This window comes from Leucopleurus acutus, assembly GCF_964270905.1.
Source record: "Leucopleurus acutus genome assembly, chromosome: 3".
NCBI lineage: Eukaryota > Metazoa > Chordata > Mammalia > Artiodactyla > Delphinidae > Leucopleurus > Leucopleurus acutus.
In genome coordinates, this window is record NC_139145.1 from 52,419,565 (window position 1) to 52,547,612 (window position 128,048).

At 43.7% G+C, this 128,048-nt stretch overlaps 1 protein-coding gene across 2 annotated transcripts; it reads left to right on the forward strand.

Annotated features, from left to right (window-relative positions):
• Positions 1 to 8,183: 8,183 nt before the first annotated feature.
• On the forward strand, positions 8,184 to 119,113 carry DPYSL3 (dihydropyrimidinase like 3; the record flags this gene model as incomplete). 2 transcript variants are annotated; one of them, XM_082835341.1, is made up of 14 exons in its annotated part: positions 8,184 to 8,564; positions 83,846 to 83,934; positions 88,498 to 88,682; positions 91,133 to 91,297; positions 93,562 to 93,623; positions 94,534 to 94,614; positions 98,599 to 98,667; positions 103,182 to 103,302; positions 107,094 to 107,250; positions 107,925 to 108,066; positions 112,454 to 112,624; positions 113,846 to 114,025; positions 117,458 to 117,620; positions 119,025 to 119,113. In XM_082835341.1, 14 exons carry the CDS (start codon positions 8,184 to 8,186, stop codon positions 119,111 to 119,113), a joined length of 2,055 nt encoding a protein of 684 aa, XP_082691467.1. The 2 variants fall into 2 exon arrangements, with proteins under 2 accessions (XP_082691467.1, XP_082691468.1); XM_082835342.1 differs by lacking the exon at positions 8,184 to 8,564 and adding an exon at positions 55,603 to 55,641.
• Positions 119,114 to 128,048: the final 8,935 nt, after the last annotated feature.

A 128,048-nucleotide genomic window follows, 5' to 3' on the forward strand; every position in this document is an offset into this window, starting at 1 on the left:
CTTAGACGTTTTCAGTGTCTTCAAAGGTTAAAGAAAAAAAACACCAAGCAATCTTGATTTCTGTATCATCAAGTATTCTAGAACTTGGGAAAGAGTACTTAAAGATCTACAGAAATAGTTATATTTCTAATAAAAGTGAATCTGCCTTCCCCATGGGGAGTTTTCATTTATGCCTTGTCCTGAATTAAAGACTTCTCAGGATACAGGTGTAAAAGGCACTGGTAAAAATCCAAATGGTAAAATAAATCATCATTGTATGATCTAAGATTATATTCTAATTACTGACTATTGAATTTTTAAATAAGTAATTATGTATTTGCCAGCCAATGTCAAAAATTATATCCAAAAAAAAAAATTATATCCATAACAAAGAATAATCCAGCTAACAATATTACATCCTTATTGTATTGTGTTATAGGGTAATTGCCAAGGTACATCCACTGGAATTATCACAATATTATAGACGTTTGATAAGTCCTATCCAAATCTTGAGTCACTCACATTTTTTAGTTCGAGAATTAAGTTTTAGTTAAAATTAAGCCATAAAATAATTATATTAAAGATAAAATACTTCACTAGGTAATTAATCTACTACTCAATAAATGTATGGTTTTGAGAATTTTAGATTAGTCCATCTTGATATACTCTAGTTATTCCCAGAACAAGTCAGTCAATCTTATTGTAAAAGACTGCAATGTATATTTTTGTAGGTATAAATTTTATAGCCAAAAAAATATTTTTTTCTGATATACTAATGATTTTGTAGTATATTGTTTGAGTGTATAGTCATACCTGAAATTTTTTGGAAAAGAAATAAAACAATGTTACCATTCCTAGTGACCAGCCCACATTAAAAATGATTAAATATGTTATTAGACATCATGTAGTCAGAACTGAGTAAATTTTAATATGAGCTCTGCTTGAAAATAACAATCTTTAAAAACTTCTGTCTGTTTCTTATTGTTTTTAGTGTATTTTTATACAGTAAGTTTCACCTATACATCTGACTGTATCTTTGGTCTAGGATACCTTTGGAGACAAGTGCCTAAGAGTTTTAGGATTAGAAGAGAAGGTAATCTGACTTGGTTTCCCAAAATATGTTTTCACTTTGGTCATGACTTAGACTGATTCGTAATTATTAGTTATATACTATATACAGTTCTACCTACAATTAAAAATCAAAAATTCCAGATACCATTAATTCAACACATGTTTATTGTTAATCTGTTGAATCACAGAAATTGGTGCCAGGCATGGAAGGAACTCAAACAACAACGTTTATAGAGAACAGTTGCGGCTTAGTATGCCATATCTCATTTGTTTTTTCAACACCACAGCTTTTTATTCCCATTTTGTTGAGGAGGGGAACAGAAGTAGAAAGTTTATGCAATTCCCCCAAATTCACTAAGCCAGTGGTGGACCCCCAATTGTCGGTCCAGTTTTCTTGACTTCAAGTCCCATGTGTTTCTCAAATGTAACACACTCCACGTGAATACTCTGATATTTCTTAATCAGAGATGGAAATTGGGGCTATATGATTAATCTAATTATCTCTCTACATTTTTCTTCATGTTTCCAATATAAATCACTGTAAAAACTTGAAACATGGAAGGGATCCTGTTTCCTATCCATTCTTCTTAATTTTGAAAGATCTGGAGGAATAATGTTATTTATTAACGGAAAAAATGAAATCAGACAAAAGCCCTGGGATACGAAGACATTGCCAAAATGCCAAAACATTGTCATGTTTTCTGAATCTGTACATAGCTATAAAATTGTCAATGAAAGAATTATTCACCATGTTTCCATTTTCTCTCCCATATCTCTTAGTATCTGTCATTCATACTCTTGCCTGTCAGCTATTTATGTTGGAGCCAGGATGTTCGCTAGTCTTGTGGAGCCAGCAAATTTCTGTCTGCAATGAAAAAAGCTTCTCTTTTTAGACTGTCATTTTTCTTTTGACTACCTTTCTTTGTGCTTTACTTCATTTAGGCTCAAGGGAAAACTGAAATAAAGTCATCTTTTTAAATGTTAAGTGTACATTACATGTCTGGGGTCCTTGAGCCACTCAAGTTATGATAACAGCAATATTTCCACTAAGAGAAAATTAGTTGGTTTTTGACCCTGTCTCTAACAGAATTTGTATCGGTTGATTCAGAAACCCAGTCTTCTGAAGACACACACCTTCTGTTAGAGTTTGAGTTGAACATGTTCTGCCCTAATGCATGAAGTATGATCACCTTTGTTTTAACAGGAGATACCCTAAAGTTACTTTTGCAAGTCTTGGCTCTCTAGGAGTAAGGGGCTTCTGTATATTATCCCTGACGAGTGGTTATTTTTTAAAACAAGTAATTAAACTAGGACAGTAGTTTATTTGGTAAGAAAAAGAGTTATAAAAATTGTAAAGGATCATGTTCCAACAGATAGAAGACCCTAGGAGAATATGAGTTATTAATGTAGATTAATGGTTCTTTTTTCATTTGGAGAAAGAAAGAACAGGTAAGGGATACATAGGGCACTTCAACTCTATTTTGTTTTATTGCTTAAAATATGTCATTAAAATATGATGAAATGTTAACATTTATAAATTCTAGAGCATGCATACATGGGCATTTTTAAACTACCCTTTGCTTTTCTGTAGTTTTGAACTTTTCATTGAAAAGGAAGGAAGGGAGGGAGGGAGGGAGGGAGAGATAAGCAAATAATTCATTATTGTTATATTTTTCTCTGAATGGCAAAAGGTAAGAGAGGATTATTTTTATTCTGAATAATCAGAGGAAGATTGGTATAACAATAATGTAAAACCAATGAGATTAACTTGTAAATGAGCAAAAAAACAGGAAGAGTAACTGGAAAAACAACAAAATAAGTACATTTTAAAAAATCTTGGAAACGTATTATGAACATTGTGGCTTGTAAAGAGGTTGGACAGGTTATAAGTTTTGTTTGTTTTTTCGGTTTTATCCTTTAACTCGATTTATTTCTGGCCCTTACTTAGAGATTTTCATTTAGGAGATTAAGTTGCACCTGTGAACTGGCATTGAGGAAATTAGAGCATTAGAGCATTCCGCGTGAGTATCTATTTTATCATCTTAGCAGCTACTTCAACGTTTGTCTTCTTCACACTTAAGGCAAAAGAAATTTCCATGACTGGGAATGGCTTTCAAACATTTAGAACAGTAATATCAAAGAGAGATGCTTTGTGTATAAAATGGGGAAGGGAACCCCCAACAACTCCACACTAGGAAGGTGATTATGTCTTGTCTTATTAACTAATCCTTTGGTGGAAAGGATTTGCCTCCAGGACATTTTATAAGCCCTCATTTCACACTCTCATCGTAATGATCATTTTCTCACTCAGCTGTCCAACTGCTGAGATGCTTTGCATGAGACGACAACTTGACCCTGATGAGGAGGTTAATTTTCCTTTATTTTTATTTTTCATTTTAGATAATAGGTCTTCATAATAGAGAGCTAACAGCTTTGCTCAATAATTCATCAGCAATTTTCAACATGATCAATAAATGTATTTTGATCTAAAATAACATCCTGGACATACATTTAAAAAACCACAAACTTTATAATTATTAAAAGTTAACTCACACTTATAGAAATTTTGAGATTTTGGAAAATATAGAAGTGCTTGAAAGAAGAAACTAAAGGTAACTCATAACCTTACAACTCATCTTTCTGTTAATATTTTTATATGTATTCTTATAGTTCCCCCCTACATGTATATATTCATGAAATAGCAGGGATTTTTTTTTCTGTGTACACAGTTGGGATTATTAAAATTTTTTATAAGATGGTTTTATCACTGTGCATATATTTGAAAAACAACCTGTTTTTAGATTTCTAATGAACACTTTGTTCACCAAATATTGAGCTGAAACGGAGTAGTGGCCTGTCAGGAAAATTCTTAGAGTGTGATGGAAGTATATTAAAAATAGTCATTTTTAAACATACAAAACACATACAAAACATTATTACAGTGTCAATTCGCTCCATAAACCCCTGCAAAGTTAAAGTTGCAGGACATGGTTAAGCTCGTTATTACAAACTCTGTGTGATATTAATGATATATCTAAATATACTCTGAGGAAATGGGGAACTAATGTTTATTGAGCATCTACTGTGTGTCAGGTAGAGTGCTGAATAGTTTGAAAAGATTGTCTGATTCCTATATGGCACTTATAGTGTGAAGAATGAGGTGTCTAGTGTCTGTACCCATGAAGTGGGAAAGAGATAATGTAGGTTCAAATTCTTACAGTTCAAGGAAGGAAAAGACAGAGGGTGGGTTCTGATCAGAGATATTTAAATTCACTGTTGAGTCAAAGTAAACTGCATAAATCCTCTATTTCCTCCTTGTTTTGAGTATGGAGCCACAGCCTTAGTGAGTATTAAAACTTTATCTTCTGTTGGGTAGATTTTTGCCTTATAAGACTGCAGTGCAGTTTATTTCGCATAAAAGGTATCCTAACCTCTGCTGTATTGGGATTGCTCCACGCATGTCATTGCTTACCGTCTAGAAGTCTCTCTGCCTTCTTCTGATCTATAGGTAATAGAAGACACCTCTGGAATACATTGCCCTAAAGTTATAATCGGATATGCAATGGGCTCACTTCACAAGTCATCTCGATGCAAAGTGGCAAGTCATTTACTGCAGTTACAGGAAATGCAAATTTGATCTGGTGTGTGACAAGTTGAAAGCTCTATTTTGTTGCCCGTGTTGTAGAAATAGTTGGCTGTTTGCATATGGTTTTGGATAAATTTTTCACTAGGAAGTGACTTAAGGTGGCCATAGACATAATGGTGCTCTTATGTTTGTGACTGCCTTAAGTAATGTCTCCTCTACCTTACCAGGCAGAGAAGTAACAAAATCACTCTGTGTTCATGGGGCTAAGGCCTTCGTTGGGTGGACATTGGTAGGATATTTCTTTATGTGAATGTTTGTCTTAATTAAAGTTAACTTCTGCCCAACAACAGCTGGGGGTACTTAGAATAATTTCCTTTGTTAACATCTTACTTTTAGTCTTTAACTGTCTCTTTGGATTCTTACAAGAAAACTCTGTTGTGGAGTGGTTTTTAAGAGCACAGGCTCTGAATTAGCTGGTAGAGGATATGAATTCTAGCTTGAAGTACTAGGCATGATACTTTGGGCAAGGGACTTAACTTGTCTAGGCCTCGTTTTCCCCACCAGTAAAATGAGAATAACAATCATCCCCAATTTATGGGGTTGTTAGGAAGGTTAAGGCAATGCATATGGAATGCTCAGCACAATGTCTTTTACTCAAGGAATAAAGTCCTTAATAATCCTGTCAAGTGGGTGAGGTAAATATGAAGGAGAAAGACATCTAGAAGTTAAGTAAGATGCTTGGCCTAAGGCCACATAGTTGCAGAACTGGAGTCAGATCAACCGTTCCCATTTCAGTCTTCATTTCAAGACGGCTTGGCTTTCTTAATTAAACACATATGTGCATATGCAGCTGTTGACTCTTAAATATGATGTTTCATCAACAAATGTAATTATGGAGCATACACATTGCAACAGACTAGTCATGAGGCAATGCAGCTCTAAAAATGGGGCTTATCTGCCCCCACACGTGGGAGCACAGACAAGCCTGCATCTACATTCAGAATGCGCTTGTCTCAAAGGAAACCTTGGACGTTTGGCCCATACTTTGCTTCCAGTTATGATTCTGTCATAACTTGGGCATTTACTCAGAGCTTCAGCTTCTTCTCTAGTAAAATAATGGCACCTCCCTTGTAGCATTATTAAGATTAATCAAGACGCAGTGGAAATCCTTAGAACTGAAGCTGGCACAAAATGAATTCCTAATAAACGTTAGCTAATATCTTTACCATTGCCCTTGCTGATGGTGAAGGTGCCAGTGGCGTTTACAGAGAGTCAGATGGGGAAGACTTCAAGTCTTTCCTGACCAGCCAATTAAAATGTTGGCTATCTTATTTTCTACATAGCTCTTGTGGCTATCCGACCTAATCTTTCTTACTTACTGTCAGTTCCCTGCCACTAGAATTATGTTCCACAGAGGAGGGAACCCAGGACAATGCTGGACACATAGCAAGTGTCCCACTAACAGTCTGTAGGTGAATTAATGAAAGGAGGAAAGATGAGAGCAATAGGAAAGAGGAGGGGGGAAGTAACCTATGGGAGCAAAGAGGGAGGGAATGGCCTGTTTCCCTGATTTCGCACATGAATTTCGGAGTCTATCCATCATCAACCAGCATTTGTTAAAAAGGAGCAGCTGCCCTGAAGAAGTCAGCTTAAGAAATCACGAGTAATTTTGATAGAACACAGACAGTTTTTAAGTGTCTTTCTCCTCACTCGGGATAAGTAGAACTTGTGTCAACATACTTGGCTTTGATCTGAGTTCATGTCAACTTCCATCCCTCAAACCTCCAAGGCTTTTACAGGCCTTTCAACGAGATCCCATTTTCCAATATCCAATTCCCCCCCATATTGGAGTTCAGAGTTTCAGTTCATCAACTTCAGTGCAGATGCCTTTAAACATCCTTTCTGTGTGCATGAGAAGCCTGCCAGATGCTTATGGGCATTAAATGAACTAATACATATATGCGAAACAATTACATTAATGAGTGGCACACAGCAACCACATCATAAATGTTCCCTATTGTTGTTCTTATTATTGTCATCATGATCCATTCATTCAAAAAGGATTTACAGAGTACCTTAGGTGCCTATAGATGCTCTAGACTCAAGATATTCAAAGGTAGACTAAACAGATGGGGTATATGCCTTTGTGGAGCTTACGATGTAGTGGAGAATTCAGAAGATGAAGTTGGGCAGACTAGTGAATGACTGAGCTACCCAGATGGGTGGTTGTAGTCTACACTCTTGCTGGGGACAGGCCTCCATCTGCCTTGTTTCACACTGTTGCTCCAGTACCTTCTGAAGAGCATAGTAGGCACACAGTCCACGTTGGAAGACTAAATAACCGCATGAGTGAATTTCTGAGACGGGGCCCAGTTGAAGGTGAGCGTTACAGGTTCAGGGTTTAGGCTGTGTGGGCACCTACGATGTGGACTCTGTGTTTATGTGGCAAAGTCTGGCTTAGAGTGCATGTGGGTGGACGTGGAGAAGAGGATGAGGTTGTGAGAGTGTGCACCAGCACGAGTAAAACCTATGTGTGTGTCAGCTAACAGGAACAGCAAAGTCTTTGGTTGTCCATTTTTGAGGTAAATCTGGACCCTTGTGTGAGGTCAAGGGTACAGTTCTGGCCTCAGTAAGTGAGGTATCAGCCAGGGGACTGTGCTATGAAGACAGGGTATGAAGAGTATTTTGCAAGGCAAGTCTGATCTGTTGTGTAATTGTGTGTGATGCAAATTAAGGGTGGATAAAAAGCAAAATCTAGGGTGGTAGATATGAAGTAAGAATGGGTTGAAATGTGTGAGTCAGTTACAGGTTTTTGTGATTGTCAGTGAAGTAAGCTGGTCTGTCTGTAGGGCTCTGTAAACCAATAATTCAGGAGTTCATTATGTGAGGGTGCAGGTTTGTGAGGCAGATTCTAGAACTGGGAGCAATTGTGAGACACTTCTAAGATTAGGATGAGACAGGTCTGGGATTGTGAGTCTGGTAAATCTGAGTTTGTGCGTGTGTGTTGCTCTAAATCAGGAAGGACTTGGCTTTTAAATCAACCCACCTGAGTCAACCGGGTTTCTTTACCTTAGTAGGGCAGAGAGACTTGTGTTTGGAAGGCCAACTCCGGAGTGTGTGTAAAGCAGGGTTTGTGCGCACGTGTGAGTGAGGCGAGTTCTTGAGGGTGAATCTGAGCGTTGCTGGGCGAGCGGGAAGCGTGCGTGTGTGTGCGCGCGCGCGCCAAATTGGATTTCTCCTTTGGATGGGCGGCGGGGAAGCGTGATCGCGGGAGGCCACACGTTAGGGTCTGGGCGCGCAGGAGGTGCGGCCGCCAGGGCGGGCGAGGCGGGCGAGTAGAACACGCCGCCGCTCCGGCCCCCGCGCCGCGCTCGCTGGCTCGGGGCTCGCAGGGGACTGGCAGGAACCGGAGCAGCACTGCCGCCTCTGGCGCGAAGGCTCAGGCGCCTCCTCCCTCCCCAATCACTGTGGCTCGGCGCACGCTGCCGGCGGCTGCCCTTTCCGCCTCTCGGGAAGAGGACCCGTGGGCCACTGTCGCGATCCAACCATGGCCTCGGGCCGCAGAGGCTGGGACAGCTCCCACGAAGACGATCTGCCCGTGTACCTGGCCAGGCCGGGCACCACCGACCAGGTCCCGCGGCAGAAGTACGGCGGCATGTTCTGCAACGTGGAGGGCGCCTTCGAGAGCAAGACGCTGGATTTCGATGCCCTGAGCGTGGGGCAGCGGGGCGCGAAGACTCCCCGGAGCAGCCAGGGCAGCGCCCGAGGCTCGGGGAGCCGGTCCAGCGCCGAGGGGGACACACCGCGCCGGGGCCAAGGCCGAGAGGAGAGCCGGGAGCCCGCGCCCGCGTCGCCCGCTCCCGCTGGGGTGGAGATCCGGAGCGCCACGGGCAAGGAGGTTTTGCAGAACCTCGGCCCCAAGGACAAGGTAGGTGGGCCCGGATCTCCTCTCCGCCTGCCCTCGTTCCCTTCCCAGCCCGGGGCGCCATGGCCCAGGCGCAACTTTCTCCTGCTCACTTTGCAAGGGGATGGAGGACTAGGGGGAGGAAAAGGGCATCCTCCTCTGAGTGCAGCGAGCCCTCCCGGCCCGGATCTGGATTATTCGCGCGTGTCTTCAACTGTAGCATCTCAGTGCGCGCGGGACGGGGTGCGTGGGTCCCCTCGCCTCCCTGCCGCATCCCCGGGCCATCGGTTCTGTGTGGGTGTGTCAGCCGGGCCAGCCCAGCAGGGCTGAGTGATTTCCAGCCCTTCTCTAGGTCTGAGTACCCATTAGCACAATTGTCTTGGTCTCCACTCTGACTCTAGATAAAATCTCAACCCAGGTCACCAGGGCAGAGGGCAGACTGGTCCTGGGAAAATGGGGTCATCTCCATAGTACCCGGATGAAAGTACAGGGTGGGCGGTCTCCCCTCTCACTCTTCCGACATCAGCTCTGTCCCTGAAACTTTTGAGTGTGGAGCCACTAGACTAAACACCCAAAACCCCATGCCTCTCTTCTGTCCTAGATCGACATTTCACATCTCTGTTTGTAAAGAGTATATTTGTGTAGGTAGCTTGGCACAACTGGGGATCCAGCTGTCTTTGGAAGAGTATTAATTGTATTTTTTAAAAAATAGGCGAGAGGATTAAGGGTACACATTAAACTAGCGCGAGCTGCAAGTTCCCTGCTGCTTTTCCTTGTGCCAAAGCCAATTTCTTGTGTGTGTTTTTTAGAAACTCATGTCACACTGAGCTGACTTAAGATATGGCACTGAAAGCCAGCTTGCCCTGATTTATTTGTTTATTTCATAGAAAATCAGGACCATAGTCCAGAAAATTCAGGGCCTGGGCAGAGTTGGAGTATTCAGAGTTCAAACAGACGCTTTTGAGTTGGGGAACAATAGTAATCAGATACCTCACCCTTGTCTAGATAATGGCTGCAAAATCCAGCTGCATATATTATACTGCACTAATACTGTTATGAATAATAACCTGAAATGGAAATGTTTGCCTGAGAACTATTACAGTTAATGCTAACCCAAGTTTTAGATGTTTTTCCATTAAAATGCAGCGAGCCAGTGAAAGGACAGGACTTCTCTGCACTGTGTGATTTTTGGAAGTTTAAAAATAATAAAGCTTTAAGTATTAATAGTGGGAAAGAAAGTACCGAAATTAGTACTGTTTTAAGGTGCCTTTGGGGAACAATGTCATTGTGCCTTGGAATCACTTACTTAGTTTGTGATTTTCACATCATCCTTAGTATACGGGATTTCTCTAGGCCTTGCTCAAATACCCTTCTAGGAAAATCTTCTGATATTTTGGAAAGGGTTTGGCTGATTTCTAAACTGAAGAATGGCCCCAGGGAAAGGTTGTTGCCTCTCTTCAGGTCTGACTTTGATCAGTATTGAAATGTTCCCTTCTTGACTCTAAGGGGTGGGAGAGGTGATGGAAAAGGTCGGTAACAATTGCCCTGAGTCAGTGCTATTCCCTTTGCTGGAACACCCCTGATGTAAGCCAGATAATATGCCTGGTTTGCAAGATTTAAGAATGGTAACTAGAGAAAGGGAAAATGTTCCTCTTTTAAACCCAACAAGTCTTTCGTTTTCCTTCCTTTTGCAAACCCTGTACTTTTGCCTCGTAATTGAAAAATAATAATACAACCAGGATTTCTAGTGCTACATGGTTATTTCTAAGTTTGGGTTTGCTGTCAGCTTCATCCAGACCATGTTATTATCTCTAATTTGGTTGAATCACACTGTTAGAAGAGACAGCAGAGGTTATCTACTTCTGAACTTGATTATCTCCTTGAGGATAGGGATCGGGTGTTTGGATTTATCTTTGTGGCTGAAATGCCTGGCACGTTGGAGGTGCTGGATAAAACTTTGATAAAACCCCCTTAATGAACCCATCTCTTTTGCTACATAGGTACAAAATCATCATCTGGCCTCTGTTTAAATACTGCCATTTTCAGGGAGCTCACTTCTTCATGAAGCCATTTTGGATGACTTTATGTTAAAAAAATTAAATAAGCCCAAGTCTACCACCTGCAGTTTCTACAAACTATTCTTAGTTCTGACCACTGGAAATATAAGAATAACTATGTTTCCTTATTCTGAGATATCTTAATCATTTTAGGCATGTAGGCTTGTGTATCTGTCAGAAAAGGTGGGGTAATGCCACAGTAACAAACAGTCCCCAAATCTCAGTGGCTTAATCAAACAATAACTGTTTTTTGCTCCTGCTCCTTGTCTGTGATGGATCTGCAGGACCGCTCTGTTCCTTATTGCTCCTCAGAGACCTAGATTGATGGAGGTCCCATGTCCTCACATCCATGGTGGGAAAAGCATGTGGTAAATTGCTCACAGACTCTTGAACTCCCACACTGAAGTCACGAGCATGACTTACGCTCATATTTCATGGGCCAGAGCAAATCATCAGTCCATGTCCAACTTCTGAAGAACTGAGAAAGTACAATCTTACTGGGATCCTGTAAGATAGAGGTTAGAAATATTTGGGAAATAGCTTTAAGATCTCTCCCAGATCTGGGGTGCATTAGTGGGATGAAAACTGGCTCAACCCTTACAAATTATGTGACCATAAATGTGTAACTTATTCTCTGTGCCTTAGTTTTTCTCTTTTGCAAAATGCAGATAACAGTGACTACTTTGCGTGTGGTGCTCAATACATGTTTGTTACTGTTACTCATTGATTTTTACTGCCTTTTATATGTTTTAGAGCAATTATCACATTCTTGCTAAAATTCTCTTTTTTAGCCTTATTATTCCTAGCTTCTTCAGCTCTGCATGGTATGAGCCTTTTATCACTTGGAGTTCCTTTTCAGGTTATACTATATTTTGTAAATATTCTTTTGAAAATATAGTGCCCAGAACTGAACACAGTGTTCTAGATGGGATGTGGCCATGGCAAAATGCATTAGGCTAGTTACTTTCCGTGATTTATACACAGCATATGTTTCTGTAGTAAAGATTACACATAGTAATTCATTAATCCATGTCCTCCTGTTGTCTTCATAATAAACTCCATGTCATTCAGCCTTCAGAAACTTTTCCACATAAGCCAGGATATCTACATACTATGTTGGTACAGTTGGACTTAAAACAAAAGCAAAAGGAAAAAAATATTTTAACGGCAGGATTTTATTTTTTCCCTCTGTAATATTCATCACCATTTTGCTTATTTTTCTATTATAATGATAATTTTGAAGCTTAATTCTATAGTACAATATCCCTTATTCCAGTTTTGGACTATCTGCAGATTTGATAATAAATATCTCTTTTTGAGCACTTTCTATGTGCCTGACATCTCTCTCTCTATCTCCTCATCTATATCTTTTCCGGACATGTTACTGTAATGCAAGGCAAGGATGGACCTTCCCACTACATACACCTTAGAAACCTTCTCCATCTCTCTGCCAGTCCATTATTCAGAATTCTTGGAGCTCAGTTGCTCAGTCTTTGAGAACAGTTGCTGCAAAATCCTTATTCTTCCAAGTTGATATTGAAGCTATAGAAAGAGGTTTTTAAAATATCATGATAAAATTAAAATATGCTTTGTCTCTAGCATAACTAGTTATTAATTCCCACCTGAAGGAAATGAGTTTAGTTAATAAAAGAATAAATTATGAAAGGGTTAAATAACAAAAGTGTTTGGCAGAATAAAAATGTAAAAAATGTCACTGAGTTATACTCCAAATGCCATGTTCCAGGTTTGAGGTATCACCGGCTGTTTCTATTGTGGTTCTGGATCTATTTGTAAACACCTTATTAAATTATGTATTTACATTTTTCTCATGATAGGCATTCATATTGCCAAACTCTTCCACACAACTTTTTGTTTATGATTTTTGACAGTCAGTACATAAAAAAGCAGTTCTAAGTGAAAAGTAAATATTTTTTTCACCATTTGTCAAGATGGTTTCCATGCATGCAGAAAGGAAATCACTTCTAGCAGTGAGGAAATTACTAAAGGGAGGAGAATTATGATATATAGTCTGCCAAGAGCAAATGATTCTGCAGACTCTGTCATCCAGTGAAAACAAAGTAAAGACATTATGATTATGTGGGTCTATTGATAACTCCCTTTCGGGAACTGGGGGTCATTTCTAGTTCCCCGCTTCTCACGTGGGCCACTTCTGTGCAAGATTTTTCCCTATGAAGTCAGCAGGGCTTTGGGGTCTAGGAGGAGAGGATTTGAAACAAATGAGCTGTGCCTCTTAGCTTTTACCATTTGTCTTTGTTGTCCTGGGTGATGGTTTTCAAGACAGCTGGCAATAGAATTCTAGGCTTATAAAGGCCTCTCTAGTCATCCAGATCGAAACGCTGTAGTGTAAATGAATTTTACAAGGCTGCTCTGACAAACTAAAGTTTGCACTCAGGCTGGGAAAAGAAGTTCTTACTTACCTGGCCCTCAGGCCACACTTGAATCTGGGAGTACATTTACTTAGCCAAACTTGGGTGTGTTTGAAACCATTCAGAACTTTAGTTTAGTCTGACAGTAGGCATTTGAGGGACATAAAAAATGTGCCTTCTAAGTAGTGCTGCGATTGGCAGAGTTCCCTCAAAGTAATGGGCCCTGGAGACAAGGTTTTGCTGACGGCTCTTGTAAGTAATGTTTTGGAAGCCAGAGGTTGGTCTGTGATACTTTTCTGTGAGTGATTTCTATAGCTGATTCTCTTTATGATTAGTTTCCAGTAATCAAATAATGTTCCTGTGAGACAGTGGATAAAGCTTCCTAGGAAGAGGAAATCTGGCCGAGGGGAATGGAATCCTTGAATGCAAGTTCAGCCCTTCTTTTGCAAGAGGAGGCAGAAGGTCTATTTGGGTGTGTAAGCACTTTTAAAAAACTAAACTTTCAGGAAAATGTCATGTTAAAATATATCTGTACTCTTAATATGGTCTCACATGGCATTCAAAAAATAGTTCAACACCATCAAAAAAACAGTGAGATGAGGCAGGAAAAAAAGACAACTGGATAAAGCATTAGCTTCCTTTACAATTTAGGAAAGTTACAATTTAGGAAAGTTACCTCCCTTTTCTCTGAGTTTTAGTTTCCTCCTTTCGAAAATGAAGGGGCTGGACCAGTGGTCTATAAACTTTTCTGATTGTGTACCTTTATGCAAAAATTTTTTGAGCATGCTCTCTTTCTATATATGTATCTATATACATATATGTACACACATGTGCATATATATAAATTACATATACAAATAATATATAAATATCTTATGACATTATTAGAGAAAAAGTACAAACTAAAAAAGAAGAGATATCATCATAAATATAAATCGTGATATTTTTTTCTTGTACCCTGGTGGCTCATCTTGCCCACCCAGCTGGGTGAGTGCTTGTTAAGTCTATGATCTTTGGAACAAAGCCATAGCAGTCAGTGGTTCTAATATCAATATAGTAGTCATTAATGAGTTCACTGTCAGCCTGAGTTCTTCAGGGACATGTCGTCTTTTATGGACCAACATCTAAGAGAAAAGTTTCAAACCATTGAAGGCTTGTGATGAGGCTGCAGGCCAGGCGATGGCTACTGCTCAGTGTACTCTTTATAAATATATGTCTGGGGTTGGGCCACTGGGGTGTGGATAACAAGGGTCACCATAAATACGATGAGGAGTCCGCAAATCTCCCTTCATGCACTAATTTTCTCTTTTCTCATTGATTCAAAAACATTTACTGAGCACCAGCTATGGAGGTGAGCAATCAAAAACTAATGTTAGAGGAACAAAGGTGAACCAAATAGATGCACGTGAGGAAAACAGAAACTGCCTTTCGTCATAATCTCTCAGAGAAAACTGCCATCAACACAAGAGTGTATTTTCTTTACTCCAAAATAAAAGTGGGAACATGCGGTATTATCTGTTTTTAAACAGTCTTTTTTACCACTTTTTAAAACATTTAATAAACTTGATTTCTGAGAGCAGGTTTAGGTTCATTGCAAAATTGGGTGGAAAGTACAGAGATTTCCCATATTTCTCCTGCGCCCACTCTTGCATAGCCTCCTCCGTTATCAGCTTCCCCCACCAGAGTGGTATATTTGTTGCAGTTGATGGACCTACTGACACATTCTCATCACCCAAAGTCCATAGTTTACATTAAGGTTCACTCTTGGTGTTGTGCATTCTGTGGATTTTGACAAATGTATAGTGACATGTATCCATTAGTACAGTATCATACAGAGTATTTTCACTGCCCTAAAAATCCTTTGTGTTCCGCCTGTTCATCCCTCCCTTTCCTCTAACCCCTGACAACTATAAATATCTTTACTGTTTCTATAGTTTTGCCTTTTCCAGAATGTCATACAGTTGGAATCATATAATATCTAACCTTTTCAATTGCTTTCTTTTACTCAGTAATATGCATTTAAATTTCTTCTGTGTCCTTTCATGGCTTGATAGCACATTTCTTTTTAGCACTAAATATTCCATTGTCTAGATTAACTACAGTTTATTTATCCATTCACTGAAGGACATTTTAGCTGTGTCCAAGTTTTGGCAATTAGGACTTAAAGCTGCTGTAAACATTCATTTGCAGCTTTTTGTGTGGACATAATTTTTTTTCTATTTATTATTTATTTTTAATAGATCTTTATTGGAGTATAATTACTTCGCAATACTGTGTTAGTTTCTGTTATACACCCAAGTGAATCAGCCATATGCATACATATATCCCCATGTCCCCTCCCTCTTGCGTCTCCCTCCCACCCTCCCTATCCCACACCTCTAGGTCGTCGCAAAGCACTGAGCTGATCTCCCTGTGCTATGCGGCTGCTTCCCACCAGCTAAGTATTGTACATTCGGTAGTATATATATGTCGATGTTACTCTCACTTGGCCCCAGCTCCCTCCCCCACCCGTGTCCTCAAGTCCATTCTCTTGGCCATAAATTTTTAGTTCATTTGAGTAAGTTGAGTGTGATTGCTGGATCATATGATGAGTATGTTTAGTTTTGTAAGAAAAATCCAAAGTAGAAGAAGTAAGAAGTCTTCCAAAGTAGCTGTACCATTTTGTATTCCCACCAGCAATGAATGAGAATTCCTTTTGCTCCACATCCTTGCCAGCATTTGGTGTTATCGCTATTTTGGATTTTCGCCATTCTGATAGGTGTGTAGTAGTATGTCATTGTTGCTTTAATTTGCAATTCCCTAATGACGTGCAACGCTGAACATGTTTTTATATGCTTACTTGTCATCTGTATATCTTCTTCTTGTGAGGTGTCTGTTCAGTTCTTTTGCCCATTTTTAAATTGGGTTGTTCATTTTATTATTGTTGATTGTTTTAAGAGTTCTTTGTATTTTTTGGATAAGGATCCTTTATCTCATGTGCCTCTTGCAACTATTTTCTCCCAGTCTGTGGCTTCTAATTCTCTTAACATTTTCTTTTGTGGGGCAGAAGTTTTTCAATTTTAATCAAGTCCAGCTTACCCATTATTTCTTTCATGGATTGTACCTTTGTTGTTGTATCTAAAAAGTCATTGTCATACCCAAGGTCATCTAGGTTTTCTTCTATCTGATTTTCTAGGCGTTTAGAATTTTGCATTTTATTGATACATTTAGGTTTGTGATCCATTTTGAGTTAAATTTTGTAAAGGGCATAGGATCTGTGCCTAGATTCATTTTGTTGCATGTGGATGACCAGTTGTTCCAGCACCATTTGTTGAAAAAGACTATCTTTGCTCCATTGTATTCCCTTTGTTCCTTTGTCCAAGATCAGTTGCCTGTATTTATATGGTTCTATTTCTAGGTTCTCTATTCTGATCCATTAATCTATTTCTTTATCCATTTGCCAAAACCACTCTGTCTTGATTACTGTAAGTGTTGAAGTTGGATAATGTCAGTTCCTTAGAGTTTCTCACCATTAAGTGTTCAGATTGTCCATTCCTTCTTGTGTGAGTTTTAGCGGATTGTGTCTTTCAAGGAATTAGTCCATTTCATCTGGGTTATAAAAATTATGGGTGTAGAGTATTTCATAATATTCCCTTATTATCCTTTTAGTGTACATGGGATCTATAGTGATGTCCCCTCTTTTATTTTTGATATAAGTAATTTATGTCTTCTCTTTTTTCCTTAATTATCCTGCCTAGATGCTTACCAATTTTATTGATCTTTTTGAAAAATCAGCTTTTCGTTTAATTTTTTCTACTGCTGTTTCTTTTGATTTATGTTCTAATTTTTATTCTTTCTTTTCTCCTCCTTACTTTGGATCTAATTTGTGTTTCTTTTCTAGTTTCTTAAGATGGAAGCTTACACTATTTATTTTAGATCTTTCTTCTTTTCTAATATATGCATTCAGTGTTATAAATTTCCCTCTACGCAGTGCTTTAATTGCATCCCACGGATTTTGATATGTTGTATTTTCACTTTTATTTAGCTCAAAACATTTTAAAATTCCTTTTGAGATTTCTGCTTTGACCCGTGTGTTACTTTGAAGGGTGTTGTTTAATCTCCAATTATTTAGGGGATTTTCCAGCTATCTTTCTCTTATTGATTTCTAGTTTAATTCTATTGTGGTCTGAGAATAAATATTATATGATTTCTATTCTCTTAAATTGGTTAAAGTATGTTTTATAGCCCAGAATGTGGTATATCTTGGTGAATATTCTGTGTGAGCTTGAGAAGAATGTATAGTCTGCTGTTGTTGGACGAAATAGTCTGTAGCTATCAGTTATATCTAGTTTATTGATAGTCCTGTTGAGTTCAACCATGTCTTTATTGATTTTCTGCCTGCTGGATTTGTCCATTTTGGATAGAGGGGTGTTAAAATCGCTAAGTCTAACAGTGGATTTATCTATTTCTCCTGGCAATTCTATCAGATTTTGCCTCACATACTTAGATGCTCTGTTTTTAGGCATGTATACATTAAGAATTGTTATGCCTTCCTTTAGCATTGACCCCTTTATCATTACGTAATGCCCTTCTTTATACCTGATAACTTTCCTACTTGAAGTCTGCTCTGAAATTAATACAGCTACTCCTGCTTTCTTTTAATTAGTATTAGCATGGTATGTTTTTCTCCATTCATCTACTTTTAGTTTATATGTGTCTTTATATCTAAAGTTGATTTCTTGTAGACAGCGTATAGCTGGGTTGTGTTTTTTGATCAGCTCTGACCATCTGTCTTTTAATTGGTGCATTTAGACCATTCACATTCAAAATGATTATTGATATAGTTGGGTTAATATTTACTGTATTTGTTAGTGTTTTCTACTTGTTGTCCTTGTTCTTATTTTTGTCTTCCATTCTTTTTTTGCCTTTTATGATTTTAATTGAGCATTTTATGCGACTCCATTTTCTCTGTTTTCTTCGCCTATCAGTTATACTTCTTTTTTACTTTTCTTATTGGTTGCACTAGAGTTTGCAATATACATTTACAACTAACCCAAGTCTACTTTTCAAATAACACTGTGCTGCTTCACAGGTAGTACAAGTACCATATAGTAACCAAATATTCTCATTTCTTCCCACCTGTTCCTTGTGTCATTGCTGATATTCATTTCACTTATATATAAGCATACATAAATAAATAAAGGAATACATTTTTGTTATTATTATTTTGAACAAATTGTTACATATTAGATCAATTAAAAATAAAAAATTTTATTTTGTCTTCACTTGTTCCTTCTCCTGTGCTCTTCCTGTCTTTATGTAGATCCAAATTTCTGAGCTATACCATTTTCCTTCTCTTCAAAGAACTTCTCTGAACATTTCTTACAAGGCAGATCTATTGCCGACAAATTCCCTCAATTTTCGTTTGTCTGAGAAAGTCTTTACTTCTCCTTCACTTTTGAAGGATATTTTGCAAGTTCAGATTTCTAGTCTGTTTTTTTTCTCTCTCAGTACTTTAAGTATTTTACTCCATTCTCTTCTTGCTTGCATCATTTCTGAGAAGTCAGATGCAGTACTTATCTTTGCTCCTCTGTAGGTAAGGTGTTTTTACCCCCTCTGGCTTCTTTCAAGATTTTTTTTATCTCTGATTTAATGAAATTTGAATATGATATGCCTAGGTGTAGTTTTTTCATTTGTTTGCTTTGTTTTTTTGGCTTACCATTCTGTGAGTTTCCTGGATCTGTGGTTTGGTGTCTTGACATTAATTTGGGGGAAATTCTCAGTCATTATTGCTTTAAATATTGCTTCTGTTTCTTTCTTCTCCTTCTGGTATTCCCATTATGTACATGTTACACCTTATGTAGTTGTCCCAAAGTTCTAGGATATTCTCTTCTGGTTTTTTTTTCTTTTTCAGTCTTTTTTCTCTTTCCTCAGTTTTGGAAGTTTCTGTGGTTATAACCTCAAATTCAGAGTTCAGGTTTTCCTCAGTTGTATCTAATCTACTAAAGAGCCCATCAAAGGCATTCTTCATTTCTGTTACAGTGTTTTTGTTCTCTAGCAATTTTTTTTGATTCTTTGTTACAATTTCCATCTCTCTGCTTATATTATATCTCTGTTCTTGCATGTTGTCTACCTTTTTCATTGACACCCTTAACATATTAATCATACTTCTTCCAAATTCCTTGTCTGATAATTCCAACATTCCTGACATATATGACTCTGTTTCTAATGCTTATTCAATCTCTTCAAACTGGGGGGTATTTTTTTGTTGGTTTGTTTATTTTGCTTTTAGTATGCCTCATTATTTATTATTATTATTTAAAAATATTTATTTATTTAGCCGTGCGGGGTCTTAGTTGCGGCACGCAGGATCTTTGTGGCAGCATGCGTGATCTTTAGTTGCAGCATGCAAACTCTTAGTTGTGGCATGTTGGATCTAATTCCCTTACCAGGGATCAAACTGGGGCCCCCTGCATTGGGAGCCTGGAGCCTTAGCCACTGGACCACCAGGGAAGTCCCTGCCTTGTTATTTTTTTTTGAAAACTGGACACAATGTACTGGGTAAAAGGAACTACAATAGATAGACCTTTACTAATGTGGTGGTAAGATGTGGATGTAGGGGAAGCATTCTGTAGTGCTATGATTAGGTCTCAGTCTTTTGGTGAACCTGTGCCTCTGAACTGTGAACTTCACCAATTTCACAGTCCTTCCCTGCCACCTATTAGGTGGGACAGGATGGCTGGAGGGGGCTGGAGTTGCGTATTTTCCTTCTCCCACGCAGGAGGCTGGAGGTGGCTAGTGCTGGGTATTTCTTCCTCCCCCTCAGGGAGGTTCGGCTCTGATAAATTAGCTACTTCTGAAGGCAGGCCTTGTTAAGAACAGAACGCTCTGGTGTATTTCAAAAGGGTTCTTTTTCTCCTCCCCCTGCCAGAAGCAGCAGGGGATTTTTCTCTGATTTTTCCCTCTGAGGACCAGGGGAAGCTCTTGGAGGTAACAGTCACAGAACTGTGAGGGCTCTCTGTTAACTGCATCACTGGGTCCCCTGAAGTTTTTAACTCTCAGAGTTGTCCAAGCTGAGCCTCCAGCAATTCATCAATCCCAGTTCAGGTTTTCCTACCTTGGCACTGGTTCCCTTGGTAGTGTTTGCTTCTGATTTTCTGTTCAGGTAAGTTGTGATTCTGTATTCACCTGTTTTCTCCAGTTTGGGGGGCAGTGGTTTTCCCTGTGTCCTCACGTCAAGAGTTGTTTGTGTGTTAGTTTGCTCAGCATTTTCCTTGTCAGGATGGAGTGGCAACTTCTTAGCTCCTTACATGTTGGATCTGAAACCCTAAACTATTTTTTTAAACTTAAGTTATTATGGCGTCTTTACAGAACATCAAAGATTTTCCAAAATATAACTTATAATAGCAGTATAGTACTCTACTGTGAGGCATCACATATTTAATCACTTATGCCTTTTAATTGGACATTTATATTTTTGTTTTCAGTTTTGACTTCATTTTTACCTTCTCTTCTTTTGCTACTGCAAATAAGGAAGTGCTAGACCTCCTTCTAGCTAAATCTTTTTGCATATTCACTTCATTACCATTTGTAAGTGGAAAATTCCTAGAAGTGGACACCTGTGGTGTGGTCATTTTCAGCTGCAGGAACACTGAGTATGGAATGGTTGTTTCCTATGCGAAACTTCACGCGGCAGGATTCTGCAGTGTATAAAGCCAGGAGAGTATTTTGTGTAAATTCTGTAAGAAACACGGGTACAGTCTCGGCCAAATTGCTCAATAGCAGATGAGATTAAGGGGACACAAAGCCAGGTAAATGGGGACAAAGTAAAAGACATGGGAAGAAGAAGATTTTAAATCTTAGCTGGAGATAAAAATATAGGCAGGAAGACAGTTAAAGTTGTGAAGGGAGATCCATGAAAAAATAGAATTTTTCTCTACCAAAGTAGTTCCCACCAAAATCTATTGTTATTTTACTTTTCCTTGAGTTTAGGGCACAAATATGAGGTTCAAGGTGTGTTCTAACGCAAAGATCCACTTATGGAATACTAATTTATGCAAGGTGCTGCTGTCTTTAACCCTCACAATAACTACAAAATAGGTATTAATAGCTACGTATTCTGGGAGAGAAACTGAATCTCAGAGAGATTACTTGACTTCCTGTAGTCATATAACTAGAAATGGACAAAGTAGGATTTAAGCTCTTAGACTGTGCAACTGCTTTTTATACCACTTTGCTGTTCTCCTGGTATGTGGTGGCAGCTAAGAATTAGTTCTGAATGGGGTCGAGCACCTAGCACTGGCTTGGCTAAGAGGATTATCCAGAATAAAATATCTACTGGTGAGACTTTTTGGAGAGTAAGAGGATGGGGCTCTCAGAATCGAAATAGGAAAGCAGAGTTTGGTCAAGTCCAAAGGTGAGCTCAGTGGCTAAAGCAGAAAATACTGGAAGCTAGGAGGCCCTAGAAAGAGACCAGGAGATAGAGCAAGGGAAGGAAGAAGTAGAGAGGGACTCAAGGTAGTTGTCATGAAATGCACCAAATGCCTAATAATTATTTTTTTAAAATTTACTTTATTGAAGAATAGTTGATTTACAGTGTTGTGTTAATTTCTGCTGTACAGCAAAATGATTCAGTTATACATATATATTCTTTTTTATATTATTTTACATTATGGTTTGTCACAGGATATTTAATATAGTTCCCTGTGCTATACAGTAGGACCTTGTTGTTTATCCATTTTCTATGTAATAGTTTGCATCTGCTAACCCCAAACTCCCAGTCCAACTCCCTCCCCACCCCACCCCTTCTTCCCCTTGGCAACCACAAGTCTGATCTGATCTCTATGTCTGTGAGTCTGTTTCTGTTTGGTAGATAAGTTCATTTGTGTCATAATTTAGATTCCACATGTAAGTGATGTCATATGGTATTTGTCTTTCTCTTTCTGACTTACTTCACTTAGTATGATAATTGCTAGTCCATCCATGTTGCTGCAAATGGCATTATTTCATTCTTTTTGATAGCTGAGTAGTATTCCATTGTATATATGTACCACATCTTCTTTATCCATTCCTCTGTCGATAGACATTTAGGTTGTTTCCATGTTATGGCTATTGCGAATAGTGCTGTTATGAACACTGGGATGCACGTATCTTTTTGAATTATAGTTTTGTCCAGATACATGCCCAGGAGTTGGATTGAGGGATCATATGGCAACTCTATTTTTAGTTTTTTGAGGAACCTTCATACTGTTTTCCATAGTAGCTGCCCCAATTTACATTCCCACCAACAGTGTAGGAGGGTTCCCTTTTCTCCACACCCTCTCCAGCATTTATTATTTATAGATTTTTTAATGATGGCCATTCTGACTGGTGTGAGGTGATACCTCATTGTAGTTTTGATTTGTATTTCTCTAATTATTAGCGATGTTGAGCATCTTTTCATGTGCCTGTTGGCCATCTGTATGTCTTCTTTAGAGGAATGTCTATTTAGGTCTTCTGCCCATTTTTTGATTGGGTGGTTTTGTTGTTGTTGTTGAGTTGTGTGAGCTGTTTGTATATTTTGGAAATTAAGCCCTTGTTGGTTGCATCGTTTGCAGATATTTTCTCCCAGTCCATAGGTTGTCTTTTCATTTTGTTTGTGGTTTCTTTTGCTGTACAGAAGCTTGTAAGTTTGATTTGGTCCCATTTGTTTATTTTTACTTTCGTCTAATAATTATTTTTATTGGGTGCTGTGGCTTGCTGGTTGCTTGACCTGATTTAAAGGCACTTGCTAAGGGCAGATAGTATTCAAAGGATCGTGGCAGAGATGGAGCTCAGATCCAGGTCTGCAGGACTCTGGAGCCCACACACCACTATTAATGACAGTCTCTTTTGAGGGCAGAATCACTTGGTTTATTTCCAAGAAGCTAGACTATGTCCACCATAGAGAAAAGGTGCAGTGTTTACAGGGAGTTGGAAGTGGGCTGGGGAAGGGCTGTTTTCCTCTGACTACATCCTGTCACTTAGATAGAAATAAATAAAGCCAATGAAATGGAAAATTGTATGATAAATGGATACTGAGTAAGAAGGAAAATAATACAGTTGATAAATGATGATATGTCACACAATTGGTAGTAAGGGAAAACCTTTCCAGAGATACAGTTTTCTTCTACACACCACCAAGGGAGAGTCAGGAAGCCAGTGAGATTACAGGTGGGGAACAGGGAGTTTGAAGTGGGTGGAGGTGATTTGAAATGAAGACAGTATCTGGCAATGCTTGCTTTCAGCTAAGTGTCTGCAAATAAAAGGATTAGGTGTCACTCAATTGTCTACAATAGGAGTTTGTAAACTTTTTCCGTAAAGGTCCAGATAGTAAATATTTTAGGCTTTTCAGGCTATAAGCTATCTGTCCCAACTACTAAGCTGTGTATAGCAAAGCTGTCCATAGACAATATGTAAATGAATGGCTGTGGCTGTGTGCCAATAAAACCTTATTTGCAGCATCAGGTGTTGCCCTGGACTTGACCCAAGAGCAATAGTTTGCTAACCCCTGATCTTGAATATAAGAAAAGGGGCATAGGGGTGTGTGTGTGTGTGTGTGTGTGTGTGTGTGTGTGTGTGTGTTTGCGTGTATGTTGGAATGGCAGAGTGAGTTACGGCAACTTGTCAATATGAAAAGATGTAGAAATTTGAAGTAGGTATAGGAACTACACGAGATCATCTAAAAGGCTCGGAAACACCTGACCCCCCTTTCCGGGTGTCTGAGATTTGAGGAGGACATTAAAAATAAATACATATCTGACCATGGAGAGGAGAACTATGTAAGCTATTTTAAGAGAATGAAATATGAAGTGGAGACAAGGCTTTGTAAAGAGCAGACAGGAGAAAGGGAGAGGGTGAGGGGGATGACCTGGACACGACAGCGAGAAAGAAAGAAAGGAAGTCTGAACGGTTAGGAAGGAGGAGGTCAAGCTTTACTGGGGTGCTCGAAAAAGGAGAGGTGCGAGGGCAGGAAACAGCTTGGAGCTGCAGAGAGGAGAGGGGCCTGTGGAAAAGACTTCCTGGAGATGTTAACAGAAGGTGGTAGTATTAAGTGAAAGGGGTGAAGGCTAGGCTCACTCACTCTTTTTTTTTTTTTTTTTTAATTTCCTTCTGCCTACTTGAACCTGAGCAGAAAGAGAACCACCCTCCTACTCTTAAGACTTGTCAACAGATTAAAAATGGGGAGCTTTGAGAGCTGACATAATGGTTTGTCCAGTAGAAGGGTGATTAGGAATTTTCAGGGAAAGGGTATCCTTGGGCCGGTGTTTATTACCTCTTGGAAGATGTGTTCTCACCATTCAGGAAACCTGACTTAGGGGTCAGGAGCTCCGCTGCCGTTGGCTCCCCTTGAGGCCTGCAGGCAGTGTCAGTGGCTATCTACTCACTGTTTCCTTCACTGATTCTCTCAACCATTCGTGGGTCCAACAGATATTTACTGAGAGTTCACTATGAGCCTCTTCTGGGTCACCAGCAATCGGGGATCTGTCAGGTACTTGAAGGGTTCGTTTGGAAGAGGTGATGGCAGCTTCAAAAAATGAGCGCTCAGAAGCGGGGAGCTGGGCCTGCATCAGGTCAGGGGGGTGGGGGAGGGGAGGAAATGGATATTCACGAAAAGAGTTCTCTATCACAAGGCAGATTTTTCCAACTAGACTGGAGAATCTCAGAGCTAGAAGCCGTTTCGAAGACCATTTTGTCTCTTTCACTTTAGAAATAGGAAAACTGAGAGCTCAAGATGGGAATAAAGATGAAAAAGAAAATTTATTGAGTGCTTATTACAGGCCAGGCACTGTTTTTTTAAACAGTAGTAAAATATGCATAACAAAATTTATCATTTTTGACCATTTTAAAGTACATTTCAGTGGTAGTAAGTCCATTTATAATGTTGTATAGTCACGACCACTATCTAGTTGCAGAAGTTTTCCATCACCCCAAGAGGAAACTCTCCACCCATTAAGCAGTTGGTCCCCATGCCCCCCTCCCTCCAGCCCTTGGCAACCACTAATCTGTTTTCTGTCTCTGTAGATTTGCCTGTAATGGCCATTTCATATAAATGGAAAAATGTACTAGGAAGCTCCTTTATGTCTGGCTTCTTTCACTGAGCATGTTTTCAGGGTTCATCCATGTTGTGGCACCCATCAGTACTTTATTCTTTTCTGCGGCAGGATGATATTCCATTGTGTGGATATTATTACATTCGGTTTTTCTGTCCACCAGCGAATGGACATTTGGGTCATTTCTGCTTTTTTTGGCTGTTGTGAATGGTGCTGTGCCAGGCACTTTTTAAAGCATTTTACGTTTATTAGTTTAATTCTGTTCACAAAAACCTTGGAGGGAAGTTCTCTAATTACATCGATTTTACAAATGAGAAAAAAGAGATTAGGTCACATACCCAAGTCACACACTTACGAGAAGGGAGTTGGGAGCTAAGACCCAAGTTTCCTATCTCCCCGCCCAGCGCTCTTTCCACTCTGCACACTAGCTCAGCTCTGTGAGGGCAGGACCCACCACTCACTCCTGGCTGCTCTTCCTTCATGTTCACCACAGTCACATGTGCTCAGTGTATTTGCTATAAGCTAGGTGAATTGAACCCCTCTGCTGAATACTACATAGGAAGCAAAGGAAGGACTAGAGATTATTTATAGGAAGTCGCTTTTTATTTTAATATTAAATATAGAGAACACCTGACTCAATAGCAGGACATTGTAAATAACTTATGGCCTATTCATAGGACAGAACACTATAGAGCCATTAAAAACAATGCTGTGGAAGCATAGAGGCGTGAGAAGGTGTTCCTGGGTTAGTCCCTCCACTCTCTGAAGGAAGTCACCATCAACAACTTGAGTAGGAAAATAGATTTACAGAGGTTCAGTAACCTGCATGAGCTCAAACAGTTTGCAAAGCCAGAATTCTGTCTGAATCCCCAAACCCACACTCTCAGCCACAATAAAAAAGTAAACAGAAATTTAACAAAATCTTAGCAGTGGGATAGTGGATTAACTTACGTTTTCTTCTATTTCTTCAGAACATTTTTCACATTTTTTTTTTTACAGTGACCTTGCATTGCTTTTCAAATTGAATAAGAGCTTTGCATTTTCTCTTTCAAAGAAAAGAATCCTGCTTAAATACACCTCAGGACGTAGTTGATCAAAAAGAAAAGATTAAACCTCTCATGGAAGAAAATACAGGCCACAAGAAAAGTAAAGAACAGTGCTGGCAAGATACCCTCAGTGGAGGTCTGGTTTTCTGGCTGCTTTATCATCTCAACATTTGGGAACTATTAATGGGTGCTGACCACTCCTTTTCCCTAAATAAGCATTTCTATTTCCCAGTTCCCTGCAAAGCTCTTCTGATGATTAGAGAAAGCAGTTAACAAGCCACACCAAATCCTGTGCAGTTGTAGCCTGGTCTTGTGTGACATGGTGGAAATTAGAAATATTCAGTTACTTAAGTTACACCCCTCAATTCTCTAACCTCTATCTAAAATTTTACCTTGCTCTCATTTCTTCTTTTATCAGATTTTTTTTTCTTGTGATGAGAACTTTGAAGATCTACGGTCATAGCAACTTTCAAATATACAATATAGTAGTATTAACTGTAGTCCCCATGCCGTCCGTTACATCCCGTGACTGACTGATTGTGTAACTGGAGGTTTGTACCTTTTGACCCCTTCGACCCATTTGCCCTCCCCTGCCTCTGGCCACAGCCGCCAGTTTCTCTGTATCTATGAATTGTACTTTTGGTTTTTTTTTTGTTTTTTTTTTTTTAAGGATTCCACATATAAGTGAGATTCTCATTTCTGACTATTGCCAGTAAGCACTGGCTTGGGGCCTGATTTTTATCTTCTCTGTGTAATCTCCAGAAGGGATTTGAGAAATAACCCTTCTTCACATTGTTAATACAAGAAAAATACTAGTTTGTTATTGTTTGTTACTGTGGGTAGGAACCACATTACGAAAAACTAGTCATTGTTGCTAAGGATTTAGGTTGTTGATATTTAATTCCACATTTCCCCTTTCAAGTCCCATCTCCTCATTCAATTAGCAGTGACGTGGCTCCACAATAACTGTAATATTGTCATAATTTCCATAGAAACCATCTGTAAAGCTGCAAACACAGGATTACACCCTCCCTGCAGGCTGAGGCAGGAAGGCCAGATGGGCTATGAAGGGGAAAAGGTCCTCAATGGGACATAAATCACTTGGTGCCGGGTGGTGGTAGGGGGGAGGAAGCCACTTCAGGAGCAAAACTGTGTTTGGTACAGTCTTTGCCACAGGGTGAGATTCCTGAATGAAGTGGCCAGCCGTGCAGGCTCCTTTCCAAGGCCAGTGTCTGGGCCTGGTTATTTGTTTGGACCCTGATGCTAAGGAAGCTGGAGCCAGATTTCTTCCTATGTGGGCTGCTGACTTCCTTGTTCATCAGCCACAGACAGACAGACAGAAGGCCCTGGTCAGCTCCTGTGTGTATGAAGATAGGGAGAGAAGTAACATGTAATGTCATCCCTGTGTGCCAGGCTGGACGCTTCACATGAATATCTCTTTGGACCTTCACAGCATCCCTGAGGGGAAGATATCATTATTATTCCCATTTTACAGATGAGGTAGCTGGGCTACTGTCACTCCCTCTCCTTCAGATCTCAGCTTCATCTTGAGTGTTTCCAGGACTTTTCTCTGGGCCCTCAAAGCCAGGTGGGGTGCACCTATGTACTCACCAACGCACCTCTGTTTGATACTTATTATTCTGTATTATAAGTTCTCATTTACCTCTTTCCCACTAGCCTGGAACCCATTGAGGGCAGTGCCCTCGCACAGTGGTTAACTCATGGTTGGTGCACAGTACATATTTTTGAATGAATGAGGAAGAAAGTTTCAGTAACTTAATCAAAATTTATTTTTCACAGTTGTACTCCTGGCAGTTAGCACAGTCCCTGGTATATAATAAACCCTCATTAAATATTTGAATGAAATCGTGAATAAAGGAACATCAGCTAGCTCATTATGCAGTGTCTCAGAGTCACGCCAGGCTGTCTGACTTCAGGCAGTCTGTTGCATGTGCTGGTAGGAGAGGTCATTGTCATGTCTGGCCAGGCAATTCAAAGTGCATGGCTTTCTGGTAGTGGATTGGTACCGTCTGCTTTTCGAAGCACATCTCATTATATAACAGCTTTAGCACTTATCTGAGGCCGCCCCCAGCCTGGTGGAAAGAACATTTGTCTGATGGCCAGGAGAGCAAGGGTGAGACATTGTTCTGTAACTTACTGCGTAAATTTGGCCAAATCACTTGGCCTTTCTGGGCCTTAGTTTCTCTACTTTTAAAATCAAATTTTAGTTGAGTTAAATTTGAGATTTCCTAGGAGCATACATCTCCTTTAAAAAAAAAAAATCGAGAGTAATCTTATCTATCACCCCAGTAAAAGTGGAGCTGCTTGGATGGAGGCTTTCCCCAACCTTCCTTTCCTGTGTCCCACCTCCACTCTTGGTGGCCTCTGAGGGAGCTCAGTGGACAACTAGGTCTCTGGTAAACACAGCTGGGTCTTGCAGAATAGATTATATTTAGGTCCCCTTTGCTTCTAAAGTTCAAGAATTCTAGAAATAGGGGCACTGAGCCCCACAGACTATCTAGCCAGTCCTGGACTGATGGTATTTGACACCTGTCCTTACCAATGGGCATTGTGCTGGAGAGGAATGGGGGTGGGATTTGGGTGTCTTGACTTCTGATTTTTGGACGCATAACCACCACTTCCCCAAAGGGTATCACCACTGAGCAAGTCATTTCATGTCTCTGAGCCACTTTCCTCAACTCTAAATTGGGGCAAGTATTCCTTCATGACTGGGTTTTTTTTTTGTTTGTTTGTTTTGCGGTACGCGGGCCTCTCACTGTTGTGGCCTCTCCCGTTGCGGAGCACAGGCTCCGGACGCGCAGGCTCAGCGGCCATGGCTCACGGGCCCAGCCGCTCCGCGGCATGTGGGATCTTCCCGGACCGGGGCACGAACCCGCGTCCGCTGCATCGGCAGGCGGACTCTCAACCACTGCGCCACCAGGGAAGTCCCAGCATGGACTTTTAGTATTGCTACATGTTCTTGCTGGTTGCCCCCCAAATGCAAGGCTCTGAAGGCTCTTGGATCATTTCTCATGGCTATGTTTTCAAGGAGCGAGCTTGAGAGATGAGGTAACGTTTCCCCCAGACAAAGAGTAGTCTTCATCCTTCTGAGACTTGGGAGGCGTGAGCAATCCCTGAAAACCAACATGAAACTGGCTAATGCTTTTGTCCTGAGTAATAACATTGTTTGTCTCTGACCCAGGAGTCTCCTGTCTTCTGCCAGCCTGGGGGAAATACTAACAAGCTAACTTGTTAGGCTGTAAGCAGGATAAAGTCTCAGACCCTACACAGTTCTTGACATGTTTTATATATATATTTATATATTATATGACATTAAATGATCACAACAATCACATGTGGTGCATAGTTTGAGTAACCATATTTCATAGATAACAAAACTAAGTTTCAGAACAAGGTTCAGTAACTTTCCAGAGATCACACAGCTATTATATGGCAGAACCAAGATTAAACTACTATCTGTCTTACTCCAGAGGTTATACCTTTAACTATACTATACTTCTTTCCTGAATCATAGGAAGTGATGGCTATGAAATCCCTTCCAAACTCTAAAGCATTATACACGTAATTGTTATTAATGAAAATATAATTACGCCATGACACTAAGAAATGGATTCATTTTAACACATTTGTATCGATTGTCTGCTATGGCCCTAGCTCCGCAGGGCAGATAAAGCTGCCTATTTAAACTTCTATGGAGAACCTGGGCTTCCTGATCACTGTGCTGCTTACAAGCTGTGCGATATTGGACAGATAGTCAACATCTTTGTATCAGTCCAGCCTCAGTCATCAAAATAGACACCATAATAGGTACTTCGGAAAGAAGGATTTAATACAGAGAATTGAGTGTACACGTGTTGGGAGCTCCCAGAGCAAAAAGGAACTTAGCAGTGAATTTAGAGATAACTAGAGGAAATACCAACCACCCAAGGCTTAGGGAACAAAGAGGCTCCCAGAATGCGGTGCTCAGAGGGGCTGCCCTGCAGGATTGGCACTCAGAGTTCTGAGGAGAGAGCTCCACCTGGCTGCCCCTGCTGCCCATGAGAGGGAGTGGCAAAACACACTACTATATATAAAATAAACAATAAGGACCTACTGCATAGCACAGGGAACTGTATTCAGTATCTTGTAATAACTTACAATGGAAAAGAATCTGAAAAAGAATATATATATGTATAACTGAATCACTTTGCTGTACACTTGAAACATTGTAAACCAACTGTACTTCAATGAAAACATCTAAACAAACAAGGCAAAACTGGGAGTGGAAGCGTGGAGAGAAGCTGGAGGCTGGAGGTGACTGCAGCTACAGGAACAGGGAAGCACGAAAGGGTCTGTTTCCCCTTCTTTGGCTTTTTCTTCTCCATTGTCTGCCTCCTGTTTGCTGAATAGGAAACTAGCTGGTTAAGGGCCCTGGGTGATGTAGTTTGCAGAGTTCCAGCCACGTAGAGATTAGAGTGTATAGAATGTGGAAGGATGAACTTGGGGCTGAGAAACAGTAGAAAAGTAACAGACACAATTGCTGCCCCTTGGTCCCCTGCCTGTAAAATGGGGATGATGTCTATCTCATTATATTCTTTTGGAGGATTAAATGAAATAACCACTCCGTTGCTTGAGACTGATTGCAAGTACCCAATAAATGTAAGCTTTTATTACTCTTATTGTGCTAAGCTTGCTTTCTGAATAATCTGCTCCTTTGCCTGTGTTCCTGGGGGACTTGGGTGTTACGCTTGCTTCAGGGATTATTGGGCCAGCTGGGAAGCTGGTTTTGCTAAGCCCCATGTAGAGAACAGGCTTCAGAACTCAGCACTTGCCCTTACGAGTCAAGATGGGAACCCTCTCCCCAGAGGTCTTTAATTAGCTGGTTGTCAGAATGGTGTTAATAGATGAAATGCCTGTCTGAGATTGGATCTGCGGTTGCTCTGATGTGGGATTCTCAGTTTACTTAATTTGTCATCCTGCTTCCTCTCTTTCCCAACCTAAAGCTCCCCTAGGCTTTCACTTCCCTCTCTTTTCATTCTCTCTTTGGAGAAGATAAAATGTCCTTCTCGGAGTCAGCAAGATTTGCATTATCACCCAGCTCCTCAGTGCTCTGGAACTTCCTTCTGGAGCGCCTTCTCAGGAATATGCAGCCAGCTTGAGTTTCAGCAACATAGCCTGGTAATTAGGGATTTAGATGGTGGAGTAGAAACAACCAGAGTTCAGATCCCTACACCATGTTTTATTAACTCTGTGACCTGGGCAAATCACATCTCTGAGCCTCAGTTTCCTCAGCTGTAAAATGAGCATGGGAATTGTATATATATCATAGAGTTGTTGGAAAAATCAGAGAAGCTAATTCATGTAAAGCCCTAAACCCAGCATGCCTCACATTTCATAAACCCTTAATATATGATAACTATTATGACTGCCTATCTGCACTATGGTTTTCCTTTTATGAACTCCTGAAATAGAGTGAAAGTATTAATTTATTTAATCCACAGTTGTTTATTGGTCACCTGTTAGGTGCCAGATACTGTGCAAATAATTGGTGAGCCAAAAATGAGTAAGACGCACACCTGACTTAATGAAAATAGAATAGAGTTCCTGCCTTTAAGGTTCTAACAGTTTGGGAAGTGGTGGGAGGGAGGTTGGTCATGTTCACAAACACACTTGCAGTATGATCAGTGATCAGTGTGATCAGTGTTACAACAGGGGTTTGCACAAGGGGCCGCAGGGGCTAAGAGACAGATGGGAGGCTGAACTGGGACCTGGGGGATAGGGAAGGCTTCACATGGCCCCAGTGTGCGTTTGTGTTAGCCTGGCAAAATGTGCATGCATGGTGATGGAAATTTGTGCTGGTGGTGGGTGTGTACGCCTGTGTGTGCTGGTGGGGGGATGGGGTGGGGTGGGGGAAAGGGGTGTTTCCAGGCCAGTGATCTGTGAAAGAGAAAGTATGGCATACTTAAGAACCAGAAATCTTATAGATGGTGATGGCATAAACTGGGCAGAAGTCAGTGTCAGAGAGGTTGGCCAGGGCCAAATAATGCAGAGCTGTACAGAGCATGTGCAGGGCCACAAACTCTGGGAGCCTCTTGCATCCTCTTGGCTGCCTCCTTCCAAAAGTGCCATCTGTGTCTCAGACCACACTTATATCTTATGGCCTTTGTCTAACCAATACTCAACTGTCTCCTAAGACAGCCCCGACTTTGTTGAGGGAGGCGGTGTGCCCAGCTTGAAAAACTCCATTTTCCAGCCTCCCTTATAGATAGAGATATGCACAGCTAAATGCCAGTCCTCACTGACGCTGGTGTGTACGGATAAAGTGAAAATAAAAAGTCAGAGTGTATGTTAATAAGACCTGTGACCCACTTCTAAGAGACCAGTAATAACAAAAGAAACATTTGAAGCTTTGAGAGGTGTGTTATCTTATGTAGTGGGTAACTCAGGATAAATCCACGATTGAAAAACATTTTTATAAGTGCAGTAATTATAGAGAGAGCTCGAAATGGTAGGGCACAAGAGACATGAATTCTGGTCCCAGCTCTAAGAAGTATAATTGTAATTCTGAATGAGCAATTAGCTATCAAATCACACAGTTCCCTGGGAAGATGGAAACAAAGTGTCCACTGCAGCACTATTGTGAAGATCAAATGAAATATGGTAATAATAATAATGCTAGGTAATATCCATGGAGTGTTTCTTGTATTCCAGGCAGTGTTTTAAGCATTTTACATGAATCATTTCACTTAAAACTCAAAACATTATTAATAAGCTATGAGTGCTACCATTTTATAGATACATGAAATGAAACAGAGACTAAATAACTTGCGCAAAGTCAGAGAGCTTCTTGTGGGAGGGGTCAGGGTTAGAATCCCTGCCATCTGACTCCAGAGCCCAAGATCACATTCTTAAGACTAATCTCATGTGGTAGAGATTTTGAAAAACTGTATACTACATCCAAAGGGAAGACTGTTACCATTTCCACATGTGACTTGCGTGGGTCACTGAGAATAGGAATAAATAACATATGCTAAAACGTTCACCTTATACTGGGTGGAGTTTGATATTTCTTTAAAGATGTCAAAAAACTTTCAAAATCTTATACGGTTTCAGAATCTAAGTTCCTTTGTCGATCATCTTTCTTTCTCTCTGCTTGCCTTTAGCATCTTTGACTTTGAGTTCTGCAATTTTAGTAAAGATTTTTCTCCTCTGAATGCAACATATTTCTGAATCTGAGGATTCATGTCTTTCAGCAGTTCTGGAAATGTCTTAGCCATTATCTGTGGAGAGTAGCCTCTCTCCATTCCTATCTGAAATGCCTATTAATTATGGTGAACCATCTCACTAATGTCTAGGTTTCTTAATCTCTCTGTTATATTTTCCACTTCTTTTTGTTCTTCACCAGAATTAGAGTTATTTGATCATATTTACATTCCAGCTCACAAACTTTCTCTTCAGATGTATTTACTCTGCTGGCTAACTGTCTGTTATTAATTTCACTGGCTACTTTTTCATTTCCAGAAGATATATTTCCTTTCTCCTTTTTAAATTTGCATTTTCTGTTTTGATAGTGTCTGATTCTGTTCCTGTACTTATCTCTTATTTTTACTGGGAATTTCATCAGTTTAAACATATTGATTTTATTGTATCTGATTGTTCTATGTGAAGTTTTTGGTTGTCTGTAAACTTACTGTGTTTGCTAAATCTTGCTCATGGTACATTCTTTTCTTATGTGTTTTGTCATTTCTAACTGTGAGTTCATGTTAGGTAATGTCTTTTCTGAAAGAGTCTAATGAACCTGGGTCTAGGGTATCTCTTTTTGAGTGGTTTTGCTTTTGCCAGATACCCCAGTGCTTTCTTTGCCAGGATCATTTTTAATGTTAATATCCCACTTTAAGAATTCCTACTGGTTTAAAATAAAATCTAAACCTGTGTGAACATCCTCCCGTTGTGACAAATTCTGAGGAGACTTGCCCACAATATCCCATCAAGAGCATGGGCCAAGGCAAAAAAGTTCCATGTCATCATCCATTTTTAATAAGATTTTCCTAATTTACTTTTTTCATGGGAGGGCCAAAATTTATGTGGGGGGGTCGGTCTCTGTTCCAGTCTCTCCCTCTTTGGTGAGGACCAAACGGCCTCATTTCTTGTCCTTCCAGAGCTTTAAAACCCAGACCCTTGGTTACCAAGATGGGTAAATTCCCATAAGGCAGCCAAAGTGTCAGCTCTTCTGCTTACTTCTGTTTTCAGTTCTCATGTTTTTTTGCCCCTAACTATGCATTTATATTTTGTGTTGGAAAGGTTAGTTTGTCTAATCTATCATATTGCTCTTCTCATCATTATGAACATCAATTATTTTATAGTCATAAAAAATTGTCCTCTGATTGGACCCTGGATAACAGAAAGCTTTTGTTAATTCTAATATTCAATAAAATCAATTTGTTTCTCCCTTTCTTAGGTGATCGAGGGACTAATTGGTATTAGGGATTAATTTTCCATGCTAAAATTATAGATTAATTTATATCCTTTATTTAATTTTGCATTTCAAAATGGGATTTATGACCATTTGTATCTATATCAATTTCAGCTCTAGGTCCACCACTTACTTGCTATATGAGTTTGATCAAGTTATATACATTCATTGTGCCTCAGTTCTGTCATTGTAAAAAGGGCCATGATAATAGTATCAGTATTAGCAGGTTGTTGTGAGAATTATGAAAAAGATGTAAAACATTTGGGAAAGTTCTTTCTCTTTTTTAATATTTATTTTTTGGCTGCACCGGGTCTTAGTTGCGGCACGCAGGGTCTTCGTTGTAGCATGCAGGATGTTAGTTGTGTCATGTGGGGTCTTAGTTGTGGCATGCGAGCTCTTAGTTGCAGCATGTGAGATCTAGTTCCCGAACCAGGGATTGAACCCGGGCCCCCTGCAGTGGGAGCGGGTAGTCTTTACCACTGGATCACCAGGGAAGTCCCTAGGAAAGTTCTTGGACACATAGCATTTAATAATTGTACTTCTTATCATTATTATTACTGTTATTATCTGTAGAAGCAGTATAGTAATTGCATATTTGTTTCTGAGGATGTGTTCGTTTGTCCTGCTTTGTGTCCAGGCTACTTTGTATTCATGGTTTTAATCCAAATAAATTAACTTCAGACTTTTTTCACTATAATTTTCCTGTCTAAAACCTTTAGGAGTGTTTTCAAGAGTTTGAGTCACCTTCCTCATTATGATAACATGTTAAGACAGTCCTTGTTGTGGGATTTCTTCTGTAGTTTCTACTTACTTAGATATTTCCACCCTTCCTAAGGAATCTTGTACTTATTCTTTAATTTAGCTTATATTTATAAACCAGCTTTGAGGCTCTGCTTTCATCTGTTTATTCCAGGTGTTCTTTCCATTCCCTTGAATAATTTTCAATTTTGAGCAATTTGTTTTGTGATTTAGATATTTCTGTCAGGTCTTTAACAGTGACGACAGATGTACCCATGTTAGTTTTCTGGTCTTGGTATTGTATTTCTGTTATGTAAGATGTGACCATTGACAAAAGCTGAGTGAAGTGTTCAGAGAACTCTCTGTACCATTTTTGTAACTTCCTGTAAACTTATAATCATTTCAAAATAAAAAGTGAAAATAATGGCATTTCAAAAGGAAAGTCAAAATGAGTTTTAAAGAAGATACCCAGACCTGAAAACTGGTACATGTATGATTTTGAGATAGTTCTTAGGCTTGACACAAGTTGGTCATCGTGTGTGTGTTTGTGTGTGTATAGTTCTATGCAGTTTTATTCCGTGCGTATTCATATAACCATCATGATGCAAAATACAGAATTGTCCCATCACGACAAAGGAACTCCCTCATGCTACCACTTTATTGTCTACCTACCTCATCCCTGTCTCCTGGCAACTACTGACCTGTTTTCCATCTCTCCAGTTTTGTCAATTTCAGAGCATTATATAAGTGGAATTATATAGTATGTCACTTTGTGAAATTATTTTTGTTCATTAAGCATCATTCCCTTAAGATACATCCTAGTTTTTCACCTATCAATAATTTGACCCTTTTAGTTGATGAGTAGTATTGCATTGTGTGGATGTACCAGACTTTGTCCATTCACCTGTTGAAGGACATTTGGGTTGTTTCTACTTTTTGGCTCTTAGGAATAAGACTGCTATGAATATTCCCGTACAAGTTTTTATGGAAATGTAAGTTTTCATTTTTGTGGGATAAATGCCCAAAAGTAACAGTTGCTAAGTTGAATAGTTAATGCATGTTTAGTCTTTTTTAATTAATTTATTTTTTTTTGTGGTACGCGGGCCTCTCACTGTTGTGGCCTCTCCCGTTGCGGAGCACAGGTTCCGGACGCGCAGGCTCAGCGGCCATGGCCCACGGGCCCAGCTGCTCCGCGGCACGTGGGATCTTCTTGGACTGGGGCACGAACCCGTGTCCCCTGCATCGGCAGGCAGACTCTCAACCACTGTGCCACCAGGGAAGCCCTAGTCTTTTTTTAAAAAAAATTGAAATGTAGCTGACGTACAGTATTATGTAATACATATTTAGTCTTACAGGAAGCTACCCAATTATTTTCTGGAGTGGCTGTACATTCCCCAACCAACAATGTATGAGAGAACTGCCATTTATGATATTTTCTCCTTTAAGAAATCTCTGAATATCCAGATTTAAAAAAATAAAAGACATGTCTGGTGATGAAAACGTTCACCACTTAGATTGTGGTGATGTTTGTACAACTCTGAACATACTAAAAAACCATTGAATTGGTTACTTTAAATGGTGACCATTATGGTATGTGAGTTAGAGCTCAATAAAGATGGTAAAAAAGTAAAAGGATATTACAAGAAGGGATCTAATTGTATTACCAAAAAAAACTTATTCCTTCACTAAATTTCTAGTATTGATTAAGAATTGACCATGTGGCAGGCATTACATGTAATGCTTTACAGGATACACGTCAACTCCTGACCCATCTAACAACTAGCATGTCACTTAACCATTCTCAACATCTGCATCCTTTTCTGTAGTAAAATTACCTTCCTTTGTGAGGATTAAATGAAATAATGCATATAAATGCATTTAGAATGCTGCCTGCCTAGTATCATCATCCTCATATTAAATTCATGAAAAGGCATTTTCCCCTTACCAGTTCCTGACAGCCTGGTAACAGTATTATGAGAAAGTGAGCCATGTGTATTAATAAAAGATGGCATATTTTCCCATTGTATATATAGGAGGACAAGGGAAGCAGCTGATGTTTACCGATCACCTACTATGCACCAGACACTGTATTTACTAGCCTCTGTTATGCACATTTAATCCAAGCATTGCTCCACAATGTGAGTAGTATTATCGCCATGTAATAGAAGAGGAAACAAACTCAAAAAGCTTAAGAAAATTTCCCAGTTTCATAAAGCAAGTATTTGATGTAACCAAGTTAGCAAACCAGGTCTGTGCCCCAAGTTCATGTTTTTCTACTTTCACAGATGAAAGGAATTAATTTAAATTAGACCTTTTCTTCAGACTCTGCAATTAACTTAGGGTATTTAGGTCCTTGAAGCTTTTCTCTCCGCTTTATTCCGAAACTAAAATTTAGCATGTCTAAGGTTGTTGGTGTTTAAAATATTCTTAATAGTTTAAATTTCATATTTAAATTTCATATTTTAAATTTTGACAAAATTTGGATATCCTTCTGGGAGTTCAGAAAGAGGTTTTGTTCATCCTGGATTTCCAACTGTTTGGAGCTTGAATCAAAGTTAAAGTGCAAAAAAACAGAAGTGCTGGTGGGAAAGCCCATGGCCAGAAGCGCTCAGGAAGAAGTGAAGAGATAGGTCCTAAAGATTCGAAGAAGGCAAAGCACCCACTGCCAGACTCAATTAAAAAACAAAACAGAAACAAAAAAAAGAATTCCATGCCAAGAAGAAAATTGTGTGCAATAATATGACAGCGAAACCATTTCCCAAGTTTATTCCCCCGTGGATTAGTCTCTGTGTTCTTCCTCTGTCTTCTTTAAACTCCTTTTTCTTTAGAAACAGCCAAGTGTTGTAGTGGTAGCAAAGACGGGACTCTGATGTCAGCAAATCTGTTGAGAAAAACCACAAAGAGAAACTGTTTCTTTGCAGTGAGCCTCAAAGATTATACCTCCCATTCTTCAGGTTTATGGAGGGACTTGGCTGCAGGTTTCCCCTGGAAAGAAACAACAAGGGTTTGGAATTCCAGTCGGAAAACTTAGGTCTTCCTGATTTCTGGAGCAACACAGGGGCAGAATCCCAGTGAGCACTCGCATTGTTGTGAGACAGGAGATCCTTGGATAGGAACCCACTAATTGATTCTCAGGGGTTTAAGTGCCTGGCTTCATGCGTTGGCATGTTATAACTTACCTTATTGTCCTTTATTTTATTTAGTATAAAATAATAGTAAACAGGAGCAGGAGAAACAAGGTCTGGTTCCCATATGATTAAAAAAACAAAACCAAACGGTCTTGGGTTGGGTTAGGAAGTTCTCTGAACTATGACAGATGACCTCAAAACTGGCTGAAAAACCCAAGAATGAAAAATGGCATGCTGCAACTTCCAGGAGGATGCTGGAGAGATGGGCTTCAGACACATTTCATTTTGCGTTGTTATTAATGGCTTGGAAAGAGTCTGTAAACCTATTATGGCAATTATATCTTCAGATGAGGGTAAATAGGATGGTGTTAGAGACACTAGTGAGGAAGAGACATAGTACAGAGCAACCTAGAGAGATTAGAAATATGGACAGGAAATGAACAAATGAGATCAGCCTGGGAAAGTAGAAACATGCATCTGGAGAAATACATAATTTGAAAAACAGAGAGGTACATAAAGGAAGGGTCATACTTGGAAAGCAACAATGGTAAATGGGCTTTTGAGCGGATATCAATTTTGGATATGTTTGAGACATGATGGAAAAGTAATATGAAGGCCTGGTGTTCAGATAGCCTTTTGGAGAGCATTTTTTTCAAACAAGGGCATTTCTATTATCTCAGTTGATTATCAGCCCAGAGGTTGGAAGCAAATAATTTATTCTCCATTAAAGAGATGAGGAGAGGTTAAGTGAGTTGCTTAAAGTCAAAGAATTTGTTCATAAAATAGACTTGGTTAAAACGTGGATCTCTTGACTCCTTATTTTTTTTCTCTTTTCACGGCAACACCTTGTCATGACGTCTTGGATCTCAGAATAGTAACTGTTTCTGGCTCAGGATTGACCCATCTCTTTCTGATATTGTGACCAATTTTTTTTTTTTTTTTTTTTGCGGTACACAGGGCTCTCACTGTTGCGGCCTCTCCCATTGCGGAGCACAGGCTCTGGACGCGCAGGCTCAGCGGCCATGGCTCACGGGCCCAGCCGCTCCGCGGCATGTGGGATCCTCCCGGACCGGGGCACGAACCCGCGTCCCCTGCATCGGCAGGCGGACTCTCACTCACTGCGCCACCAGGGAAGCCCTGTGCCCAATTTTATTTCATCTGAGACTGAGCTTAGTGCGACTGAAGCTCTGAACAGGGGATAAACCCCACCCTGCCCCACAGTCCTGTATTTCCAGGATGAAGTGAGGCAGTAGGTAATGGATGGTGGATCTCTGGATTAGGAGTCAGAACCCTACAATAATGGTGTTACTAAATTCAGGGGTCCGGGTGGGCAAACCATATGCCTTCTCTAGTCTTGTGTGTTTTACCTGTAGGACTGAGTGGGTAGATTGCTTATGGTCTCATGAAATTGATCTCTTTGAAGATCTGAAAAAAGAATGAAGCTAGTGCAAATAGACAATCAAAGACAGAGACCAAGAAGCCCGAGAGGTGGTGGGGGGAGAGGGAGAGACCTCGACGCAGATGCGTGTGACATCCGGACTGTGAACACTTATTAGCATATGGCAAGCAGGCAAATTTACGTTTTCCAGGATGGCCATTGCAAAACTTATCTCAGGCTCTTCTCTTGTGCCCTTGTTAGTTCCTATCTTAAAGCTGACTCGTCATTTTTTTCTTTTCCTTGGTAATGAAGTATGAGTTTTGGTGCACCCTCATCTGCCCCTTTTGCGTGGACTGCAAGTAGGAATCACTAGATGTCTTTTGAGTTCTGCCGAGCTCATTATGGCCTCTGCATCCACACGGGTAGGCTCCTTGCAGCCATGTGTATGTCGTGATTCCCCCATTCCGTCTCCATAGGTGATTAGATTGTAGGGTAACACCTGGCTCAAGCAGAGCCAGTTCCTTCCAGTTGGGAATTAGAACCAAGAGATACTCCTTTTATTCTCTCAGCGTGATTAGAACAAAGAAATATGGAGTAAGTGAATGTTTAGAGAAAGGATGTAGCTAATGTTAACAGTGAATGTCCGTGAGGCCTTAGAGGGGAAAAGAGATGGTGGCTGACATCCTGATTCCAGCCTGGCTGGATACCTACAGTTGGATCTTTTTAATGCAGTCCCCTCCACCCCCATTTTAAAAAATTGTTTTATTGAGATGAACTTTTTAACAAGATGTTTTCACTGAGTCAGCTGAATTGATATCCTGTTAACATGCAAATGAGCCCATCCTAAACTTTTTCCACTTCAGCCAACCCATTAGTCCTTCAGGATTCTGCTCCAAGGTGGATTTTCGTTTGGTATGAGGTTGTTTGTGTATGTATGTGTGTGTGTATGCATGCGTGCATGTATGTATATATGTACGTTGGTACGTATTCATCCAAGGCCATCATTTAACACACACCTCATAAGTGCCTTTATCTATGTGCTAGGGCACTGTGCTGGCACTGGGATACAGTAATGAATAAACAGAGCCATACCCTCAAGGAGCCCGAGGAAGATGGCCAGCAAAACAGATAATCATAACATACGCTGTAAGCGTGGTGCTGGAAGTTGGCAGAGACTCAGGGAAGCACCAGGGGTCACTGGATGGGTGTCAGGGAAAGCTTTCTGGAGAAGGTAGTGCCTGAGTTGAGTCATAAAGGATTGTTTGGAGATTCCCAAGTTAAGAAGGGGGGATGATCGTTTCAGCAGAAGGTATGACATGGGCAAGCACTTGGAGGCAACAACATGATGTGAAAGAAATGCCTGGTTCCTAGGGTTATTGGAACATAAAGTACAGTAAGGAGTTAAGAGAGATGAAGCCACAGAGGTGAGGAGAGGCCTAGTATGGGAAGTTCTGTTCATCATATTAAGAATCTTAGACTTTAACTTGAGAGGACTGGGGAATGATTGGAGACTCCCATACAGATAAATGACATTTAAGATGAGAGCAGAATGATAAGAAGGACCCAAACTGGGTGAGGTTGATCCAAGCAGGGGAAGCAGACAGTACAGAAGCACCAAGGACTAAGGCTCAGGTTTCTGGTTAAAGACCAGGTGAAACGAGGTATCACCCACTGAGGTGCAAAGCATTGGAGAAAGTACAGAAGGTTCTGGAACCTATCTGAGACATGTTGAGTGTTCCGGTTTCCCTAGGAATCAGATCATAAGACAAGATTAACATGCAGAAGGTTTTCTATGGGATGCTCTTGAGATCAACACCAGTGGATGGGAAGGAAGGGGAAGGGGAAAAGGAAGCAGAATTGAGTAGAAGGAAAGTGTAGCTTCAACAGAAATCACAGCTTGGCCCCTACCAGGAGGTCTGGAGAGAGGGCGAACCTTCAGGTCTGACCCGAGTCATTTGTATCATTGGATGTGCGCCACCCCCCAAGGCAATGTCATCTGGGGCAAAGTGGACCTCCTTAGCTGAAGCAACATGCAAAGGTGGCTGACAGATGAGAGCCTCTGCTGGTGGCACTTACGTAGCTGGGATCATAAGCCCTTTCCTCCCGAAGGGGGATCTGGGTGGTGCACCACAGAGCCCACCACAGTGGGGTAGAGGTGCCTGTGGCTTCAGGTGGAGACACCCCTTGTGCTACTGGGTGTATGAGCTTGACACCGAGAGAGTAGGTCTGGCTAGGCATGAGGGCTGGGAGGTGGTGTCGCATCAGTGATGAGAATGCTTGATCTTTTCGGGCACATGCACGCTTTGGAGAATCTGAAGAAAACTAGAGACTCGCCCTCCCCGGGAAAAAATGTGCCAAAATACATACCTACGGAATTCACTCGGCTTTCTTTGGACTGGGTGCGCTCAATAACACTCTGTACCCTGGGCCACATCATGCAGTATTTTAATTAGTCAGGTCAGTCCATCCAGTTTCTTGAAGCATTCACAGAATATCAGGTACTGTCCATTATTTCACCTAATCCTCATACCATATAAGTTAGCCATGTTAGCCCATTTTACAGAGGAGGAAACTGAGTTTAAATGAACTTGTCCAGGGGCACCATTGTTAGCAGGCACCACATGGCTTAGAATTGCTATCTGTGTGACTAGCAGAGTTGGATTCCATTTCTGAGCTCCATAGTGGGCTCTCTGTGTTCCCACTTGGGCATTATCAGGGTAACAGTGGATTCTTGCCAAGTGGGGAGGAAAGCCAGTGGCCCCAGGGATCAGTCAACAAGGTTTATGGACACCATCCTCCAGCAGCCATCAGGGTGCAGAGACCTGCGTTGCTAGGGAAGGAGAATCTACTGCTGGCATCAGGCAGACGGCTCCAGGGTGCAGGGGAGGGGGGCACAGGCCAGGCTCCCAGGGTGATGTTAGCTTGAGGGGGGCCCAGTGGTCATAGGAGTTTTGGCAGGGGAGGAGGACCAGCCAGTCCCTCACTCTGTCCCTGGTGGGCAGGTGGCTGCCTCAGATATTTTTCTCTTGTATGGATGTTGTCATGGAAAATAGCCTATCTTATGTTCTCGGGTTCATGGGCTAGTTACTTTCTATTTTACTTGAAAAAAAATGTCATATGAGTGTCATTCATACTTTCCTTACTTCTAAGAGCCTTTACCATCTTTTTTTTTTTTTTTTTTTGCGGTATGCGGGCCTCTCACTGTTGTGGCCTCTCCCGTTGCGGAGCACAGGCTCCGGATGCGCAGGCTTAGCAGCCATGGCTCACAGGCCCAGCCGCTCCGCGGCATGTGGGATCCTCCAGGACCGGGGCACGAACCCGTGTCCCCTGCATCGGCAGCCGGACTCTCAATCACTGCGCCACCAGGATACCATCTTTTTATACTAGTTAATGAGAAGCCAGTTAGCAAGACCATAGTAAATCTGTCATCACAAAGTGAATGAGTCAAATCAGCCTTGTGTGGCAAACATAGTTTCTACCTTTATCTGAGTAGGATCTCTTACAACAAACTTTGTGATAAAGTAGTTTCGCATGAGAACCTTTCATAGTCCCAAGGTTTTAAGTGAGGAGACCTTGCATTAAAACATTACAGAAGCTTTAGGGATTTAGAGAGAAACTCAACTTTATGCTGACAAAGTAGAGACTAAATACAGATTCGCCTTAAATTGTTTAGTAAATGTGCAACTATTCAGTAACCGTTTCCCTTAAAGCTACCCCTACAAGTGATTTCCAGGGCTCCTGCTTAGAAAAAAGAGAGTGGCCCCAATCTTAACTTTAATTTTAATTAAAGCTGAGTCAAAGATATGTGGCTGTTTATAATAATTGTTTTCCACAGTGGCATTAGCTTACAACAGAACCATTATTCTACTAACCAGCACCTTGTTATATATTACTTTCTCTCTTGCTATAGAGAATACCCAGGGAATGTATAAACTAGGCAGGTGTCAATGACAAAATGTGTTCATCTCTCTTGTCAGCAATACTTTGGGGTTTTTGGAGGTCATTGGAAATTATTTGTGGCTATGAAGTCATGAAAACAGGACTTGGTTCCTTTTAAAAATATGTATTAATTATACATACCTTTTTGGAAGATGCTCAGTATATTGTACTGTAAATTCAGACAGTCCTTATCAACTTTGGTATGATTACAGCAGGGAAGCAAGAGTAGAATTTGACTGGGGTCTACGTTGGTCAGGGCTTCTCCATTTTTTACCCACTCACTGTCACAGGGACTCCAAAACCTGTTCTTTTAATCACTCTATGCCATAAAGATACACACCAGCAACTCCTTTTAAATGAATCAGCTCATCTGTTTATCAGACCTGTTCTTTCATGTTCGGAAGAACATGTATGTGTCAGCATATCCACTCAGCTCTTCTACTGACCCATTTTACAGATGAGGCAAGCTTAGAAGTTTTTCAGGCTAATTCCAAAGTCAGCTAATTTGAAATGAATTTAGAAAACCTAAGTTTTTCTCTATTTCAGTCTCTGGTTCCTGCCTCTTATGTTCACTGTCTCCAATAAAAAAATGAGTATCTGGACCTTCAAAAGTGACCAGGCACTCTGCCTGGGGCCAGGTCAGCATTTGTCTTGAGGTCAGAAATCCAGGGTTTCACTTGGGATTCAGTGCACACAGGTGACCCGTCCAACTCAGAAGCGCTTATCCGTTGACATACCAGTGATGTGTGGGAGGAGCCTGTTTTCCACTCCACTGTTCCTTTGGGAATTTGCTCAGAAAAACCTGTGACTAGACCCTCAGGCATATGTCTCTGCCATTCCTATTTGTCTGAAAAGATAGGGAGCCAGAGTCTGATGAGGCCCTATGGCCCTGGAGCCTTTGGTACAGCTGAGTACAGGAAACCGGAGGGGGAAAAAAAAAGACATGCAGCCAAAGTCCCTTCCTGGAGGCGGATGGGAAACCTGGGAAATATAGACTGGGGTTGCAGCCTTGCACTTGGGGGTTGGCTTGCTATTTTGAGCCTCCATCCAAGAGTGAGTCTCACATCCCTCATCTGGGGGTGAGCTGTTGTGCTGGGCCCGGAGAGATCTGAATCCAATCACATGTGTTTCCATTCAGCCCAAAGGTGAAACTGATTGCATGTGACCATAGATCCAGCGGCTCCAGCCCATGCTGTCAAACAGGCTTTTAGCAGAGGGTTGGGCAGTTCCAGGATTCAGTCTTGTGGTTTAGGGCCCAATGCGGGTGGAGTGAGGGTGGGCTGGGGAGGAGGTTGCTCCCCAGAGATAACTCACTGCTGTCTCAGTTCTGAACAGGCACCAAAGTCTGCTTCGGGAAAGAGCAGCCCTCACCTTTGAGACACAGAGTTCCTATTCCATAATGCCTAAATAACTCAGTCTCCAATGGTCGGATATCAGAAATTCAGGTGACTCTAAGCCAGGCAGGTGGCATAAAAACATGGAAGCCAACCCTACGTGAAGGAAGAGGAAGCAGCAGACATTATAGCTAATTGGGGAATACATGTTTGTTCCAAGGGGCAGCCAGTGTTCAGCTGTAGCTGATGGGCGACACTGTGTATCTACGAGCCCAGAATTGCCAAGTTTTCCAATTTTTAAAGAAATCTAAATTTGAATATGAAATCTATACATTTAAAGATATTGGCTAAATTGGGCTTCCCTGGTGGCGCAGTGGTTGAGAGTCCGCCTGCCAGTGCAGGGGACACGGGTTCGTGCCCCGGTCCAGGAAGATCCCACATGCTGCGGAGCGGCTGGGCCCGTGAGCTATGGCCGCTGAGCCTGCATGTCCGGAGCCTGTGCTCCGCAACGGGAAAGGCCACAACAGTGAGAGGCCCGCGTACCGCACAAAAAGAAAAAAAAAATCATTGGCTAAATAAAAGATGTCACTCCACATAAATATTCATTTAATACCAGCCTCACTGTTGCAGGTTGGGTTTCCTGGGAAGCAAAATTCTGAGAAGAATAAGATGCAGGAAGCGTATTAGGGAGTGTGCTTAGGCTCAACATCTGTGGAAGGGAAGGGAAAGGAAGCATTGGGCAGAGAGGGAAGCTGAGCTGTGATGTGGTCTTAACAAAGGCTTCAGTTGACCTTATAGGTCTGACACTGGGATAATCCATTAGAGGTGTTGCCCTTTTGTACCTGGGAGGCCAGGCCTTTATATGCTCACATTAGCAATTACTGGGTCAGGCTGCCCTTGCGAGAGTGGGTACCTTAGACAAGGGCAGTTTCCAGGAAGGGGCTGAGAGCACCTGAGGGGCTGAGTCCTTCAGCTCTGAACTGGGGGCTGGGTGGAGATTCTTGTGTCTATGCAGACGCCTCCTTGCTCTGCTCAGATTGACCTCCTTGTGTAATTTCTGGGAGCAAAAACTCCAGGATCTGTGTGTGCCTCTACTCTTGGGGGTCTCAGGGCCTCTTTACCACAGCTGCTCTTAGGGCCACGGTAGTACTCATTAATGTCCTCTCCTAACCATTCTAGATTCCCTTCACTCTCAGCGAGCTCCTCTGCTGGTCCAGGTGGTGTACTTGGTGTTGGAACATGGACCTGCGTCTCTGAGGGGTAAGAGACCCGGTCACCATGTCCATCTCAGGTTACAGCTGGTGTACTTGTTCATTTACCATCAAGATCAGGCAGGGCTGTACCTGAAAGAACCCCTGTGGATCATAAGAGTGTCCGACATACCCCTCCCTGCCCCCATTGTGCAATAGCAGCCCTATCTCCTCCTTCTCTTCACGGTCCTACCCAGAAGGATGCCAGCTCTCCTTCTTGCCTGTTTAGTCCCTGAGCACAAAGAGCCCAAGGTGCCCTATAACAGCTGTCATTTGTAGTTCAGCAGAGTTCTTGCTGTGCCCCCTGGTAGAAGCACTTGCCCTTTGGGGAGAAGACACTAAACAACCCAGAGTTGCAGGGATGGGAAACACATATTTCCCAGTTGGGTCCCTGGCTGTGAAGGTAAAAGGGGTCACTCCTGCTTCTTCCCCTTGTTTCTGGGATCCATGTGTTCTCCCTTTGGAAACACAGCACCCTGTAAAGGGCACAGATTTACAACGCACAGTGCCTCCTGGAGGGTGGTGCCTTATCCTTGCAGGGAGTCGTCTCCGGAATGGCGCTTCGGTTGTGCCTTCGGTAGGCCATTCCTCCTCGCTCAGGTTGGCAGGTTCAGGGTGACGTGGTATTGGATATAGCTAGTGGATCCTGCGGTCACGTGGCCTTTCTTGCATCTCATTGGCTGTTAAACAAGCCCCTTGGTCTGATGTGTGGTGCTATGTGGATCCCATGCCAGTGCCTCAGACACCCCGTAAGCCCTCACATAGGGTTGACTGAGGCCACAGCGACAGAAGATGCAAATCCATATCTAGAACATGTGTTTGTTTCTATAAAAGTGAATCACTGTGCTTTCCAGTGTGAAAGGGGTCTGAGGTCGTCTACACAAGGGGCTGTGTGTATCTCTGAGGCATGGTGCCACCTTGGGGAGGAAGCGTTGCTCTGTGTTGCTGGCAGGGTGGATGTTTGACGGCACCAGTAGCTGGATCAGCGCTGGTGACTGGGTCTTGGTTCCCTGCATGGCCTCTATCCCTGTCACCATGTCTTGTCTACACCATCCATGGGCTCATTGAACCAGCACTGGGGTGACTGATGACGGAGGGTGGCTGATGTCAGCTGACCGAGTCATTTTGTCTGCCGCATCGTTTAGTGCCTCTTCCGTGATGGGTGCTCTCTGGAGGGCGCTAAAATACAATACATATGTCTTCACTCTTTATGCCCACTCCCCTGGTCTACCGCGTGCTGCTAGCTAAGGCCACCTTTTCCTCGATCTTTAATCCTTCCTCTTACCTCCTAGGAATACTTCAACACTCTGTATAATCTTGAGCCACTTCTCTTCCTCAACATTACGTATAATCTTGAGTCACTGTTCTTTCCAAAGTGGATGACTAGCTGTACTGTCTGAAACTGGACATTTGGGAAGGGAGCTCTTCACTATTGCCTTTCAACACCACCCCTGGGTGGGACTGTCCAGTGGCCATGGTCTGTTTTCAGTGTGATCTAGATGCCGAGCCAGCGCATCTAGAAGTCAGGCTCAGGTGTTTTCCTCCTCCACCAGCTGATCCTCAGGGCCATAGGTGTGTGCTAGCAGGAAGGTACCGGAGCAGCAGCAGTGGATGACGTGGGAGACGGGGCCACGCCCTTCTCCGGATCAATTGCTGCTGGGCCAACTTGGTCTTGTGACTTGGTGGGTCTGAAAGAACCCAGCTCATAATGGACATTTCTGGTCACTTCATGACTCGGGTCAAGCCCTCCATCTCTACCAGGGCCCAATAGCACTCAAGGACCTATTTTTCAAATAGTGCATAATTTTCTTACTCCAGAGCCCTAAGAGTGTAGATTGTGATAGTTCTGTTGGGACTGCATAACCTTCACGTGGTGGCTTTTCCCACCACAAGTACCTCCAGTGCTGTAGAGTTTATTGGGTCTTATGGCTGAAGTGGCAGGGCTGTTTGCACTTGCATCCTGGATCTGCTGCAGAGCCCTTTCCTGCCCCAGGCGCGGCTCAGAATGGACAGCCTTTGATGTAAATGTGCTGTAAAAGTATTTCCAGGACTAAGTTGTCTTTAAAACCTGAAGAGGCCTCCCAGGCTTTGTGCGGAGGCGGCCAGGCGCCTGCAGAATCATTCTCTACTGAGGAAATGAATGAGAACGTCCATCCAGGAAGAAGTAGGATTGCATACCTTGCTCATGCTGATATAAGTTTGATTTTGGAATAAGCCCATGGGAGTACTTTCCTGTGGCTATTGTATTTTTTTTCTTTTTTTGGCTTATGTGTTTCAAGGGTAGGATTGTTTGTCAGGTTATTTCTGTGTATTTAATATGTAAACATCTAATAATAGCAGGTGAATCACCACTTTGATTTTCATTCTGTGACACTGGAAGTACACGGCTAGGATTTCCTTTGTTTGAAATGTAGGTAAAATTAATGGATCCAAATGACTTAATGGGAAGTTCTGAGATGAAATGTTTATTCACACTAGAATAGCCTATATATTTCACAAAAGCCTGGTATATGTCGTTTGCCCCTTCAGAACTCTTCCGTATTTGTTTTGGGACTATGTTTTTCTTCATCCTTCAAATCAGGACCGGAGGAAACGTTTACCCATATCAACAGAGCAAAGTATAAATTTGTTTTTAAAAAGTAGAAAGTGTTTTTAATAGTCAAAACTGTGTGAATTACTAAGCCCTTATTTTAGATATTTTTGAGGTTAAAAGGAAGACAGAATATTCTTGACTTTCCCCTCTGTTCAATTAATTTTCCCCCATTGATTCTACTCTATTCCAAGCTTTATAAAAGAGCTGGAGACTACCAAGATAAATAAGACATAGTCCTGGACACAAACGAGTTCAGCAAATAATAATCAGAACATTAAAGATGGTAGGAATAGCTGCCGTCTAATTAACTCTGTGCTAAGAGCTTTACGTGAATAATCTTATTTAATCTTCAATATGTTCACTGTCCTTTACCCCCATATACACTTGTGCCCTCCCTTCCCTCTTAACCAGCTTAGATCCCACGGTTTATCCTCAATTCCCTTGAGTTTCTTTCTCCCTTCTCAGCACTCATCTAGCAAAACCCTTGTGAAAGTCCACACGCTGCCTACTCCATGCCTGCATGTATACAGCTGTACATGACTGGAGGCGTAGCCACACCATGCTTACGGGTCTCTCTTTAAATTTATGGCCGCTCCCTGAGGGGAATCCTTAGTGCTGCCAGGGAATCACACGGTATTTCCCTAGCCCCTTGAATCTCCTAAAAACTGATTTTATACCAGCTCCTTTCCCCTCTTAATGTTCAGTACCTTCTCTCCCAGACTGTCTTAGCTGATGGCAGAGAAAACAGACGCAGTCATAAGAGAGCTGCCATAAACTCCCACCATGAACTTGACCTAGCTGCCTGTCTCTGTGCTGTATACTCTTCCCCTTAGTTACTCGAGGAGGAACAGTCCTTGCTCCTGGCTAAGGGGAAGCCCTCCATTTGAACACTAGATGTCACCTGTGTTGTCTATTCAAGAACCCCGACAGCAGTTGTTCCATTTCTCTCCTGCATCGTGAAGTTTCCTCTTCTTTCTGAATCAGCCCCGTTGGCATAAGACGTGCTATTTCCCTCATATTAGATTCTACTTTCTCTGCTAGTTACTGCTCCGTATCCTTGTCCCCGTTTACAAAAAAAAACCCTTGAAAGAGTTGCCTGTATTAGGTGTTTCCAGTTTCCACTTTGATTTTCTTTTGGAAACGCTCCGATCAGATTTCAGCTCCACAACTTCATTAAGACTGCTCTGGCACACATACCCACATGCTAGGTATGCAGTAAATCTGACCAGAATAATTTAATACTTGCTTACACATATACAAAACTACCCCACTGTGAGGTGGGTATGAAGATACTCATTTTATAGGTGCTCTGGTCAAGGTCCTTGGTGATTTCACGCACTGATGAACTCTCATTTCCCATCGTCCTTGACCTTTCAACAGCATGTGAACACTTTCTCTTTTTTGAAATAATTTTATTTCTTGACCTTCACAATACTGTACTCTCATGGTGTCCCCACTGTCTCACTGACCACTGTCTCTGATGCTTTTTCTGGTTCTTCCTTTATCCTCAGGATGCTCTTACTTATCTCAGAGCTCTACCTCCACTCACATCCTTGGTCAGCTCATCCAGCATTGTTCCTTTATATGATAGCTAGAGATTGACTGCTCCCAAATTTGTATCTCTGGCCCAGCTGTGCCCTTAGATTTCTAATCTCGAATATCTACCTGCTTGCTCAACATTTCACTTGGATGTTTAATAGGAAGGTCCACAAGCATATTCCTGACTTTCCCCCCCAATCCCATTTCTCCCACAATTTTCCCTCTCTCACCATCTTTTGAGTTGCTCAGGCCAACACATTTAGTGTAATCTTTGATTCCTCTTTTTCTCATACCCCAGTCAAATCCATCAGCAAATATTGCTGGCTTAACCTTGAATCATATCCAATATCTGACCATTTCTCACTGCTTCCACTGTTACGATTTGGTTTAAGCAACCGCCATCTCACCAGACCTTCTGTGATCCCTGATACGGAAAATTCCAGCCCATCCTCAAGACACTGGAATGACTTTCATTTCCCCATCCCTGCTGTATTTATCCCCAATGCACTTGCCGCCATTTTAAACGCTATATACTTTTGTAAACACTATATAACTTTTTACTCTTGATTTATGCATTCTCTAGAATGGAAGCTTCAAGAGGGCAGGGATTTTGCCAATTTTATTCAAATATTTGTATCCCTAGTGCCTAGATACCCATAATAGGTACTCAATAAATATTAGTTGAATGAATTAATAAATCATCACAAAAACACTGTATGGTAGGTAATAAGATGCTCATTTTAGAGGTGAGGTAACCAAGGCTCAGAAGGTTGAAATAATCTGCTGAAGGTCATAGAAACAGGAGCTGGATGAATTGGAATGTGGCAGAGGTCCCTCTATTCCCAAGTCCAGATCCTTAAACAGTATACCATCCTGGATTCTAGTCCATAGTTTTCCTTCTGAACTCAATATCATTTTTTCATTTTTAATTAGTTTATTTAATTAATTTATTTTTGGCTATGTTGGGTCTTTGCTGCTGCAGGCAGGCTTTCTCTAGTTGTGGTGAGCAGGGGCTACTCTTCGTTGCAGTGTGCGGGCTTCTCATTGCGGTGGCTTCTCTTGTTCTCTTCTTGAGCACAGGCTCTAGGCACACAGGCTTCAGTAGTTGTGGCACACAGGCTCAATAGTTGTGGCTCACTGGCTCTAGAGCACAGGCTCAGTAGTTGTGGCGCCTGGGCTTAGTTGTTCTGCGGCATGTGGGATCGTCGCGGACCAGGGATCAAACCCATGTCCCCTGCATTGGCAGATGGGTTCTTAACCACTGCACCACCAGGGAAGTTCCTTCATTTTTTTTTAAAAGGAAGTTCTTTAAATGAACACAAGGCCTTTGATCTTCTCTTACACTTTGATGGCAGGTCCTTTCGAGCCACAACTCTAATCACTGCTCAGGTACCAAATCTATTCTACAGAGTCATTCTTTGGCCCATGTATTGCCTTGGAATTTTGTGATTGTATCCTATTAGCAAAGTGATTCCTCACCATTTTGAATTTACTTGCTCTGAAATCTAGAATCAGGAAACTCTAAGAAGGCTTACAGAAGCATAAATATTCTTAAATCTAGATTCTTACCACATGCCCTTCAATTACAGGAAAGTTCTTATTCCATCTCTTTCTTCAGACACAGTTTGAAACATTCTTACATTCACTCACCTAATAATAATTGAGCAGTTTCTATGGGCAAGGCCCTATTTCACACACTCAGGACTCAGCAGTGAATAAAAGAGACACATTCCCTGCCCTCAGAGAGTTTACATTCTAGGGATGAGAAGGAAGATAATACTTAATAATAAATTAATATATTATGTGGTGAAAAAGTACTGTGAAGATAAATAAAGCATAGAAGGGGGCTAACAGGTGACAGATGGTATTCTCTTGAATAAGGGTATAAAATAGACTCCCTGAGATCCAGGATATTATTATTATTATTGACACCTGTAGCACAGGGTAAATACTGTGTGAGTATTGTGAGAATGAATGAACAACAGTGAAGAAGAGAGCCCAGTTAGGAGGTTACTGCAGTAGTCCAGGTGATAGCTGCTGGTGGCTGGACACAGAGAGAAGCTCTGTAGATGGAGAGAAGAGATCACAGTGTGTATATATGTAAAAGACAGAACCAATAGTATTTCCTGACAGATGGGATGTGGAGTGCAAACTGGATTGGACTGAAGGAGAGAAGTCAAGGTTTGGATGATGCCAAACCTTTGGTCTGAGCAACTAGAATAAAGTAGCCTTGACTGAGGTGTGGGAAGTCTATGGATGTGGTAGGTTTGGTGGCCAAAATTAAATTTCTTTGGGACCATAAAGTCGCTCAGTGTCTCCCTCTCCCTCTCTCATAGTTTCCTGAGATATCTAAAGCCAAGTACTGCTGTGTATCCAAGGAAAACCATTCAGAGTCATTCTACTGTGGAAAACACCCATGCTGGTTCCACTCCTCACTCTCTTGGCCAGACACAGAGGCATCCTGTGTTGATCACGGCCTTTCTTCTTATTCCTTGAATAAGAAAGGCACCGCCAAGGAAGGCTTTTTTTCTTCAAACTCATCTTAGACACTTGATTTTGATTTAAGAAAGAGAAAGATGATTGAAGGGGATGAAAGAGGGAGAAAACAGTGTTTGTTGTACATTTCTGCTGATGGCAACAGCTTGAACCGATTAGCTGGTTATTATGCATTCCTGTGCATGGCTTTTCACAGCAGTCTGATCCAGAGAAACACATCACAAGTCCTATTCTGCATGGCTTCTTGCATGCAAGCCTGACCTCAAAGAGATTAACCAAGTCTTGTAATTTGAAACAACAGACACACACAAAATCATCAAGTGATCAAAAATATGGTATAAATCTATTTAGTAGAGAGTGTTCTGGATTATAATGACAGTAACAGAAGAGATAATTAGGATGCAAAGAAAGGAAACAAAAACCCGACAAACCCATGAAATTAAAAAAAGGAAGGCAGTGGTATTTCTTTAGGATTGTAAATGTCCCCTACATATTTTTTGCTTTTCCTAAGAACTTGCAAGGTCCCTTCAAATAAAATTGGAGCAGTTAAAACTATGGGAAAGATTCAGAGAGACCTCTGCAGGGTTGCATAGTATGTAGTTAATTCTCTTTTTACTCTGTTCTAAATATAATCCTGCTCATTTGCATGCCAATCCCCAGAATGCTTTGTAATTTCACAACTCTTGGCTAGTGGTCTCAGCACTTAAGCTTTAAGAACAAAGCAAAATGTTTAGGGCGTGCCTTTCGCTTCAGTCTCCCCCCCCCCCCCGCCCCCACCGTGCTTTGCAAAACAGTACAGGGAGGGGACCTTTGCCTTGCATTCATCCTCCAAGAGTATCACAGAAATAAAGTGGAGAATGCTGTGGACTTCTCCTGTGAAGACTGCATTCAGTCTAGTTACCCATGAATAACCAGCCGCTGGATTAACTCACTTGAGAAGGAGTGTTTCAGGGGGGCTTAGTCTGCCGTTTGATTATGTGACCAGGCTGGCTCATTTCAGGTTTATGGAAAGCCCAAGCTGGAGTATTCTGTACCCTCTTTATGTGGATGCTTTTATAGCTTCTCTATTGCAAAGGAAGCCTTCAAGTTAATGAGGAGATATCCCGAAGTGTGGTCGGTGGCCTGCCTTGGAGAAATGTGAATTAAAGATCTCTGACACAGACCTAGTCATGCTCTGTGATATCTACAGAATTTCTATTTAGGGAGCATTAGGATCCACAATGGGGTGTGGTGGTCGTGGGAGACTTGTCTTGCGAGGGCTTTATAATTTTTGCATAGCAAGCCATTTTTGTTGTTGCTGTTATCCAAGTGGTATATTTGGGATTATTTTTTTCAGGAGAGCTGAGAAAGCTCCCTCATCCGACCATCCCTCAGCCCCGAGCCACAGTGGCTCCTCCAAACATGCCCCCCTTGGCCTTCTATTTGAAGCGGGTAGCAAAAGGATAAGATATTCCAGCACCGAAAGGTCATGTTTTTGCTCCTCTTAGCACATTGATCTCTGTCTATTAGCCCTGCCTAAAGTAAACTCGGCATTGTGAACAGCGCATACCGGATCGCTCACAAAACCCACCGCTGCGCAGTAATGTGCCAGGGCGTTTGGCTTCTCACTACAGGTGTTTTCTACTCTTTACTCACGGAGTAGCATTAATGCTTTTCCTTCGGTTCTGAGAGCCAGACAGTGGAGTTCCTTTAAAACATTATTTTGAGAATTATTTTTACAATACAGAGAACGGCTGATGGTGGCTGACACGGTGCCCCCTCGCAGCCGTCCGAGAGTGAGGGGTTGCTTCGCATTTTCTGATGCCTATTTTCATGGTCTCGGGATAGCAGCGGCCGGCCAGGCTGCACAAAGTCAGCCCAGTTCTCGGCTTTCTAAGGGGTCGCGGCGGCTGTTTTTACACACCCAGCGACCAGCAGAGGCGGCGCTCGGCCTCCGCGATAACAAAGGCAGCTGCCGTCGCATCCAGCCCGCGCGGTGGCGAAGGAGAGCGGGTTCCGGGAGGGAAGTCCAGAGCCGTCTCCTTTCTGAAACCAGGGTGGGGAAGGTGGGGAATCGGACCACGGGCAAGTCGGAGGCGTGGGCGCTTTCCCGGGCTGCGGCGGGGCCAGGAGGGCTACGCTGGTGCCTCTCTGCCGCCGACACCAGGGACTGCAGCATTCCCCCCCCCCGCCCCCGAACAGTCCCTCGCGCCGCCTGGTGGCGGTGGAGCAGGCTGGCTCCGCTGCACTCGCAAGTCACCAGAAAAAAAAAGGAAGAAAAAGTGGGTGAGGCAGATGCAAGGAGGAAAATCAATAGGGATAAGAGAGAAGAGGGAGGAGTCGCGGATCAGCCATTCTTGTCTTACGGGGTCCCAGCTGGCACCGCAAAAGAAAGGAAAAAAAAAAAAAAAAAAGCCCGGGCGTGAACGCGAGTGGAGGAGGGTGTGTGTGGGGGGGTCGGGGGTGAAAGGGGGACCGGGGAGATTTACTATTGTCTCTGGCAGCCGCCGCGGGAGCCGGGGAGGGGGGCGGAGGCGAGAGGAGGAGGCGGCGGCCGCGGCCAGCGCACCATTCGCTCCACCTGATCTTGGGGCGCTGTGCGCTGAGGAAGGCGCGGGCGAGCAGGAGTAGAAGAAGGAGGCAGGGAGGCAGCTGCTGCAGCCACCGCCGCCACCATGTCCTACCAAGGCAAAAAGAACATCCCGCGGATCACGGTGAGTCGGACGCCCGGACGCCGCCGTGGCTCGCTCGCTCCTGGCCGGCTGCACCGCGGATGGGGGCGGCTTGGATCCCGCCGGCTTCCCTGGGCTGGTACCCGGGGAGGGACGGGGGCCCGGGGCCGGGGCGGGGTGGTGGTGTGTGGAGAGCGGTGGTCAGTCCGGCCGGCGCGGCGGGGCGCCAGCCAGACCGAGCGACCCTAGGATTTGGGGAAAACCAAACAAAGAGGAAACCCAAACAGTGGCGTGGAGAACTTTGGATTATTTATCTTCCTTCCCCACCACCCGGTAGTTTCCAAATAACACAGGGGTCTCGGCCCTCCCTGGACCCCCGCGCCGCCTGGGTCGTCAGTGTGTGCTGCCCCAGGCGAGGTATGTTTTTTGTAGAAGGTTCCTTTTGGCGGGGCGGGGTATGGAGAGATGACACCTTTCCCCAGGGGTACTTGGTAGCCCGACCGCGCCCCTCTCTGAGCTCCAGCCCCGTGGCTCCCCGCCCCCACCCCCCTACCCTACCATCCCGCGACGGTGATGGGATGCCTGGACATCCGTCTTCACCTTGGCCACTCCTTGCTTGTATTCATCCCAGTTCATATTTCGGTGCATCATACTCGGACTCGACAGCTAACGTGGCTTTAGTGAGAATGACCAACTTTTTTTTTGCCCTTGATGTCTTTACATTTTTCCTGTCATTTCTCCCCCTCATCCCAAGAAAAAGCTGAGTTTTTAGAGCAGATTTTAGTTTGCGGTGGCAGCGCACGCTGTGTGCATGCCGTGTCCAACTGCCATTGTGTGCAAAGCCGAGCCTCCCGCGGCCGGCGGGTGTCAGATGCGCTGGGCGAGCGTCTAGGGCGGGGTGGAGAGGAGATGTGCCATAATCAGGTACAGAAGCCTCATCTTCGCTGGCGTCCAGCAAGCAGCTCACGCGGCAGAATACCGCTCCCTGCTGCGGGATTCCTCCAGGTTGCGCTGAAATGACGCCTCGAATGGAAGGGACATACGACAGGCTGGAATGGGCATTTTCAAAAAGGGGGCAAGACAAAAACAACAGAAAACCCACTGTCATTTGTTAGTTGAGCCCGAAGCAGTGCGGTTGTGCTTTGTCTGTAGTGAATGGTGTGTGTGTGTGTGTGTGTGTGTGTGTGTGTGTGTGTAGTGGGGGAATGGGTGGCTACTCCATCTTTGCAAGACGAACAAAGGAAGTGATCAGCTGGCCCCTGGGAGGCTCTGCAGCTGCCCTAGGGCAGTGCTGTACCTGCTACTGTAGTTCATTTGCCGGGATCCACTAGGTTTTGCTGTGGGCATGAGTGTCTTTGCACTTGCTGGGTTAGGCTTGGAACAACCTGACTGCAGTGCAGGACCTTCCCCTCTGCAGGCAGGAGGAAGCTGTTCTTGCCTCTAGTGCACTTCATTGTCAAGTGGTTTATTTCTATGGCAGTACCCTACCTTTTTCATGCACCTGAGCTTCACCCGACACAAGCGTGCCCCACCCCTACCTGCTGTCCACTTGTTCCTAGGGAAGCAACACTCCCCAGGGGGATAGAGTTGGGATGGGTAGGGATCCTTTTGCCAGGTAGAGGCGTTGGGTTTAAGCCCATCCTCCTTGACCACTGCCTGATATCACTGACTTCACATTATTGTAAAAGCATAGTGAGTCTTTTATAATACATGGTATTTTCTCAGTGCCAGTTGTCTTTGCAAAGAGCTGTGGATGGTATTATTTTTTTTTAAAAGCTGATTGAGACAAAAGCTTAATTTTTATACTTATTTCTCTAACTCAGGAGAGATGAACCTCAGCTCTCATGCTGTGATATGTGGAAGTTATGTTGCATACATACCACTTGCTTTATATCCAGTGTGCATTTGCCAGTTCTCCTGTTTGGGATAAGCAGAGAACAGATTATATTTTTCTTCCCAGTCTGAAGACTGCAATGGTTCTTCTTATGGATTCAGCCTATGCTGTGGCATTGAGAGCCATGCCCATTCTTCTAGGTATCACTTAAGCCACCTTTAAGGAAAGATACAGAAATTTAGCCCATATGATAACAGCCTTAGAAGCCCCTGTAAGTGTGGCTGGGCCCTAGTCCCAGGGCCAGGTTTGCAGGGGGCTCCCTTTTGTTCCCACTTGAATGGTCTTCCCTGGGGTGCATCCTTCATTTTCAGTGCTGCTTCCATCCTTTCTCTGCGTGTGGGGCGTGGTGCTGCATAGCAGCCTCTGCCTTGAAGCTGAGGCTGTGCCTTCGGCAGCTGTGACGGGAATGGACGGTGGCTGTGAATTTCTTCCAGCCGGCCTGACTTGCATTCATTGTTGAGAGGGGTATGGGCTGGGGAGAGGCAGAGGGACATGGCAGGATGGGAGTGTGGGTCCTTGGGGGCAAGGAATCCATTTGTTGATTTTTCTCATGCTTTGTTTTTGTATTTCCTTGAACAAGAATTCTATTTTAGAACAAAACAGTGTTTTAATTTTTGTACATTTGCAGGTCCATAGATGATTACGGTTATCTACATACTACCAGGGGTGAGATACCCTTCCTAGGTATTGCTAAAAACATAAAAATACGGACACAGGTCTATATATACAGAAAATATGATTAAAGATCTAAATAGAACATATGTCTCCTGCTGTCAATTCTAGTCCGTTTTTTAAAATGGTAAGATTATGGAATTTGAGATAAGTTTCCTATCCTTTCTCTATTCCGGTCTGTGAACTGCCCCACCCAGTAGCTGGAATGTCACTGTAATCTGGGGACCGATGGGGGCAGTCTTTCTTGCTGAGTACCTTTGCCTCACAGGCACAATTTGGGGGACACAGTAAGGTTTTGTTTGCTTATCTTCTGCTTTTCCTTCTACCTCTTTTTGCTGCCCGCCTGAGAGTAAAGCCTTCCTACTACCCTGTGTTTATTGGCTTCTCTGTCGCTGGTAGAATTGGCTGGGGCTTTCCCTGGGAGTAGCTCAGGCCTCAGATCTTATTGTTCTCAGGTCACCTACCTGAGTAATCTGCATGTCCTTACCCCAACACTAGCCCTTGCTTCTAAATGGCAGAGACAGCAGTTTGGGTGGCCCAGCCAATCAGAGCAGGGACCTGGTATTGTCATCCACCTCTGTCTCCTCTCACACAGTGCGTGGCACATAGATGCCTAGTGATGCTTGGTTAAATCAATAAATGAATTAAAAATTGTTCCTACTAAGAACAGCTCACACCTACTGAGTGTTTATTTTGTGTCAAGTATTGTGCCTTTGCATTGTTTCATTTAATCCCTCAAATCAACACTGTCTGAGAGGTACTAGAGTTATCTCTATTGTATAGATTCTTTGCTTCTGCCCGGGGTCATAGATATAATAAGTGTTCGAGGCAGGACTCAAGCCTCCACACCTGATGGAAATTAAAGTGCATGTCCCTCACCACCGCACTGGTCTTGGTGGCTCTGCCCATACCATCACTATTATGTGGTGTTAGTAGGGCAAATGGTTTAGATCCTATAACATGGTCTCTCTTACTTTTTACATTGAATAAATGTAAACTTGGGGGATGGTAGCTGACCATCTCAGTTCTGCAGGTAGAAAGTTTGGCAAGTCATTGTATTCTTCTGAGATAAGCTACAACTTGAAGCTGACTGCAAGAGTGGGTGGAGATCTAACACTTAGGCTCCAGTGCTTTACATGTATTCTCTTAGCAGGGTCTCTGCAAAAGCCCATTTTACAGTTCAGGAAATTGAGACCTAGATCGATGAAGTCAGTTATCCAGAGTTGCACACTGAGGATTTGAGGCAAAGCTGGAAATCCAACACAAGTCTTTTCTGACTTCACAGCCTCAGCTGCTTCCCAGAGGCACCTGCAGTGGAAAATTTGAAAGCTGTGGATAAAGAGCTCCAGAATTCCCTCTAGGAGACAAATCACCGAGAACTGGCTTTTGGCAAATACCAGTTGGAGTTCTGTAAATACTATCTTGCAGCTTATGCATTTCTGCCACACTGAAAGTTGGGGTGTATGTGTGTGATGTTTAGGATTGCTGGAAGACACCATCCTCTGTCCAGAACACGACCTGGAGAGTTTGGTCTTAGGGTACGTAGTCACGGCGCTGTGATCTCATTTGAAGGGTGTGATTGTGAGCATTGTGGGTGCCATGGGAATTTTTCACTTGGGAGGAGAAGTAAAGGAGCTATGTGAACTGGAGGAAAACCCAGATCTCTGAACTGGGGGCCTTGAACTAGACTAGAACCTGGGGAAGGGACAGTGCAACTCCTTCCCTGGACCTGTGCCTTCCTTTTGCTTCAGTAGGTGTCACTTTGGATCGGGAGTAGATATTAGGAGATGGAGGTCCAGAGTTTGGGAGACCTAAAGAAGAGGTGTCACCCAAAGCCAGCTTGATCTGTGTAAGGCATCTTGGAAGGGAAATTCCAGAGAAAAGACAGAGGAAAAATATCAAAGACTTAGGAATGGGAAGCATCTTAGATATCTGATCGTAGAAACCTCAGCTCAAGCGCTGCCTGGGGTGTGTGTTTGTTACTTTATTTTTTGAACAGGTCTGTGGTGATTCGCAGCCAGGTTATTCCTCTTGCTCAAACACTAGCAAAATGCCTCAGGTGGATAAAGAGAGCTCTGACTATTAGTAGCTGTGACAGAGCCAGCTGGGCACTTGGGGGAATTCTGGAGGAATAGATTTCCTGAGAGGATTCAAGTCTGTGTAGTAGAACTGTCAGTTTATAAATAAAAATCCTCCCTCATTATCTCACCGGGATGTTGAAAGGCTCAGATGAAGGAGCGACTGTGGACCGTGGTCTCTGAACCCCGAACGTATGCAAGCTAGGAAACTGATTTATTTATAAAATCTTAACTACTTTGGAATGTGGAAATTAATAAAGGAGGACTTGACAAAGGTCTGAAGTAGGAAGAGGCTACTTAGGGATCAATGTTTTAATACAAGTTTTCTAACCCAAACAAAAATTAACACAATGTTATATAAAAACTCTGTTTTTTCCTGCTTAGTTGTTTTACAGTGTTTCTCAGAATTATGCTTGTTTTTAATTTCTGACACGCTAACGAGGCCATTAGACTACCTTTGGACTCGGATACAGAGACTCTCCCTTAACCTAAAGAAAGGGCATTTTCCTTATTCAGTTGAACTATATTGCTTTCGGTCCTAATCAGCTTCTAGCCTAGCCTGACCGCAGATTATGGATACCCTTTCTAGCAGTTTCTTCACAACTCACTGTTGAATGGCTTTTTCTCTGTCCTTTCTCCTTAGTTAGGGAGAAAAAAATGATTTGGAAAAGAACCAAGAAACTCTTCATATCCTAAAGGGCCCTCTCTTCTTTACCCATTGACATATTTCACAGAACTGTTTATGTCTGCTTATTATATTTGAAAAATCACAAAATGTTTACAACAGTTGGAATGCCTCCCTAGGAGGTAAATGTACCTCTCTTTGATTAAATCACTGCTTCTAATCCTAAAGGGACTGGAAATGTAAATATGCCATCACCTCCTGGAATGGATGCTAATCGGAGGACTGGACTGCGCCCTGGCCACACCCTCCTCAAATCAATGCTCTTCTTTACCTTTTCTCCTGTTTTCTGTAGCCGGAGGGAAACAAATGAGAAGGACCCTGGACGACCCAGAGAGATAGTCTCCTCTGTTTTCAGACTCTTCTACTGTGAAATCTCCCTTTCATCAAATTCAATATGTATCTATTTCAATATATGAAATAGACCAAAAAAATAATTTGGTGGAATAGGGTGAGCCCCTCAACTTGGCCTCTTCTTTGGCCCTAGTCTGTATGTGGAGTCTAGTATAAAAATGACTTCTCTGGGGGAACATTTCTTCTGTTAACTAGATTACAGGGGACTCAGCGCTTGGAGTAAGGATAGTGGAGCTGTTATTTATCACTACCATTTATCGAGAGCCTTAGCGCAAATCACAGGGGTTATCTCATTTGACTCATGACAGCTCCTATAGCTATAATGGTTAACCATCATTCTGTGTTCTGGATAGAGGCTCAGAGAGATTAAGTAACTTGACAAAAGTCACACAGCTGCAAAAGTAAGATCCTGGCATTGATTCCTCCAGAGATGAGTTGGTTTCATAGGTAGGAAAGCAGCAATTCCATACTCACAGGTGACTGTCCCCACCCCCTTGCCGTCAGCTAGCCAGACCTGTTAGCTCAAAAAAGGGGGCCAGTGTTCACAGGGTGGAAGGGGTGGGAATGGTCAGGTCAAACCTTATCACATCACCACTGGGACGACTGAGCCCATGTCCTTCTAATAGTGGGTCGTGCATTGCTCTGCCAGCTGTCTGAGTTAGCTTCTGGCTCTTTTCCCCAGGAGCATGTGTGTGTTCAGGGTGGAAATGCAGATGCTGTTTTTCTGCCTTGCATAAGTGCAGATCTGGGCCCAAGGCCCCTTCTCACTCTCTGTCCCTGTCCTCTTCCCAGACATAGAACGAGCCAGGCTCTCTGTTCTCCTTCAGCCAGGCCGAGGAACAGAGGACACACCCAGCACTCTAAGCCAGATGGGGGAGCTCTGCTCGGGAATGGTCCAGGAACGAACGGGAACATCTGGAACTAAAGGGCACAATTCTCTTGGCTAAGTTAGTCTTTTTTCTATGGACGGGCTGGACAGTGAGCTATGAAGGATAAAATGAGATTTTATTTTTTTAAGAGAGGGGTTCCTCTGACAGGTAGAGCAAAGGAGCCCTCTTGTTTGATGACACAGGGAAAGGAAGAGCGCCCTGGATGGAGTGTTGGCACATTGCGGTTCAGGCCTGCCCTTGCCTCTAATTTATGTGTGACTCTGGGCAAACCCCTTATTATCCCTCTCAGATTCTGCATCAGTCAAATGTGGGCATTGAACTAGATATAGATAATCCGCGAGTCCCTGCCAGTGCAAATGACCCCGTGAGCCTTTATTTTGTCTTCTGTTTTCTCCTGAGATCATGGTCAGCCCTCTGTACTATGTTCCAAACTTGCAGAGAGGAGTTCTGATCCCTCCCCATAAGGGAAGAGAGAGCAGTGAGAAAATGGATGAGGGCAGTAGTTGTTGGCTTAAGCTCAGTGGGACCAGCCAACATCTGCGTTGGATATAAGGGTGTTTGGTTGTTTTTTACCCTGAAAATCCTAGCCTCTTTCTCATTCAGAGAGTAGACTTGGTTAATAGGCTCTGTGCAAGAGAGCAATGGAATAATGATGTTTGATAGGTTTTTTCCTTAGCAGAGCTTTAGTATTAAATGAGTATTATTAAAATAATACCACGATTCATTCGCTGGAACGTACAGTGTCTCTTCTGGATAAGGCTACCATTGATAATGGCACAAAGGCAGCAGTTGCCCCAAATCTAGACTGGTCAAACAAACAAGCAAACCAACAGGGAACAGCTCCGAGTCTATAGATGTTCCGCAAGCTCTTTTCACTTGCTTTTGCCAGTATTTGAAATGCGATGGCTCCCGTGCAATGGAAATAACTTCCCCCCAAAGGCCAAATAACGCCACGGATGCGCCATGAGGTAGGGAGGCATTTTTGTTTCGCTGCCACTGAATCTCCGGCACGTAGCCTTTGGCTGGCACATAGTAAGCTCTCTGTAAACATTTTTTGAATGAATGGGTACATTTATTTAACTTACCTTGCAGGAATAATTGCAAGCGAGAAAATGATCAGATGATCAGAACGTGTATACGTTTGGCTTCTACGTCATCCTGCCTTTCACTGACAACTTTCTAGAATATTCACTTTTAAGAGAGAAGGCTTGGCTCTAAGAAACCAGCATGGGATCCCTGGGCGAAGAGAAACATGACAGCGCTTTAGCAGACCAGTCAGAGTTAACTGTAGTCCAGGACCTGACTGGGGCAGATGTGCCAGGGAGTCTGTCCATCGTTTGTACTTCTTCCTTCTCAGGCCTCCACTCCTCTCCTTCTTCCAAATTCTGCATCTGGCCTCATTTTCAGCCTCTTTCAGGGGCCTACCTGGGTACTTCTTACTTGCAAACAGATTCATCGTTTCTCTTACTGCAAATGATTTAAAAGAGTTAATGGAGACCTTTATGTCCTCTTTCAAATAGAGAAAACTACATGACTGAACCAGGATCTAACAGAGATCTTAACTGATCTTCTGGGCTTTCTGCCTTTACCCAGAAACCACAAGTCATTCCAGTTGTTACCAGCCAGTAGATAGCCTAGTACGCATTTGCACAGCGAACTCCACCTTTCAGAAGGCTTGGCTAAGGCTTGGCTAAGTAGTTCCTTCTCATCTCAAGTAGTGTTGGCCATTTTAAAATGGAATGTTTTTGTGCTTGTGTGTGTGTTTTCCCAGAGATTTCCGGTCCCTCATCCTATTGCGTCTGTCAGCTTTCTCTGGGCTTGCAGCTATTCCTGTTATTAGCTTTTATTCTAAAATTCATTTTTGGTTTGAGGGATGGGGACAGTTAAAGCACATTTTACCAAGCTCATTTCTGTCTGTAAACTATACAGTCGATGGTCTCAATACTCTAAGTGTAATAATACTCACTAGATCTTTTTAAGGGGAGCATCTATAAGGGAAGACAAAGGGGAGAATTAAATATATTCATGGAGCTTAAAATATTGCATTTAAAGTACTATGTGTATTAAAATGTGTCTTATAGAATTAATCATGTATAATAATACCTTTTTTCTATTTTTGATTGAATATTTTATTGACCACCGTCTCTTTGCCTAGCAATGTGATGCTTGTCGCAGAAGCATCTAAAATAATGATAAGAATTAACATGTATTTATTAAGTGCTTTTTTCCCCTTATCTCATGCAATCCTGAAGACCACTCAATTAGGTAGTTGGCTTTCCAACTAGGTCTTCCCATTTTATTGATGAGGAAACTTCGAGAGATCAGGAAATTGGCCTACGATCACACAAGCCTTTCGGTGATGGAACCAAACTTCATACTGACTCAGAACCACATTCTTAACCCCACTCTACGGTGCTACCTTAAATTCTACCTTTTATCTTCTTGCACCTCTGGGGTCATGAGACATTGGTCCAAATTGGAGTTCACTTAAGTCCAGGGTTAAGTCCTCCTCCACACCTATTTCCAGTGGGGCATGAGGGTCAGGTTATGGCAGATGGGAAGCACAGCCTGTTGGTGCCCTGGTCTGCATGGGGTTGGACTCGGGAGCCCTGCCTGGTTCAGGAAGCTCTCCTGCTTTCCCCTCGGAGCAGCCTTGCTTCCAGGAACGCCAGGAGCAGCTCCACACTGTTGTACTTTCAGAGCCAACTTGCCAGGGAGGTGCCTACCATGCCCAGCACCCAAGGCTATTTGAGTTGAATTAGCAAAAAACACCAACGAAGGCTTCTTCTTCAGGTGGATTTGAATGCCACTTTCTCATTCTATATCCCACGCTGGCCTCCCCAGCTTCTTGAAAAAATCCTAAGCAAGATTCCGCTGAGGTTTTGACTTGATGGGGCTTTGTAAAACTCATGGAATCAGAAGCTCCTTAAAGAATTTTTCAGTCTAGTCTCCCCTTACCCCTTACAGATGAGGAAACTGAAACCCAAGTCCCAATTTGAGACTGACTGAATTAGGGCTTTTTCAACTGTCTGGTTTACTGTAGGATACTGAAATTTACAAAGTGAGTAGGAATTTTTTTCCAATTACAAAAAAAAAACAAACCCCAAACCAAAAAAACCCCACGATGGTTGTAGAAATATTTACCAAAAAAAAAAAAAAAAAAAAGAGGACAATAAAAATAGGCCACAGTGAAATCATTCAGTGATAGTCATTGTAAAGTTTGAGTATACCCATCTAAAATTTTTGGGCTTCCCTGGTGGCCCAGTGGTTGAGAGTCCGCCTGCCGATGCATGGGACGTGGGTTCGTGCCCCGGTCCGGGAAGATCCCACATGCCGCGGAGCGGCTGGGCCTGTGAGCCATGGCCGCTGAGCCTGCGCGTCCGGAGCCTGTGCTCCGCACTGGGAGAGGCCACAACAGTGAGAGGCTCGCGTACCGCAAAAAAAACAAACAACAACAACAAAAATAATTAAAAAATAAAATAAAATTTTTTCTTCCTACGATATATACTGTTTATTAAAATAGTATGGCATATTGTTCATGCTATTTTATGTCCCGCTTTTCATTCCATAATATGACATCTTTCCGTGTTTTAAATATTCTTTCATAGCATAATTTTATTCTTTTTTTAAATTGAAGTATAGTTGATTTACAATGTTGTGTTAATTTTTGCCGTACAGCAAAGTGGTTCAGTTATATATATATACATTCTTTTTTATATTCTTTTCCATTATGGTTTATCACAGGATATCGAATATAGATCCCTGTGCTATACAATAGGACCTTTTTGTTTATACATCCTACATATAATAATTCGCATCTGCTAATCCCAAACTCATAATCCACCCCTCCCCCACTCCCCCTCTGCTTGGCAAACACAAGTCTGTTCTCTGTCGGTGAGTCTGTTTCTGTTTTGTAGATAGGTTCATTTGTGTCATATTTTAGATTCCATATATAAGTGATATCATATGGTATTTGTCGTTCTTTCTGACTTATTTCACAAAGTATGATAATCTCTAAGTCCATCCATATTCCTGCAAATGGCATTATTTCATTCTTGTTTGTACGGCTGAGTAGTATTCCATGGTATATATATACCACATATTCTTTACCCATTCATCTGTCGATGGACATTTAGGTTGTTTCCGTATCTTGTGAATAGTGCTGCAATGAACACTGGGGTGCATGTATCATCTTGAACTACAGTTTTATCTAGGTATATGCCCAGGAGTGGGATTGCTGGATCATATGGCAACTCTGTTTTTACATATCATAATTTTAAATACATACATATTATCCCAGTGCTTCAGTTAATTCCATTTGGTTTGATTTTTTTGGTTGTTTCCGAGATCTTGGTACTAACAGCAAAAATGAAATGGTGGGTGTGTTTTCAGTTACTGTTTTTTAGCTGAAGTTAAATTAAAAGCTACCCCGGGATGAGAAGTTGAGTAACGTGCCCACAGTTGCTCAGCTTGTGAGTATCACACTCTGATTTGAGTCCTACTATGTTTAATCTTAGTCTTATATTCTTGTCATCACTCCACTTGCTCTAGCAGTTTTGCCATTTTCCAGGGAAAACTCTGCTTTCCGTCTTTGTTTTCCCCTGCTCTCCAATGAGCACATTTGTTCCTTCACCACCACCCTTGCTCGCCTCCCTGTCTTGCTGAGGCTGTTGACATTTGTGGAGGTACACAGTGTCTTAGGACCAAAAGCTGCACAGCTGGAGAGGAAATATGCCCATTCCTTTTTCCCCTCCCTCGCCTTAATGGCTTAACCTGTAAGCTTGGGAGCTGGTTTTAATTTCACATTTTCTGTGTGTATGTGCGTTTGTTTTTAAATTTTTTCCCCCTTAATTCTTTCAAGGAGACCTTTATTTGAAATCATACACTCTTTCCCTCCAAGCCAATCTGTGCCCCATATCTTGATGAGATTACTTTGTTCGGGGATATTGATAAATTCAGAATGGGGTTTCTGGTTTATCCAACTAAGTTGGTTTAAATTATGGCCTTACAGAGAGAAAGGGCTTTAAGCAACCTAAAACATTTTAAACCAATTGAATGTAATCCTCTGCTTCTAGAAAAATTCGTCCTAGGTTTATTCCATAAAGAAGGCATGTTTTTGTTTTGTTTTGTTGTGCTTTGATTCCAGTTATTTCATTGCATGCTCTATCTCAGATTCCTTGCTGTGAGAATCCAACCTAGCTTTGCTCAGTTAAGGGCAGGAAGAGAAATAAGCGATCCATTATTGCAAACCTCTCACTTTAATGATTAAGAAAAAGTGGGCCAAAGAGGGAAGATAATTTGCCAAAGGTCACACAGCAAAATAGTTTTTAAGAACATGAGGCAAAGGACTCATTTCCCTTGCTCTGGCTCAGTGCTTTTCTCACAACTTTTTTCCCCCCGGGGGGAAAATGTGAGGGGGTGGGTGTTATGGGCAGATTTGTGTCCATTCAAAATTCATGTGTTGAAGTTTTAACCCCCTAGTACCTCAAAATGTGACTGTATTTGGAAATAGGGTCTTTAAAGGGGTAATTAAGTTAAGTAAGGTCATTAAGAGTGGGTCCCGATCCAGTACGACTGGTGTCTTATGAGAAGAAATTAGGACACAGACACACACAGAAGAGAGACCGTGTGAGGACCCAGGGAGGTGGAGCTGGCCATCTACAAGCCAAGGACAGTGGCCTCAGAAGGAACCAACCCTGCCGACACCTTGACGTTGGAGTTCTAGCCTCCAGAACTGTGAGAAAACAAATTTCTGTTGTTTAAGGCAACCAGTCTGGGACAGTTTGTTGTGGCAGCTGCAAACTAATATGGGGGAGAAGTTAAGAACAAAGACATTTAAAATTCAAAACTTCAAACCGGGGAAGTTCTCAATGAATAGAAAAGGGAAACCCAGGTAATTAGTATTTCTAAGAAATAATGCCATGCCAAAGCCCATACTGACTTGATTTTCAATCGTATTTTTATATATGGCATCTCATTTCATGCTTATAACATGCCTAAGGTATAGTTATTATTAGTTCCACTTTACAGATGAAGAAACCGAGGCTCAGAAATTTAACTCATCTAAAGTTTCGTATTTATTAGCTAAGCGGGTGGTGTTAGGTCCAAATCCATCTCCTTGTCTGACTTTAAAACCCTCACCCACTACACTGAAGTTAACCCAAGCGGTTTAGTAACCATTGTTATCAAGTTGCTTAAAGTTAGGAAGAGAAAAAATGTACTCTGAAGTCTCAGTCACCTGGAATCCACTTAATCGATTGAACAGGAAATATTTGGCCCTTGATTTGAGGGTAAAAATGGAGATCAGGGACATTTTAAAAGATAATCAAGGTATTTGAGGTCTACTGCAGAGCCTTCCCAGTGGCTTATACCTTCACACGTCAAAGTGGACAGCTACACATAATGAAGAATGAATGTTCATAGTGATGGGCCCCAGGCCCCAAAGAAATGTGACCCGTCAGAGGAGAATCGGTTACGTGTGCTGGGTCACATTTGCTAAAGCAGGAAACCAGACCCGTACATCTGTAACATGAGGGGAGGTGGAAGCTGTGCCAGAGTTTTACAATTACTTATTTTAGAAGTGTTTTCAACAATAAGACCTGATAAATATGTAATCAATCAAAAAAAAAATTAAATGAACTTGAGCTGCTGGTAAAACCACTTGTTATGATATGGGAAACAGAAGGTGCTTGAAATATTGAATGTGGATGGCTCTCTTGCAGCTGTGCCCTCCTGTTTTAAGGTTGTGTGGTCTATCATTTCTAAAACATATGGGTTAAACTTACTTGGACTTTATCAGTGAGAAGACACAATCGAGTTAAGAGGTGGCCGGGCTTTGTTTCCAGCAGGTGTTGGGGTTAAGGCCCAGCTCAGCTATATAGCAGCTGTGTAACTTAGTGGGCCCTACCTTTAAAAGAGAATTTTAATCCAGCCACTTCTCACCATTTTTCATCCCTGCCACCACCCTAGCTGAGCCTCCCTCACCTTACTGCAGGAACCTTCCAATGGTCTCAGTGCTTCCACTTTGCCAACCATCAGGTCATTTCTCCATGCATAAGCAGAGTGATCCTTTTAAAATGTAAATCAGATCAAGTCACTCCCCAGCTCAAAAATCGGTTGCACTTGGAATAAAACCCAGACCATGGTGCTCAAGGTTCCACGTGGCCTGGCCCTGACTATCTCCACTGCCCCCAGTGTCTCGGCATCAGCTGTCCTCCCTTCTCACTCTCCCTTGGACCTGATGTGTTTATCTGCAGCTCAGAGCTCTGTCCTTCCTGCACGCTTGGAGTGGGGAGCAGTCTTTTCTAGGAGGCTTTACTTGTAGAGCTCAGTTTGGCTGATAGCTTCCTAGATATGCCCTCTTTGAAGACCTGATCAGAAGCAGTCCCAGACCTTCTTCCAAGCCTCCATCCCCTCACCTCTTTATGTTTTTAAATTTTTAAAAATTTTTTAATTAAAAAAAATATTTATTTATTTTGGCTACGCTGGGTCTTAGTTGTGGCAAGTGGGATCTTTAATTGTGGCATGTGGGATCTTTAATTGTGGCATGCAGACTTCCTAGTTGTGGCATGCACATGGGATCTAGTTCCCCGACCAGGGATCGAATCCGTGCCCCCTGCATTGGGATTGCAGAGCGGAGTCTTACCCACTGGACCACCAGGGAAGTCCCTCACCTTCTTTCTAAATGTCACTTATCACTGTTGAAATTACAGTACTTATTTATTGGCTGACTTATTCTTTGCTGTTTCAACACCTACAGTTGCAATGGCAGGGAATTAATTTTGTTCACTCGTGTATCCCTAGTACTGTGAAAAGGAGGCATTTACAAACGTTAAATGAAGGAACGAATGGATAAATAAATAAATGAATGAAAAGGCATGTTGTTCCTTTACTTTAAACTAATGTGCTTTCCCTTAGTAAGTGGTTTAGGGAGAGCGGGTGTCAAGGAAACAGGGTTATCAGAAGACAACTAAACTATCCGCCCTATGGTCTAACCTCAAGTGAATGAAATGATCAATGAAAGATGAAAAGACTTGGGATAACAGACACAAGTCATACCACAGATGAAAACCTGCTGCATCTGAGATGACTTAAAGAGACTTGCAAAGGTCCTAACTCCTTTGCTGTTTCTTTTAGACACAATTTAATACATGTCACAATACACATTCTGGAATGCAGAAAACACCTGCAACTGGAAACTTCAGTTGCCTTAGCACTTTTGGAAACATTTCTGAACAGAGACATGTCATAAAAGAACAGACTGTTTTGGAACTATTCCAAAGAAGATCATTCTCCTGGTGTTAGAATCACAGAAAGTGAACCAGTAATCATTGGGAAAAGAAGCGGGTAACTCATGGCTTTGCAGGTAGGGATGAAGTCTGCGGGCCCTTAGCCACAGGGAATCAATTCCTGTAATGTCAGCATAGCATTTGCAAATAGAAAGCAGTCTTGAATATATCCCAGGAAGTGCCTGTTGTGTGAAGCCTTAGATCTTCATTGAAGATGAAGAAACCTTTTGTCACGGCAGGATTAACTGCCCGCTAGTCTCATTTTTGCGTTCTGATAATTTTCAAGTGGTACCTCAATTATATTTATTTCAAGGGTTCATTTCATTCCAAGTCTGCCTGATCTCCTGAAGTCCTTGTTCTCAGAGCATCTGCAGTTTTCTCTGTCAACATAACTTGGAGAAGTTTGGGGCCGAAGAGTCAAAAATAGTCAGTGCTTAAATACCGATCTATCGAATGAAAGCAGAGATGTGGGTTTGCAGGTATCAGAAGGCTGTGACCCAGAGAGTCAGTCATCACCACTGTCTGCTTCTTGTGTCAAGAAAGAGCCAGAAAAAAGAGAGAATGCCCCACCTCCTCTGCTTCCCATACTCCTTAGGAAGTATGTTTGGGTTTTTATAGGAAGGTAGTTAAGGCCTATATGTAAACTAAAAAGAAGTGAAAAGTCAAGCTACTTTTCAGAGATAGCAGTGAGAGTGGGTAGGCATCCAGGTGAAAGGTACTGACATAAGATTTGAGTCCAACTTTGAAAGAAACGTGCGTTTCGTGAGCACCACCATGCCCCAGAATTTGGACTTGACTCCTGACCTCAGTCCTTTGGAGCAGATATAATTGTACTCATTTTACAGCCAGGACTGTGACTGTAAAGCCCTTCTCTTTCTCACCATTCCACTGAGCTGCCCTGGCAGATTCACCACTTAGATCTTTTAGCTGCAAAGTGACTGACGAGGCAGGCCCCTTTGCTGTCCTGTACAGACCCAATCTCTGATGTCTGGACTCCTTGGCAGAGCAAACCGAGAGCATCTCTGCTCTTTGAAACAGTCCCTCCCTCCCATGCTGTCTCTCCAAGGGCCCTTTCTGTGGCCACCTGGTGTGAGCTGCAACACGGCAGCCGTACGTTGTCGACGCATCCACCACGGGCCAGTTTTAGGAAGTCGCAGAAGCCAGTGGTTGTGTGCTTGCAACCGCAGTCCCCAGGCAGCCCTGGCCAATTGAAAAGTATAAGGTCAGACTTGGAGAAAAATCGCTGTGGTCTTCACAAATAGATGGGGAGCAATCGCCTGTCATTTGAAGGTGCCGCTCACACATTCCAAGGCCCAAGCCCGTATTGCTCCTCTGGGGATTGCATTTTGGCTGGCTTTCAGATTCAGTGAAAGAGTTTTTTGTTTCTGAGAAGCAATAGCGGGAATTCACTGGGCTTTCCTGTCATTCCAAAGGCCCAGTCAAAGCCAGCTGCCAGGCACACATGATCAAAGTGGAGAGAGAGCTGCTTCTCAAAGAGGGAAGAGAGTCCCATTCAGTGGACAGCGGCCCCGAGAGGCAAAGTGCCTTGCTTGGGTTCGCAGAGCTGGGACCAGAATCCGGGTCCTGACTACCATTCCAGGCGTCCGTACTACCCTTCATTGCCTTTCAGTTGGTATAGCCATCTCAGTGTAGGGTTAACTCAACTCCATCCATCAGCTTCTAACCAGCCTGTTAAATCTCAAGTCCCCATTCTTGCCTATTTGGTGTGTGGCTAACCAGCACCTCAAAATTATTCTTCATGTTCTTGCACCCCAACTTTGTGACTCGTTTCTCTTCTGCATTTTTATTCATCGGTTCTTCCTGGCCAGCCTGCCTTGAATATCATTTACCTTTAGCACTTCACTTCCTATCTGTCTATCTATCTATCTATCTATCTATCTATCTATCTGTCTGTCTATCTATCTAAGTATAGTTGATTTACAGTGTTGTGTTAGTTTCAGGTGTACAGCAAAGTGATTCATATATATATATATATATACACACACACACGCAACACATACACACACACATATATATTCTTTTTCAGATTCTTTTCTATTATAGTTTATTACAGGATATTGAATATAGTTCCCTGGGCTGTACAGTAGGACCTTGTTGTTTATCTATTTTATATATAGTAGTTTGTATCTGCTAATCCCAAACTCCAAATTTATCCCTCCCCCACCCCTATCCCCTTTGGTAACCATAAGTTTGTCTTTTATGTCTGTGAGTCTGTTTCTGTTTTGTAAATAAGTTCAGTTGTATCATTTTTTAGATTTCACACATGAGTGGTGTCATATGGTATTTGTCTCCCTCTGTCTGATTTACTTCACGTAGTATGATAATCTCTAGGTCCATCCATGTTGCTGCAAATGGCATTAGTTCATCCTTTTATCATGGCTGAGTAATATTCCACTGTGTATATATACAACATCTTCTTTATCCATTCCTCTGTCGATGGACACTTAGGTTGCTTCCATGCCTTGGCTACTGTAAATAGTGGCACGTCACTTTCTCTTCCCCTTCAGTTGCTAATTAGATTCCAGCTTTCCTCTGCAGTATGCCATACATGTTCTAACCCATACTCTTGCTGTCATCTGGACCATAGCAAACTCCTTATTCTTTTTTCCTTTTTGTAATTTTCTATATTAAATCCTTTTTAAAAGTTATAAAATGGCATATGCATTGTGCAACTAGTGAAATAATGTATGTAAATAGAGGAGAAAGAGAAAAGAAAAAAGTTCCTTATACCTCCTCCCTTTGCATCCTTTCCCCCCACCATACCTAATGTTGACAAATTTGGTATACATCCCTCCAGACCTTCCTCCTGCTCATACAGAAACATAATAATAGTATTTGTTTGTTTGCTTTTGCAAGAACAGTATCGTATTTTGCACATTGCCACTTACTTATTTTAGATATTTCTTAAGTTCAAGATATAGATTTAACCTGTTTAAAAAGTAGCTGCACCGTAATCCACAGTGTGGCTGTATTGCAGTTTATTAAACTGTGTCCCGTGGTTGGATGTTCAGGGACTAGGCTGGATGTTTTCTGTTTGCCTCTTCAGCTGCCCTCACCAAGGTTTTCTGTCCTGCTCCACACCCTGGACCTGTCTGGGCTGCACCAATAGGTCCTTTGCCCTTGGGCTCCTGGTTGGATTTAGTTGATGTGGTACCACTAGGGGACTGGAGGGAGGGAGGACCATGAAATCAGGGTGTTTTCCCTCTGATTCCTTGCTGTTGGGTTGCTGTGGAGTGGCTACGTGCCTCTGCTGGAGGTCACAGCAGGTGCCCTCCCCCGTACAGCTGCCCTCTTCAGCTCCGGTAATCCCTCCTCTGGCCTCCTTGGGCTTGGGGATGGCATTTCTCCCTGTTGTTGGTGTGCTCTGGATCCATTTAATTTCCTTAAACCCTGTCCATGCTTTGTTAAATAATCCTTTTGTTAAATGCACTTTAATAATCCAATTTGAGTATTCCATCTGTTTCCTGGCATCCTGAGTGATATAGGTTGTTGCTTTTTCTTCCTTTTCCCACCCCCCACCGCTTGCTGTTACATTCTAACTAGTTCCTTCCTTTATCTCCAGCATGGCCATTCTGTCAGCGTTTTTTTTTTTTAACTCTTCGATTGTATTTCACTCATTTTCTCAAAATCCTTCCACAGCTCCCCAGGACCTATGGGATAAAGGTCAAACCCCATAGCCAGCCACTGTTTGCATCCCCTTCTTCCAGAATCCAAAGCATCAGGGACCCCACCCATTTCCACAGTTTTCCCCTGAAATGCATTTCTTGCCTTGATACGTTTGGTTTTCCCAGTGACTGGTTATGTGACACCAGACCCTGCACTAACCCCCCTAAGCTTCCATGTCTTCATCAACCCAATGGGGAGAAAACAGCACATAATTCATTTCATTGAGGATTAATTGAACAAAATGTACATAAAGCTTCTAAGAGTTTCTGACATGTAAGTTTTCAGTAAATGCTAGTTACGAATTATTGTTCCCCCACTTGCCTTGGGTCATACCTGTGGGTCCAGATTAACCATTTTCCCAAGACCCACCTCGGCTCGCCTCTGTGGACCCTTCTTTGATTTCTACCAGAGGGTTTTTCTCCCATTTCTCTCTCTCTCTCTTAATTAATAGACTTTGCTCTTCAGATCACTTTTTTTTTTAACATCTTTATTGGAGTATAACTGCTTTGCAATGGTGTGTTAGTTTCCACTGTATAACAGATCACTTTTAGGTTTACAGAAAAATTGAGCAGGAAGTAGTAAGAGTGCCCATCTGCTCCCTCCCACTCCCCCCCACCCCAAGTTTCCCCTGTTATTAACATATTGCATTGGTGTGGTAAACATTTGTTACAGCTGATGAACCAGCATTGATATGTTATTAATGAAAGCCCATAGTTTTACATTAAGGTTCACTCTTTTTGGGGGGTACCTTTCTATGGGTTTTGACAAGTGCATAATGCCTTGTATCCACCATTAAAACATCTTATGCAATAGTTTCACTGCCCTGAAAACCCTCAGTGCTCTGTCTGTTCACCTATTCACCCCTCCCTCCCACCCCCTCCCTCCCCAAACCACTGGCAACCACTGATCATTTCACTGCCTCTATAGTTTTACCCTCGCTCTTTTTACTTCACATTATTATTTGTGGTCATGGCTTAATTTTTCCGACTGTTTTGTCCTTGCCTTCCCGTACACCTAACATAACATCTTCACAGCCAGTAGTCACACAAGTGTACGTTTCAGGAATGAATTATTAAACCTGTTTATCCCTAGAATCAAGACCTGGTTGAAATTTCAGGCCCTCCTTCCTGATGAAGTAGGCGTTTGGCTTTTACACAGGCTGTCGAGCTGATGGAACACAGGATCCCGTTTGAACATAGCTGGACCCCAGTTTCCTAGCGTGCATATAGGACAGAGAGCTTTCACCCATAACACATGGATTTGAGGCCAAAAAGTACCAATGCAAAACAAAACAAAAAACCCCCAAATAACAAACACAACACAAAACTCTCCTATAAACCCAGACCAAATGTGCCCATGAATTAGATCTCTAAAGCACTGACTTTTCTTCAAACCATATTCTACTTTATACTCTGTCCTGAGCAACACATTTCTCAGGCACTTTATATGTAATAGTAGTAGCTACCTTACATTTATACTGCAATTTGGATTTGCCTTCAATTGTACATGTACATAATCAGAGCAATAAAATAGAGGTGGTAGCACCGTCGTGAAATTAGTAGTAGTGGTAATATTTGTAATGCCTGCCACCCATGGTGCTTTTTCGAAGTGCCCCGACCCTGCATCATGGTATTTAATTCTCACAGTAGCTGGGGAGGTAGGCATTAGTATCTGTACTTTACAGATACGTAAACGGGCCTTTTTAGGGAGCTCCACCTTCACTCAGCTGAAGACGCTGAGGCCCAGAGCTGGATCAAGCCACTTGCCTAGAAGCACACAATGAGTTAGCAGAGATGCCAGTGCAGCTGTGGCTTCCAAACTCCCTTGGTCGCTACCTAAATTCTGAATGGTTTTGCAAACTGTGATTAGGGCTGGTTTCCATCCAGACAGCAACCTTTCCATTTTTCCTTCCCCAAAGCCCAGCTTAAGATGGACCACATTTTTTTTCTTGTACCCAGATTTGTCACATCCTATTTTATGATAAGGCATGCTTGTTCTCATACTAGATTTACCCACCCTGCCCCTCTCTCTCCTTCTCCCTAACCTTCTGAAACGGTGATCCTTCATTCCAATAACCTCCTCCGTGTGCTGTGCTGTCCAGTACCTGGGACGTCCCTGTGACTCTGCTTGGGACACTGCTCAAGCCCGTGGTGGCTCACGTTGTCCACGTCGGTCCATGTTTCAAGAGCAGGGATGGTAGTCCTGCTGTTACGTTAGATCATTTTAGGTGATTCTGGAAGAGGGCATTCAATGACACTGAACCACAAAGAGAGAAATTTTGTCCCTTTTCTAATTATTTTTCTAACCTTACGAGCAGGTCGAGGAAAAAGTCTTAGCATAGTGCTACTTTGTCTTGAACGCCACCCCTCCACTCCCCGCCCCACCCTGACACTGGCTAATCTTCCTTTTAACAAAGGTAGCAGATCTGAGCTCATCCTTCAGAACCCTTTTGAGGGCAGAGAATGGAGCCAAAGTTTCATGAGGTTTTTATTGTATTCATTCCTAGGTTTACTGTCTATTTTTGGTAAGTGATACTGGCTTAGAATTTATGGGAGTGAGACAGTGTTTACTTTTAAAATATATTTATTTCAGGATAATATTAAGTAAATAACAGTACAGTTTGTACCGGGATCTGTCCAGTATCATGAAAATAGCACAGTAGTGACTGAGGTTTGGGCTTCACAGGCCCAGCTGGCCTTCCTGCTTGAGGTTGGAATGGCTTTGTGGCTCCTCTGTCCATCGCTGTGTCATCCCTCCCCTCCCCCGGTTCCCTGTCTGGTTATCCACTCGTGCTTATCTGTGTCTGGAACCCTGTTAAAGACTGGGAGAGTGTTATCGGGGGCTGGGATTAAGATGCCATCCACGGTTCATTTCGCCACTCCAGTCTGACCCAGGGCAGGGCACATCACTTGTCTGGCCCTTCGATAATTACGTCTTCAAAATGGTGAACATGAAGTTCTGGGGGGAAGAATGCGCACAGCGGGCTTTGATGTTCTAGTTCAGAAGAGGGAGCTGCCACCCTGCCCTGGTTAAACCTGCCCTTGGCTACTGCTTCCTCTGCATTACTGCTTTCCTACCTTGTGGTCTGTCCTTCCAGGGCCAAACCAAACACATGAAAGAGACGACAGTGCTTGCCATTCATTATGCATTCTGCTCGGTGGGCTGTGCTTTGAAGGGAGTGCCCTCCCCCCACTCTCCCCTCCCCACTCTCCTCCCCACCCACTCCCACCATTAGCCTCCATGGTGCACACTTGGTCATAAGTATGTTTGGGTGGTGAGAGAAAGGAGGGATGTTTTTGAGATTCATCTGTAGCAGTTCAGACGTTTGTAATAGCCAGCCCTGTACAACTATGCCTGGTTTCAATAAAGACTCAGAGCCAGGAAGCTGCATTGCCCTTCAAGAAGTCTTATTTCCTCCCTGACCTTACTCGTTCTCTCCGTCTCCACGGCATGCTTGTCATTGAGGGGCCTGGAAACAGATCCATGCATTGGGCAGGGAGGGTGAGTTTGGGGGCAGGTTTGAGACCTTGCCACCCACTCCGCATTCCTGCTGGAGGAGAGCAAGTAGATTGTTATCTGCTCATGGAGCCTTATTTCCAGCGGAAGAGTGACCTGGAGGGGCCGTGGGAACTTGTCCTGTGGGAGTGGGTTTAAAAGAAGAAGTCTTGGCTGACCTTGGCAGCCGGTGGCAGGAGCTGAGAACAGTTGCTGGGGGTTGGCTGGGGACTGGCGCCTCTGGAATTCCCTTTATGGCAAGGTCTGTTAGATTTTGATTAACAAAGTGTTAGTTCAGTTCTTCTAGAATATTTGTGAGAGGGCCATTGTACAGTGGCCAGTTATGATTGAAAGGAAGAATAATTATGATAGTAGCTCACATGTACTAAGCATCTATAAATTGCCAAGCAGAGTTCAACCCTTTACCTATAGGAACCCCCATAATCCTAACCAGCACCCTGAGAGAAAGATACCATTGTCCCCCGTTTCACAGATGAAGTAACTGAAGCCCAGAGAGGTGAAGTCACTCTCCCAAACACAGGTAGTGTTCGTTGCAGAATTCAAACTCATGCCTGTGCATCTCACCCAAGGTTGCATATTTAACAGCAGAGGTGGGATGAGATCTCTGGTCTCCTGAAAGCCTATTCAGTACCTTTTCCTAAATACCATGTTGAGGCAACCAGGACGATCTTAGAAAGCCTTTTCTCTGTCTTCTTTAAATGATGCTGCTTTGGGGAAGAAAAGCTACAAGATTTCATCTGTGTAGTCTATCCATCCCGTTGTATTCTTAAGCATGGGAATGTTTTTAGGGAGTCAAATCTAATTACCCAGATGGGAATTTATTTTAAATAACCACCTGCGCCTTCATCTGGACTTAGACAGGATCTTGAGTCCCCACTGAGGGTCAGAGTCTGCGCATTGTGATTTGAACACAGGTACTAAAACATTTTATTGTGGAAGACTCCTTCCTCAGTTTATATTCTCTTTTTCTCTTCCTAGGATTATAGTTTTTATTCTGAGCTGCTGGCATGTCTGCAGAGTATAGGACAGAGGTGTCCTAAGTACTGTTCTGGGGCTGATTTTACTGAGTGAGAAGAAATCCACGGAGGGCTCTGGGTTCTCTGGGAGGCATAGTCTCATTAGCTCAGACAGACGTGGTAATTTAAGTTCTTTACGTTGAAGACTAGGTGAGGAAAACTAAAATGGGAACCAGCATCTCCAACCGGCTTAAGTTCAAGATCCTGTCCTTGCATTTTCTATTCTAGTTTGAATCACAGCCATTCTTAACAGCATCCCTTGTTATAAGTTTATTTCCTCCTCCCTTCCCTCTCTTTTTTTTTCTTTTTTCTTGGTACGTGGGCCTCTCACTGTTGTGGCCTCTCCCGTTGCGGAGCACAGGCTCCGGACGCGCAGGCTCAGCGGCCATGGCTCACGGGCCCAGCCGCTCCGCGGCATGTGGGATCCTCCCGGACCGGGGCACGAACCCGCGTCCCCTGCATCGGCAGGTGGATTCTCAACCACTGCGCTACCAGGGAGGCCCCTCCCTTCCCTCTCTTGCTCCCCCTGTCACCTCTGTACCTCTGTCTTTTCTCACTCCCTTCCTTCCTTCTTTTCTTTGTTTCTCTCTGTCTCTTTTCTGTCCCATTTTCTCACAGACTCTTGATTTTTTATGCTTGATTTTTCTAATCATTGTCATATCCTAGTGAAGGAAAAAGGGTCGGACTTTATCAAACTTCGGGGGCCTCTGCTACCCTGGATTGTAAATCAGGTCCCTTTATAAGCTGCATTAACACATTCAGGCCATAAGGGGCAGGTCAAATCCACTGATTTTATAAGTAGTGGCTTACAAGTGATTGGATTCCTGAAGTTTCCTACTGCAGAGGAAGTCAGCCGTTCCTGCTCTGGAACTGTCAGATGCAGTGTCAAACAGAGAGGACAGCCCTGTCGGAAAGAGCCACTTGGCATATGGTTTAGGCACTATTGGTGCAGTGGCCTCAGGTGGAAAGCAGTTTGGTGCCAAGAGATGAGAGACCTGGATTTACTTCCAACTGGAACTAATCAACGCTGTCACTTGGAGAAAGTCATCTGTCTCTCTGTGTAGATCTCCTCATTGGGAAAATGGGAACAATAATCCCTCCCCAGTATGCTTCTTAATTTAAGGCATTTTATAAAAATTTAAAGTACTGTAAATAATGAGTGGAATAAATATAACTAATATTTATAGGTGTTTACTGTGTTAGATATTTTATATATACATGTACACGCACACCACACACACACACCTTTCCCCCTTCATCCACCTCATTTAGTCCTGGCAGCCACCCTGAGAGGTGAGCTAGGTGTTATTATCCGCTCTGAGCTAATAAAAAACTTGAGGTGCTGAGAGGTTAAGTCCTAACTCAAGATCACACACCTGGTTAAGTGGTCGGCCCGATTCTCCTAGTAGTGGGAGAACCCAGTGGAGCCCAAGCTTGGCAGCTGGTACCCCCGGCACCCCTCTGGGCCGCAAGACCAGGCTTCACTCAGCCCTGGTGGCCGTGCAGGGCCCAAAGCAGCCAGGGTCCTTGGCCTGGTGCTGCAGGCTCTGAAGAGCTTCATCTTGGGTTCCAGATACCCTCCGGACTATCCCTGTGTGCTCTAGAAGTACCTTCATCCTTTATACCTATTAATGCATGAGAAACGTTGGTCGGCTCCCATCTAGACCACTTTACCTCCTCGGGCGTCAGCTCTCGGGTTCCTGACCGCCTCAGCTACTGAGAACAGAGAGCAAAGAGCCCCTCAGAGCCACACTCACCTTTCTAACACCGTCGAGGGTAATTTTTAACCAGAGCTGTCAGAGCTGTTCATCTTGTTGGCTTTGGGCCCCAGAATGTGTTACTGCCTAAGGCTGGTCCATGACTTCACAGACAAGCATGTTCCGTAACCAGGGAGGTCTGGTTTCATGTGGCCTGGGAGTGGTCAGTCGTTGCTGTATCATTCTTCAATGCCAAGTCCAAGACTTGCCTTTCTCATGCTTCTGTGTCTGATGACTGTTTGCCTGGGTTGTCCTTTGTAGTGGATCCCACATGCATGGAAAGAGTTAAAATTAATAAAGCAGTTTTATTAACCACTTTAATAAAAGTTCAGGGGACAAGCTGAAGACCCCCAGGAACAGCATTTGCTTGAGCTCTGTGAGTTGTGGTTTTGATATCTCTGCTCTACGTGATGAAGACAAATAATAATATTAATACTATAGTGCATACAGCAGGGGTCTTGTTACTCCCATCTCTGAAACTTACACCAGGCCTACAGTTCATCTTTGTGCTCTGTTTAGGTTCCTGATGATTGAGTCAAGCTTACTTCACTGGCATTGGAACAGTTTTTAACAATGCCATCTCAGTGATGTTAATTCCACTTGGGTCACCTCTTACTACACCCCTGATGTACAAGGGGCCTGAGGTAGCTTTTTCCCCTTTGTTGATATTTCATGCTTATTGAAGGAAGTGATGATCCCCAGTGGCTCAGGACTGGATGCCCCCAGGCAGGAGGATGGTCATATTTCATGGCTGGGCTCAGTTCAGGCAGTAACTGGCCCCTTTCCCTAACCCAGCTTACTTCAGCTCTTTGCTAGAAAGATAAAGAGCATCAGAAAAGCACTGAGCTGTGAGAGGGAACTCTTATAGTTGCCAAGATTGTTATTAGTATGAAGCTCCTGCTGGAGAAACTTTTGTTGCCTTCACAGACAACACAGACTGTGTCTGGGGCAGTGGTTCCTGGTGCTGGTCTGGGACTTGCTGTGGGCTGGCTGATGACTGCCTGAGAGCCGTTTATAGAGCTTATAAAATACATAGTTGTTGGCCTAGAGCAGGGCCTGGGAATCTATATTTTTCTAATGTGCACCCCAGTTTGAGAAGCACAGTCCTAGGACTGCCTCCTGTCATTTTGCAATTTCTGTTCAAGTGGTAGATTACAGTAGCCTTCAATTAAAATTGTTTTTCCTTACAAGTCCAATATTCCGACCACTTCACATAACTTTCTGACTCAGATGGCCTTTTTATCATTCTGACACCTCCTGTGTCCCACCCTTCAGCCATTCATTTGACCAATATTTAACAGCTATCGAAGATGGGAATAAGGTAAAAAGATCAAAAGACACATAGTTCTAAGACTACAGGAGTCTTTGGTGTAGTCAGGAGACCAATGAACAGTAAACCAACTCTTGTAGAACAATTCATTGTTTCAGCTGCAGTGGGAGCAGGTAGCATTTGCTGGAAAGTCAGGTAGTGTATCCTAGGGGAAAACCCCTTTGATTGAGGCTTGACAATGGCGAGGATGGTTGTCAGTGGTAGGTGGACATAGGAGAAGGCGGAGAGAACATCTTTGCAAAGGCTTAGTGGCCAGAGAGCCTGATAGGCGGCTAGAACTACGTGTCTCTTAGTTTTGCCACCATATAAAATATGAGGCAACGTGTGATAGAACCTAACAGAGTGGATGTAATGACAGAGGCCAGCTCCTGAGGGGCTTGGAGATCACGTGTGGTACTGGTTTGTATTTGACCCCATTAGCACATCTTCTCTGCCGTATATGTAGGTTTTGTCTCAACACCTCATTGATCTGTATCTTTAAAAAATCCTTCCCCCTGACAATACAGTATGATGAAATTTCTTATTCTTACCCAATACCTTGGAAGCAGGAGAGAGTAAGTGGTAATTGGCTATATCCCCAGAGGAGTCCTAGCTTCAATTCTCATTTTCTGGCCCTGTTCACAGTCTTTGATTTCGGAAGCCAGAAGTCAGCCTGTCTGTGGGGCTTCCTTCCCCCATGAAACCTATGTCCCCTTTTGAAAGCCCTACCTCACCAGCATCATCTCATGCCATTTCCCTCCTTGATCCCTAAGCTTCCTCCACAGTGATCTTTTTCAGGTTTTCAAAGAAACAAAACTTCTTCCTACCACAGGGCCTTTGCACACACTGTTCCCTCTGCTTGCACTTCTCCATCTAAATTGATCTTCCCTGAAAAGGCCTTTTCCAGCCTCTATTTAAACAAGCCCCACTCCCTTGTATTTTGTGACACTTGATACAATTTTACATTGTTTTACTTATTTTGATGACTTTATTTCCTTATTGCTAGACTTCCCCTTAAGTTCCATCCAGGCAGTGACCTTGACGGTGTGGCTCACTCACAATTGCATCCTCCCCACTATTTAACAATAAATATTAGATACTTATTTGCTGAGTGAGTGGATGTGTGAATGATGGATGGATGGATGGATGGATGGGTGGAGAGTTGAAGACTGTATGTTGAATTCTTAACAAACGGCAGCTCACCATTGTTCTTTAGGTTGCAGTGCCACTCATCCAGGCTCCTAGGGATTCTCTTCTCCCCCATGAACCCAACAAAGCTATGTCCATCCTTCATGCTGGGGTCTAAGCTCCATTCATTTAATGAAATCTGTGATCTCTAAAGCTGACTAGTGATTTGTGTCTCTCCTGACTTATAAATAAAATATATGTTTATATTTTATTAATAACTTCGGAGTGTATGTGCCTTGTTTCCATTTGGATCACTTATCCAAACTTCATTTAAGTTATAATTTTTAAAAAGACGTTTCTCATAAGAAAGGAAATTTTTTTTTCACAAGAAAAGCAATAAAGAAATATGTTTCAGAGAATGTGAGAAATACTGAGTATAGTGAAGCAAATATGAATCCTGCGTAATTTCTCCACCTTGAGTTATACATTCCACAACTTTGTGTGCATGTGTGCACATGTTTAAGTATCCTGAATTTTAAACATAACATGATCCCCCTGTCATATAAAGACTTTTAAAGGCCATTTCATTGTATGCCTGACCCTAAGTTCTGTTTTTGGGAATCACTATTGAGTGCCAACAGAATACCGGACAGAGTGCTAGGCACTGAGGTAGATGTTATCCCACTTTGCATTATATAGTGCTTTCTGGAAAAAGCCAATATAAAGAGTAGCTACATTTCTGAGTGGCTATGATAGGTTGCAGAAGCAAGAGGTGAAACTCCAGAATAATTTGAATAGGGTCAAACGAGAAAGACTGGATACCTAACAGAAAGACTGAGTGCACTGAGCACACAGATGTCTTAAGAAAATGGTTTCTGCTAAACCTCTAAAACAATGAATTGGGAGCACCTCGGCAGACCTCTCTTCTCTGAAATCCTAGCTGTGAGAATGACTCCCGTTTTCCTTCTTTTCTAGAGCGACCGTCTTCTGATCAAGGGAGGCAGAATCGTCAACGATGATCAATCCTTTTACGCTGATATTTACATGGAAGACGGCTTAATAAAGTAGGTATATAGTACCCTTTGTTTTGTCTTTTGAACTTTCTTCGTCAGAGGCTCAGAAGGAAACTTGCTTCTTTTTTGCTCACTAGCCCGTCGCTGCTGTGTGTTTCATTTCTCCTCCTTAAAAATGAGTTTTTATTTTAGCCCTTCAGTCTGGATGTACATAATCCCTTAAAAATGGGAGCTAGCCTTAGTTCACTTGGATTACATGAATGAAATGAAAAATCTGAATTCAGTCACCCAAATAAATGATGCTAAGGGCCCCTTTGGGCAAGCTGCATTGATGGGCACTCTATGTGTCTTGGAGAATTGGGAGATGTCACCGCTGTCCTTAAGGTCACTGGAAAACGTCCACAAATCACAGCACCCTAAAAATATAAGGCCTAGTGTAATAGGTACCAAAGGAGTTCAAATGAGGATAAGTAATTTAGAAGTGCACAGGGAGGAGAAATCCCTTCAGAGGAAGGTTTTGAGATGGAGAGGGCATTTAAACTGAACCTTGACTTAGGTAGGACGTGGATAGGCAGAGCACAGACAGGACATACATAGGACAGGCAAGGTTTCCAAATAGATACTCTAGGGATATATAATTACTTTACAAAATGGTTTGCTATTGGATGCCTGCAAGCAGCACAGCCAGGTAACCTTTATGGGTAGCTTCATAGTGACCTTTAAAAAAGGATTTGATTTACACATAGCCTTCATCACATAAAGCCGGGTACTTCCCCACATTGATAAGATATTGTATAAAACTGGTATATCCAACCCACCATATGAGCCATCCCTGGCCTCATTCAGTTTTATTTTTATCTTATTCAGCTTCATTGGCTACCTTAAGATTCTGGTTATAGATTGCTTACTTATCTTTGGAAACTTGGCTTAAATACAACTTTCTGTAGGTCAACATTCCTTACCAGCCCCTAAATCTAGGCTAGCTTTCCATTTGATGAGCTTTTAAAAACCCTGTGCTTTTATCAATCGTAGCAATTCTGACACCGTTGGCACTCTTAGAGCAAGGACCATATCTTATTCTTCTCCGTATCTGCAGCACTTACCCCAGTACTTAACACATAGAGACTTTTGTAAGAGCTACCTTTTATTGAGTATATAGTATGTGCCCGGCACTGCGTTAAATGTTTTACATGCCTTATCATTTAATCTGCCAGCAATCCTATGAAGTGAGTACTCTTATTACCCCCTTTTCAGAGGAGGATAGAGGAGAAAGAGGAAGAGAGAGTAAATAACTTGCTAAAGATCAACATATTAATCAATGCATTGAATGAATGGATGAGTGACTGAATGAATGGATGAATGAGTAACAAATGCAAGAATGAAGATATTTGTGTTTGGTAGCCTTGCCAATTTGCATAAATACTTTTTCATATTAGAAGCAGGAAAAATGGAATTGTTAGACAAGCCAACCAGTGTAAAACAGTACTTTCTTCAAAATATGAGCCACGATTAATTCTACATTTTTCTCTTACTAAAACATTATTGTGTATAGTCCACTCTCTGGTGGAAGTGTGTTCCCTCATTTAGAGATGTTCAGAGTTGGAAAAAAATTTAGTACCTAATGCTTCTTCCTCATTCCAGAGCTCATGGCAGGCATCACTAATTGATCACAGAACTTTTCACAGTTGAGTCCTAAATACAGGCTCGGAATCCATCTTCACGCAGTGATTCAGGCACCTACTACCATAGTTGAATACAAAAACTGAGTCTTCTTTGCCATCTCTATTAAAATAGACTGGAAGGCCACTTGTCAAGGATGTTATAGAAGGAATTTAACCATCAGATGTGTGTGTTGGTGGTGGAGAAAAGGGTGTATAAACATGATCTTCATCCAGTCCTATAAAATGATATATCTCCAACAACATTCTTAACTCACAGAGCATAAAAACAGAAATAATTTCCTCCAGTTTTTACAGAGTTGTTTCCTGTGAAGATTGATGGAGTACCTGCTATGTGCAAAGAAGTTGTCTCAGGCACTGGACACATACTATGTCACACGCTATGGTAGATATCATTGGGACCCAAATCATCATGCTCTTTTCCCCCAGGGACCTGAGAGTCTTTTAGGGGAAGTGACGTGTCTGTACATGCAAAGCACGTGACATCACCAGATAATATCAATATCGAGTATTAAATTAGTAGAACAGATGAGATCCAGAGGAAGGAGAGGGCTATGTGAGATTAAGGTGGTTATTGATTATAATAGCTGGTATTTACTAAATTTTCATGTGCCTAACTAACAGTGTTCTTTGGGCTTAACACAGATTAATGTTTAATCTACACAACAGACCTATGGAGGAGGCACTTTTATTACATTTTACAGCTGAAAAAATTGAGACATGGTGAGGTTAAGTAACTTGGCCGAAGTCATAACGCTAGTATTAGCAGATCCAAGATTGCGAATCCACATAGCTCACATCCAGGGCAGAGCCACACTCTTAATTATTAGACCTGGCTGTCAGTAGAAACTTGACCAAGGAGGGGAGATAGAAGCTATGCCTTCAAGGATTAAGGGGACCTTGATTGGTTCAGTGGGGAAAAGGAGGGAAGGCTTTTCTTTTTCAGACTGGGTGTTATACCAGTTGTCAAAATTGGTAGAAGCATACATACATAGGCACACCCAAGCCAGGCAACTCTTCATGCCCTTGGTTCTCAATTTCTCTTAGAGGTGAATCAGTGAGAGAGGGAAATGAGAACACACTGGCCAGTATCTGGACTAGAATGGAGTTACAATCAAGGCTGCATTTTTTCCACAGTGTGTTTTGAATTGTGGTGGCTCTGGAATGGCAGAGTGGTGACGTGGTAAGGGTGAACTCTTAGAGATGTCAGGAAGACTTAATTTTAGTTGTAGAACTTAGATTTTGTCAGGCAAGTGGTAAACTTCTTCCTACCCCAGGAAAGTGTCTTTCTTAGCTGGCTGTGAACAAAAGCGGAAAGTATTCATGCCACTGGCAGTGGGGTACATGTGTCCCCAAGGTAGGAGAGGGCTCATGATAATGTAGAGCCTTAAGAATCATAAGTCTAGGGCTTCCCTGGTGGCGCAGTGGTTTAGAATCCGTCTGCCAATGCAGGGGACACAGGTTCGAGCCCTGCTCCGGGAAGATCCCACATGCCGTGGAGCAGCTAAGCCCGTGCGCCACAACTACTGAGCCTGCATGCCACAACCACTGAAGCCTGTGCGCATAGAGCCCATGCTCTGCAACAAGAGAAGCCACTGTGATGAGAAGCGCGCGCACCACAATGAAGAGTAGCCCCCGCTCACCACAGCTAGAGAAAGCCTGCGAGCAGCAATGAAGACCCAGTGCAGCCAAAAATAAAATGAATAAAATAAGTTTAGTAAAAAAAAAAAAAGAATCATAAGTCTACCTGGAATTAACTGGATGTTTCAATCAAGGATGTGAACTAAGCAACATAGATGGTCTGTGTGGTTACATTGTGCTAGGAGTAGTTGTATTTGCCAATTGTCTTGTGTAGTGTGCCCTTGGCATACTTACTGGCTTCCTTCCCACCCCAGTCTCCCCCTCTCTGCCTCCCTGGGATGCTCTGAAGCTTCTTGGGTGAAGCTGTGTCTGGTGGAGGTTGTCATAATCACCTTCCTTGGCTTGAAACTTCTGCTGAGATGCTGACCGTACAAAAGCAGCTGGTGTAGGCATCTGCGTCTTTGGCTTCCTCTTTGAGAATCTGCCATCAGCTGTGATTGACAGATAAACTATCAGGGAAGGATGGAATTGAGAGTGAAGTCTGAGTTGTGAAACGCCCTAGACAGATTCCATTTGTTATTAGGAGCACAGATGAACCCGTTTAGAGGATAGCAAAGTTCACACACCTATTCTTTAAAACGATTCTTTACCTCCTTCAGTCTCTCCTAACAGTTCATTATTTTACAGCCATTCGGTCCTTCTGCAAATGTTCTTCCTGACCTTTAAATAAAGAACAAAATGAAAAGGATAATAAAAACACTTATTAAAAAATATTTATTACACACCCTATATTCTAGACATGGTTAAGCCACTGGGGTTACGGTACTAAGCCAGGACACACGGTCCTACCAAACAGCATATCAGATTGTTTTGTGTCTATAAAAAAATTGTTTTCTGGATGGACCTAGAGATTATCATACTAAGTGAAGTAAGTTAAAGACAAATATCTACGATATCACTTGTATATGGAATCTAAAAAATGATACAAATGAACCTATTTACAAAACAGAAACAAACTCACAGACGTAGAAAACAAACTTATGGTTACCAAAGGGGAAAGGCGGGTAGGGATAAATTAGGAATTTGGGGTTAACAGATACACACTACTGTATATAAAATAAACAACAGGGTCCTACTGTATAACACAGGGAACTATATTCAATGTCTTGGAATAAAAAAAATGTTTTCTGTTATGGATACCTGTCTTTATTTGTTTCTAGATTGCTAAACTTGTGAATCACTTGCAAAAGACTACTTTGATAAACATAAGTTACAACATTGCAAATCCTTATAATACTATGTTTATCTTGGAAGTCATTCTTTTAAATTGCTGGTTGTTTCCCTGTCTCACCAGGCAAATTGGAGACAATCTGATTGTCCCTGGAGGGGTGAAGACCATTGAGGCCAATGGGAAAATGGTGATCCCTGGAGGCATCGATGTCCACACTCACTTCCAGATGCCCTACAAGGGAATGACCACAGTGGATGACTTCTTCCAAGGGACCAAGGCTGCCTTAGCAGGGGGCACCACCATGATCAGTAAGTCCCCCGACTTTACACATTTCTGTAAAGCGTGCGAGGGGTCCTAGGGAGTGAGTTTAACTAACATGTTAACTGTAGTGGTCTCTGTTGGTAACTCGTACGCTTCCCCTCAATTCAGTTTTTAGACTTTCTGCCTGATGAGACCTGAGAAAAGCTGGTTATGGTGAGGACATTGGCAGCTCCTGTAACCACATAGAGGAGATTCAGGAGGTTCATGACCTTGAAAGCAGGTGTCTTCTCTGTCTGCCTTAGAGCTGGGGTCCGGTATACCATGGGTGGGGAATCAGCACTTATCACCTCTGGGCCAGTCTCTGTGGAAAGTGGACTGAAAAAGTTGTGGATCGTGGGCAAAAAGTAATTTCAGGACTTCCAGCTTGGGTCTGAGGCAGCAGGGGCAGAGAGTACAGGCAGAGCAGTGAGAATGGGGCTGAGAAGCATCCCAGAGAGAATGATGATGAGACTTAACAGTTCTTGAGAGCTTAGGAGCCTTCATTGGTGGTTAGTGTTATTTAGTCTGTGCTGTGTTTTGACCAATTCGTATCTTTAAGATTGGGCAAGCTGGGGGGTTGTTTCTCTTGTTTTGTTTTGTTTTTCTGGTGACTTTTGCAATTCCAAAGAGACCTAGGGAGTTGAATGCCAGGATTACTGAGCAGATAGCATTCCAGGGCACTCCTTCCTAAGCCAAAGGAATCCCAATGAATTGGCTCCCGTCCCAGCCCTGGCCCCCGGCTTGGTCAGCAAGAGCACTGTTTACCACGGTATACATCCACTTAAGAACTCAGTACAACCTGAGCTGTATTATTCACTGTCTTTTGCTTCCTTTCAACGGGAGCAGTAGCAGGGTTCAGCTTCAGCTAGTTGGGTGTGGGAACCCAGGAAAATTGTGCCAGGGCCATAAAAGGTGCAATTCTGGGAGACCAAAGGGAGGAAGCCAGCTGACTTCTCAGCAGCGGCCTGCCCACGAAGGCCCTGGTGTGGGTCCAAGCATCAGTAACATAGCTCCATGCCTTTGCTTTCCGATAAGCGCACTTAGGCTGCCTGTGCTAGAAGGCTGAGGAAATCAGTGATGTTGGCCCGGCTCTCTGCCATCTTGCCGAGGAGCTGGACCTGTTCACAATCCTGGACGTATGCATTAGGCTTGGGCTTCTGCATTAGGGAAGGAGCTCCACGTGAGAAGAGAGGAAAGCATATAAGAGCAACAGAAGTGTACATGTCCTTTGTAGATAATTTAAAAACCCTACGTATGCGGAAAAGAAAAAAAACTCCATAAATCTCACTTCACTGTCACAGTTTGGCTATATATTTTTTTCTATTTAACAAAAAGGATTGTAATAAACATACTGTGCTTTATTTAGCCTTCTATGTTCACTAATTAATAGGTCATGTATATCTTTCCATTCATTTATTTTTATTCTACCAAATTTTAAATGGACTCCTGACATCCGTTTTAGGAAGGTATCACAATTTATGTATTTAACCAAACTTCCCTGTTGTAAGACTTTGTTCCCAGTTTTTTACTTACATGAATATATAACTAGTGGCAAACATTTGAGAACCCAGATTTTGCATATAGCCATGTTTATTTCCTTAGGGATAATTCTTAGGCATAGGAATAATTGTTGAGGTATGAAAAATGTCATGGTTTTTGATATACATTTCAAAATTGTTCTTAGGAAAGTTGTACCAATTCATACTTTCTCTGGACTGCCATGGGGAACTATGAAAAACTCTAATTTTTGCCTTAACCTCACCAATGTTATTGGTGTAAATCTTACTCTTTTTAAAAGTATTATCCACCATTGCAGGTACTGCAAGAGTAGGTTTTGGCCTCAAAGAAACCATATTCTGGACAAAAACTTTGCATGGAAATAATATCTGTGGGCCAAGCGTCAAGTTCACTTAACCGATTCCAGGTCTTTGGTACGGCAGTAAGCACGAGCATTCATTCTCTTGTGCCCAGACATAACTTTAAAGCCCCTCCTTCTGCCCATAAAAGGGAGTCCAACTTGGATCACCAGCAGTGACTCCCGTAATGCTGGTAATAATGGCACACAGTAGGCGCTCATCAATTGATAGCTAATATTTACGGAGCGCTTACTATGTGCCAGGCATCAGGTGAAGCACTTTCCATGCATTTTCCCATTTTAATCCCTCAACAAACTTAGAGGGAAGGCAGTGTTACCCCTGTCCCCATCCCCACTTGTGCCCGTTTTAAGAATGAGAAAATTAAGGTTTAGAGAAGCTAGTAATTTGCCCAGGATCCCATAGCTAAGTGACAGTTGAATCATCAGCAACCTTGAAACTACCCGGGAACCCTTTCTAAGGTTAATCCTACACTCAGGAAATAGAGACTTTGCTGTCGTAGCTAAGCAAGCAAGAGCAGACCTGTACAGAGGGGACCAAAGGCTGTGTTGATGAATCGCCCGTGCGGGGCCTCTGTTGTTCAGTTGACCACGTGGTGCCCGAGCCCGAGTCCAGCCTGACGGAGGCCTATGAGAAGTGGCGGGAGTGGGCTGATGGCAAGAGCTGCTGTGACTATTCCTTACACGTGGACATTACCCACTGGAATGACAGCGTCAAGCAGGAAGTGCAGAGCCTAATCAAGGACAAAGGTGAGCCCGGATGTGCCTTCCTCCCTTCCCCCTTGCCTGTCCTTCCCATACTGTCCACTCATTTCGTCGCTTCTCCTTGCTGGACCCTGGAACCCTGAGTATGAATGCCAGATATAGGGGTACCACTATGGACCAGACACTTTATGCCATCCTACTTATTCCTTACAGGATCCCCATGAGATAGGGATTATTATCCTTACTCTGCAGTTGGAGAACCTGAGGCTTCCGAATAAGTAGCCCAAGGTCATAGAATTTGTAAGCAGTAGATCTACCCAAAGCCTGTGCTCTGCACCTCCGTGCAATACTGCCCATTGTACAAAGGAAGAAACTGAGGTCAGGAGAGGTTGACGTCTTACATGAGGTCATACAGTTAGTACATATGAGATTAGGAATGTTTAACCTCTATCATTGTGATTCCAAAGATCCAACCATTGCTATTATGTAACAATAGCATCCTTGGAAAAGGCTAAGACATTTCTGGGAGCAAAGATGTGTTCGTACTCCAGATAGGAGCTTAGGGCCTGAAAGGTGTGTGTGTGTGTGTGTGTGTGTGTGTGTGTATCTGCGTGTGTCTGTGTCCTCTCTATGAGTCCATGATTTAGGTTCCCATTGACTTAGATTCTTCTATGTTTACTTCTTCCTGTGTTCTGATGGTCAAGTATTTCACACATGCACCATCCTCTCTACATGCACGCAGACGTGTGACGTGCTCCGCATCCGAGGGGGGCCTGGAGGACTTAGGGGAGTATGAGGAATGGCCTCTGCCAGTATCCATGGCAAAAGGAAGCAGGCCGGTGCAGAGCAATAGGATAAATGCTGCAAGATGCAGAATATTGTTATAATAGTAACAATAGTGCTACGATACTAGTACTAATAATATTATTATAATTATTATTATATGAATTTTATAGTACTGTTATCAATGAGCAGTCTCGATGCAAAGGCCAGGAGTGCAGTGGAAGGCAGTGTGCTCGGGGTTCGGGGGAGGGGATGACCTCCCAGAGGACGAGCTCTCCTTTGCATCCCCCGCTCACCCCACAAGCTCTGCCCAGTTCTCACCCTCTGATACAGAGGGTGAGATTAACCCCTCCCTTTTTTTGTTTTGGCCGCACAGCCGGCTTGCGGGATCTTAGTTCCCACACCAGGGATCAAACCCGCGCCCCCTGCAGTGGAAGTGTGGAGTCTTAACCACTGGACCGCCAGGGAAGTCTCCTGCCTCCCTTCTTTCTGTGTCTCCTTTCACATTGCATCTCAACTAGGTAGAAAAGTGAATGGCTTTAACACCCACTTCCCTTCTGAAGGGCCTGAGTCATACCACGGATGACCCAGAGGCTTGTGGGAAGGATTGTGTTGGGAAAAACTGCCCTGAGTTGCACCATTCTGGGTAGGGAAGGTCCCAGATTACAGTCCACTTTTGGCCTGGAGTACTGTGGGCTGAGATGGCCCTAATGGCTGGAGAACAAAATTACCCTCCTTTCCTCTAAATGACTCTCTGTCCCCCAGTCCCACCTGTTTCTGTAAATTACTCTATTAATAGTGTATTTGGGGGGAGAAATTAAATGGCTCTTTCCTTGTAACGCTGGTGACTTAGATATTTGAGCCCAAGGTGAACCTTGACTTCTCTGCATTAGCTCTGTTACTTCCCCTAGGACAGGCTCTAGGTCTTAGTTCTCTCTCAGACCCAACACCTTGCCCAGGCCTGGTGGAGAGCAGGCACCCACAAAGAGCAAAATAAACTGCTCCCAGGAGATCAACCACGTGCTGGTGCTAAGAGTTTTGCATGTGTTGTCTTTTAAAGTTTCCAACCACCTTACGAAGCAGGATGGTGTTATTTTTCCATTTTACAGATGAGGAAACCGAGGCTCAAGGGGTTAGGGTTTCCAAGCTCGCTGACCCAGCACGTGGTGCCACTCCCTAGTGTGTGTACACGGCTAGTGTGCTGCAGTGATTCCTGACACTGTATCCTGCCTTGAGCAGTGTCGAGGCTTGTTGGCCCTCTGGGCTGGGAACTGTGGAGGGGGAGGCAGGAAGGAGCCGCAGAAGAAGAGACCATTCTGCTATGACGTCATAGGAATGGTCAATTTTACAGGGTAGAGGAGGAAATAGAAAAATGCTCTTGGAGAATGGGACGCATCCGCTTTGCATTGGGCAGGGGCCTGCGATGCCCTCAGGGCCTGGGGGGTGTCACAGTGGGAGCACAGGATGCAGCAGGGTCGTGATAATGCTGTCTTCCTCCTGTCTTCCCTCCCATTCCTCTCTTGCAGGGGTGAACTCCTTCATGGTTTACATGGCCTATAAGGATTTGTATCAAATGTCGAACACAGAGGTAATAACCCATCACTGTGTGGTTTGGGGTCTCTGGATGGCTTTCCTGTGGTTGCCGGTGACCTTGGCTCTTTGCACATGAGTTACTGTGGTCAGTGTGGGAGACTGCTGGGCAAGAGAGCTTCCTGAAGTCCTCGCCGTTTACGCTACATTTTAAATAAGGTAACGGGCAGGGTGCCCGGGGCAAGGCAGACAGGGAACTAACATTTCCACTGGCAGCAGCGTTCTCAAAAGGACAAGAGGAAGGACGTGTCTAAATCTCCCATCTACCAAACAAACTCTACACCCCTCGGGAACTCAGGGGGAGTGTAAGTGCTCAGCCCTGTGGGATTAAGGAGGGCCGTCTACTCTTTGGGGTAATCGTACCAGCTTGCCTCTGACTCTCTCTCTCCGAAATGCATGGGGTGTGCTTGTTTTAGACAAATCTCAGCTTCTCAGAAGAAATACAGAAAATGAATTCCCATACCACCGGGCAAGGAGATGAAGGGTGGTCTGCCTTGAGGGGCTAAGAGATAGAGGTTTCAGCTTTTGAGTTAGCTTCTGGCCAGGCTGCAGTGCCTTTCAGGAGTGTTAAGAAGGATTCTGAAGCTCTATCTGAGTTCAGTGGGAAGTAATTCCATTTAAAGTGTGTGCAGGAGGCAGAGTAGGGGGGTCAGTATCACTCTGTTAGATGTGTGCCCTGTCTGCCTAGGAGACATGCTGGGTTCCTTATATAGACAGTTTCCTAGAGTTCCTTTGGATTAGCACTCCTCTTTGGTTGTGCATGTTTTAGTCTGTATTTCTGCCCTAGTCACTTATTTCCTCTAGTTCATCCCATTTATTTTAGCTCTTGCCCTAGTCGTTGGCCCTTGCATGAGATTGCTAAAAGCACTGGGTCTTGTGAATGTGACAAAGACTCATTTCTGTTTCAGCTGTATGAGATCTTCACCTGTCTGGGAGAGCTGGGAGCCATCGCTCAGGTGCACGCTGAGAATGGGGATATCATTGCCCAGGTAACACAGCGCAGCTCCCTGCAGTACACTTCCTGCTTGGGCTAGGGTCTGCCTCCCATTTATTTTCTCATTTCTTCAGTGTTGCCAGAGCTCTCAGTATGTGCCAGGCACCCTCGTAAGTACTCTGCTAAGAACAGAACCTGCCCTCAAGGACCTCACAGTCTAGGAGGAGGAATGATGAGGGCAAATAGACAAGCGAGGGAGAAAGCAGAAGATGCTGGAGAGCAGGGAGCCGTCTGGCCATTCTGGGGAATCAGAAAAGGCATCCTGGCAGAGGAGGTTTTCAAATTGGGCCATTTAGTGGGAGAGCATCGCTGAGTCTGTTTTGAAAATGAGTCCAAGGTACGTGTCATGCTCAGTCCTAAAGAAAAACTCTAAGACAGCATTTTTCAGAAGCTGGAAATCTGAGCCAGGACTGCGGAACTCATGGCCTTAGATAATGAATTCAGGTCTTGTGGGGATCAGACATCCCACTGATTTCCTAGAAATCATATTGAGAAACCTGAGGAAAGAGTGATGAAAGCAAGGGCCCCAAGGCCCAAATCGATCATTTGTAAGGAAGCAGAAAGCACTTCTCTCTCCATCTCCTGGGTTGCTTAATGGGCTGGATGCACAGATGTGTCTTCGCCAGGGTTTTGTTGATCTCGGAAGCATTCAGGATTGGCTTCCGCTAGGAGGCGGCCGCCAGCAAACAGTGTCAGCTCTCTTAGTCCATTCGATAACATTAACAGCAAGAAACCATTATTCATTCTTTTAAGAGTATTTCCTGAGTGCTTTGTGCCAGTGCAGTGCCTTGTGCAGCACTAAGCTATAGCGGGGAGCCAAAGCAGATGCATTCCAGAGCTCTGGAGTACTCGGGCTGTGCTTTAGAAGTTGTCCAGGACGTGGCGAATGTGGTCGGCAGGGGTGTGGGAACACACTGAGGTCGACCCTCATCTCAGACCCGTCAGCTTCTAACAGCAGGACCCACCTGGGGAGCGCTTCCCACCATGTGCCAGGCCCTAGTCAGGGCTCTCGTATGTTCCCATTTAATCTTCGCCCAAGCCTTTCAAGGTGGCGCCCACCCTCCTCCCTGTTTTATAGATGAGAACACTGAGGCTCTGAAGGATGAGGTCACTGGCCCAGGGATCACAGCCAGCAACTGGGAGAACACAATCTTAGCTTCTCAGGGGATGTGCCTCAGTGAGCATCTTTACCCAGAGATGGTGGAGAAGGGTCCTTCTCCACCAGTCCAGCTGCAGGCTCCCGGAGAGGCAGCGCCCGGGCTGTGCAGGCTCCAGCTGTTAGGATTTCAGACTCTCAGGGCTGTCTCTCTAGCGGAGGAGGTGAGTTAAGCGTGCAGTTTCCACTCCCTTATGACCGAGGAGGTTAATTAGTCAGGCCCCTGACAGCCTTCTCCCACATCCCCCGCACACCCAGATAATGAAGTCATTTTCCGAAGAGGCTCCAGATGCCTTGCTCCCATGGGAGGCATCCTGGTGGTGGTGGAGCTGTCTCTCCTCCCCATTCTCAAGCTTTCCGTGCATCAGCCAGACGCTCCAGCCCTCCCTCCAGATGCCCTAGCGATCAGACTCCCTGCTTCTTCATCCTAGCCTCTGTGGAGGCAGACAGGCTCCGACTCACAGCCCCTTTCCAGCTTCCTTTCGAGGCTTCTTAGCACAGAAGTGTGTCTGCTTCCGCACCGCCTCCCCGCCTCCGCCCCACCTTGGGAAGATCTGTTCCCGGTCAGGAAAAGAATAAAGGCGCTTTTCCATTTGGATGAGTTTCGTGTATGTGTTTATTAAATTCAGCTCAAGCTGAAAGATTTTATCACATTGTTTAAATGAAGGCAGCTGCTATACTCGGAGTTTTTGCTACACGTTATGCAAAGTGACTGAAGAGCAAGAAGTATTTTCTAAGGGTACCGACAAGGGACATTTTCAAAAGTTTCAAGCTGGAAGGGCAGTCGGAGAGTACAGCGTCTTTAGCCCTTCGTCCAACAAATATCTACTGAGTGCCTACTATGTGCCAAACCTTGGAGGGGGAAAGTGAAAAAGGGTCCCTTTCCTCTTGGAGCAACCGAAACTGTGACGTAATCACAGCAGCGATCGGTGCCTCTAGGTGCCCACACCTCCCCCACCCATGTCAGGTGGCATCCATGGGTCTTTACATGTTATTCTTTTTTTTTTTTTTTTTTTTTTTGCGGTACGCGGGCCTCTCACTGTTGTGGCCTCTCCCTCTGCGGAGCACAGGCTCCGGACGCGCAGGCTCAGCGGCCATGGCTCACGGGCCCAGCTGCTCCGCGGCATGTGGGATCTTCCCGGACCGGGGCACGAACCCATGTCCCCCGCATTGGCAGGCGGACTCTCAACCACTGCGCCACCAGGGCAGCCCTACATGTTATTCTTAACCTTCCAGCTATAGGGACACCGTGGCTTTGCGAATAGGCCATCCCAACGTGAGCAGTGCACTAGAATAACCCGTGGAGCTTAAGGAACGCTCCCTGGGATTCTCCGAGTTCCAGAGATCCAGCTTCGGGAGGTCATAGGAGAGCCCAGTCAGGTGTATTATGGAAAAGTTGCCCTGGTGATTGGAATGTGCTTGGAGACCATGGTTCGAGCGGGTTCCATTCTGTGCGTTGTCGCAGCACTTTTGGACCAGATAGGAAGGAGAGCGTCGTGTGAGATGGAAGATGCTTTAGTTGGACACCTCAACCCTTGTGTGACTTCACGAGGCAGTTCAGTGTCAAAAGTCACCAGAGTTTGGAAGAAATTGTATTTAATCTAAGCTTTGATACATGGAACAGGAAGAATGAAAAGTGGACGTACTTTGCTGGAAGTATCAGCCTCTGTCTGACCTTTGGTCCAGTTCTGTCGAGCGAGAGGCAGTGACCATTTTACTTCTCGTCGTTGCTGATAGCATATGCACCTTCCTCCTCCTCCTCTTTAAAAAATGTACGTGAATTAAAAAAAAAAAAAAAGAGTTCTTCTTTTCCAGGGCGAAGGGATCCCTTCCTTTCTAAGCATCTCATAGTTTCCAGGTGAGACAAAGCCTCGTTCAGCTCACTCCCTCCTTCATCTCCTGTGTCACCAGCGCGAGGTTCCTAGGAACGGGCCTCAGTGCTTGAGCGTGAATGCCTGCAAAACGGCAGATCTGCGGCTGAGGATCTGTGCCAGTTCCGATTAGCCCAGCCTCCTGCTTCCAGAAAGCTGGCCGAGTCTGAGGAAGTTAGCCATCAGCTATGAGGGGTAGAGAGCTCTGCCACATCCACAGCCTAGTTAAATAGAATTTGACCAAAAGGCTAAGTCAGGTAATGCTGTTTAGAGGCATGATTTAGTCTGGTGAAATTCTGAATCGTCTTATTATAGCCAAACATTGAAAGCATGAGAAAGCCCGAGGGGCTTATTAAAATACAGAAACCTAGAATTGATCTCATATATCCTGAGTTGGTAGACCTGGGTAAAGCTAGACATCTGCACTTTTACAAAAGCAACTCAGCAGATTCTGATGCAGGTGGTGGATGGAGCAGACTTTGAGAAACAGAGCAGGAAACTGTAAGCTCCGTGAAGTTAATTCAAGTGCTTAACCTGGAGCCTCTCCCGGAGCAGGTAGTCAATACATTTTGTTGGAGGAATGGGTTTCAAAATGCATGAATGAATAAACAAACGAGTTAAGCCAGTGTCCTTTCAGAGGTGTCTGCATCTGAAAGAAATGAAGAATAAGTGAGCTGGTGCGACTTTTGACGTGTAATGGAGAAAAAACTTGATACTTTGACAGACTGTCGTCCTTTTAATAAAAAAAGCCACCCTTAAAGGCTCTTCTTTTAGTTAAGACTCTACCCTGTTCTGCAATTCCAGATATAGAATTAACAAATTTGTTCAACATTCCCATTTGATTCTTTTTTTTCCCTTGAACACATCTTTAGATTAGAATATACCAGCCTAACTCTTTCAAACCTTGGTTGAGCTCATATAAAACCTCTTCTCCATTCTTTTCTCATTCTAGGAGCAAACCCGGATGTTGGAAATGGGGATAACTGGCCCAGAAGGCCATGTACTGAGCAGACCAGAGGAGGTAATTTTCAGGAGGATGTGGTAGGGAGAGGGGTGGAGGGAGAGAAGCAGTAGCAATGGAGGCTCTTTTTTTTAGCCTCATCTTCCGGGAGACTCCCGTCATCGCAGCAGCCTGGTTTATGGCCTGCTGCCCATTTTACATTGTAGTGTTTACGTTCAGCTCCCCCTCTGTTGGCACACACACATAAGGTGTGTGAACAAACATCTCTGAAAGGTGGTGGGGCTCTGTGAATACCAGACAGAAACTGGAACATTTCTTCCAAAGACCACATCTGACTGACCCAACTCAAGGCCCCTGAGGAAATTAGCAAGGAGTGGAAAGGGAGTGTTTACTTGTGGCCCCTGATCTCTCTAAAGACAATACAAGTCAGAGGGTGTTGCACAGTTACTCATTAGGACTGGTAAATATCTAAATCCTTTCTTAATCATGTGAATCTCAGACATTTCCACTATTCCTTTATTCCATATTATGAGTCCTGCACAATATCGACAGGGGGCCGAATGGGTTTGTCGTAGACGTTATATCTATTGATTTGTGTATGGTGACGAGGACATCCAGGTACGTTCTTCCCACGTGTAAGATGAATGCTAATTAGCATCAGTGCTTAGGAGCTAAAGAACCAACGAATGGTAACTAGTGCCTGATTCCACATCTCTGAGCTGTCAGCAACTTCAGCTGCTGGCACAGGCCTGGAGCTGGGAATGGGCTGCCCATATGGCTGAGAGCACATTTGGGAGATCAGCCTGGGTCTGGCACCTGCAGCAAATTCCAGACCCTCCATGTCAACAAAGCAAATCCTTTCCTGTTGTATCATCCCAAGCTCCGTACTCTCTACAACAGGAAGAAGAAGGAGCCAGAACCAGAAATCACAGTATTCCCGTTGGCTATCTCTGTTAGGATCTTTTTAAAAAAGAAAACGTAGCACACATAGAGAATACTGTTCTTCTCATAAAGGAATGGATTTTCCCAAACTGAACACACTTGTGTAACTAGCACCCAGTTGGAGAAACAGAACATTATTAGCACCCTAGAAGCTCCATTGTGTTTAATGATATTTTTGTTGCCAGTTGAAATAATTTATAATTGTGTGATCAAGGTTACAGTCACAGCCCTCCGGAAAAGTCGGTCTCCTTAATACCAGGTCCCTTCTTTGGAGTATTTGCCTATACCCAGTACTATGCTCATTGCATTTAATGGAGATAACGGTTATCCTTGCCCCAGTCTGGGTATTATCGTTACATAAAGAAGCAGGAGCTCAGAGAGATTAAGCCACTGGCCATCACATTTGAGGGACTGGAAAATTGTTTACCCTGTGTGAGTAGGCCAGGGTGATCAGTACTGTTTGTGAAACTTCTTCAATGCTGTTCACTGTGGAGAAGTCCTGGCTAGATCGATTTCTGCAGCAGCAGCCAGGGGATTTCTGAGCAGAGTCTATTTTTGTTCCTTGGTTTGTTTTTCCAACCCCCCCCCCCCCAACCCTACTCTCCTCCCTGTTCCCATCTCCTTTTTAGTAAAAAGCCTCTCAGCTGCAGATCTCGACAACACTGGAAGCCCGTTTGGGTGAAGTTGGAGGGTGATGTAACCTTCCAAAGATAGTCATGTTGTCAAGGTGCTGAAAACCCCGCGGTGCTTGGAGCAGGGGGGATGAGATCAAAGGGGCCGGGACTGCAGTCGTGGAGGAGCTGGAGTGGGCAGCACAGGCATGAAGAAGGAGGGCGCAGGAGGGGCTCTGAAGCCCCTCTTCAGTTCAAAGCACACCTAGATAGCATCTGGAGTAATGCTGTTCAGAGAGCTGAAGCTGAGGCTCGGAGACAGCCACTCTGATGTCTGGGTGCTTCAGGAAGGTGGCCACATTCACCTGTGCTTGGGGCTCCAGGATCTTGATCTCACCACGTGGAACAAAGTGCAGCTTGGGGGATGCTGGCTGGACCAGCCAAGTTCTTAGAGTCTTTCTCCTAAGTCACACTCACCAAGGGCAGTGACTGGTTTGCATTATACAAACACTGGGCATGTATCTGCAAGCTATTTTCGATATTTTTTTAAAGTGTTGGGTTGCATGGCTAACCAGAGGGTCATATCCATCTAAAAAGGAGCTGTTGCTGATTGAAAGGAAAAACGCCAGCGTGTCTGCGTTGGGCTGAATTGGACTAATTCGGGCTTTGGGTAGTAACGCAGGCTCTCCCACTGGTCAGAAGCCGTCATCAGCAATGCAACCAATAGCTAGCCTTCAAGGAACACTTGCCTTGTTCCAGGATTGAGCTAATTGCCTTACAAGGATGAACTCTGTTAATTCTCTGAACAGCCCTGTGTGTCACGTCCTATTATTATCCCCGCTTTATGGACCAGGAAACTGAGTCTTTGGGAAGTTGTGTAACATCCCTGAGATCACCTGGCTTCTAAGTGGCAGAACCAGAACACAGATCCAGCTCATGAGAGAGGCTGAGCTCTAAGATCCTGCTTTGTTAATAAAATAAGGGATGATTTATTATTTCTTACTCATTAAATTCAACTGGGTCGGTTAGTATATTTGAAAACATGAATTCTACATTAGGGTGGGCTGGAGGAAAATCAGTGATAAGAGAAATCTTTGTGTTGAGAAGCCTGGGAATTATTAGTGTAAGAAATGCCTGTGGGAGCGAACCCATCACTGACCACCCATTGCTGCAGGAAAGGACTTAATGCCTAGTTGCCCTCACTGGTTATTTATACATACTGGTGTTGGGATTGTGTTTTGCCAGAGATTCTGCCCTGGGCAGACTGGGGAGCAAAGACTTCCATCACATGTGGCCTTTGTGATAATCACTGGGAGAGGAGAGAATAGGCCAAGAGAAAACTCTAGCTTCGCTGATGCAGCGCCCACTCTGGCCAGACACTGCTCTCACCCCACCGTCCCCTGATACACCCTCCCTATCTCCACTTCCTTTTTTAATTTTTAATTTTTATTGGCGTATAGTTGATTTCATTACAGAGTAGCGAGTAGAGTTCCCTGTGCTATACAGTAGATCCTTATTAGTTATCTATTTTATATATAATAGTGTGTATATGTCAATCACAATCTCTCAATTTACTCTCCCCTTTCCCCCACCCCTGGTAACCATAAATTTGTTTTCTATGTCTGTGACTCTATTTCTGTTTTTAAAATAAGTTCATTTGTATCATTTTATTAGATTCCACATTTAAGCGATATCATATGATGTTTGTCTCTCTCTGACTTACTTTACTTACGATAATTTCTAGGGCCATGATAACCTCTAGGTCCATCCTTGTTGCTACAAATGGCATTATTTCGTTCTTTTTTATGGCTGAGTAATATTCCTGTGTGTGTGTGTGTGTGTGTGTGTGTGTGTGTGTGTGTGTACACCACATCTTCGCTATCCATTCATCCGTTGATGGACATTTAGGTTGCTTCCATGTCCTGGCTGTTGTGAATAGTGCTGCAATGAACATTGGGGTGCATGTATGTTTTTGAATTATGGTTTTCTCTGGATATACGCCCAGGAGTGGGATTGCTGGATCATATGGTAACTCTATTTTTAGTTTTTTAAGGAACCTCTGTACTGTTCTCCATAGTGGCTGTATCAATTTACATTCCCACCAACAGTGCAAGAGTGTTCCCTTTTCTCCACACCCTCTCCAGCATTTATTGTTTGTAGGTTTTCTGATGATGGCCATTCTCACCAGTATGAGGTGATACCTCATTGTAGTTTTGATTTGCATTTCTCTGATAATTAGTGATGTTGAGCATCTTTTCATGTGTCTGTTAGCCATCTCTTTGTCTTCTTTGGAGAATGTCTATATAGATCTTCTGCTCATTTTTGATTGGGTTGTTTGTTTTTTTGACATAGAGCTGCATGAGCTGTTTGTATATTTTGGAGATCACTTGTCAGTCACTTCGTTTGCAAATATTTTCTCCTTTTCTATGGGTTGTCATTTCGATTTGTTTATGGTTTCCTTTGCTGTGCAGAAGCTTTTAAGTTTAATTACGTCCCATTTTTAAATTATTTTTTTTAATTTTCATTACTCTAGGAGGTGGATCAAAAAAGATATTGCTGCGATTAATGTCAAAGTGTGTTCTGCCTATGTTTTCCTCTAAGAGTTTGTACAGTATCCAGCCTTACATTTAGGTCTTTAATCCATTTTGAGTTTATTTTTGTGTATGGTGTTAGAGAGTGTTCTTATTTCATTCTTTTACATGTAGCTGTCCAGTTTTCCTAGCACCACTTATTGAAGAGACTGTCTTTTCTCCATTGTATATCCTTGTCTCCTTTGTTGTAGATTAGTTGACCATAGGTGGGTGGGTTTATCTCTGGGCTGATCTCCACTTTTGAGAAGCGCAGTAAAGCAACACAGCTGGGAAGCTGTAGTTCTGAGGTTTGGATCCAGGGTGCCTAACTGCAGATCTTCCAGGCTTTTAACCTCTGTGCAGCACTGCATTCTCAGTTTGTAGAGACAGGGGAGTGGCACTCTGAGAGGTTCGTGCTCCCCTTGACTCCCGGGGACTTTTTTTTTTGCAGCTGGAAGCTGAGGCTGTGTTCCGTGCCATCACCATCGCCAGCCAAACCAACTGTCCTCTCTACGTCACGAAGGTCATGAGCAAGAGTGCAGCCGACCTCATCTCACAAGCCAGGAAAAAAGGTGATTTGTGCTCCGAAGATCTCAGAGCCCCTAACGAGCCATGTGGCTCCTTTCCCTTGGCTGTCCTGTATACATGGTGCCTATTTTGCTCATTGCCTTGCTCTCAGGGAAGCCCCTCATCCTTGTTAGCCCATTGGATCCTTTCTGCATCCTGTGTGGGTGGCAGGATCCCAGGATTTCTACTACTTGGCAGATGAGTAAATTGAGGCTCAGGAAGGGTAAGTGGTCAGCCCGAGACGACACAGCTTCAATCAGTTCTTTGGAGAATTGGTACCTCTCTTTTCCTCCCTGGGATCTTTCACTGTCAGTTCATGTTATCTGAACTTTATAACTGGACATATTCATGAAGATTATATTTGGTGCAGCAGTCAAAGACCCTACTCAGATGGACTTCAACAAGTAAATTATTGGTTGAGGGTGTTTCAGGCATGGCTGGATCAAGGGGTTTAAACACTGATATTAGAGCTCTATCACTGTTATTCCTTTCTGGACTCTGCTTTCCTCTCTTTGCAGTATGAACAATGACAAGAATGCTAAGAGCTGTTCTTGTCCTCTACACTTGGTGGGGGCATGGTGAGGGAGTAGAGAACATCTTTTCCAATAGCTCAAGCGAAAGTCCCCAGGAATACTGCCACTGCCTTGGCTTGGGTTGTGGGCTCATCTCTGAACCAATATCTGCTCCGGAGATGGTGTAATTGATTGGCCAGGGTTGAGGGCAGTGTATAGGGAGGAGGTCCCACCCCCTGAGCCACTCAGGGTAGCCCAGGTTATTTCAGAGAAGGCATTGAATGGGTCTCCAAAGGACATCCAGCGGTGTGGCCTTCATGACCTGGCTCTGTCCCCATGGCCTTCTGACTTCTGTTTCTTTTCTCCATGGCTGTTAACTCGGCTTCCTTTGCTCACCTCGTGCTAAGCTCAAGCTTACCCTCATTTCAAAACTTGCTTTCCTGCTTTCCGTTCTTGTCCTCAGTGACGCACTAATGGGCTCCCTTGTGAACAGAGTGTGGTTGAGACACAGGAGCCGTAGGGCTCTGCGTTTGGTTGGGAGGGAGGATTTCCTAGGCCCGGCTGTATGATTGTGACTGCCGTGTGCCCGTGGGACCAAGCTGAATGATTCATCTACCAAACCCAGAACTGGTCTGTAAAACTCCGCATGTGAGTGACGGGGGCGGCTAAAAATAGTCCCAGCTGACCGATGGCCGAGTGTTTGGCTGCCTGACCTTCTGGCAAACGGGACCCTTTTCTTGCGGGAGGGGAATCTCCCTAATTGGCCCGCCAGCCTTTCTAGCTGGCAGATTCTGGGGCACCACCTGCTCACCGTACCCTGCTCATGGGAAGCCTGCTGTTTTCTCGCTCAGCTTTTAAGTGTCTCCATATGATATGGCCTGGCTGCTTTGCTGGGTATGAGTCATCAGGACAGAACCAGGAATGAAGCCCAGTGCTGCTTACCCATTCTTGGAGAAGGGAAAAAGGAAAAGAAAAGTGCACGGGGACACCTCCACTCCTCTCCCCACGGCCACCTACTATCCTCACCCTGTCTTGCCTCGTGCTGATGGCCACATCCTGCTTGGGACCCATTCTCGGATGACCTGGGGGCTTCAAAGACAGTGTGTTTCAATTATGTGCTGGGTCTTATTTTAAATTCCATGTAGAAAAATTCCTCACCCTTAGCCTCCTGGCTTATGACTTTCTGGCAAGGAGAACTAGTACAGCTGTGTCTCCAGGGTGGAAGGGAGGCATTATTTTAGTGATGAAAAACTGGCTGCTGAGATGGAAGCCAATAAACATCTCATGAACCGTCATTCTCAGGGAAGGAGTCAAGAGCATTCAGAGCAGGAAGACAGTGTATGGCAGGGTTCACTCTTCCCTCTGGACCAGGGGACTATTTAAGCCCCAGGGTGTTTAATCCCCAAGTGCTCCTCAGCATCTCTGCACGGCTGCTCAGAATCAACATTAGGAATTTCAATTTAATGAGGACCAACTGTATGCCCTGCATTGAGGGGAAATACTTTAAATGTATTATTATGTAGCATTCACAGAGCACCAGGAGAAACTGGCATTTATTATCACCATTTTTCAGAAGAGGAAATTGAAGCACATCTTGTCCAGAATCTCCCAGCTTGGAGAGCTAGTCTCCAAATCCAATTGTGTCAATAATGTAATTACAATCTCTACTTATTCTAGTCTTCCGTCTAAAGATAGTCCAAAGGGAGAGGTCTTCCACTTTTAAGGTTGTATTTCTCTTAATAGTACTTGAATGCTTGCCTTGACTTTCATTTCTTCATTTCTTTTTGGTCCCATATGCTTTAGTTTGGTAACTATTTTTGGAGAGTCCTTGAGATTCTCTTCAGTCCTATGTGGATCCTTTTCACTGCCACCCCAAAGAACAGGTCTGTCCTATATGAATCATTGCCATTGCTTCCTTCTTTTGCCCATGGCAGACATCACAAATCAATCCTGAGCCTTTTCTAGTGAGACCAGAAGCATATTTAGAATTCTTCCCAACACAGAAATCCAGGCAACTAAAACCTAAAATTGATTGGAGTTGAAGCAAGGCAAAACCTGTAATCCTAGCCATAGAGCCTTCTTAAACTTCCACCTTGTGGGGAACTTGAATGTGGAAGATGGAGGAGCAAACTTAAAGAAGCCAAGGGCTGCACAGGAATCGTTAGCCCAAGATTCTGGCACAGAGAAACTTGATACCAACCTACCTTCTATGAGATAGCATTTACCTTCTGTATCACTATCCCTTCTTCTTTCACAAGCTCAGTTTAGATCAGTGTATGTCCCAGTATCCTTCCTCCCCTCTCCTTAGTTTGGGCATTCCAGCCTCTCATTCTAGACACAGGGTCCGGGAAGCTAACCTCAGCTTTGCTGTGTCCCTGGTTGTTGGGTGTCCTTGAGCAAATTACTCATTGCTTTAGGTTAAGGAGTAACAAACATGTTGCAAATAAGATGTGTCATCCTCAGGAACTGGTTTTACTTTGTGGAACCAAAGCATGTCTTTGCGACAGCAGGATGTAGCGGTTCCCAGTGATGTGGGCACGTATGGGGCTTTGGGCTTCTACAGTGGGGAAGAGTAAGAGGTGTAAAAGGAATCACATTTGCTTAGCATCTCTTATGTGGCAGACGCTTTGTGTATGCCAAACCTTTCTTTTTCACAAGGCTGAGAAGTAGACGTCGTCTTATTTCATCAATTCCAGGACCTATTTTTGTCTTTTGTTTTGTTTTTGTTTTTGTTTTTTTTGCGGTACGCGGGCCTCTCACTGTTGTGGCCTCTCCCATCGCGGAGCACAGGCTCCTGACGCTCAGGCTCAGAGCCCATGGCTCACGGGTCCAGCCACTCCGCGGCATGTGGGATCTTCCTGGACCGGGACATGAACCCGTGTCCCCCGCATTGGCAGGCAGACTCCCAACCACTGCGCCACCTGGGAAGCCCCAGGACCTATTTATTCCACATTTTAACATTTCTGAAATGAGGATGAATCTTCCAATTTTTTTATATATATATATATTTTTTTTTTTTTTTGCCTCAAATGTTAATTTGCCTCAGAATTTGAGAATTGATGCTGCGTCTTGCAACTAGTGGCTTCTACAGAATACAGAATTGTTCCCATTTAGAAGATAGAAAAGCAGAAGCTTAGAAAAGTGGGGGAACATGGACTTGAACCCAGGCCTGCCTGACTCCAGAGCCACAGCCTTGAGTAGGCTTAGGGGCTATGATTATCTAAGCCCGGCCCAGGGCAGCACATATATTATATCACCCATTACCTCTGTCCTACCTGTTGCAGGAAACGTGGTCTTTGGTGAGCCCATCACCGCCAGCCTGGGCACGGATGGGACCCATTACTGGAGCAAGAACTGGGCCAAGGCGGCTGCGTTTGTGACATCCCCACCTCTGAGTCCTGACCCAACTACCCCTGACTACATCAACTCCTTGCTGGCCAGGTTGGTGCAGAATGACAAGCAGCGGGCATTGTGTGGAGGCATCTTGGGAACGATGGGATGAAGACTGGAGCCACCCATCCATCCGCTAGACTAGAGTCTGCAGTGAGGAATAAACATCGAGAATTCCCCTGCAGTGCTGAGCACAGATAACAGGCTCTTCCCTAGTGTATTTTAAAAGATACTGCAGTGATCATATTAGTAATGGTAACAGCAGTTAATACATATTGTATGTCGAGCGCTAGGGTGAGATTACACGTGTGATCTCATTGTTCCTCATAACGACACTGTGAGTGAGGCACTGTCATCACCATTTCACAGACTGAGCAACTGAGGGTCTGGGAGACAAAATCATTTGCTCAGTTTCGATGGCCACCCACCAAAATTACAGGGAGACTAGTCTGCTGCTGCCCTCTGTGGATAAGTCCCATCACTCATGTGGGGCATTCTTGTTACACAAGAGGTGATCTAATCCCACCCCCTCATTTTCCAGATAAGGTAACTGAGCCCTAGGGAGGGGAAGAAATTCACCCAAGTTCGCAGAGTTGGCGAGAGGGAGAAAGAAGGATTCCAAACTCAAGTCATGGCACTCCACATGCCTACACTAGACCCTCATTTCTGGGCCCCTGCGGTGCCTCTAGCCCCCCTGTTCACATGGAGCTTTTCTCCTTCGCCAGTGGGGACCTGCAGCTCTCCGGCAGTGCCCACTGCACCTTCAGCACTGCCCAGAAGGCCATCGGGAAGGACAACTTCACAGCCATTCCCGAGGGCACCAGCGGTGTGGAAGAGCGGATGTCTGTCATCTGGGACAAGGCCGTGGTAAGGACCACGGTCATAGGAGGGCATCCAGGGCCAGATCAGAGCCTCCTGCCGCTGCTCCTCCTTGCCCTGTCATGGGGGTGCTGGGGGCACAGATGAGGCCTCATACCTGCCCAGGTGTCTCTGGAGCCAGGTGGCTCAGGTGGTTTGGGAACGTCCCTTCTAGAGTGATGAATCCTGGGGCCTGAGGTTCTGAGGAGGCCTCCTCTAGAGTTAAGGGCTAGGAACCAGAAACACAGATCATTTATCTGATCGTATGAATGATCTGTGCTTAAAATAATAGTGAATTAAAAATTCTTTTTGTTTGGAGGGTTTTATTATCTCTTTTGAGAGGGTTGGATATAACCCTCTGAAATGATAAGCAAAGGGGTCTGTGATTAAGACTCAGGTCATTTGCTCACCAAGGAGTGGTGTGTGGTCATCCGGGCTGTACAGGTGATTGTCTGTCAAAGTCTTCTGGCAAAGTGGCCTGGTTTTATTTTCCTTGTTTAACATCACAGAAGCTGAAAAAAAAAAAAAAAAAGTCATGCAAATGAAGTCACTTCCTAAGATTTGAGTAAAATTAATAAATAACTCATTATTAAGTCGATCACTTCCCTCTGTTTTATTTTTAAAACCCTGAAGCCACTCATTTCAGAGCCAAATAGAATACATATCTACACAGTGTAATCCAAGTTTCCCTTTTCTTGGCTCCCAGGAAGCGCAAAACTAGATTTTAAACTAAATTCTTCTTTCCTTACCCAAGTTGTTTTGTGAAGGGGAAAGTATAAATATTTTTGTCTCTTCTCTTACAAACTTAGATTTTTTTGGCATTTTTTTTTTACATTGTTATCTATTTATGAATGTGTGTATATATTTATCTTGGCACTATCTGGAACTGTTAAAAAATAATATATATTTTAAAATTACCAACATGATACATGCTCAATAAAGAACATTTGGAAAGTACAGAAAAGTACACACATGAAAGAAAACAAAACTCACTTATAATCCCACAACCCAAGGATAACCATTGTTATCATTTGGGTGAGGTTCTTCCATATTTATCCTGTGCCCATGCAAATACAAACATATTATCTGAGATATGGGCTGATAATTACATTTGTTTTTACTGTGAACTGTCTATAATCCTTTTTGGAGTTAGAAGGGATAAATAAGTAAGTAAATGTATGTACATGTCCAGAAAAAAATGCATACTTCAGAGCAGTCACTTCCATCTTCTTTATCTTTTTTTTTTTTCTTCTTTTTTTTTGAGAAGGATAAGTGTTAGCTCTTCTCTAAATGTTTGATAGAATTCAACTGGGAAGCCATCTGGTCCTGGACTTTGGTTTGTTGGAAGATTTTTGATCACAGTTTCAATTTCATTACTTGTGATTGGTCTGTTCATATTTTCTATTTTTTCCTGGTTCAGTGTTGGAAGGTTATACCTTTCTAAGAATTTGTCTATTTCTTCCAGGTTGTCCAATTTACTGGCATAGAGTTGCTTGTACTGGTCTCTTAGGATGCTTTGTATTTCTGCAGTGTCTGTTGTAACTTCTCCTTTTTCATTTCTAATTTTATTGATTTGGATCCTCTCCCTCTTTTTTTTGATGAGTCTGGCTAAAGGTTTATCAATTTTGTTTATCTTCTCAAAGAACCAGCTTTTAGTTTTATTGATCTTTGCTGTTGTTTTCCTTGTTTCTATTTCATTTATTTCTGCTCTGATCTTTATGATTTCTTTCCTTCTACTAACTTTGGAGTTTGTTTGTTCTTATTTCTCTAGTTCCTTTAGGTGTAAGGTTAGATTGTTTATTTGAGATTTTTCTTGTTTCTTGAGGTAGGATTGTATTGCTATAAACTTGTCTCTTAGAACTGCTTTTGCTGCATCCCATAGGTTTTGGATCATCATGTTTTCGTTGTCATTTGTCTCTAGGTATTTTTTGATATCCTCTTTGATTTCTTCAGTGATCTCTCAGTTATTTAGTAACGTATTGTTTAGCCTCCATGTGTTTGTGTTTTTTACGTTTTTTTCCGTGTAATTGATTTCTAATCTCATAGTGTTGTGGTCAGAAAAGATGCTTGACATGATTTCAATTTTCTTAAATTTACTGAGGCTTGATTTGTGACCCAAGATGTGATCTATCGTGGAGAATGTTCCCTGTGAACTTGATAAGAAAGTGTAATCTGCTGTTTTCAGATGGAATGTCCTATAAATATCAATTAAATATATCTGGTCTGTTGTGTCATTTAAAGCTTGTGTTTCCTTATTAAGTTTTCTGTCTGGATGATCTGTCCATTGGTGTAAGTGAGGTGTTAAAATCCCCCACTATTATTGTGTTACTGTCGATTTCCTCTTTTATAGCTGTTAGCCTTTGCCTTATGTATTGAGGTGCTCCTATGTTGGGTGCATAAATATTTATAATTATTATGTGTTCTTCTTGGATTGATCCCTTGATCATTATGTAGTGTCCTTCCTTGTCTCTTGTAACATTCTTTATTTATTTATTTATTTTTTGGGTACATGGGCCTCTCACTGTGGTGGCCTCTCCCGTTGCGGAGCACAGGCTCCGGACGCGCAGGCTCAGCGGCCACGGCTCACGAGCCCAGCCGCTCTGCGGCATGTGGGATCTTCCCGGACCGGGGCACGAACCCGTGTCCCCTGCATCGGCAGGCGGACTCTCAACCACTGCGCCACCAGGGAAGCCCTTAAAGTCTGTTTTATCTGATATGAGTATTGCTACTCCAGCTTTCTTTTTTTTTTTTTTTTTTTTTTTTTTTGCGGTACGCAGGCCTCTCACTGTTGTGGCCTCTCCCGTTGTGGAGCACAGGCTCCAGACGCGCAGGCTCAGCGGCCATGGCTCACGGGCCTAGCCGCTCCGTGGCATATGGGCTCTTCCCGGACCAGGGCACAAACCTGTGTCTCCTGCATCGGCAGGCGGACTCTCAGCCACTGCGCCACCAGGGAAGCCCCCAGCTTTCTTTTGATTTACATTTGCATGGAAAATCTTTTTCCATCCCCTCACTTTCAGTCTGTATGTGTCCCTAGGTCTGAAGTGGGTCTCTTGTAGACAGCATATATATGGGTCTTGCTTTTGTATCCATTCAGCAAGCCTGTGTCTTTTGGTTGGAGCATTTAATCCATTCACATTTAAGGTGATTATCAATAAGTATGTTCCTATTGCCATTTTCTTAATCGTTTTGGGTTTGTTTTTGTAGGTCCTTTTCTTCTCTTGTGTTTCCCACTTAGAGAAGTTCTTTAGCATTTGTTGTAGAGCTGGTTTTGTGGTGCTGAATTCTCTTAGCTTTTGCTTGTCTGTAAAGCTTTTGATTTCCCCATGAAATCTGAATGAGATCCTTCCCAGGTAGAGTAATCTTGGTTTTAGGGTCCTCCCTTTCATCACTTTAAGTCGATCATGCCACTCCCTTCTGGCTTGTAGAGTTTCTGCTGAGAAATCGGCGTTAACCTTATGGGAGTTCCCTTGTATGTTATTTGTCGTTTTTCCCTTGCTGCTTTCAGTAACTTTTCTTTGTCTTTAAGTTTTGCCAATTTGATTGTTATGTGTCTCGGCGTGTTTCTCCTTGGGTTTATCCTGCCTGGGACTCTCTGTGCTTCCTGGACTTGGGTGGCTATTTCCTTTCCCATGTTAGGGAAGTTTTCAACCATGATCTCTTCAAATATTTTCTCAGGTCCTTTCTCTCTCTCTTCTCCTTCTGGGACCCCTATAATGTGAATGTTTGTGCATTTAATGTTGTCCCAGAGGTCTCTCAGGCTGTCTTCATTTCTTTTCATTCTTTTTTCTTTCTCCTGTTCCATGGCAGTGAATTCCACCATTCTGTCTTCCAGGTCACTTCTCCGTTCTTCTGCCTCAGTTATTCTGCTATTGATTCCTTCTAGTGTAGTTTTCATTTCAGTTACTGTATTGTTCATCTCTGTTTGTTTGTTCCTTAATTCTTCTAGGTCTTTGTTAAACATTTCTTGGATCTTCTCGATCTTTGCCTCCATTCTTTTTCCGAGGTCCTGGATCATCTTCACTATCATTATTCTGAATTCTGTTTCTGGAAGGTTGCCTATCTCCACTGCATTTAGCTGTTTTTCTGGCGTTTTATCTTGTTCCTTCCTCTGGTCCATAGTCCTCTGCCTTTTCGTGTTGTCTGTCTTTCTGTGAATGTGGTTTTTGTTCCACAGGCTGCAGGATTGTAGTTCTTCTTCATCACTTCCATCTTAAGCCATGCATTTAACCATTTTCTCTGGGTGATGGTGACAGCCCACTGATTCTGTAGCTTGCTGGGTGGACTTCTGTGCTCACCGTCTCAGAGGTCCCTCTTTGTATATGTGGGCCTTTGTGGTCCCCCTGCTCTGAGCTCAGAAGCCCTAGATGGACCATTTTGCGTGTGTACGTTTCAACAGGCCACGGGGAAGATGGATGAAAACCAGTTCGTGGCCGTGACAAGCACAAATGCTGCCAAGATCTTCAATCTGTATCCCCGCAAGGGAAGAATATCTGTGGGCTCTGACAGCGACCTGGTGATCTGGGATCCAGATGCCGTCAAGATCGTCTCTGCCAAGAACCACCAGTCGGTAAGACCTGAGCAGGTGGGAGCGGAGCAGAGTGGGGAATGTGGGCAGGGAACGTGGTGGTGAGAGACGTGTGTTTGTGTTGAACCGGGATAGTCAGGCAGGGACGTGTTGCAATGACACACCACCCCCAATTCCCAGGGACTTAAAACCTCAACAGTTTCTTTCTCACTCCTGCTTTCCAAAATGGGCTGGCAGAGGAGAGGGGCTCTGCCCATCACAGTCGCTCAGGGTTGGGGGCTGGTAGAGGCACCAACTCCCTACACGTGCTATGATTGTTGAGGTCGGGGACCAGGACACGGCTTTGAAAGCTTTTCCGAGATCTCACTTCCTCTCACCCTGCACTGGCCAGAGCCAGGCCGGAGGCCGTACTTTATTCCAGGAGGTCAGGAAGTACATGGATACCTTGTGCCTAGAAGGAGGAAGAATGGGAAAAAAATTGGTGAACAGCTCTGATGACTTCCTCATGAGGAGTTCCATGTGAAAGATGACGGTTAAAGCCTGGTACCTAACAGAAAGGGTTTTAAAAATACAGTGCTTGTTAGTAAAAAGAGCATTTTTCAAGCACTTATGTCTCAGGCACTGTGCTTTTCATTTGTTGAATCTCTGTAACAGTCTTCTTCAGGTGGGCACTATTATTAAGGAAGTGGAGATGCAGAGATTAAATAATTTATGCAGCAAGTAAATGGGGAAGCTAGGATTCAAACCCAGATAACTTGACTCCAAGCTGATATCCTTAACCACTTTTCAATAATGCCTTGCACTTATTGGATAAATGAAGGAGGTAGGGAAGAAGCCCATCTGGGGTGGCAGTGGCCTTTGCTTCAACACTGTGTCATATTACATTGTTTAATTTCGAGCTAGTGGGGATTTAAGGGTCATGTAACCCATCTACCCAGTCCAAGATGGCAAATACACCATCTCTGGTAGTTATCCACCTTCTCTTCGAACAGTGCCAGTGACAAAAATTTTCTTCCACGTGAGGACCTTACTTAAGACTGGATGCTTCTCTTGGCCAGGAAGCCCACTCTTAGCAAGCATCTGTCTCCCGAGGCCTCCACCCACTAGAAGCTTGCAGATGCTTTGTAAGCTGTTCCTGGCTTACCTGGTGAATCAGTTCCTAGGGATGCTGAAGGCAGGATCCCAAGCACAGGAGAACCGCGTTCCTCTTTCTGTCCTTACTGCACCCATAACCAAGGCTTTGTCCCTCGCCCCTGTCTCTAGGCTGCAGAGTACAACATCTTTGAAGGGATGGAGCTGCGCGGGGCTCCTTTGGTGGTCATCTGCCAGGGCAAAATCATGCTGGAAGATGGCAACCTGCACGTGACCCAGGGGGCTGGCCGCTTCATTCCCTGCAGCCCCTACTCGGACTATGTCTACAAGCGCATTAAAGCCCGGAGGAAGGTGAGAAGCAGGCAGAGCCCAGAGGTGGGGGGGGGATGGGCTCTGTGTCCCATTCAGCACAGGGACAGGAACCATGAGATTGGGAGGGGTCTGTGTGCTCTAGATCCTCCCAAAGAAATTCACAGCACCGATCTCTTCCCAAAGGACCATTGCACAGATTTAATGGACTATAAAAGGGGGGTTCAAAAACTTTCTTGGCTAAAGAAAGCTTTTTTGCAAACGATTTTCCCCCGTTTTTAGAATGCTTTTCCTTAAAGTAATTAAACATTTTAATAATTCAAAATAAAGTATCTATTTTTTGTTAATAATTTACTCTTCAAGGCTTACAAAGAGAACCAGCAGTCCACACCCACCCCTCCTTGTTCCATCCCGCATCTGTCTGATGCTGCTCCACTGGGGCAAATGTTTATAACTCTTTTAGCAAGTTCTGTGGTTCATGTAAAATCTTATTTATGTCCCTGATTTCACAGATAAATAGGTAGATGCATACACAGCCATATGGGTACATGTTTGTGTATATGTCTGCCTACCTCCCTACACGTTACAGATAGAGTAGCTCTAGCTGATGGAGGGGTGAGGCCCAGAACTCTGTCTTTCCAGCTCCCTCTCCTATCCCCACACTCATCTCCAGGTCGCCTTCCTGTAGGGAAACCTTAGGGCTCCTCAAAACAGGGTTTGACCAGCTCTGGGATTGTGGGATTTGAGCCGTGGTACTGACCTCGTCTGTTAGACAGAATAAAGTCATCTGTGCACATGGGATGGGGGAGGTGGTGGGGAGAGGAGGAAGGGGACTCCCTGTGTAAGTCACTGGGGGCCAGGCCAGAGGAAACAGAACCATGCCACCTCTGTGCCTGGACCCATCCCAGGGGTTTCCAACTTCCCTGCAGAGTACGTTGCCTGGGAAACAGGCTCCGAAGGGGAGATTTTCACGCAAGAGGTTTCCTGGGTGTTGCTTTCAGGATCACCCCTTGTGGCCAAATGAAGGAAGCAGAACAGGGCAGAGGGAGAAGTCAGGCTGGGATGCAGCTGTAACCAAGGCCGCAGCTGGACCTCAGCTGGGCTGGTCCTTGAAAGGGGTCTGGGCCTTATATTCACTCCCTCCACACACACACACCCCCGCCAACCTGCAAACCAGTATGGGATGTGGGCTGCCCCGGAGCAGAGGGTGGGGCTTTGGGCCTAGCGGTTCTCTTCATCTGAGGGCAGTTCTTGGGTGGGACTCCAGTGAGCCCTTCCTATTGCCAACACCCGCACCAGCAGGGAGAATGAGTCTTCAGTCGTGGCGACATTGGGGCGGGGGCTTGGGGACAGGAAATGGGTGCCACTGCAGTACCTCTTAGAGAGAGAATCACAGAAACTTAATATGTAAGTGCCCCGCCCGACTCCTAGACCCCAGTAAGTGGTCGTCGAGCTTCTGGGTGGATGTTGGCAACACAGGAGGCCTTCCCATCTCATGAGGCAGCTGCCCACCCCTGCCTGTGAGAACCAACTTCTTTTCTTTGTCTGTTTTTGTTTTCAAATTTAATGTTTTATTGGAAGGGGAACAGATAATCCAATCAGTTATAAAATCAAAAATGGAGGATTCTAGAATTATGATGGAGACAGAAACATAAATTGAAATATTGAGAATTCTGAGAAGCCTTTTTTGTGCACATAGCCCCAGCATGATCTTGGTTGTCCAATCACTGAGCTCCTACTTGGGAAGTTCCTTGTAGTTTCAGATGTAGGGTTACCGAGGCAGTTGTTGAGTAGAAGCCAGAGAGAATCCATGTCCTCCAGAGCCCAGTGGGTGGCAGCAGCCGTATCCGTGGCCTCCATAGGAGAGCGAACTTCGTTCGTTCTGCAGGTCTACCTCCCTGCAGCAGACCAAGCTCAGTTCTGCTCCAGGCACCTGCGCAGAATGAGTTAAACCCATCTGAGCACCTGTGTGTTCCCAAAGTCATCTGTCCTTCGGTCTAAATACCCCTGCAGCCTTCCGCTATTCATTCATGACAGTGCTCTAAATCCTTTCACCATTCTTCTCTCCTTATGAGTGGTATTTTAAAGGGTAGCTAGTATGGAGTAAAATTCCACACTCCAGTTTTGGCCTAACAGAGAAGAGAATGAAACTCAAACGTCTTAGGTATCAGCTTTGTATTTCCATGAATGTGACTTAGCCTCTGGACCCCAAGAGATGTTACTGAAATACAGTTATTGGTCAAGGTTTGGGGGGAGTACAGATATAGTCATCATCTCACCTGAATCATTAACATCTGCAAATTTGGTGAGCTTTGCCTCTGCACCTGCACCTGAGTCACTGATGGATGCGAGGGAAGCCTCTGTGGCCAGCTTCCTTGGATCTTGCAACGAGCTGTCCTGTGATGTCAGCTGTCGGCGTGTCCTCATTGCCTCACCTCTGGGCAATGATAAGAAACAGGCAGAGGTTGTGCGCCGGCCATTCTGCTGCCTTGGGTGGTCTTGCGGTGTTTGCATAATAGACTGTGAGCACCCTTGTGGGAGGCGCCCTGTTTCATGTGACCGTGAGCTCTGGTTCCACCACGCCTGGCCTCTGCTGATGTTGCTGGCGGGTTCCACGGTCCCAGGGCAGGTGCTGTGGGACCAGAGCCAGAGGCCAGGGGGTCAGACCCACTGAATGAGGACAGTCATTTCAATGACTGTCAGTGAGGACAGCCGCTTTTGATCTGTGCTGAGGAGTGTGAGGATGGAGCTCCCATGCGGTCCTTGCCAGCACTTATGACCCTATCTCAAACTGCTACCCTTCCCACCGCTCTGCTCCAGCCGCATGGGTGGTTCTTCTGTTTGATGACATTCCCACTGTCAGTTTCCTCTGCTGAGAACACTGCCATCCACACCTCCCCCAGCCTCCTCCCTCCCTCCCTCCCTCCCTCCACCCTGGCCCCCCCAACAATCTCCTTTGGTCCTTAAGATAGAAGCTCATCTATTTTAGAGAGGCCTTCACCCACCACCTCCATGGTCACTCTGTCACAACACCGCACATTATTTATTTTATACTGCTTCTCCTTTCCTTAAAATAATCTTTTAATTTTTTTCCAGTTTTATCGAGATATAATTGACTAGTGCAGCAAAAACATAAGTCTGAGGTGTACAGTAGAGTGGTTTGACTTGCACACACCATGGAATGAGTACCACAATAAGTTTAGTGGACACCATCATCTCATATAGACACAAAATTAAAGAAATAGAAAAAAGATTGTTTTCCTTGTGATGAAAACTCTTAGGATTTGATTTATAGCGTATAGCAGTGTTAAGTATCTTTATCATGTTGTACATTGCATCCCTAGTAAAAATAACATGATTATTGCTTTCTGGCTCTCACTACATGCACTTAATTCACTGCCACCTCTGTGCTACCTAGAACACACCCTTAAACGTTGAGCGAATAAACTTTGCTGCCCGCTTTCTCTGCTGCAGATGGCGGACCTGCACGCAGTGCCCAGGGGCATGTATGACGGGCCGGTGTTCGACCTGACCACCACGCCCAAGGGGGGCACCCCCGCCGGCTCCACCCGGGGCTCTCCCACGCGGCCCAACCCGCCTGTGAGGAACCTCCATCAGTCCGGATTTAGCCTGTCAGGTGAGTCGGAGAAGCTGATGATGAAGGTAGTGAAAGGGGGAGGACGGAGGGGGGAGGGGAAGCTCAGCGCTGCGAGGTTAGCGGTGGTGCCGGGAGCTAACCCAGATTGCCTTCTAGGGAGACGGTCACTGGGGCCGCAAGCTGGGACGTTTGCTGAACCAAAGAGAAGTCCTGGTGGGAAAGGAAGACAGGGCTCAGCCAGGTTAAAGATCAGGTTTAAGTGATGGCCAATTCTGCTTAGAGATCACACCTGGTGGGGCCGGGGGCGGGGCGGGGCCGGGATGACTTCCTTATGAATTGAGCGTGATTTTCTGCGTTAGACAGAGAGCCCTGCAGTATGCTTTCTTTCCTTTGTTTGCCCAGGTTACCAGATAGCTCAGATTATTTTTATGCTCAAATTGCAGTAGCTTCTTCTAATCTAGGATTTTAATTCTACTCTCCCCTTCCTTGTCATGATGATAATGCTAGCAATTACTGAACATTTACCATGGCCTAGCTGTATCATGAATCTTTAAGAACTATGATATTCGTAGAAAATACTCAATTGCTCAATAACCAGTAGCCTTAAAATGGGGAAAAATAAGTGTAGATTTGCATCACTATATTGAAAATTGTAAAGTGAGGGAAATGAGATGACAAAAAAGGAAAGAGACATGTAAAGGGACAGTATCTGTGGGGAAGAAAGAGAAGGAAGAAGTGGGAGAAACAGGAAGATAGGGAGGAAAAGACATAACGGGCCATAGGGGAGGAGGACGAAAAGTGCTAAAAGTTAAAGTGACGTTGTCAGAGATCACATATCCTAGTTGCCAGAAAATTTTCAGTGTTTTTCCATTTTTTGTTGCTCCCTGGCCACTGTCACCGGTAAACGTTTTTTGGCTCCTTTCTAAAGGACATGAGTGCATATCATATCAGTGTTTCCTTTTAGCTGCGGCCCCAGGCCAGACTATCACCACTGCAAGCTGTGAGACACTGGGCAGGTTGCCTAACCTTTCACAGCCTCAGTCACCTCCTCTGTAAAATGACGTAATAACAGTACCTGCCTCAAGGGTAGCGGTGAGGACAGAATGGAATGATCTGACGAGTATTTCAAACGTTGCTCGTCAAAACGAATGTGAGCAGCTATTTTTCATATCATTCCCGTTGTTGTTTTTATTATCATTGTTATGATGCCGAGGGTCCGATGAACTCCAGTTAAGACCCTGGCTTTTCCTGGCAAAGGCTTGTTTTCAGGATGGTGGGTATGAAAAGCCTGGAATAGCTGTGACAGCCTGGAATGGAAGTTTCTTGGGAGATGAGGAAGGCATTTAATATCTTACACTCTTCAAATTAATCCATTTTCTCTCTTGTCCACACCCCCCTGTCTCTCTCCCTTTTTAATCCCTGGGAACTTATTGCCACCTGCAGGCACCCAAGTGGATGAGGGGGTCCGCTCGGCCAGCAAGCGCATCGTGGCGCCCCCTGGAGGCCGTTCTAACATCACATCCCTGAGTTAAGCGACCCCTCCCCCAAAGAGAGGGGCGGAAGCAAGAAGCGATTCTTTTGAAGCCAAAATGGTACACCAGTATTTAAGAAGGAAAGTGAATCCAAACAGTTTCGATCTAAAGAATCAATAAGCCTCAAGCCTTATGTTTCTCCAATGTTAACGCTCGCTTGCCTAGCTTTACGATTATTGCTTTGTTTTCTGTTTATGCATAGCCTTGATTTGTTGGACGCCCCTACCCCCCATTTACATGCATGCAATCAGGCCACTAAGGTAAAAGCATCCGCTATATAGTGTTGAGAGCGTGTGTAGTGCTGCATCTTATGACAAGGGGACAGACAAAGCTGGGACGTCAGGAAAATGAACAAAAGGGACGCCAGTTATTTGGGGTGAGTGGGTGGTGGGAGCCCAGAGCAAGGCAGAGGGCTCAGAGGGACTGGGGTAGGGTGTGTGCGGGGGAGGCGGGTGGGTGAGCATAAGGGGTCTTGTGTATTGTGTTGATGAAGTAACGTTGATTTCCACGGAAGATGGCCACTCGGGGCAGCTGTCACGCCATCACGGTCCCCTGGGGTCTGCGGAGAAGGCAGGCAGTCTTCGGGTTCTGGACTTTGTCACATCCCCTCCTAGTAGATTTTATCCCTTGGAACGTTTTATTAAAACACCAAAACACCAAAACCCAACCATTGCTTCCACCTGCTTGGTCGTGCCAGTGTTTGGTCGGGCCTTTTTCTCACTGTTGCTTTCAAATTCTTCTCTTTCCTGGGCTGGGAAGGAAGAGGGGAGAGAGGAAAGGACCTTTCTCTTGCTCTTGCCCTCCCTGCCTCTTTGGTGCTCTTAAAAGGCAGCAGCTGGGAGCACAGCACAGGCCCTGGGGGGAGGGCAGCCACGCTTAAATAGCGCCTCCCTCTAAACACGTGTTGGAGCTCACCTCTCACTGCAAACCGAGGCAAGCAGGGGGCTTCTCGAGTTAGGACTGGAGCTGAGATGGGCTTCTCTTGCCAGGGTTGAGTGATTCTCTTGATCTCCTAAGATCCAGGCACATCCATGATTGAATAGGAATTTTTTGTCATTATTAAAAATGTGTTTGCTTAGATGTTCCCTAGCTTTTATTACTAATCAGGAGTCTCAGCTCCTGTGGGAGGCCAGCAGGGATGTGGGAAAGCCAGTCCGGAGCAGAAGGTGTATGCTCTGTGGCGGTGCTTCTCTTTGTCAATTCTGAACCATCTCTTTCCCCTTCCGTTAGGATATCCCTTAGGGGAACTTTTTGTTTTAGTACCAGAATCTCCCAGTGAGTGGAAGTGACATGACACGTAAAGGAAATTAGCATAAAGCATTCGTATCCACCTTGTCTGTCAGACATGAATGTCCAATTCCCTATCATGCCACTTCTGAAAATTCAGTTTTGGAGCAAGTTCTGTGAGCCCAGTGAGAATCTGTAGAACCAAGAGGCCCATATGCAGGAAAAATAGATTCAACCTGGGATCAGACTTCGGTGCTCAGGGGATCCAGCTGGTAGACCCCGCAACTCTGTGTACGAAATACTTTCATGGAAAGAGCAGGCCTCGAGCACCTTTCAGGTGCATAGGAGAAGCCATTATCTCTGCAAGTTTTAATAAGACCAGAGAAAAGGGGACACGTGGCTAAAAAGGAATTTGGAAATAGCCAAGGAAGAGGATTTCCCTAGCAAGCTACTTTCTGTTCTAATCATGAAAAAGATGATTTCCCTTCATAAAAGGAGTCTGGCTGTTTTTAAGGCTTTTTCACGGTGCCTTTATCTTAAGGGAAACATAAGCGAAGGGGAGGATGTAGCTCTTGATTTATAACTCAAAGATTTGGGGGCCTGTGGTTCAACAGAACTCAGAATGACAGTTTTGCAAGCAGAGGAGCTAGTCAGATCTGAAGCATCTGTATATATGCCTCATTGGCTGGGCTGGGCTTTAGGATACGTTGCAGTACCAGCTATAACCACCAGATGGAGGAAAAGACACGTATATGACTCTAGTCTGAGCATCCACTTGTGTGCCCTCTGTTGCTCTTACCCGGCCTGAGTCCAACTCATCCTCCCCATGACCTCTCTGTGCTTTGAAAAATAAATCTTTCATGGCCAAGTTGGTTGCACTTGGGACTTCTGAATGAAACACTCAAGCAGAACTTTATATTCTACACAGGTTTCCTGTGCTGTAGGAACAACCCCTATATGTCTTCACGATGGGCAGCAGGATCTGAGGAAGTCTCCCTGTCTTCATGTACAATTAGTAACTTTCCAAGCATAGAAAGTTCTGAGAATTCCAAGAAAACTCCCACCATATTCTTGACTTTGATTTCTGATGCCTTGTTACTTAAGTTAAAATTTATATTCAAATGTGCCCTGTTCTATGAGACCCGTTCAAGAGCCCTGTCCTGAGGGTTTAGGAAGAGAACATGGCGGTGAGTCACAGCCCTCTCAGAATTCCCTGGCATCTCATCCACGTGTGGGAGGCCATGCCGGGTCTTCCGTCTCCCCCAAGCTTTCTTTTGCTGTCTCATCTCTTGGCCTGGCCCCTCTCTAAGGGGGGGATGTCAGTCACCTGGGCTTCTCTCTGGGGTGGCCACCATCTTGGGTAGTTGAGAAGGCATTAGTAGAACTGTTAAATCAGCTGCCCCACTAGAGATATTTCCTCTAAGTTTTCTAAAGATGGCAGTGTTGTAGTTATCCTGAGAATGGGTTTCTTCAAAGTCCAGCCATCCTATGGCCTTTTTCTTCATGACTTCACGCAGAGAGTCATGTTCTGCTCCACAGGCCTCAATCCCAAGCCTGCACTTGGCCTCCCCCTGAGAGATCTTCCCAGCAGCTTCCTGCCACAGCTTCTCAGGCCTTCTCCCCTGGAAAACTCCAGCTCGAGTCCCAGTGTACACATGGGCTGTCCTGAGCAGCCAGCATTCCTTTGAAGTTCCCCTTTGGAAATGGTGTGTGGGTGTTCAGTTGTGTCTGGTGACTATGGACAGACAGTAAATCTCCCTGTGATCTGTGGTAGCTGTGAGGCAGCTCTGGAACGCGAAGAGCTGTTTGCTTTGAACCGTGAAGAAAACTGTGTTTTGAGTTTAGCTGAAATTAAGAAAAAAAAGTTCATCAAGTGACTGTTAATGTAAACCTGGTTATTAAAATAACTATAAAATCGCAGCTGTGGTTGTGTAGCCTTTTTCTGTGTGTGTCATGCCGGTCGACCTAAAGTGTGACAACTGCACCATAGAACTGACAGGGTTATTAGTAGGAGGGCACATCTGATGTAAACCCTGAGAAATGTGGGAGTTTTCTGTCTTTTCAGTTGAGCTTGAGGTTTTGTTTTGGCCACAGAGTTAGATGACCATTATTAAAACTCTGGGGAATAACTAATTTTTTTTAATGTTCATCAAATTTGGCATTAATGTACAAGGCCATTTGGGAAAAATCTAGTTGAGTACAGAACAGATCCTGAAAAGTTTTGTTTGTTTTGGGTTTTTTGTTTGTTTGTTTAGGTCATCCCCTTAAAGCATTTTCTGCTTCTTTCTAAAAACTTGGACTTTGAGAAAATTCAACCAAAGCATGTTTCAAAGTATATTCTTTAGCAAACTGTTCCCAAGGTGTCTAATGAGTGTGGGGAAAGTATTGTTTACTATAATAATCTGAGAGATTTAGAGTACATATCATCAAGTCAAAAGCTCTGAGAAATTTTATGTCTTTCAAAATGTGTCCACCTTCTATATCATCTTTTACGCTCTGCCAAACCTGTTATACTAAACCCTTTTGGGGAAACACTCCTGGATCCAATTAGAATTTATGCAGGGCATTTTTCATTGCAAATGTCAGACGTGTATAGGCAAAGAAAAAATTTTGGAAAGGGTTTTTTGAAGTCTGGTGTAACTGAAAACTTCAGGGATAGATTTGGGTAGATTGAAGCAGAGCTGGATGGAGAATATTGTTTCTCTCCATCTCTTAGCCCTGCTTGCCTTTAGTAAGTGCTTCATTCTTAGGAAAGCTCTTTCCGTGTGGGAGCAAAACTGACCATCAGCGCCTCCAAGTTTGCATTTTTTACCTGCTTAAGAGATTTCAGGGGGAGAGAGGTTCTCTCCGTAGTGCCAGCCAAGGAGACGGATTCTGATTGGTCCGGCTTGGTCACGTGTTCACCATTGACCTCGGCACTGTGGCCTGGAGACTGGGACTGATTGGCCACACCTGGTAACACACCCGGCTCCTGAGCCACCTGAACCACGTGGACTGTCCGTAACTCGAAGAAAATCAATTTGTGATCCCAGAAGAGGAGGGCATGGATGCTAGGCAGATAAACACAGCAGGTGGCCACGGCAGCATTCTCAAGCCTGCAGGGCACTGTGTTTTCTCAGCACAGTATCTGTGTGTAGGCTGGGGCAGGCGCGGGAGAGGATCAGGGGATGGTAATTCCTGGTGAATTGCTTTTACATGTGATGAACGCCCAGGTGAAACCACGTCAGAAGCTACTCTGAGTGTCTAAGGAATTATTTCAGTTTGACGTTCAAGGTTTGATGATTAAGAAGCTTTTGCCCATACTCGCATTTGGGGGCTTGAACTCAGGACTGGTGAAACACCTCTCCCTGCTCAGGACCGTGGCAGCAGCTGAGCTCTGCTTAGGATAAGCTTGGGTGTAAAGGGCAGGGTCAGTGCTTAAAATGATCTCAGCCTGCAGGGCTCTAAAAGGGATGAAGCAGTTTTTTTGTTTTTGTTTTTGTTTTTTTAAGTTAGTGCAATTCACACGTTGACTTTCACACCTCTGCGGACTGGAGGTATTCAGGGTCGAGTCACATCCACCAGGTGGGGAATGAGAACACTGAATAGGAATAACAAGGTCCCTCTGGTTTTGAAGAACTTTCTGGAATCAACTCCGTTCCCATCAAGCTATCACAAGGAGAACACCAACCGTGAGCAGGAGATGGGATGAAAGGGCCAAAGCAGCCTGCAGGAATGAGGTTGCATCCTTAAGGCTGGCATTCCTCAGAATGGAAGGTCTAGGTCCTGCCCTGGGATCGGTGGACGCTGAGAACAAGACAGCACACTTCACATGACCTGGACAAGAGTACTCTGTGTGCAGGACTTCAGAGCCCACAAGACTTACGAGAACCTTTCCCGGGAACCAGTTAGCCTGTGGCTGCTAAGCTGTTGTGGGTCTGAGAGGTGATGGGAAGGCCCCTTGAGTCTCCCCTGAGGCAGAAGTTGCTTCTGGCTCCAAGAGTTCAGAGCTGTCTGTTAACCTTCCTGTCCCGGGATATGGGCCTTGGACCATCCACCTGCTGCTTGGGTACGTGGAACCGGACAAAGATGTGGAGAGGTAAGAAGGGAGAGTGCTGAAAAAAAGAGGTGCCTAAAGGTCATAGTGAAAGGCAAAATCCAGAATACTGGGCTGGGCCTCCTTAGGTGTGGATACTGGAGGAGTCAGGTTTTCGGTTTCTACATCTGTGGAGCAGCTAGATGGTGCTGCATTTCATAGTTACAGCGCCAGAGGGCTAGAACACCATCTCTAACATTCCATAGTTCTAGAACATCATCTCTAACACCGGCTTGTCTCTAGTAAAGGACATTCCTCACAGCAGGAAATGGAAATAAGACCAGGTGACTTTGACCCTACCCCTAGGGGAAACGATTCCACACACACACACACACACACACACACACACACACAGCTGACAAAGAAGGAAGTGGCTTATGGTGTACAGAAGACATTTTAATACACACAGGCACACTGACGGTACACATGCTACAGCTCAACAGAAGCACAGATTTCCCATCCAAGGGCTACCTGTTCACAACAGCACAGTTTGTGAACTGTGTTTGGATTTTTCACATCAGTGTTGAATATCAGACACACTGAGACTGTAGGAAACGGTAATCACAGGCACAGTTTCTAGGAAACAGGAATTTGTGTCGACAGAATGCAGGGACAGCTGGATACTGAAACAGTTCACTGCTTTTCATGCCTTTTCATTCAGCCCTTGAAGAATTAAAGCCTTAGCATTACTGTGTCAGCCCAAAGCAGCAACACTGGCCCCTGCTAGCTCTATGACCCACTCCTTCTCCCTAGTTATTTATTCATCAATCCAGTCTGGAAAAGCTATTATGTGATGAAGTCTACTTTCTTCTGCTTAAAACTTTACTATCAGTAGTAGTATTGTTGGGAACTTATGTGAGAGAGTATACGTAATCTAGAGCGCTTAGAATGGTATATGGTTCAACCGAAGACTATATATGTTTGCTTTCTTCATGGTATTTTATTGTGTATATGCAATATAATTAATTTAGCTAGTTTCCCAAAAAAAACAAAAAAACCCTTTACTATCAGAAGCAGCCTAACCACTAATCAATTAAGTGACCCTAATTAATGGAGCAATGCTCTGTGCGGCTGGACATTCGTTCCTGCCCCAGCAATGCCCTCAGCCAAAACCAGTGCTGCCTTTTGGGGTTGAGCCATTAGCAGAGCCTCTCCTTCCGTGGAGTCCGCGTCATGGCCAGGGTCACAGGGCTGCCCCACCCATCCACTAGCGGTCCCTGTGGATGCACTGGGGTGGGTGACCCCGCTACAGTGCCAGAGGGTTAGAACCAGGATGCCGCTGGTCTTCCAAACCTGCTCACTTTTCAGATGTTCCACACAGGTAAGGGAGGAAGCTGTGAGGAGAAAAAGATGCCAGAAACGCCGGACAAAAGGAATTAAGAGTCACCCTGTTTTCTAAAATGCTTAGCCCTGAGCCTTCGTTGTCACACATCTAGATGAGATATGTTCCACCCTGTAGGGTAGTAAATTTTAGCCCAAGTTATGGAATAAAACCCAAGGATCTGATTTCAACAACTAGCAATCATGGTAAGGATCTAAGAATTATTCTATTTTTTGGAAAACACTTTTGTCCTAACACTCAAAATGTCCAGTGGTGGGAGGTGCTTAAAATCAGCCGTTCTGTACCGATGGATACAATGCTTTTTCTTTTCTAACTTGAAATATTACGTGGTGGGTCTGTAACCTGATTAGGATGGGAAATCCATCTTACCTCTCTAGTCAGTGCATCCATGGTTCTTGACAGCCGGTAAGGGTGCTGTAGGCGTGGAATCAGGTCATTGGAAGTAAAAACTAGGGATTCAACCTACAGAGGTTGTATTGGGTTCCTATCCCGTTATAAACTGTATAGACGTGAAATGGCACAAATGATTTAATTCCCATCCCAATGGAGACCCTACCAATCCCATTGCACTTGGGTGTTTCCCAGTCTCTCATTTGGGATGATATATATAAGGTCAGAGTGAGAGAAAGAATCAGGTAACTGGAGAGATGAGGCGACAGCACATCAAGGCTTGAATTGAAACAAATGAAATAAATTGGTAAACATGCAAATGGCCCTGACACTCCTGGTTACCAACCAGGAGCAGAATCTGGTCACCTCCTTGTAGCTCTTGTCAACCCATTCCCCCTTCTTGGGGAATTGAGCCAGAGTTTATAGTGTTTGGAGAAAAACACAGCACAGACATATAATATGGGGGAAATGTAGAGAAAAGGAATCAGACAACACAAGAGCTGGCTTTTAATTCTTAACAAAAATATGGTTACTCTTCAAGTATAGAGACACTATTTCACAGCTTTTCAAGGCCAGAAATGTGGGGCCTATTAGCTCAGTGGGGAGAAAACCATCAGTGCTGAATTAAAGTTCAGCACTGGCTTCCTGCCCATGTCTAGTTGCCCCAGTGCGACCTCCTTTCTGGAGAAGTCCTATGTAGCTTGTGGCCGTCTCTGTTACTTCTGCCCATTTCCACCTGTCTGGTCTCCCCTGTTGCCAGCTTACAGCCACCCTGCTGAGGCCCATAGTCTCCCTAAGTAAGGACAAGGTTTAGATGATCTGAGTGGCCAACAGTTAAAGCAATCCCCCACCAACCCTGTTCATTCTTGACTCTACCCAGCAGCATCTGTGAGTTGCCAAAAATAGTTCTTCTGCAAAGATCTTCTGTGTATCAGGGGAGTAAAGTTACATCCCAACTTCGGTGAATTAAACTTTGTGTTTGGCAAATAAATAAATACAATATAAAGAAAAAGTGAAATATCAATACTATTTTAAATAGGGGATTCTGCCCGCCATTCTTGCAGTAAGCACAAGTAAGTATTGCTGTTCCCTTAGTCAGTCTTAGACCTCTCAGATGTGTGGGCATCCCACAGTTCTAAGCATGTGATTCTAGTTTATAAAGGCATGTATAATCTGTTCAACACTTTAGTGCATCTTTTATTAGCCAAAAGTGAGACCAAAAAAAAAAAAAAGAACCAAAAAAGATGACTCGTTTCATTAGTGAAGGGTCTCATGATATTGGGCTTCTCTAAGAAAAGATACTCACCATATGTTGTGTATATTAAAGGAATTTTTCAAGGGTAAGTTTTACTATCTTCCAAATTCACCTCACAATCTGACAGACTGTAACTCCCATATAAGATACAACTTCAGGTACTACAAGGTGGAGGTGCTTTCAATGTGACAATGTTCTTTTCTGATGCTCTCCGGACACAGGTCTCTGGTAGTCTTAAGAGGACAATTAGCTCTCAAGGAACATGCTTCTAGAAGAAGGCCAGTGGTGTGCTAATATTTCACAACTGGCTTCCCGGGGCCGGGTGGGTGGTGGGGGCCGGAAAGGGTAGAAAGCCCTGATTTGTAGCATCTGCCAATTTCCACGATATAAATACTTCCACCATCACCAATTTCAACTCTCAACTTCACATCACTGTACGGGGTGCTGGGACAGATGCGCGTAGTGGCTCTTACAATTGATACAAGCTGGTACGGTGTTCTGACTTAAGCACACCACTGGAAGGCCCTCATCAATCTGTGTTACTTATAATCTGGTCCCACTCATTTCTTCCTGAATGAATTCCTTACTCCTATTCAGTCGGATTTGGGGATTCTGACCAATTGATGAAGTTTTCTAACTCTGAAGA